Below are 143,860 nucleotides of genomic sequence, written 5' to 3' on the forward strand. Positions count from 1 at the left end.
TGAATTTAAACCATAAAAATTATCATTAATATATATTATAATAGATTGTTAGCTAACACGAGATGTTTTGTGGGTGGTCCTCATCTCGTTAGGCTCAATGTGAATTTCTAGAATATAGCTGTAAAGTCCTTCTCCATTATTATGCTTGAATAATATTATTTTACTTTATTTTATCTGTCTTAAATTATTTGAACATAAAATAAAATTATTTTTTGAATTTTATAAATATAAATTAAAAGTGTGCATGCTATTTACCTTTAGAATTTTATAATTTCAAACCTGTCATGTCATTACTATAAAAGAGCGTCACTAAAAGTAAAAACTTTTTACGCACTACATATAGAAAAGTCAAGTGACATTCTTTTAGGTAGCAAATTATTAAAAAAAAGAATCACCTAAATTTAAATATTTTCATTCTAAATATACCTTTGTATACTATTCCCAGAAAATCTTTTAAAGAACTCTCATAAATTCTTGGAATCTAAAACAAATAAATTATAATTAATGAATTATTAATGTTTGTATTGGGGTACTATCTATGTCATGGTCTCTGAAATCTACGTTAAAATTTTATATTCGAATGCATATCAAAATAAAAATTTGACTCTTGATGATATCTGAAGTATATAATAGAAATTGGGATGGAGGGAGTAACACTTTATTTATAAAATCTTTGTGTATGAATTATTAGCTATGCAAGTTGTGGGGGTCAATTCCTAATATTGTTGATGATCATTTTTCCACAACTAATAAAAATAAAAATTCCACTGGGGAATCATTGTTGATTTAGAATATTGAAAATAATTGTCCCCTTCGTCCCATATTAGTTGTCATGTTTTATTTTTCCAGAGTTATTTTGACCAATCTTCATAGTTAAATTAGATTAGATGAATTCAATATTTTAAAATAACAATTTGGATATTCAAAAACTACACGAAAAGTATTATAAGTTACAATTTATATAATATAAATATGGTGAAAAGATATATCTTAAAAGTACAATTAATATTTTAGTTTATGAATTTTGAATCATAATTCTTATTTTTGTCTATTGGATTTTTGATTAATACAAATACAATGTTTGAGCCAAAGATATCGGGGGGTTCTATCAAACCCGTAGCTTTGAGGCTAGCTCCGCCCATGAAGTTTGAAGTGGTGCACTCTCCAATATGATGTTTAGGCCAGTTTGCACACAAACCGAACTATTTTACTGTATACCCGCTACCTCCCATCATAACAAACATTAATTTTGTTCACGAAGAGTTAGATAGATTGATGAAAAGAAATTACCTAGTGTTATTTTAAACTCTCATCAGGCAATGCATTATTAATTGTTGGATTTTTAGGATCATTTGGTACCTTATTTATGTGATAAAAGGCATATAGAAAAATTCAATAACTCTAATTTCTTTTGTTTACATTTTACCTTTTGATCATGAGTAGGAGGTTTTGGAAGCTATCTTTTTGGCATGAGTGAAGTTGTTGCTAAGCAATCACAAGAAGCTAATGCTGCAGATAATATCAAGAACCCTTCTTTGGGATGGATGATATGTTTCCTCTTTGTTGTCAGCTTTCTTGGACTTTTCTCAGTTGTTCCCCTTCGTAAGGTAAATTTCGACATCTCTAATGTATATGTAGGACATATTTTCTAGCAAGATGACTCTTGTATAGGCCGTAACACCTACTAGAAACACACCTCGAAGTTGATGAGTCAGCTGTCATGTGAACAAAATTTTATGGGCAAGTTGTCCAGCGCCTTTTGACGACTGTATTCAAATACTTGGTCTAGTCAGTGGTTCGAGGTGTATTTTGATAAATAGTTAGTGATAGTTCAAGTATGAAACTCACAAAAAAGTAATACTTTCAGGTCTTTTTTTTATAGGTTGTGAAAGTAGTTTTGGATGAATGAATCAACTATTGATCAATGTTATCAAAAGTTTTCATTTTAACCCTTAATGAGATAATTTATCGTCACACAAATGTCTAGGCTTGTTTTAGACCGGATGTTTCAAAAAACGTTAAGTTTTTCTTCTTTGTATCTCGATTTTAAGGAGATGGATTAATATCAACATTAGTATATATTAGATGTTCAAATTAGATATTTTAATTGCAATTTGATTATAACAGTTCTAATGTAAATATGTTTTCAGATTATGATCATAGACTTCAAACTGATTTATCCAAGTGGTACTGCAACTGCTCACTTGATCAATAGTTTCCATACTCCACAAGGAGCTAAGCTAGCCAAGTGAGTCTTTAATTTCTTACGCGTTTTTACTAAACAATTTGTTTCTTATCATTGATAGTACTTACAGTAGTAATTGCTCGTCGCTGCAGGAAACAAGTAAAAGCTTTAGGAAAGTTTTTCACCTTCAGCTTCTTATGGGGCTTCTTCCAGTGGTTTTTTACAGCAGGGGATGGCTGTGGATTCGTGAATTTCCCCACGTTAGGTCTCAAAGCCTACGAGAACAGGTATGTTTGATTTTCAATTAATATAAACTTGTTTTTCTCACATCAATTGACATGAATTCATGCTAAGTTTGGACTTACTAGACTATTGATACATTTTGAGATGCGTTTTCAGTAACTTACAAAATGCAGCTCGCCAAAGTTTAACTGAAATTTTGGACTCTAATAAACGTCGAACATCTACAGCTGCTGCAATATGCTCGAATGTTTTTGCATGTTTATTGGGAAACAAGGTTGTTTGTTCTGCTATGTTGTTCCGACTCTCCAAAAATGTTGTAACATCCGTGTCAGATCCTCTAAAAAATGCACTACTTTTGGAGTATTTAATACGTGTCTGATGACATTTTTGAAAACCCCGAACAACATAGATGTTTTGTGCTCAATTTCGTAACTTGGAAGCATATTTCTTCTTATATTTAAGAAGTTAATAGCAACCATCTTAAGTTCTATTTGTTTTTTATATCTGTCTCTCTATGTGTCCTTCCAATTTGTGCTTTTTCTGCACAAGATAATTAAATTTCTTCCCGATTTATCATTTTTAACGTTTTCGACTTATTTCTATGATCAACCAGGTTTTATTTTGACTTCTCCGCGACATATGTTGGTGTTGGGATGATATGTCCTTATCTAATCAACGTGTCGTTGCTAGTTGGAGCGATCCTTTCATGGGGTATAATGTGGCCTCTTATTCAAGACAGAAAAGGTCATTGGTACCCTGCTGATCAAAGTGCTAGCAGCCTTCACGGCATACAGGGTTACAGGGTACGTAATCAAAAACACGCAAAGTTTTTAATTAGCTCTTCCGAGGCTAATGGATTTTCCGCTATGCTCTTGTAATGCAGGTCTTTATAGCAATAGCTATGATCCTTGGTGATGGTCTTTACAACTTCATCAAAGTACTTGGACGAACATTGTATGGTATATATTGCCAATTCCGCGAGAAAAGAACAGGGTCCGTCCTTCCTGTTGGTGCCCGTGCATCCCCTGCAGAGGCGTCTCTGTCTTATGATGATCAGATACGAACCGAGCTTTTCCTCAAGGATCAAATCCCTACGTGGGTAGCGATAGTCGGTTATGTTAGCATTGCCATCCTCTCCACTATAATACTTCCACACATTTTCCATCAACTTAAATGGTACTACATCGTCGTGATATACATTTTTGCACCGGTACTAGCCTTCTGCAATGCTTATGGATGTGGTCTCACTGACTGGTCATTGGCATCAATGTATGGGAAGCTGGCAATCTTCACGATCGGGGCATGGGCTGGGGCGTCTCATGGTGGTGTTCTAGCAGGATTAGCTGCTTGTGGTGTCATGATGAACATAGTCTCAACTGCATCCGATCTAACGCAGGACTTCAAGACCGGTTACATGACGTTGGCTTCTCCTAGGTCCATGTTCATAAGCCAGATAATCGGAACAGCAATGGGCTGTGTCATCTCCCCTTGTGTATTTTGGCTATTCTACAAGGCCTTCCACGACTTAGGCATTCCTGGTTCAGAGTACCCTGCCCCTTACGCTATAGTCTATCGTAACATGTCTATCTTGGGAGTCGAAGGCTTCTCAGCTCTACCAAAGAATTGTCTCACCCTATGCTACATATTCTTCATCGGAGCTATTGCAATCAACGCGTTAAGGGATGCTGTTGGAAAGAACAAGGCAAAGTACATTCCTCTTCCAATGGCAATGGCTATACCGTTCTATCTTGGATCCTATTTCGCCATTGATATGTGCCTCGGGAGCCTGATTTTGTTCGTCTGGACAAAGATAAACAAGGCCAAGGCCGATGCATTTGGACCAGCTGTAGCGTCTGGACTTATTTGTGGTGATGGAATCTGGACCTTGCCTAGTTCAATCCTAGCTTTATCAGGTGTGAATCCGCCGATTTGCATGAAATTTTTATCAAGGAAGGACAATATGATAGTAGATAAGTTCATGAAGCATTGAAGTCGTTAACGTCTAGGTTTTATCGCGTTCTTATTGTTCTGTTTTTCCTCTGTATGTTTGCGTTTTGCACGATATTGTTCCATGTCCATATTGCTATGAACTTTCCAAAGATAGAAGTTAAATTTACTTATACAGAACATGATTGATCTTTCATATATCAAGTTGTAAATGTGATATATTTAAAGTACACTCCACAAGTTTATTGTATTTTGCCATTCCTCACATTCACAACTTTTTATTTAGGTTAAGATAATATGCATTAAAACTTCTAACATTTACAAAATAGTTGGAGCTATCTGATCCCAGAGGTAGCATTGTACACTTTTCTTTTTCTTTCATAGTGGAAAGCTTTCTCTGCTTGTGCTTGGAGGATTAGGCTTAGTCGAACCTCGTTAAATCTTTTTGCTATTTTTCTTCTCTATTTTCTTTGTTTGTGATTATATGCTTGTTAATCCACGATATTTCTGCAATATTTTATGTAAAATTAAGGGTCGAATTGTTACATTTATTTTCAATCAATTTAATGATAATGCCCTATTGCAATTTGGGGGCGTGACACTACTAGTTTCAAAATCCCTTATTTCGTTCGTAAATTCATATCAATTCAAATTATACCATATGAATTGAAATAGAGGAAATATAGGATGTGTTCGGTATGAAGAAAAATGTTTTCTTGAAAATTAATGGGATTCTTATTTAGACAAATACTATGGGAGGCGGCCAACGGGTGTACGGTGGAGGTGGGGAGGTAGGAGTGTAATTGGATGGTGGGGATGAGGGCTATGGGGGTGAGGGTGGAGATGAGCTGTGTTGGAGGATGGGGTGAATACAAATGACGTGAAATGTCACTTGTAAAAATTATTTCCCCCCACTTTCATTAGAGAACTCATTTTCCTAAAGAAAATATTCGACCAAACGAACATGAAAAAATTGAAATTTCCTGGCTTCATACCAAACACAACCATAGTGTTGTTAGTTACATATTATATTGTGGTTTAGTCTGTGATTTAAATCATATTTACTCATATAGAAAGAGGTCGGCAGGGAAACGAAGTTGCAGAATCCAGTATCAAAACGGACACTTTTTGAACCCTAGACACCAAAAGAGACCCTCTCTAAAAATACATATCAAAATTAGAGATGTTAATCATAATTCGCTCATAAATAGGTGAACTGTTCGTTTTGATATGTGTTTTTTAAAAAGATCCTTAGGATTCAAAAAGTATCTTGTTTTTTTTATACCTACTCCAAAGTTGCACATAGTACAATAGCTTTTAATTTGTCATTATAACAAAGTTCACTCCTTTAAGTTTTATGACAAATGTGAAAAGAAAAGTGATGAAAAAATTTGAATTCTCTTTAATTCCCAACGAAGAAAACGAAACGACCCTCACAAAAATCACTTTCACGTCCTTATTTTCTACATTTCCCTATATAGGATTTCACTTCTATTCACACCAATTTAATTTCTTTCTTTTTCGTTATGTTGCACTAAAAGTATATACAATTAATTTAGAATTTAATAAATTATAATTTTAATATAAATATTTTTTTACGTTATCAGGTCAACATGATTTATTATAGCAGATAACTTGCTTTATATAAAACTTAAAAACTCATTATTTTATACTACTACTACCAACTAAAGTTAATTATATTCTTATCAAGTTAACAGGTCTTAATATATGGTAACCTTACTTAATTTGTTGTAACATGTTATAGGAAGTATATAGTTCAATTTTTTTTCATGTGTATATATTAAATCTTGAACACTTTTAACGAAATTGTTTAACTTCACCATTTATTTTATTTATTGCTCCTTAAAGAATGTAATAAGTTAATACTGAAGGTGTAAAAATGGATGTAAGTAGTTTTTTCCCTTTTATATATATAGTATAAGACTTCAATTGTAAGTCTTCCTTATAACTTCTCATCATCTTCCTCTTTCTTCCTTTTAGCCTTTGGAATCTTTTCACTTTTGGTACAGTATAAAAACTGATATTGTCACCAACATAGAATATTAGTATATATACACAACTTTCCTAAGTTTTAGTAAAGAAAAAAAATTAAAAATATATGTATTATAAGTATTCCTTGTAACTTCTTTGTTTTTTTCATGTATTTTAGTTATTGACTCTTAAGTCCACCTTATTGAAGGTCTTTATAATTTTTATTCCACACTTTTTCTCCTTTTTATCATATGATTGTACGAAATAAATTCTTTTTCCATGAAAGCTTTCTTCAATTTGCTACATTAAAGTTACTTGTCATTTTCCACACATATTTTTGCTTATAACTTTCATCATTTTTGTTGAATGCAGCAGTAGAGAGTATTTTGTTGCTTCTATATAACATAAAGTAATTAATTAAAGGATCATAATCCTACAAGAAGAAGAAAAAATACAAAGGTAAAGTTTTATTATTATTTTTTTCCTTCTATTTGTTCTTGCATGTTGATGATCATGATCATGATCATGATGTTGTTATTTTATTTTATTTCTTTAAAATAATTTTGATTAATATTAGGGGGAAATGGCAACTACTACAAAGAAGAAAACAGAGAAAACAATTCCTGGCTTAGTGGATTTGGTGTTTTCTTGGTCTTTAAAAGATGTGTTGAACAAAGATCTTTACAAAAACAAGGTTTGAATTCATCTTTCTTCTTGTTCATGTGTTGGTATTGGCTAAGCTATGTTGCTCGGACATCGGATCCTTAAAAAGTATTAGTGTATTTTTAGAGGATCCGACACACGAGTTACAATATTTTTGGAGAATTAGAGCAACAATAGTTGGCTAATGTGTTTAGTTGGTTGAAAGCTATGTTGCTCTGACTCTTCAAAAATGTCGTTTGGTGCATATCGGATCATCTAAAATAGTGCTATCTTCTTGTCTCTCCGTATGCAATTTACCAATTTAATTATTAGTCCTGTTCCGATATGTTAGGTGAAAGAAATTCCAGAGACATTTGTGTCGATTGATCATTATTTGAAGTCATTCATTGATCCACTAGTTGAGGAAACACATGCTGATTTGCTGTCAAATGTGTCCACAGTTTCGCGAGCACCTGCTCTCGAGGTTGTTGATGTTAAAATAGCAAAAGATTTTAAGCCTCCCAAAGGTTTATATTACAATATTTTGTTGAAAAGAAATCAAGAAACAGATGTGGGAGAGAATAGTGAATCAAAAAATGAATCAAAATATGAACCAGAAGTTGGTGATCTGATTGCACTAACAGATGTGAGACCAAGAAGAATTGAGGATTTAAACAGGCCTAAGAGATCTTACCTCATTGCTATAGTTCAAGGCATGAAAGATGATGGTTATAGAATACCTATCTTGTCTTCACAACTTGTTTCGTTTAAAAAACCTGACCGGGCAACGGGTGAACAAGGGGACAAGCTTTTTGTTGTCTATCTTTCTAATTTGACAACAAACATTCGAATATGGAATGCGTTGAAGTCAGATTTGGAAAATTCAAACTTGAAGATCATTAAGACCGTATTGAAAAGTGATGATTCGAATGTTGTAAGTAACCTCTTCTTTCTTTCTTGATTTTTATCATTTGTAGACTATTATAGTATCCATATGTGATATTAAATAGTTAGTCTAGTATCCAATATACATTTATTGAGGTCTAGTAAATTTCAATCGTTCGCAGGGTGAAGTAGACTGCTCCCTTTGCCCCGTTAGAGAAACAGAAAATAATATTACTATATCAAGTTCAAGAGCCATTTCCTTGTCTTTTGGGCTAGATAGTGCACAACAAGAGGCTGTTGTAAGTTGTGTTGCTACAAGAGAATGTGCTCACCGGAATACGGTTAAGCTAATTTGGGGTCCTCCAGGAACTGGAAAGACAAAAACAGTTGCCTCTTTACTTTATGTCCTGTTAAAGATGAGATGCAGAACTTTGACTTGTGCGCCCACGAACATTGCTGTGTTGGGGGTAACGAAGAGGCTGATGCAGAATGTACGGAGTTGTCTGCACTATGACACTTATGGTTTAGGAGATATTGTCTTATTTGGTAATGGGGAACGAATGAAGATCGATGATCATGATGATCTGTTTGATGTATTTCTTAGTAACCGTGTTGCTGCTCTTGCTAGCTGCTTGTCTCCGATTAGTGGGTGGAAAATTGGTATACAATCCATGACATGTTTGCTCGAGGATCCTGAAGAGCAATACCGCAAGTACTTACTGAAGGACAAGGACCGTGACAGTGATGATGATGCGGACATAGATGATGATGAAGAAGAAGAAAAAGGAAGTGGTACTAGTCAAGAATCTAGTTTGAGCAATGATCAAGGAGTCGACAAAAACCAGAAGAGTAAGTTATGGAAGAAATTTGTTGTTGAAACCTTAAAAGAGAACAAGAAGAAAGATAAACAAAATTCTCAAAGGGTGAAGAACTCGAGAGAAGCAGGAAAAGCAAACAAGGTCAAGAAAGAAGGGGAGACGAACAACAAAGAAGTCATTGTGTGGACACGTGATGAGTTTGTCAACAAAAGATTCAAATGCATCGAGCATCAGTTAATATTTTGCCTAACGAGCTTGTACACTCATCTACCTACTTCTATCATTTCACTAGAAGTAGCTAAGCAGATGATCAGACTTCTTGAGATGTTTCGAACTCTTGGAAAATTGTTTGCTACTGTGGAACAATCTGAAGGATTAAAAGAAATTCTACCGGGATTTGTTACAAGGAATAAGACAAGACTTTCTAATATTTGTGCAACTAAAACAGAATGCCTAAAAGTGTTGAAATTTCTTAATGAGAGTATCTCTCTTCCAAATTTCATTGAGGACTACCAAATTCGAAGTTTTTGTCTGAAAGGTGCATGTTTGATTTTCTGCACGGCTTCTAGCTCGATAAAGTTGCACACGGAAGGAATGACACCACTGGAGATGGTGGTAATTGATGAAGCTGCTCAGCTGAAAGAATGTGAATCCACTATTCCGTTACAACTCCCTGGTCTCCGCCATGCTATACTCATCGGTGATGAAAAACAATTGCCTGCTATGGTTCAGAGCAAGGTAAGTAAAATCTCTTTACAACTTGTTTCTTAATTTGTTGTGCTACTCTCTTTTGTTTTTTTACAGCCTATATCAGTTATATACAGATTTGTGAGAAGGCTGAGTTCGGAAGGAGCTTATTTGAGAGGCTGGTAATTTTAGGACACAAGAAACACCTTCTTAATGTTCAATATAGGATGCATCCGAAAATAAGTTTGTTCCCTAATACAGAGTTCTATCAGAAGAAAATTATGGATGGTCCTAATGTGAAATCAGCAGCATATGAGAAGAAATTTCTTATGGGAGATATTTTTGGTTCGTATTCATTTATTAATGTAAGTAGTGGAAATGAGGAGCATGATGACAAACACAGCTCGAGAAATAAGGCAGAAGCTTTCGTTGTAGCTGAGATAGTTGCCAACCTTCATAAAGGTAATGTACTTATCTTTCAAGGATTTAATGAATAAACATGTTGGCAGGCCTGATAAAATTATCTTACCTACAGAATCTGTCTCTTCAAGACAAAAAGTCCGTGTTGGTTGTATATCTCCTTACAAGGCTCAAGTTTTTGCTATTCAACAAATTCTTGGCAAGAAATATAGCACAGATGTTAAGAGTGACTTCTCTGTGAATGTACGCTCCGTTGATGGTTTTCAAGGCGGTGAAGAGGATGTAATAATTATATCCACTGTTCGTTGTAATGGCAATGGATCGGTTGGGTTCCTCTCGAATCTTCAGAGAGCAAACGTAGCATTGACACGAGCAAGGTAGTAACTTGGTGAACAACATTAAAGGATGGTTTTGGATATTCTTAACTGTTTACTTTGATTCTTATGCAGGTACTGTCTTTGGATATTGGGAAATGGCACAACTTTGGTTAATAGTGGTTCCATATGGAAGAATTTGATCATTGACGCCAAGGCTCGTGGTTGTTACTTTGATGTTACTGAAGACAAGCGATTGAATCAAGCAATTTTGAACGCGGCCACTGAACTTGGAGAGTTAGAAACATTACTCATAACCGATTCACCTATATTCCAGTCATCCAAATGGAAGGTATGTTGCTTCATTTGGCCTCTGATGAATATTTGAATTCTGTTTTCAAACATAGAAATAACAAGTTCTTTGCTGTTTTAAATTAACAGGTTATATTTAGTGAGGATTTCTCAAAATCCATTGCCAGAATTAAGGATGCTGAGATAAGTAAAGAAGTGATTTCCCTTTTGGTGAAGCTTTCGAGTGGTTGGCGTAAGCCAGAAAAGAACAACACGTTTAGCAACAAGGGCGGGAATTCTTCAATAATGTTGGAGGTGTATGGTGTCAAGAACCTAAAATTGATTTGGACCATAGATATTCTGCAGCAGAACTCTACATACCTTCAAGTACTAAAGATATGGGACATTTTACCAGGATACCACATACCAAAGTTTGCAAAGAATCTTGACATCCATTTTGGTCAATATACAGTGGATATGCTGAATCGATGCAAATACAAACGTGTGGAACGGTACAAAATGTCTTATATTTTTTCTCTGATCTAAACTTTTGCCTCGTTGTTTGTTCTTATAAATACATGTTTTAGTTAATTTTCAGATCTAAATTGCTACTCCCTCGATATCAATTTGTTCGTCTTGCTTTCCTTATTAGTCGTTTTGATAGCTCTTTAATTTCAACTTTCCACCTAACATGTTTAAGACCATAGGATAAAAGGATATTTTGGTACATTTAACATATTTTTTAGTTTAAGACCATAAGATTCCAAAGTCATCTTTACTTTCTTAAACTTCGTACCAAGTCAAAAACAACAAACAAATTGAACCGGATGGAATATGTCATAGTCTCTTCTTATAGATTATTTTCATGTTGAAAAACCATTGAAATGCTGACTTAGTCTTCATTTTTCTGCAGAAACTTTGTATTTCCAATGACTTGGCCAATTGATGGAAATGGTGTCTTAACAACATCCTCAGCTCACAGTGACCTAGACGACAAGTTGGTACGCCGATTGGCAGCCATGAATTTGAGGGATAAACCAGGATCTTCAAGAAGTTCCAAGTGAGTATAGGTTGCAAATATTTCATGCAAAAGTGAAACAGAACTCTGATATCTACTCTTTTTGGTGTTAGATCAGTCTAGTTACTAACTCTACTCATTGTTATACCAGTAATTTTCACAAGTCCAAGATGAAGAAAGGAGAACTGTCACGCGAAGTAAAACAGAATCTACTTGCTGAAGATTTCATGGAACGATATATGCGCAACAAGTCCAAATAGGAGGCTTTAAAGTTATAATCTAAACACCGCATAATACAGGTAAAATATGAAACAAGAAACAATGACAAGAAATATATTGCCATATCTACTACGCCCTACATTTCAATTTAAGTGTCTTAGTTTGACTAGCTACGAAATTTCTTAAACGTTTTAAATTCTCTCTTTTTTCTTGGCAGTTTGTTGCTTGAAAAGCTTGGATTTTTGATGCAATTCACTGCAACTCTGGTGACGATCTTCTAATTTTTGAATCAGCGCGTTTGATGAGATGGTGTCCAAGAGTACTGTAATTAATAGTTATGATATTGTTGAAGTGAAATGGCTTGTAAAATGGACCTCCTACTCTTTAAAATGTAGCAAAGACCCTATATATAATACAACTTGAAGGTCTTCGTATTTGATTGTGCTATCATTTTGATTTTGTTGCAACATCGGTGTAATTTAACATGTTATATCGGTTACTTAGAGTTTATTTTAGGTTAACAATTCAATGCTATTACTTTAAGTTATTTGCCACTTCCTTTTAAGTAGTTGATTGTGCAAATACTTTTATACTGTTTGTGTATATAACTTAACCTCATCGTCAATTGAAACACGACTCAGCAAAATGGCATTATTTCCTAGAATAAACACACTTTGTTCTGAATTTTGGCTCAAGTTCTGAATTTGTGTTTATACATCCACATAATATGTATAAATAATTTAAGAACTCAATAAGCTGCATTTTTATAAAATCTCAAAACTCAAAATCCTAACTCCACCTCTGAGTAAACATACTACAAACAGGAACTATGGCAATTGAATCAATATAGAAGTCATACACACCTGATGACCAGAAGGCTCATGCAATTAATCTGACTCTAATTTGAAATGATTAATTAGAGTTAATATATATTAATTAATAATGATAATGATAAGCCTTTAGGTAAATGTCATATGCAATTTAATAGTATTACATCCTAATTTCCTTGTTAGGCTGTAATGAATTTACTTAGAACACTGTTAAGTTCATCTAAAGATTGTTTTAATTAGAAAAAAGAGAAATGGACGTTTGATATTTTTAAAAGTTTTCAACATGTAAATTTTATTTGAAACAAAAACATATTATTTCTATATCTGAATTTACAGTCAAAATTAAAAGATTTGACTCTTAAAATCCGAACAATGTCACATTGAATTTGAAAATATTAAATAAATTTTAATTAATGTTGTCACTTGTCAATATAGGTATCCCAGCCATGCATGGAAAAAGCAAAAACTCTATAATTCCCAAGGAAGAAAACAAAGAGACTTTTGAAGAAAAAAAAACTGCCTCCATGAATTCACTTGTTTTCATTGCCTTCTCATTTGCTTCATAATTTTAGAAGAAGAAAGAAAAGGTAATTAAACACTTTTTTTAAAATCTTCTTTTTGTTTTACATGTGTACGATGAAGATGTTTAATTAATTTATTTATTTACTTTTATGACTCTTAGGGAAAGATGATGACAACAACTACAAAGAACAAACCTATTCATGGCTTAGTGGATTTGGTGTTTTCTTGGTCTTTAGGGGATGTACTCAACAAAAATCTTTAGATAGACAAGGTTTGAAAGTATAGTTAATTGCCAAAATGCGCGCGCTTATTATAGTTCAATTGACATTTATATCTGATACATGGAAGGTGTATCGATGCCTAGAAAGTATTTTATGTTTATTGCACAATCATCTATACATTTTATAGAATTGATCACTACAAGAAATCAGGTTTGTTTTTTATCGTGAGAGATAATTAATCGCCTTAAAAAGTACTAATACTTTTCGTGACACTTCATTTAGGTTGCTGTAGAGAGTGATAGTTGACGCATAAACATTTTAGTGGCGATTATATACTTAGGTTGCTATGAATATGTAGTTGTAATTTCTCCTATTTATGTCAAGGAACAGATTTTACCTTTTTAAGTAATTGTGGAAATCTATTAGCAGCTGGCATTACAGTCATCGCTAGTGGTGGAGTCAAAATTTTACCAAAGGTTTATAATATGAAGAAGTCGAGGGATTTCAACATTTACTATATATATAAAACAATAATTTTAACCTTATATATATAGTGTGACTCTTTGTCGAAGGAGATTCATATGAACCCTTGCACCTATGTGGCTCCAACCTTGCTCATCACGAAAAGTAACTTTTGGTTGAGACCGTTAGGGGTCACCACAAATAAGTTTGGACGGACTATAATTCACACCAATTCTAAAGGTTGCCACAAAAAGTGTTTATGGTGAAAGTTGCCACAAAGATGTTTGGGAGAGGAAGCACCACAACTAAAGTTTGATATGATGAAAATAATGAAAATAAATTGGACACGAGAATTTTACGTGGAAACCCCTCTAACTGATAGAAGGGAAAAACCACGGGGTAGAAGGATCTCACTATAAAATATGGAGTACACTGTTCTCAAATACAAGGAGAAAACAACAATTAACACTTCTCTCTTGTAAAAGGAACAACTACTAAAGAGGACACTCAAGACTACAATATTTATCTTGGTGTATAACTCTCTTTGTATTCTTACTCTCTCTTTTTGGGATGGGATAAATGAGGGCAAGAGGTCTTCTATTTATAGAAAACTAAAAATGCGTAAAATCCGCGTATTGAACCTCCCTTTTTGACTACGCATTCAAAACGCGTTTTGTTCCTTTTTTGACTACGCGTTCAAAACGCGTTTTGTTGACTACGCGTTCAAAACGCGTTTTGACTATCTTGCATTGTCCCACTTGAAGATTTAATTGAGAATCAATTAAGTCTTCACACCATCCTTTCTATCCAATTACTGCAATGTTACGTTTCTGCTAGGCCAATAGAAGATCGACACCATATGAACTTGTTACTGTTGATCGGCTTCGTAAACATATCTGTCAGGTTGTCATTAGTGTGAATTTTCTGAATATCCACACTGCCTTCTTCCACCTTCTCACAAACAAAGTGATACTGAACTCGTATGTGCTTTGTCCTTGAATGAAATGCCGGATTCTTTGCAAGATGCAAAGCGCTCTGACTGTCACAAAACAAAGCAATCTTCTCTTGTTTGTGCCCGAGCTCCTCCAATAACATCTGCATCCATATTGCCTCTTTGCTAGCTTGTGTAGCTGCTACATATTCTGCTTCCTTCGTAGATGTAGCCACGATAGACTGCAGTTTTGAAACCCAGCTTACAGCTCCTCCAGCAAGAGTAAACACATAACCTATGGTGGACTTGCTTTTATCAAGATCACCTGCATAATCTGAATCAACATAACCTTTAACAGTAAAGTCTGATCCTCCATAACACATTGTAACATCTGAGGTACCCTTGATGTATCTCAAGATCCTCTTAACAGTATTCCAATGCTCTCTACCAGGATTAGCCATGTATCGACTAACCACTCCCACTGCTTGTGCAATGTCAGGTCTTGTACATACCATGGCGAACATTAAACTTCCCACTGCTGATGCATACGGTACTCGAGACATCTCCATCCTCTCTGCTTCATTGCTAGGACTCATACTTAAGGATAACTTGAAATTAATAGGAAGTGGGGTAGAAATTGACTTACAGTCTTGCATCTTGAAGCGTCTCAAGATTTTCTTCAAGTAGTTCTTTTGAGAAAGCCAAATCTTCCTATTATTTCTGTCTCGGTGAATTTGCATCCCTAGAATCTTGTTTGCTGGTCCCAAGTCCTTCATTTCAAACTCCCTAGCCAACTGTGCCTTTAAATTTGTGAGACAATCGTTGTTGGGGCCTGCTACCAACATATCGTCAACATACAACAGCAAAATAACAAAATCTTCATCACCAAATCTCTTGTAATAAACACAAGGATCTGAACTATGTCTGTTGTATCCAAGGCTTATAATGAAGGAATCAAATCTCTTATACCAACATCTCGGCGCCTGTTTGAGACCGTATAGAGATTTGTTCAACCTGCAAACCAAGTTCTCTTTTCCATGTTCTTCAAAACCTTCTGGTTGGAGCATATAAATTTCTTCTTCAAGCTCTCCATGAAGAAATGCAGTTTTGACATCTAACTGCTCCAAGTACAAGTCAAATGTAGCACACATCGCCAGGACCACTCGAATTGTTGTGAGTCGAACCACCAGACAAAATATCTCATTGAAGTCTATACCTTCTTTCTGAGCGAATCCTTTTACCACCAATCTTGCACGATACTTCTCCACTTGATCATTGCCATTGCGTTTGATCTTGTAGACCCATTTGTTTCCAATGGCCTTCCTTCCTTGTGGTAATTGAACAAGATCCCATGTTTTATTTTTATGAAGAGCTTCAATTTCTTCTTGCATTACTGCCACCCACAGAGATGATTCTTGGCCTTTCATAGCCTCGTGAAAAGTTAAAGGCTCTCCATCTTCTGTTAGTAGACAATATGCAATATTACTCTCCATAGAATAATCTGAGTGCCAAGCTGGTTCTCTTCTCTCCCTAGTTGACCGTCGAACTTTTGAAGTTTCAATCTCAGCTTGCTCTTGTTCTTCATGCTCTGGTGCTGCTTCAGAAGAAACTGGAACTTCTTCTATTTCTTTAACTTCAACTGTAGTAGTCTCTGATTTTTCTTTTGAAGTGCTACCTTCTTTTGCTTGTATCTTGTTTTCAACAAATACAACATCCCTGCTGATTACCACCTTGCGGGCTGTGGGATCCCACAAGCGATACCCCTTGATTCCATCAGCATACCCTAAGAAAATGCATTCCCTGGATTTTGGATCCAACTTCGATTTTTCTTGGGTGTTGTACATAACATAAGTAAGACTTCCGAATATATGTAAGCGAGAATAATCAGCTGGTTTTCCTGTCCACATCTCCATTGGCGTTTTCAGATCAATTGCGGTTGATAGTGACCGATTGATCACATAACAGGCGGTTTTGACTACTTCTGCCCAGAATGGTTTTTCCAAACCTGCAGTTGCCAACATAGCTCTTGTCCATTCCAACAAGGTTCTGTTCATCCGCTCTGCTACTCTATTTTGTTGTAGAATATATGCCACCGTGAACTGCCGTTTAATACCTTCTTGTTTACAGAAGTTATTAAATTCATCACCAGTGTATTCTCCTCCATTATCTGTCCTCAAACACTTGATCTTTTTCTCAGATTCAAGTTCCACCCGCGCTTTGAATTCTTTGAAAACTGAAAAAACATCTGCCTTCCTCTTGATTTAATACACCCAACTTCTCCTGGAGTAATTGTCGATAAATGACACGAAATATTTCGCTCCTCCTAGAGACTCCATCGGTGCTTGGCAGACATCAGAGTGAACCAGATCTAGTATTTCCTTGCTTTTAGCAGAGGAACTGCTAAACTTCAGTCTATTTTGCTTACTGGTAACACAATGCTCACAAAAGGGTAGTGAAACCTTTTTGAGCCCTGGAAGAAGTTTTTGCTCAGCAAGAATCTTCAAACTTCGTTCCGACATATGGCCAAGTTTACGATGCCACATCATCATTGATTCTTCAAATGAACTTGCTGACGCGGTTGATGTTTCTCCTTCTTGGTGTGTTTCACCTTTAAGCACATATAGATTTGTAGCAAGTTTTTCTGCTTTCATCACTACAAGCGCTCCTTTGGATATTCTCATGACTCCACTATGAGTCTTATACGGACATCCATTATCATCTAGTTGTCCTAAAGACAATAGATTCTTCTTCAAGTCTTTTACATGTCGTACCTCCTGGATGGTGCAAACCGTGCCATCATACATCTTTATTTTGATGGACCCAATACCAATAACATCCAAAGCATGATCGTTTCCCATGAACACAGACCCTCCTGAGATAGGATTATATTGATGGAACCATTCTCTCTTGGAAGTCATATGCCATGTTGCTCCTGTGTCCATGATCCAGACATCAGCAAAACATTTTCTGCCTTCATTATTTGATATTGCCTCACTACATAAAATATCGTCATCATCCGAGGTACATGCAACATTCCCTTGAGCATTTGATGGATCAGGGTTTTCACTCTTCTTCTTGAACCGACAATCTTTCTTGAAGTGCTCTTTCTTGCTACAGTTGTAGCACTTGATATTCTTCTTACTTCTTGATTGAGATCTGCCATGATTCTGACTCCCACTAGGGCCACGTTCCGTTGGTCTTCCTCTCACCATCATCAAGGCTTCAGCTTGCTGCGAACTTGCTTGTCTGTCTTCCTTATTTTTGCGCCGATTTTCTTCTTCCAAGACAGCGGCTGCAATTTCATCGAAAACTAGACTGTCTGTATTGTTCGTCAGGTTGATGATGAGTTGATCATACGAGTCAGGCAGACTTTGAAGTAGAAGCTCCGCACATTCAGTTCCCTCTATTTTGCAACCCATTATTGTAAGTTGCGAAAACAGAGTATTCAAAGTATTAATGTGTTCAGTAACTGACATGGACTCTGCCATTCGAAGAGTGTACAATCTTCTTTTTAAAAAGATTTTATTATGCAAAGACTTGGCCTCATACAACCCCGTAAGAGTATCCCATATTTCCTTCGCCGTCCGCTTTTCCGCTACACTAGACAACACTTGATCAGCTAGTGCCAAGTGTAGATCAGCAACTGCATTGCTGTCTATGTCATTCCCCTTGCTGTCATCAGCAAAGTCTGCGGGCCTGCCTTCAATTGCAGCTAAGCAATTGTCTTTTCTCAATATCGCTTTTATTTTCATTTTCCACAATGAGAAATTAGTCCCATTGAATTTCTCAACGTCAAACTTTGTTGTACTCGACATTGTTATTTGCTTCACACCCTTCTAGATCGTTTCTGAATATTTTTGCGAACAATCGTGATAAATTGTACCGTCACCGAAATTTACTATTCACATGAATAGTACTATTCACAGATAGTACCTTCGCATAAAATAGACAGAATAACCGAGGACTCTGATACTACTGTTGGGAGAGGAAGCACCACAACTAAAGTTTGATATGATAAAAATAATGAAAATAAATTGGGCACGAGAATTTTACGTGGAAACCCCTCTAACTGATAGAAGGGAAAAACCACGGGGTAGAAGGATCTCACTATAAAATATGGAGTACACTGTTCTCAAATACAAGGAGAAAACAACAATTAACACTTCTCTCTTGTAAAAGGAACAACTACTAAAGAGGACACTCAAGACTACAATATTTATCTTTGTGTATAACTCTCTTTGTATTCTTACTCTCTCTTTTTGGGATGGGATAAATGAGGGCAAGAGGTCTTCTATTTATAGAAAACTAAAAATGCGTAAAATCCGCGTATTGAACCTCCCTTTTTGACTACGCATTCAAAACGCGTTTTGTTCCTTTTTTGACTACGCGTTCAAAACGCGTTTTGTTGACTACGCGTTCAAAACGCGTTTTGACTATCTTGCAAAGAGTCCTTGCCATTTCTTGAAGTGAATTATATTGGCTAGGAGTGAAGTTGGTTCCATTTCCATCTTGAATCATTTTGTGTTTTCTTATCCATTTTATATGTGATTTGTCAAGTTATTAATTAATACTATCTCATATTCTATCCATGTTATAGGTGAAAGAAATTCCAGATACATTCGTATCGATTGATCATTACTTGATGTCATACATTACTCCACTAATTGAAGAAACACATGCTGATTTGCTCTCATGTATATTCACAGTGTTGCGAGCCCCTTCCGTTGAGGTTCTTGATGTAATAACATCATCAAACTTTGAGCCTCCCAAACATTTATATTACCAACTTTTACTGGAAAAACCTACAGAGGGAAAGAAGATTGAAAGACAATATAAACCAGAGAATGGAGATTTGATTGCTTTATCAGATGTAAGACCAAAGAGAATCGATGATCTGAACAGACCTGAGAGATCTTATCTCATTGCCATAGTTCGAAACATGGATGATGATGAAGACGATTCAAACTGGATACCTATCCTTTCTTCAAATCTTATTACGTTTCAGCAACAAGACAATGAAAAGGGTGAACAAGGGGACAAGTTTTTTGTGGTCTATCTTATTAATTTGACAACAAATATTCGAATATGAAATGCTTTGCATTCAGATCCGTATAGTGCAAATCTGAAGATCATTAAAACTGTGTTGCAAAGTGAATATTTAAGTTCTCTTTCACTCTTTCTTTGAGTCAGTTGATTTCTTTATACCCCCACGCCTCCCGTTTTAATTTGTTTGTCTTACTTTCCGTTTTAATCCCTTTCAAAAAAAATAATCTATTTTTCTTTTTTGGCAACTCTCTAATTATAACTTTCCACGTGACATGTTGAAGACCACATAATTATGGGGCATGTTGTGCATTCTATGTATCTTTAGTTATTAACCACAAGATTTAAAAGTCTTTTTTATTTTCTTAAATCCGTATCACGTCTAAAACAGACAAACCAATTGAAATGAAGGGAGTACAGTTTAACAACCTTACCGTAACCTCATAAGCCTCTATTCCTATACAAATCACATGTTATTTGCTGTTTTAAATTAACTTGTTATATTTAGTGAGGATTTCTCAAAATCCATTGCCAGAATTAAGGATGCTGAGATAAGTAAAGAAGTGATTTCCCTTTTGGTGAAGCTTACGAGTGGTTGGCGTATGTCAAGAAAGAACAGCACGTTCAACAACAAATCAACAATAGCGGGAATTCTTCTGTACTGTTGGAGATCTACAATGTAAAGCACCTAAAATTGATCTGGAATATCGATATTCTGAAGCAGAACTCAACATACCTTCAAGTGCTAAAGATATGGGACATTTTACCAGGATATTATATACCAAAGTTGGCAAAGGACCTTGACATCCATTTTGGTCAGTATACAGTGGATATGATGAATCGTTGCAAATACAAACGTGTGGAATGGTACAAAAAGTTTTCTTTTTTTCCTCTAATCTAAATTGTTGTCTTGTCATCTGTTTAGCTTTCGTACACTGACAGAGTAAAAGAATTCCGCTCACCTAAAAAATAATGACAAGTAACTTACTGTAATAAGTGGAACTAGTTAGTTCTAAACTAAGGTTGGTTGTAAAAGTTCTTTAGTCTGTTGTCAATGTATGTAAGTTAAATTTATCGTTTTCTTAATAATTGTGGAAATACTCCATGAACATGTGTAGGTTATATTTTCTGATCTAAATTTCCATCTAGTCGTTTCTACGTATAAGTTGTGTAAAATGCACATGCCGTCAATGGATTTAAGTTATATACACAGATAGTAAGTAAAATGTTATAGCATTTCTTTACCATTTATTTTAGGTTAACAATCAATGCTATTACATAAAGTTATTTGCAATTACCTTCTAAGTAATTTATCGTGTAGATACTTTTATTACTATCGGTGCATATAACGTAATAAACACATTTTGTGCCTCAACAAAGTGTGATGCAATCTTCAATGAGCTATTGCCTACGAATTTGACAGAACTCAATAATTTTGGCTCAAATGTTCTATTTGTGTTTAGACATCCATTCAATACGTATAAATAATTTATCAAGAACCCAATAAATTGTGTTTTATAAAATTCCGAACCGCAGATTCAAAATCCTAGCCCAGACGTTGAGTAGATTCACTATGAACCAACTAAAATAAACATAGAGGATATCGAATCAGAACATCACACACCTGATTACCAGAAGGCTTATGCAAATCATGGTTAAGATATAAATTAATTAATCAATAGGAATACGTATGGGTGTGTCAAATATGACCCAAAAGTAATGTTCCCGTTCAACCCGCCCAAAATTTTAATGGTTGGGCATAAGTTAATTTCATAAACATTATCTCATTTCGAAAGTGAGCTTCAATTTCCCCAACATTAGCCCCTTTTTTAAGATTTCATTTAATTTGGATTTATTTTTTAAAATTTACTTTGATTATTTCTATGGGTCACGGTTCGGGTCTCAAGACTAGGTCAGGTCCAGAGTCATGGTCGAGGCTTAGGTCTCGAATGAAAAGAAAAACAAAGGGTCAAAAAAGATTGCAGCAGAAAGTCTTCAACAATTGTCAAAAAGAAAAGGAAAAAAAGCTGGCGCATCAATAGTTGAAAAGGAAAAAGTAAGAACGGAGGAAAAGAACAGTAAAAGGCTTGCACAGCAATTTGTTGAAAAATTGTACCAAGCAGCCTCATTTTTGCGCGTTTTGAAAACGCGTAAAGTTCTTTTACGTGTTTTCATTCTCCTATAAATAGAGGGTCTCTTGCCCTCATTTAAATCATTCAGATAGTGAGAGTAAAAATACAAAGAGAGTTGTACACCAATATAAATATTGTAGTTTTCAGTGTCCTCTTTAGTAGTTGTTCCTTTTACAAGAGAGAAGTATTAATTATTATTTTCTCCTTGTATTTGAGAGCAGTGTACTCCATATTATAAATAGTGAGATCCTTCTACCCCGTAGTTTTTCCCTTCTATCGGTTAGAGGGGTTTCCACGTAAAATTCTCGTGTCCAATTTATTTTTCATATTAATTGTCATATCAAACATTAGTTGTGGTGCTTCCTCCCCCAACAGTGGTATTAGAGCCCTCGGTTATTCTGTCTATTTTATGCGAAGATACTATCCATGAATAGTAAATTTTCGTGAATAGTAAAATTCAGTGAATAGTACTATTCATGTGAATAGTAAATTTCGGTGACGGTACAGTCTATCACGATTGTTCGCAAAAATATTCAAAAATGATCTAGAAGGGTGTGAAGCAAATAACAACGTCGAGTACAACAAAGTTTGACGTTGAAAAATTCAATGGGACTAATTTCTCATTGTGGAAAATAAAAATAAAAGTGATATTGAGAAAGGACAATTGCTTAGCTACAATTGAAATCAGGCCCACAGACTTTGTTGATGACAACAAGTGGAACGACATAGACAGCAACGCAGTTGCTGATCTACACTTGGCACTAGCTGATCAAGTGTTGTCTAGTGTGGCTGAATAGCGGACGACGAAGGAAATATGGAATACTCTTACGGGGTTGTATGAGGCCAAGTCTTTGCATAATAAAATCTTTTTAAAAAGAAGATTGTATACTCTTCGAATGGCAGAGTCCATGTTAGTTACTGAACATATCAATACTTTGTTTTCGCAACTTACAATAATGGGTTGCAAAATAGAGGGGACTGAACGTGCGGAACTTCTACTTCAAAGTCTGTCTGACTCGTATGATCAACTCATCATCAACCTGACGAACAATACAGCTAGTCTAGTTTTCGATGAAATTGCAGCCGCTGTCTTGGAAGAAGAAAATTGGCGCAAAAATAAGGAAGACAGACAAGTAAATTCACAGCAAGCTGAAGCTTTGATGATGGTGAGAGGAAGACCAGCGGAACGTGGCCCAGTGGGAGTCACAATCATGGAAGATCTCAATCAAGAAGTAAGAAGAATATCAAGTACTACAACTGTGGCAAGAAAGGGCACTTCAAGAAAGATTGTCGGTTCAAAAAGAAGGGTGAACACCCTGAGCCATCAAATGCTCAAGGGAATGTTGCATGTACCTCGGATGATGGCGATATTTTAGGCAGTGAGGCAATATCAAATAATGAAGGTAGAAAATATTTCACTGATGTCTGGATCATGGACACAGGAGCAATATGGCACATGACTTCTCGGAGAAAATGGTTCTATCAATATAATCCTATCTCAGGAGGATCTGTGTTCATGAAAAACGATTATACTTTGGATGTTATTGATATTGGGTCCATCAAAATAAAGATGTATGATGGCACGGTACGCACCATCCAGAAAGTATGACATGTAAAAAACTTGAAGAAGAATCTATTGTCTTTAGGATAACTAGATGATAATAGATGTTCATATAAGACTCATGGTGGAGTCATGAGAATATCCAAATGAGCGCTTGTAGTGATGAAAGAGGAAAAATTTGTTGCAAACCTATATGTGCTTAAAGGTGAAACACACCAAGAAGGAGAAGCATCAAACGCGTCAGCAAGTTCATTTGAAGAATCAATGATGATATGGCATCGTAAACTTGGCCATATGTCGAAACGAGGTTTGAAGATTCTTGCTAAGAAAAAGCTTCTTCTGGGGCTCAAAAAGGTTTCACTACCCTTTTGTGAGTATTGTGTTACCAATAAGCAAAATAGACTGAAGTTTAGCAGTTCCTCTGCTAAAAGCAAAGAAATACTAGATCTAGTCCACTCTGATGTTTGGCAAGCACTGGTGGAGTCTCTAGGAGGAGCAAAATATTTTGTTTCATTCATCGATAATTACTCCAAGACAAGTTGGGTGTATCCAATCAAGAGAAAGGTAGATGTTTTTCCAGTTTTCAAAGAATTCAGAGCGCAAGTGGAACTTGAATCTGAGAAAAAGATCAAGTGTTTGAGGACAGATAATGGAGGAGAATACACTGGTGATGAATTTAATAACTTCTGTAAACAAGAAGGTATTAAACGGCAATTCACGATGGCATATACTCCACAACAAAATGGAGTAGCAGAGCGGATGAACAGAACCTTATTGGAACGAACAAGAGCTATGTTGGCAACTGCAAGGTTGGAAAAATAATTCTGGGCAGAAATAGTCAAAACCGTCTGTTATGTGATCAATCGATCACCATCAATTGCAATTGATCTGAAAACGTCAATGAAGATGTGGACAGGAAAACCAGCTGATTATTCTCGCTTACATATATTCGGAAGTCCTGCTTATATTATGTACAAGACTCAAGAAAAATCAAAGTTGGATCCAAAATCTAGGAAATGCATTTTCTTAGGATATGCTGATGGAGTCAAGGGGTATCGCTTATGGAATCCCACTAACCGCAAGATGGTAATCAGTAGGGATGTTGTATTTATTGAAAATAAGATACAAGCAAAAGAAGGTAGCACTTCAAAAGAAAAATCAGAGACTACTACAGTTGAAGTTGAAGAAATAGAAGAAGTTCCAGTTTCTTCTGAAGCAGCACCAGAGCACGAAGAACAATCGAAACTCTAGAAGTTCGACGGTCAACTAGGGAGAGAAGAGAACCAGCTTGGCACTCAGATTATTCTATGGAAAGTAGTATTGCATATTGTCTACTAACAGAAAATGAAGAGTCTTCAACTTTTCACGAGGCTATGAAAGGCCAAGAATCATCTCTGTGGGTGGCAGCAATGCAAGAAGAAATTGAAGCTCTTCATAAAAATAAAACATGGGATCTTGTTCAATTACCACAAAAAAGGAAGTCCATTGAAAACAAATGGGTCTACAAGATCAAACGCAATGGCAATGATCAAGTGGAGAAGTATCGTGCAAGATTGGTGGTGAAAGGATTTGCTCAGAAAGAAGGTATAGACTTCAATGAGATATTTTCTTTGGTGGTTCGACTCACAATAATTTGAGTGGTCCTGGCGATATGTGCTACATTTGACTTGTACTTGGAGCAGTTAGAAGTCAAAACTGCATTTCTTTATGGAGAACTTGAAGAAGAAATTTACATGCTCCAACCAGAAGGTTTTGAAGAACAGGGAAAAAAGAACTTGGTTTGCAGGTTGAACAAATATCTATACAGTCTCAAATAGGCACCGAGGTGTTGGTATAAGAGATTTGATTCCTTCATTATAAGTCTTGGATACAAAAGACATAGTTCAGATCCTTGTGTTTATTACAAGAGATTTGGTGATGAAGATTTTGTTATTTTGTTGTTGTATGTTGATGACATGTTGGTAGCAGGCCCCAACAAAGATCGTCTCATAAATTTAAAGGCACAGTTGGCTAGGAAGTTTGAAATGAAGGACTTGGGACCAGCAAATAAGATTCTAGGGATGCAAAATCACCGAGAGAGAAATAATAGGAAGATTTGACTTTCTCAAAAGAACTACTTGAAAAAAATCTTGAGACGCTTCAAGATGCAAGATTGTAAGTCAATTTCTACCCCACTTCCTATTAATTTCAAGTTATCCTCAAGTATGAGTCCTACCAATGAAGCAGAGAGGATGGAGATATCTCGAGTACCGTATGCATCAGCAGTGGGTAGTTTAATGTTCTCCATGGTATGTACAAGACCTGATATTACACAAGCAGTGAGAGTGGTCAGTCGATACATGGCTAATTCTGGTAAAGAGCATTGGAATACTGTTAAGAGGATTCTGAGATACATCAAGGGTACCTTAGATGTTGCAATGTGTTATGGAGGATCAGACTTTACTGTTAAAGGTTATGTTGATTCAGATTATGTAGGTGATCTTGATAAAAGTAAGTTCACCACAGGTTATGTGTTTACTCTTGCTAGAGGAGCTGTAAGCTAGGTTTCAAAACTGCAATCCATCGTGGCTACATCTACGACGGAAGCAGAATATGTAGTAGATACACAAGCTAGCAAAGAGGTAATATGGATGCAGATGTTACTGGAGGAACTCGGGCATAAACAAGAGAAGGTTGCTCTGTTTTGTGACAGTCAAAGCGCTTTGCATCTTGCAAAGAATCCGACATTTCATTCAAGGACAAAGCACATACGAGTTCAGTATCACTTTGTCCGTGAGAAGGTGGAAGAAGGCAGTGTGGATATTCAGAAAATTCACACTACTGACAATCTAATAGATATGTTGACGAAGCCGATCAACAGTAACAAGTTTATATGGTGTCGATCTTTTATTGGCCTAGCAGAAACGTAACATTGCAGCAGTTGGGTAAAAAGGATAGTGTGAAGACTTAATTGATTCTCAATTAAATCTTTAAGTGGGAGAATGAAAAGAAAAACAAAGGGTCAAAAAAGGCTATAACAGAAAGTCTTCAACAATTGTCAAAAAGAAAAGAAAAAAAAAGTTGGCGCAGCAATTGTTGAAAAGGAAAAAGTAAGAATGGAGGAAAAGAACAGTAAAAGGCTGCGTAGCAATTTGTTGAAAAATTGTGCCAAGCAGCCTCATTTTTCCGCATTTTGAAAATGCGTAAAGTTCTTTTACGCGTTTTCATTCTCCTATAAATAGAGGGCCTCTTGCCCTCATTTAAATCATCCAGAAAGTGAGAGTAAAAATACAAAAAGAGTTATACACCAAGATAAATATTGTAGTCTTCAGTGTCCCTTTTAGTAGTTGTTCCTTTTACAAGAGAGAAATATTAATTGTTATTTTCTCCTTGTATTTGAGAGCAGTGTACTCCATATTATAAATAGTGAGATTCTTCTACTCCGTGGTTTTTCTCTTCTATCAGTTAGAGGGGTTTCCACGTAAAATTCTCATGTCTAATTTATTTTTCATATGAATTGTCATATCAAACTTTAGTTGTGGTGCTTCATCCCCCAACATCGAATTCTGGATCAAGTCTAGATAAGTCTCAGGTCCTAGATCAAGGTTGGGCCTCGGGTTTTGAGTCAAGGTAAGAACTGGGGTCTTAGTCAAAGTTGGGGATGGTTGAGTCTCGAATCTCGGGTTACGGGACTCGAGTTAAGGTCAAGTCTCTAGTATAGTGTCCCTTATCTAGGGGTCGAGGTCGAGAGTTAAGGCTCACATATTAAGTTTCTATTCCGGATTGAGGTAAGGTTTTGAATCTCGAGTCAGGATTATCGGGGACAAGATCGGGGTTGTGAGTCAGACCTAAAGGCTTGAGTCTCGATCGATGATAGGGGAGGAACCGAGTAAGGGGTTGGGTAAGGGAAGATGGACAATTTGAAAAAAATATGGCGTATCATAATCCAATTCATTTTTAGCCCATTTTAGCTTAACTTATTTCAACCCAAATAACAGTTGGACTGATTTTAGTCCAACTCATATATTAACTCATTTCATTTTAAGTTGTTCAATTTTAGTCCAACCCTTCATTTCAGTTATATACAATTTTTTTTCTAGTGCATGCAATTGGTGCAAGTAATTATTATTATTTTCAATGGTATTATCAGGCCTAATTTCTCCACTGAATATTTCATTCTTGTTAACAAAACTTTAGTTCTTAATTTTTAGGATTTGCTTTCTCCAATTTTAAATTCTTGACGGAGTGGTTATCGGGCATGACTAGAAATCATGTGGACTTTGCCCGTGCAGGTTTGAATCCTGCCGTCCATGTTCATTTTTCTGTAAGCAATAACGGAGCTAGGATCCCCCTAAGGGACATACAAATAAGTGGCTCCGCCACTGGCGGTGAGTGAGCATAGTTTGAGTACACCAGAAATTCATTTTTTTGTATTGTGCTGAATTTGGGATTTATTTTTTATTGTTTTAGATATTGGATTTGGTACTTCATAATTTTGGATTTATGAAAATTTCGTATCTTATATTTAGTTGTCAGAATACTTTCTGTTTGGATAAAGTTTTACTATTGTTAATTCTTATGGCCTTATTAATATTTCTATTGTATTTTCTTGATAATGATTTCATTACTTGTCCACTTTATTCGGATGATTGTAGTGAGAATAAGGAACAGAAAATCGCCGATATTATTCAGATTTTTTTTTGAGAAACAGAAAAAATTGAAATTCGTTAATAATGTTAAAATCAGAAAGAATATCGCTCCCTCATGAGCGAATTATCCTTTTTGGTTAAAAAAAAATTTGAGTGACCCTTTATGCATTTTTGAAGGGAAAAATGATCTTTTTGGCTCCGGACTCCTTATTATTAACTATAAGTGCATCTTTTATATATTAAATTTATTATATTAAAAAAATGATATAATAAAATTTTCATTACATTATTACTTCTAAAAGCGTAATAATGTCAAATCAATACTCAAGTAAAAAGGGAATATTATGTGCTTTTTAATGTGCACTATATCAAGTATTCCATTCGTTTTAAGCCATGGCAAATGAGAAAAGAAAATGAAACAACGGAAATAAAAGATGATGAAGCTTTTTTTTATAAAAAAAAAATCTCTTTACTTCCCAAGAAAGAAAACGAAAAGACTTTTTTTTTGAAAAAAATAAATATCGCTTCACGTTATTGGTTCATATACAACATTTCCTATACATGATGAATTAATTCACTTGGAAATTTGCTTAGCTAGTATAGTCATATACTCATGAATTCCACCCATGACACAAAGCAAAAAAACTCATTAATCTCAGAAGAAGAAGAAGAAGAAAGAAAAGGTAATTAATTAAACATTAATTTTTTTCCCTTCTATTTGTTCTTACATGTGTAAAAAATTAATGTTTTGTTTTGTTTTTGTTTTGATGACTACTAGGGAAGATGTATAATATATGTATATAGTGTATGATAGTGTATAATCAATGTATACTGGCTAGAAAAAGTAAACAGTAAATTTGTCTGGCTATTTGTGTGAAGATCCATTAAAAAAATGATCTTTTGTTTGTTTTGATGACTTACTAGGGAAGATGTATACGCCATGTATAATATGTGTATGATAGCGTATAGTCTATGTATATCGACTAGAAAAAGCTAGTAAAGTTGTTCAACTATTTGTGTGAAGATCCCTAATAAAAAATTGATCATTTGTTTGTTTTGATGACTACTAGGGAAGATGGATAATATATGTGTAATCCATGTATAATATGTGCATGATAGTCTACAATTTATGTATACCAGCTAAAAAGAGTAAATAGTAAATCTATCTAGCTATTTGTGTGAAGATCCCTAAAAAAATTGATCTTTTGTTTGTTTTGATGACTACTAGGGAAGATGTATAATATATGTGTCACCCATGTATAATATGTGTATGATAGTCTACAATTTATGTATACCAGCTAAAAAGAGTAAATAGTAAATCTGTCCAACTATTTGTGTGAAGATCTCTAAAAATATTGTTGTTTGTTTTGATGACTACTAGGGAAGATGGCACTGGCAACTACTACAAGGAAGAAAGAAGAGAAAAAAAACCCTTTAGGGTTGATAGATTTTGTGTTTTCTTGGTCTTTAGGGGATGTGTTGAACAAAGATCTTTATAAAGACAAGGTTTGAATCTTTTTTTCTTCTTGTCCATATGCATGCTTTAAGTTACATTTAATGATCGTTGAAAAATATTTATACAATCAAATCACTTATATACTAAGATAACTGAGTAAGTTTCTAGTAAAAATGGTTACTAACCTAATATTAATGATTAACCTATAAATTAATAGTGTAAATTTACGTTGATCAATATATATAACTTAAATTCCTTTGAATATTTGCCCCCAAACAAATTGCTGATATGCCTCCTTTACATTTTATGTGGCGAGTTTCGAAGCAACGATGGTTAAACTACTTAATTTTAGGTGTGAATTCGAAAATTGATTCTTGGACTTCTTTTGAAATATAGTTAACAAATTAAATTTTTCAGAAGATATTTAAGAAAATTGTGATCATAAAAAAAAAACCTCTTTGACCTCCCAAAAGGTAATAGTGCCACGTAAAATGAACAAAGGGAGTACTTAAGATCAGATGCTAGTATTGCTTTAGTGGCTAGAAAAGAATCGACCATTGTTTTTCAGTTGTAGAAAGCATTTTGTGTTTCTTGCATAATCACACATGTTATATAACTGAAGGCGGTTTTAGATCCAGAGTCATGATTCAGGATGAGTATGATCTTAATATATGTATACATTTTCCGAGCCAAAAACAATAAGTAGAACCTATAGAGTCGTCTTGGTCCACATATGTAATATATAACTACACTAAGTGACAAGAATGCATAAAGCCATGCACGATGGAAGGCATCAAGTTTGTATCGACGAAATCTAATGCATTATGAATCTCTATCTGGCTCTATACTCATTAAACATATATTGGTTTGAAACAAATATTCAATATGAAACAATTGTCTTCTTTTGTTCCTTTGTTATTTGCCAAGTTATTAATCTTTTTTCCAAATGTGTTAGGTTAAGGAGATTCCTGAGACATTCTTATCGATTGATCATTACATGAAGTCATTCATTACTCCACTTATCGAAGAAACACATGCTGATTTGCTCTCAAGCATTACCACAGTTTCACGAGCCCCTATACTCGAGGTTCTTAATGTCACAGAATCGATTTATTTTAAACCTCCCAATGATTTATATTATGATATTTTCTTGAGTCGAGCTATGGTGGTGAAGAATATTGAAAGAAAGTATAAACCAGTGAATGGAGATTTGATTGCACTATCAGATGTAATACCAAGAAGAATTGATGATTTGAACAGGCCTAAGATATCTTATTTGATTGGCATAATCTATGGCATACAAGATGAAGATTCATACCAGATAAACATTCTGTCTTCGAAGCCTATTTCATTTCAGAAACCAAACAATGAAAAGGGTGAAAAGGAGGACAAATATTTTGTTGTCTATCTTTCTAATTTAACAACAAATCTTCGAATATGGGCTGCTTTGAATCCGAACGTGGAAAACACAAACCTGAATATCATTAAGACTCTGCTGAAAAGTAATCCAAGTAGTGTAAGTAAACATCTTTTTCCCCTTCTTTTTCTTAACTACATATACGAGATATTGTTCAAGTTATGTATGCCTATATTTACAGTTTGGCTTGTAAGTTATATCGAGTATGTGATTGGGGTAGTTTTCACGAGGCTCTACTTTCTATACTTTGTATCATTTTCAAGTAGGGTTAGTCTGTTGTTGATGTATGTATCGCTTCTTAAACGTATATTGTTTACACGCATATGTTAAGAGATTTTTTGCAAAGTTATGTTAGATGACACCTTGATAGAATATATGCGTCCACCACACGAGTCAGGGGACCAGGTCCCTTGACACAGTCAATTTACAGAATGCTCAAGAAACGGACAGCTAATGCAAGTAATGAACAAGACAAGAGTTTTACGTGGAAAAACTCCTTGCTCAAGAGAGAAACAACCATGACCTGTCCAATAGGATTTCCAACCAATCTTCACTAGATGCAAGAGCAAAGTGATCTATTACAACCTCTGTAACTAGATACAAATCCTCTTCACCCCTATGCTTGCAACATCCTATCACAAGACTTTGAGCCTAAAAAATATGACTATTGCCCACTACCCCAACTCACTCTAGTTGACGTAGACTTCAACATTCCGATAAAGGCTAGTTCTAGCAATGACTTGAAAACTAAGCAATAAGATTATTGCCCACTAGACAACCACCCTTAGGTTAATGTAGACTCTTCTAACTACTTCAATGCTAACTCTAGCAAAGAAATCACAATGACAATACAAAGAGAAGTAATCAATATTCCTTTATATGATATGAATTGATTTTACAATGTTTAGCACACTAGACTCAAAGTTACAACAAATCAACAACCTAAAACTATTCTTCAATAGTAGCTCGATCAGGTTGTTGCCTTGAGGAAGTGTTCTTTCTTTTGAGCACACACACCACTTTTCTTTTGCCTTGTAAAAAATGATGTATGAAAACTAAGTTGTTTCATATCTCAAAGATAGTATTTAGTATATGGACGAAACACCTGGTACCTTCTGATTGGCTGGACGTCTCTGTCGTCCAACAACTGTCCACCAACCACAGCAGGTGGTGGCAGCTTTTACAGCTGGACCAGGTCGATCAGGTCCCATGGTTTGTAGTCTCTTCTGATTTGCCCCAATCAGGTCCCATGGTTTCTTTTACAGTTGTCTCTCATTTTGTATGTGACACACACCGATCATGGGACCAGGTCCGCCAATCAGGTCCCATGGTTTGTTGGTGCATCAGAACTTGAATTATAACACACCTCTTTACTAAGGAGTGTATGTGCTACTGCTGAGTCTTGTTCCTTTATTTTATAGCCATTTTGAAGGTATATTATAAGCTCTTTCCTGGTAAGTTTAAATTCTATGATCACCTTTTATAGTTTGTTATATATTTCAATTGTCCACAGGATGAAGTAGACTGCTCCCTTTGCTCTTCCACGGAATCTAAAACTAATGCTTTATCGAATTCAAGTGCCATTATTCAGTCCTTTGGGCTAGATGCTGCTCAACAACAGGCTGTTCTAAGTTGTATTGCAACAACAGAATGTGTTCACAGGAATACGGTTAAGCTAATTTGGGGTCCTCCAGGAACAGGGAAGACCAAAACAGTTGCCTCCTTACTTTGTGTCCTGTTAAAGATGAAATGCAGAACTTTGACTTGTGCGCCCACGAACATTGCTGTGCTGGGAGTTACTAAGAGGCTGATGCAACATGTACGAGATGGTCTGGAATTTGACACATATGGTTTAGGGGACATCATTTTATTTGGGAATGCAAAAAGAATGAACATTGGTGATCATGAAGATCTGTTTGATGTATTTCTTAATACTCGTGTTCGTAGTCTTGCTTTCTGTTTGTCTCCTATTCATGGGTGGAAAAGTGCTATCCATTCTATGATATCTTTTCTTGAGGCTCCAATGAAGCAATACCGACAATACTTAAGAGAAGAAGAAGAAAAAATTGTCATAAAAAACATACAAAAGAACAAGAAGAAGGCATCAATGGATAAAAGAAGTTTCGAAAGGAAGAATAACTTCAGATTCGATGGTGAAGAGAACAAGGGCAATTTTGTTGAGACAAGTGAAGAAGAAATTAGTGTTTGGACATTTGAGGAGTTTGTTATCAAGAGATTCAAATGGATCCAGGAACACTTGACATATTGTCTAACAAGCATGTACACACATCTGCCTACTTGTTTCCTTCCACTGAAAGTAGCTAAGGAAATGATAAGGCTTTGTAAGATGCTTCGAACTCTTGAAACATTGTTTGGTTCTGTTGGTACATGCGAAGGATTTAAAGAAGTTCTGCTTGGTATGTTGGCAAGGAATAAGGCAAGACGTTTTGCTTATTTGTATGCAATGAAAAAAGAATGTCTTAAAGTATTGAAATTTGTCAATGAAAATATCTCTCTTCCCAAACTCATTTATGAGTATAAAATTCGAAGGTTTTGTCTAAAAGGTGCGTGCTTGATTTTCTGCACTGCTTTTAGCTCATCAAGATTGCAAATAAGGGGAATGAAACCACTAAAGATGGTGGTAATTGATGAAGCAGCTCAGCTGAAAGAATGTGAATCCACTATTCCGTTACAACTCTCAGGTCTCCGCCATGCTATACTCATTGGAGATGAGAAACAATTGCCTGCTATGGTTCAGAGCAAGGTTTTCAAATAATCTTAGTATTGAATGTTCTTGCATTACGTTGTTGCGCTTTCATAATTTAAAATGTGTCTGTTGTTGACAGATTTGTGAGAAGGCGGAGTTCGGGAGGAGCTTATTTGAGAGGCTGGTAATTTTAGGACACAAGAAGCACCTTCTTAATGTTCAATATAGGATGCATCCAAAAATAAGTTTGTTCCCAAACAACGAATTCTATGAGAAGAAAATTATGGATGGTCCTAATGTGACAGCAACTATATATGAGAAGAGATTTCTTAAAGGAGATATTTTTGGCTCCTATTCATTCATTAATGTGAGCAGCGGAAAAGAGGTGCTTGATGACAAGCACAGCACGAGAAATATGGCAGAAGTTCTCGTTGTAGCTGAGATTGTTGCAAACCTTCATAAAGGTAATACTCTTATCTTTCATAAATTTAATATGCTCAGGATGAATTTTAAGGTCTCTTGGTTTGCGTTTTCGTTGATTTGGCTAGCCTGATATTATTATTATTATGTGAAATACAGAATCTGTCTCTTCAAATCAAAAAGTCCGTGTTGGTTGTATATCTCCTTACAAAGCTCAAGTTTTTGCTATTCAACAAACTCTTGGCAAGAGATATAGCACGGATGTTAAGAGTGATTTCTCAGTGAACGTACGTTCTGTTGATGGCTTTCAAGGTGGTGAAGAGGATGTGATAATTATATCCACTGTTCGGTGTAATGGGAATGGATCAGTTGGTTTTCTTTCTAACATTCAGAGAGCAAATGTAGCACTGACTCGAGCAAGGTACTGATTTGAGGACAACTTACATTACTACATTTCAAAATGTTTTAACTATGAAGAATCATTCTAATTGATAGACACGTTAATTGTTTCCTTGGCTTCTTATGCAGATACTGTCTTTGGATATTGGGAAATGCCACAACTTTGGTTAACAGTGATTCCGTTTGGAAGAATATAGTCCTTGACGCCAAGGCTCGTGGTTGTTACTTTGATGCTATTGATGACAAGAGATTGACTGAAGCAATTTTGAGTGCTACCGTTGAGCTTGGCCAGATAGATACATTACTCAGAACGGACTCCCCTCTATTCAAAACAGCCAAGTGGAAGGTATATTACTTCATTTTGCTTAAGCTGCACGCTTACTTTCTTAAACTCCGTGTTAAATCAAAACCAATTAAACAAATTGAAACAGAGGGAGTACATCTGTTAAATTTGGATTTTGCAAGTAGAGTAAACTAGAAGTCTCAAAAGGTTCTTCGCTGTTACAACCTAACAGGTTTTGTTCTGTGAGAATTTCTCGAAATCCATTGCCAGAATTAAGGATGTTGAGATCAGTAAAGAAGTGATTTCCCTTTTGGTGAAGCTAATAAGCGGTTGGCGTAAGTCAGAAAAGAACAGAATACACAACAAGGGTGGGAATTCTTGTGCACTGTTGGAGGTCTACAAAGTGAAGCACCTAAAATTGATTTGGACCATAGATATTCTGCAACAGGGATCGACACACGTTCAAGTACTAAAGATTTGGGATATTTTACCAGCATATCGGATATCGAACTTGTCAAAGGACCTTGACATTCTTTTTGGTCAATATGCATTTGATTTGATGAATCGTTGCTTATGCAAACGTGTGGAACGGTACAAACATATTTTTGTTTTGCTTCTAGTCTAAATTGTTGTCTTTTCGTCTGTTCTTATAAGTCATATTCATTTGTTGTCTTCACAAAGTGTCCTGTTCTGTAGAAACTTGGTACTTCCAATGACTTGGCCAAACAATGGAAATACTGTCTCAAGAACTGGATCAGCTCACAGTGAACGAGACCAGAACTTGGCACGTCAACTGTCAGCTATGAGTTTGAATGATAAACCGGGATCTTCAAGAACTTCCAAGTGAGTGTACGTATATAGGTTATAAATTATAGAGTTTCTACAAGGGAAAATACAGTCAAATCTCTCTATATAACAACATCGTTTATCTGGATAATTTTGGGAAGCTATAACGAAATGCTGTTATATGTAACATAACGTGAGAAATCAGTTTCAAGGAAAACTTGACCGTTATAGTGAAATGTTGTTATAGAGAAATCTGACTATAATTCCTGAAACGTTAAAAAAAGGAAAGTTTGTTCAACATTTTTGTTATTTGGGCAGATGATTTTGCTTATAAACCATAGAAATGTTCTTTTTGTCGTATGAGGTCAATCTAGTTACTAACTCTACTCATTTTTGCCAGTAATTTTCACAAGTCCAAGACGAAGAAAGGAGGAATGATCAAAGCAGTGTGGCAACCTGTATCAAATCAATCTAGTTTCTAACAACATCAAACACATCCGCTCCAAATCTCTAACGATTAATCATAAAAGGTTTGCTAAATCCATTCAATCAACTATCATACTTAATTATCTAATACAATTGCACGGAACTTCAAGGGCTATTTTGTGGAATTACACTGGTATGTTGTTGTAATTGCACGGAACTTCATTGATTGTCAATAGCATTATTGTCACCCGATGATCTTACGTCCCTATGTTGTAATGTCAAACCAAGGTTGTAATGGCACAGATGAAGCAATAAACCTCTTTGAGTACTTTTTGATCACGAAAATTATAAATTAACAAACAAAACAAAACCCATCTCAAATAAAAGAGATTTTTTACATAACAAAACATATTAATTGTTGACATAAAACCTATCATCAAGTTTCTCAATTTCTCCAAACTGGGTAACGTTTTTATCCAGTTTAGATTAGTTAATATCTTGAATTAAATAGGAAACAAAGTTAATTTTAAATTTTATTCGAGGATTATTATTTTTATTCCATGCATATACCAAATGACCCTGAGGTTTTTTGTTTGAAACAAATATATTTTCTTTGTCTCAATTTATATGGCATATTTAGATTTTCGAAAGTTAAATAATTTAAGTTTGTTTATGAGTTTAGGCATGTAATCTTCAAGCTTTTTAAAATAAGATTTATAATTTGAAAACTACGTAAGAATTATTTTAAATAACAATAATTGATGGTTCAAAATATTTAAATGATATATAAAAAATTATGATAAAAAATAGACTTGTTTAAATCTCAAAATTTTTAAAATGCCACATAAATTAAGACAAATAGAGTATGAACAACTTCCTTCTATTACGTCGGTTTAGTTTGATCAATTATGGTCAATTATGTTGCTACAAGGACTCGATAAAAATAAGAAGAATAGATTGTGGTGTCCTGCATGTATTAGGTCACGTAGGAAGCACGTATCTACTTGCTCAATTTTATACAAGTTTAAGTGTTTATTTATGCACAATCAAAATTGAAAGGCATAAATATCAGTTGAAGTCAAATTAAAAGACATATTTATGTATTATGCTCATTATACACATAATATATATCCGTCGACTACTTCTTAATTTAAACGATTGTGTGGACCGCTATTTAGGTTAAAGAAACCATTCTATCTAAATAGTCATGGCCCTACACTGCTGGATCCGAAAAGTATAGATCTAAACTAACTTGTTCAGTGTGTATAAGATAAGTCTGATGGGATTTACTTTTGAATCCCAAGTTTTTGGTCTTGTCATCTCATCTATTATTTTAATTATTTGAAGATGAACTTGTGCAAATCTATGTTTGGTCAACGTTTTGCTCATTTTTTGTGTATTAATCTCATGGCTTGAATAAAAAATTACGTAAAAGAAAGGTATTCCAAAAATTCAAATACGTAGGTATGGGATAAACATAATTAAGTCTTTTTGTTAAATAAAAGTAAATTCAAACTTTTTTTTGTAATGATCATTCTATGTAATTTTGTTCATGAATTTGGACATAAAAACTTTTAATTTTTTTAAAATAAAATTTATATATTTGAATATTATATAAAAAGTACTATAAATCACATTAATTAACAATTTAAAATAACTAAAAGGCATAAGAAAATATTTCAACAAAAAAAACTTGGTTTACTCTTGAAATTTCAATTGTGGCACATAAGTTGGGACAAAGGGAGTAACATTTAATTATAACGTACAGTTAAGTTTTCTTTAGAACCAATTTTTCATACTGCATTATATTAAATATTTTCTGTATAACAATCAAAAAAATATCTGAACAAATGACATCGTTATTAAGATATTTGATTGAATACCAAAAATTCAAACAGTTGGGTCATACAATCCAATGTGAAGGCTGCATTGAGTTGGCTTTGATTAATTCACAATTGGTCCACTTTGACAACTGTGTAAATTAATCCAAATTTGGTACTTATGAGAAAAGTTATATTAATTACTAGTTGTATTTTAGTATCTTTTATTTTGCTCTATAAATAGCTTATATTAAAAGAGGATATTAACCTCAAATTAAGCAGCAAATTCAAAGAAATATACAATGGCCTTTTACAAAGTTGGTATCCTTTCTCTCCTCCTATTGTCTGGTAAGGCTTCTTTAATATATTTTGCTCTATAACAAGCTTTCAAGCAAAAAATGTAACTTATATCTAGGGGTGTTTAAATGAGCGAGTCAGATTGAATTTGAAAAGTCGTGAAAATGGATCGAGTTAATAAGTGGACAGGTTAATGAAGCGGTGAAAAGTTACATAAGCTCAAATGGGCTAAATAATGTGTCAATGACCAATCCTTCAAACTTTTATCAAGTTTCCATTTCTTTGTTTATTTTTTAATAATCTATTTTATCATTTAATAGTTTTTATTATTATTATTATTATGGCGATATATAACACATCAAATCAAGAAAAGATTTTTAAGAATATTTTGATAAAATTTATCATAGTCAATTTGAGTTATATATTTAGTCAAAATCAACAAAACTTTTTGATGAACAAAATTGTTGGATCAAAATGAGTTGAGTTAATAAATGAGCGGATTAATAGATAGGTGGGTTGAACTTTAAAGAGTCAAATGGGCTGAGTTATTAAAAAGACCCTTACTTGAGTTATATATTTAGTCAAAATCAACAAAACTTTTTGATGAACAAAATTGTTGGATCAAAATGAGTTGAGTTAATAAATGAGCGGATTAATAGATAGGTGGGTTGAACTTTAAAGAGTCAAATGGGCTAAGTTATTAAAAAGACCCTTACTTGATCTGAGATAGACTAAGTCAAGATGAGCTAAACAACATGTCATAATTATTAACCCGTCCAATCATTAAACAAGTTTTTAAAAGATATTTCTAACAAGATTTCTCACGGGTCAATTGAATCTACTTGTTTAGCCCAACTTGTAGATGAACTGAGTTGAGAGAATCGAAATGGACTGATTAAGCTATCAAATTACGCTAGTTGTATATATTTTCATGAGCTAATCTTGACATCCTTAATTTTGATATGTTGCACATATCAAGCTTTCAAGTTAAATATGTACTTAATATCCTTTCTTTGTGTTGATTTGGGTGTTTTTATATATAGGTATATTTTTGTTGGGAGTTCATGTGGAATATACAAGTGCAAAGTCATGTCTACAATATTGTGATGGTGAAGTGGCCTACATGACTTGTCCTTCTTCAGGAGATGAACAAATTAGTCCAGTTTGTGTCAATTGTTGCACAGCAAATGAAGGCTGTAAATTGTTTAAAACTGATGGATCATTAATTTGTACTGGAACTAAAAGTTAATATAATCCAAATGTAATGTAATGTGATTAGCATCTCTACTTTCTCGAGATAGTGAAAGAAATTGCTTACATTCTAGCCTTTACAAATCTGGTGGTTGTTATTGTTGTATAATTGTACACACGTGTAATAAGGCTTAAGTTATTTACTCTGGCGGCGTGCTAAAAGAATAATGATATATATATATATTTTATTGACATTTTAACTTTAAACTTTTCGTTTAATCCTTAATGTAATGATACGGAATATGATGTTTTGTGTGTCTGTTCTCATCAATATAAAATAAGCACTTTTAGCCTCTCAAATACTTGGTCAAACTAGGTTTATGCAGAAAGATATAAAAAAACAAATTGAAATATACGTGGACGGCAGGATTCGAACCTGCGCGGGCAAAGCCCACATGATTTCTAGTCATGCCCGATAACCACTCCGGCACGTCCACTTATATGCTAATTAGAGGTTAATCCTTTTTCACATACTCAATAATTTTTATCACCAATCTTTATAACTCCATTCGTTTTAATTTACGTGTCAAATTTTTGACTTAACACACCTATTAAAAAAAAAATGGTATAGTAAATTTACTATTTTATCTTTATTAATGGATAAGGTCCCAAATATATTTACTTATTATACTTTTAAAAAATATTAATTCAATATTAATAAATTAAAAGTATAATAAAAAATATATTGCTTTTTTTAATTAATTAAAAATAAAAAATAAATTAAAATATATTTGATAGATAAATCGAGACGATAGAAGTATTTATATTTTGTGTGAGTGAATAAACGTGTCATCCTCTCTTATGTGGATGGATAACTATTGGAAGAAGAAGTGGTGGGGGATAAAGACTTAGGTATAAATTTAATAAATGAATTAAGTAGGATGGTGATTGCCACCAATTCCTAATAGTAGCAATTACTTAATTTTAATTTGTTTGTTAAATTTATTATTGAATTAAAGGTCTTTTCTTGACAAATACTTTTAGAAAAAATATTATTTCTCTTAAAATACTTTGTAAACAAGTAATGAAAACTTTAAATTTTGTATTGGAGATGAAATAACAGATGATAATATTATTTGACAAAAAAATGTTCTGTAAATATATTGCAATGTCCAGGAGCGAAATCAGAATATTTGATAAGGGGGTTCAAGAAAATTAAAAAATAAGGGACTGGGATGAAAAAAGTAAACAAATGTGTCATTGCCAAGAATCGAACCCACAACCACAGACTCAATCACAGACGCCTTATCCACTAATCCACAATCTACATTTGTTAAGGGGATGCAAAAATAATATTTGTACATGAATAAAAAAATTCGCAGTATATATATAGTGCAATTTTCCGACGAAGGGGGTTCGGTCGCCACCCCTCGCACCCCTGTAGTTCCGCCCCTGGCAATGTCCTCAAATAATATACATGTATAAATGCATTCAAAATATGTAAAAATGTTCAAAGCAATAAGAGAGGGAGGAAAAAAAAAACACATCTAAAGTTTCAAGCAAATATCTCTTTTTTTGGAAAAGCAAAAAATAGCAGAGAAATTAGTTTTATTTATTTATTTATTTATTTAAAGGATGGTGAAAATTATTAATAATAATAATAAGCAAAAAGAAAAAAAGAAAAACAAGGAGCGCCGCAGGAAAACTAAAAGAAAAAAGAGAAAAACAAGTAGCCTATTTCACATCTTCCGGAGCTCAAGCACTCACTCTCCCACATATAAGGTGCTTAACACACACACAAAAAAAATTAATGTCAATTTTCTATTGAAGTTCGAAAGTGGGTTCCACGCGCCGAAGATGAAGGTAGTTTTTCTCCAATCCGTTTTCTTTCCATTTATAGTACACTGTTTGGGACAAGTGGGGTCAATGAGGTTGGGCTGGCACTAAGATAGAAAGTGGATAACGCCGAATCTTTTTATATTTTTCATATCAGATAACATTAATATAAAATTTAAACTATAGTATATATTTGTAGTCCTTTTTCTCCTTATCCTCTTTCACCTATTGTGAAAACAACAAAAGAAAAAATTGCATTTATAGCCATTTTCAAGAACTGTATGGTGGATTTTTTTTGTTTTGATGATGAGTATGAAAATGGGTTTAGTTTCTTTGGACCAACAAAACAACCATGGGATCATGGATGAGGAAAATCAAGATTCTTTGTGTTATGATTCTTCTGAAATTTCGAGTAATTCTTCTTCATCTGATTCGGAGTTGTTTGATGAAGAAGAAGGAGAAGGGGATTCGTCTGATCCAACTTCTCCTAATTCCTCGTCTGGTGATTCAATAAGCCACCATCACACAAAAGGAGCTTTGCAGAATATGTCCACTTTACTTCAAGAACTTCCCTTCAAGTAACAACTACTTTTCCTCTGTTTCTTTCTTTGTTTTTTTTTTTAAAATTTGGTTATGTTACGTATTTATATTTATATTGAAGCTTGATTAAATTTAAATTTGTCTATATTGGGGAAATGCCTCCAATTTCGTAGTTAGATGTAGTCACGCTGCCCTTCAAGATAGAGGCTTTAGTTATTGTTTCGCATCCCAAGGCGGGGCAAATTATTATATAAAGAAATGAGACATATATTCCCTTAACTAATATTTGTTATCTTAGAAAATCTAATTCAAAATTAAGAAGAAATGTGACTTGGTAAGGTAATAACTATTTACATGATGATTTGAAAAATTAATTTATCAAAGTGGTTTAGGTAGTTTAGTTGGATTGAAAATTTTGGTGTGTGGTTCGAAAGAGAAGGGTAGGACTGGGGTAGAGGAATTGATCAACTCATCAAATCTCTAGAGATTTAAAGAGGCTTGTAATTCTGATTAATGAATACTCGTCACTTAAGAGATAATAATTGTTAATTATTCAACGCTAAGGGAGTTATTAATTTTAAAATACTTGAAATAAGACAGGTAATTTGATACAACAATTTGAAATATAAATAAGGTAAAAGTCTATATATGTCATTACACACGAGTTTCGAGTTCAAATTGGGCACCTAACATGTCATGGCAAGAAATGATGGCAATAGCAATGGGTTACCTCGTCCGATGTTGAGCCTTAGCTCTGATATCAACTGTTACGAGGCGCCTAAAGAATACTAGATTATTTTGTTTCCACATATTAAAGTTTTGATGACTAAAAGTTATTTGATACTTATATTGTACTTAAAATTAGTCGAATTATGTGTAATCAGACTCAAACACCATAAAAATTACTTTTCAATTGTATTAAAAATAAGTAAGTGCTCGTCAGGATAAAATTACTAAAGTTGAAAATAACCAAAGTTGAGAGATGTCCAATTTATTGCTTTTGATTTGTTTTTAGCTTAAAAACACTCAACTTTAAACCATACTTTTGATATTCATCAAATACAATTCATTTTTTAACATGGTATCAGAATATGATTCATCCCAATTTTGTTTCATGATGTTAGACTTTTATAGTAAATTGCCTATACTTCATATATGTCTAGCCCTGGACGTGACGTAGCGTATTGGACAATTCTTCCACCAGAGCTAACTTTCGAGCTAACTTTCGAGATTGAATTACGTTCGATATCCATTTTTAAACAAATACCAAAATTAATCTAAAGATGCTTAACTTTAATTTGCTTTTAACATTATCTAATTAATTTTCCTTTTTTTGGGTTAATAGGAGAGGATTGTCAAAGCATTACAATGGGAAATCACAATCATTCACTTCTCTATCAAATGTGAGGAGTTTAGAGGATATGGCTAAACCAGAAAATCCATACAACAAGAAGCTCAAATCATGCAAGAGTTATGGAGTTTTCTTGGAAGGTTTCAAATCTGATAACTTGCAGCCACCTATTAGAAGCAGTAGTTCTTCAAGACTCAACTCAAAGAGAGGCTCATGTTCATCATTAAGAGCAAAGAGAAATGGAAGTTTTCTTGGGAATAATAGTAGACCTCCTGCTCCTCCAAATGGATCAACTAGTTTTACAAGTCAAACCCCTTTATTTGCTTGATGGTTCTTATCAATATTTTTTGAAAGGGTTTCACTTAATATATTTACTTTGCTCTTGTTATTGTTTCTTTTTTCTTTATGGCTATGCAATACACTCCTTTAGTACTTGTTGTGTGGGATTACATTTGGTATGTTTGTGTTGTATTTTGTGTTCGAAGGTCCTTACCTTAGATGGATTATGTCGGTTTACATTAGAGCCCGATTAAATCCGGATTTATGTGAGAAAGTTCCACATTGGAGGTAAAATATTTTCTAACAAAAGCGACTTCGTACTCAAGGAGATTCGAACCTGAGAACTTTGATTAAAGACGAAGAGTCCATCATAATCCTTGTTGATTACAAAATTTATTATTATTACTACTATATATATATATATATATATATATATATTATTTTATTTAACTGAGTATAAGAAAAAAGATAAAGACATGAAATTTGAGAGTTGAAAATAAATTTACTGAATCTACTAGTTCATATTCAAAATTTTAACTATTTTTTGGCCAAAGTTCATCCAGTTCCAGTGATATGAGCATGAACTTTAAACAAAAATAATATGAAGTCATTCAAGTCTGACTTGAACTTTAATTGCATGTGATTGAACTTTAATTAGGGGTGCACATAGGTAAGTTAGTTCGAAATTTCAAATATCAAACTAAAATAATTGTGCCAGATTTTTAAATTTACAAACCAAAATTAATAAAAATCAAATTTTGTAATCTTGATTTTTTTTCTTAGGCATTTTCAATAAAGTCTTCTTACAAATATATAATTAACTTGTACTTTAAATATTTTCTTAACCTAACATGATAAAATATTTTTTAAAGAAAATAAAATATGAGATGATGACCCTGAAATATTCAATATCAAAAATAAACACTAGGATTTCACAATAAGTAGTGCTACACACGTTTTTTCTTCTTTTCTTTTGAGTACAACTTCTCCTTTAAGCTCTTTTTCACTTTTTTTAATAAATAAATAAATAAATCGTTTTCCATCTCGAATTCTTTCATTGATCATAATTAAACCTAAAACATGACAAATTTCATAAAATTGAGCATAAATATATACTAAAAAAACTATAAATTTGAAAGGAAAAGACGCTGAATAAATGATAAAATCACCATTTATTAATTAGACAATATATGATAAGTAAATCAAAATCGATCTTTCTGTTATGATAATTATTATTATTATTAATAATAATAATAATAGAGGTATATTTTGAATCGTGAAAATTCAAAGTACACCGTACACGCCACATTCAAAATGCATTTAAAACATGTTTGGAAAGCCACAATATTCCAAATTGTGAGCTTGTTAGGTTAAGATATCATCAATACTTGTCCACACATTAGCACAAGTTGTGCCATGACTCAAAAAAGTGAATGTTGTATCATTAAATGTTTGATGCTACTCTCTTTAAGTGAATGTTGTATCTTTAAATGTTTGATGCTACTCTCTTTAAGTGAACCAAGTTATGTGACAATTAGTTGTAAGCTTTATGATTCGTGAATTTTTATATATAAATTTATGTTCTGCATTAAAAATTGTGAATTCAAATAAATTCATTATTAATAATCTGTATCAAACCATATATATATATATATATATATATATATATATGTGTGTGTTTGATATTAAATAGATTGAATTACAATTTGTAATTTAATCTATTTCAATCTAAATAACTTTTAAAAAGATTAATTAATTTATTTATTTATCAACTCAATTCATTTTATTCCGCCCAAACTCACTAAAAACACATATACACCATGTCAGCAGCCTAGCTGTGATTGAATAAATGGCTTAATAGGACCAACATATGGATCGTCCAAAAGAAGAATTGTATTAACCTAGCTGTTTAATCAATTGGGGATATAAATGGCCTTTAATTTGTTTGGATTCTGTCCCTCTCAAATCTATGCTACGGATTGAGACGAATTCAATAACTTTTATTTAAATTGACTTTAATTTTATACGTACATATATCAATAATTTAAAGAATAAACCAATAATAAAAGTCGAGTTACTATAAAATCATAAGATAAATAATAAAATATGATTTATTAAACTAAAAATAAGAAAAAAGATAACAATGTCATCACATCAAATCGATCTACACGTAAAATAAGACTTTTCATTATTACTTAAAGATAAATTTTAATGATAAAATACAATAAAATTAATGTACGACTAGAGGTATACAAACCAAACCGTCAAATCAAGCCGAATCAACGAACCAACTCAAACCGACTTGTGGTTTGGTTTGGTTGGTTTGGCGTTGACAAAAATAAACCGACCACTATTAATAGAATAAAAGTCAAATCGAATTCAAGCCAAACTGACATAATACATTTATAATTTTTATCTTTCTATACACAAAAAATATTTATTATAATATATTTTGTAAGTATTTTTTAAATTAGCTTATAATTTTCAATGTTTACATGTATTATTAAATTTATGGGCTTGTAATATGACTAAAATAATTGACATGTGTTGTATTTTTTTATATGTTTTCCAAAGACAATGTCTTGACGATGTAATTGTATATCTTATTTTTTATGATGATTTTTTATTTATTCAAGTGTCTTTGAGATGTCATTAAGCAACATAATCACACGATTAAGAAAACAACTTCTTCAATTTGATCTCTTTTTCAATCATGGTATAATTATAAGGAAAAAAATTGAGAAAACTTACTAAAATCGAAACCAGAAAAACCGACGCTAGGTCGGCTTAATTTGGTTTATAAGTTTAATAAATCGGCATAATTGATTTAGTTATTTATAATGAAAAATCAAACCAAATCGACCTATATACACCCCTAATAACGACCATCGGGGGAAAAAGGCGAACAACTAATATGAGGCAAAAAATATAAATAAAAAAATATTTCAAGGTAAAATGACAATAATAACCCCACAAAACACAAAATATCATGATGATTGGCGCATTAAAAGCGGTTATCTTTTGCTTCTTGTTCTTGATTATATATAAAACACATTTTAACGCTGCCTACCAACTGTTGGCCGAATTGCCTCAGAGAAAAGAAAACGAAATTTGTGATCTATGCAAACCAAACGATTTAGTTATTGAGGATTTTTATGATTATGAGTGGATTTGATCAGTTACAGTGTTGTTACAATTTAAGCCGCATCATTGCTGGCCTTCTTCTCTTCATGCTTTATCATTCTTTCCAATTGATTTCCAATTTCTTGATTCCTATACACCCTTAAAATAGATTCCCCACACACCCTTTTCTTTCCACTCACATTTCGTCAATTCTTCGGATAGAAGTAACCCATTGTTGAAATCATGGAGCTCAAACCGAACGATTCTGGTTAGTTTGTTAATTGTATCGAATTCTTGTTCATCTACATTGTACCTGGAGAAAAATCATTATATATAATTTATCAACCTGTGTATAAAAGGTGTTTGTATACAATTATGGGTTAAATTGTGTGTGTATATCTTAAAGAACTTTCCTATATTTTGTTAAAAGAATCGTTTAACGTATATGTTGGATTGGGTCATTACCTGAGATTGAATTTGGGCTGGTATATCATTTTTTCGTTTGTAGTTGACAATTAAATGAATGCGTAAAAAATGTAGGTGGTGGGTTTCGAACAGGCAACCTAGCGAATGCAAAGTGGTGTCGAAACAACTGGTCAACACAGCGAGCTTCATTCAATTATGTGATTTAATTTGTATTTACACATTAGAATATCAGACGAGATGGTGTATTTGCCTTTGGTGGTGATCTTATTGTCTTCAAATCTTGGGTCTGCATCTGTACATGAAAAGAATTGCAACTTATTAGTTCAATTTAGCTTCAAAGATTAGTCAAATTGAGAAACTTGTTAAGTGCCACATAAATTGGGATGGATGGAGTAATGTCTTTGTGTTTTGAGAAATTACCGGATCGGTTTGATTGTGAATGATTACTGTGATTGCTATGATTTTACTGAAAATAATAGATGAAAAGAAATGAAGTTATATCGGAACCATCCTTTATTCGTCAAGAAATTGAACTTAAAATAATGCTGTTAGCATGTGTTATATGTGTGTGCTTATATTTTTATAACTCGGAGCTATGATTTTTATGATTGGGCAAAATGCGGATTGAATAAGCAATAAACTCTTATATTATACGCTTTCAATATCCCTGGAGCTTTGTTTCAAATGGTAAAAGAAGAACATTGGGAATGGGGAAGGAAAACATTAGTAGTGTGAGCCCCGATGAGGACTAAATCTTGGGTGTTTAAGTGGAGGAGAGTAGAATGGTGAGCTCATATTCTGAGTTTCAACTTATATCCAACTAAGGTTGGGCCAGCTAACCAAACAGGGGATTTTCTCCGATATAAAAAAAAATGTTCTACAAATTATTTGTTTACAAGTTGTGCCATTTTTCTTGACATGCTTTATTGGAAACATAATGCATCTATGAATTCTTGGAATTAAAAGAAAAATGTTAATCACTTCTTCTGCTTTGTATAGTAGTGAAGCCACTTTTTCTCCATTCTTGTAGTATTTGTTACCCTTAGAATTTATCTATATATATTATGGCCATGAAACTATTGGTTGACTAGGCACTTTACCACCTTGCTTAGGGAGGCCACATGGTTCATCTCCGTCGGTCATTGTAATTGGTGGAGGTATCTCAGGGGTAGCTGCTGCACGTTTCCTTCAGAATGCTTATTTTAAGGTGAGGTTACTCATGACTCTAAACCCCTTTCACATGTAGCGACTTTTTGTTCTAATTTATTTCTTGCTTATTAAGCTGGTCTATTTTTATCCAGGTGCTCTTGCTGGAGTCACGAGATAGACTTGGTGGTCGCATACACACTGACAAATCGTTTGGCTGTCCAGTTGATATGGGAGCTTCATGGTGAGTAAAACTAATCTTTTCCTCTCCAATTCTTTATCCCGAACTAGATGCTTATTCCTGTTATTCTAATTGCATCTCAGGCTCCATGGAGTGTGCAATGAAAATCCTTTAGCTCCATTGATACGTCGGCTTGGGCTCTCTATGTATCGAACTAGTGGTGACGACTCAGTGCTGTATGACCATGATTTGGAAAGGTAAATTGGATTTTTCACATTTAGTTACAAACTGATTTTATCATGTTTAGTGGACATGTTTCCCTTTTGTTAAAACACCTCTCTCTCTCTCTCTCTCTCTCTCTAAATGGAGGGGGGTGGCTTATCTCTTAGTTACACCTTAGATTTTTGGCTTCAGATTTTCTAAGTCCTGTTCTCTGTCTTCATTCTGATGCATCACTCAAAATCGGGGTAAAAATCTGTTAGCTTGTTCTTGAATTGTCGCAATAGCATTTTCTGCAAGAAAGTGTCTTGCAGTTTATGTATTCTGTTTCATAATGAAATATCTCAGGAGCTTGATTATGTTTTCTTTCTTTTTAAAGCTGCATGCTGTTTGACATGGACGGTCATCAAGTTCCTCATAACACAGTTGCTAAAGTAGGAGATGTATTCAAGAAAATCCTCGATGAGGTTGGCTTTGCTCTGTATTTATTTCACCAAGTGCTATTCCTTTTGAGGTTTTTATAAAGACGCAAATGAATGATTATGTCTATCGGCAAATGCAGACCGAGAAAGTGAGAAATGAGAATAGTAATGACATATCGGTTCTTCAAGCAATATCTGTTGTATTGGACAGGCATCCTGAGCTGAGGTATGGGGAAAAATGCTTCTCTTATAACCTAACTTATGTTTGTTTCTTTTAAATGCGTAATCTAGTTTCATTTTCTGATCTTATATGCTGCTTTCAGGCAAGAAGGAATCTCTCATGAAGTACTGCAGTGGTACATATGCAGAATGGAGGCATGGTTTTCTGCCGATGCAGACACGATCTCTCTGAAAACTTGGGATCAGGCAAGTTTTTTTTCTGTTATTCTAAGTTTCTCCTAAAAGAGTAATTTTGAATAGTATGTGCATCTAAAAGATTTTCTTACTATTCCCAATCCCCAAAGACTGATATTCCTCATCCGAATGGCAAGGCTCTAACTGCCAGGTTCAATAATGCAATATGTAAAAAAACTATCAAGTATTTCAGAAGTTTACGGCAAAACTCGTGTTATTATAGCTATCCTTTTCAGATATCTACATACTTCCAGATAGGAAATTTTGGGGTTCCATACATTAGATGCTTTAAATTACCGCCATTAGGATATGATTGATGGAATAATTTCCTAAATGTGTAATATTGATGTGGTTTTTATTGTGTACAGGAGCAAGTTCTTACGGGTGGTCATGGACTAATGGTGCAGGGTTATCACCCGGTGATTGAGGCATTGTCAAAAGATATTGATATTCGTTTGAATCACAGGTATGATTGGGGTTTTCGGTGGAAATGTGAAGTTTGACATATTGTTTGTTGTTTCTATAGCTTGTCATGCTGTTGGCTTTTCACTTTAGAATCTGAAGATTAATGCCAGCACTTGTGACTGTTAAACCCATAGACGGACCAACTTGTGGACTTATGATTGAATCTTCTTGTTACAAGATTCTCTACAGGAAAGTTAAGAAAAAAATGCAATCCCTTTTCGCCACATTCTTTATATATATATATATATATATAGAATTGGGGGAAACGGGAAAGAATATTACAAGGTGGGGAATCGAAACCCTCACCAACAAGGTAAAAATTTCTGGTAGCCAACCAACTGACCTACTAAGAATTCCCTGCTTCCTCCAACATTCCTCCACAGAGACACCAGTTTTTTTAGGTCACACCACAGTCCGACATAGACATCTCTCCTCTCTCCCAACCCTTATCCCTAAAAAAGGTTAGGCAACTGAACAATGGGAGAAAATTCCCCGGAAGGGTTTCATCTGCTGGAAATGTTGCTTTCTTATTTGTATTTTACCTTTTTTTCAATCACTTCATAATCCATGATGGGTTACATGCCTGCATCAGAGTCGATTTTTTGCCTTGGTAAAATTTGTCTGTTTTTCTTGGACATCCTGAGAATGTCAGCTGTGATGTGACTTTTTTTAAAATAACCGAGAAATTTCTGAGGAATACTGGGGCACAATTTGAAACTCGGCAGTTGATGTGCCTATCCCTGTCTACCTTTCTCCAATTAGATATTAGGCTTTTGTCCGTGGCAGAATTCAAGGTCGTGACGCGTGCCTAACCTATACCGCGGGCTACACATCATGCGAGCTTTTTGTTCTTACCACTAAACTGAAGCTCTGGGGAGAAGCTATAATACAACTTTTCTGCTGCACACTCTTTAAGAATTTCTCAACACCACACCCAAATCCCAACCCAAGCCTCAGTGTTTTCAAGTATTGGCTGTGAAGAATTAATGAAAGAAATAGATTTTTAATTTTTGCCAGTAATTTCTTATCTTGATTTACCTAGACTTTAGTCTCCCGTTTTGTCTGAATTTCTAATTTTCCATTGATCTGAATTATTAGGGTTAAGGCGATTACGGATGGGTATAACAAAGTGATGGTTACAGTTGAGGATGGGAGGAATTTTGTTGCGGATGCTGCTATAATAACTGTGCCTATTGGGGTCCTCAAAGCCAACTTAATTGAGTTCAAACCAAAATTGCCAGATTGGAAGCTTTCTGCAATAGCAGATCTCGGTGTGGGCAATGAAAACAAGATTGCATTACGATTTGATACTGTATTTTGGCCAAACGTTGAATTGTTAGGCATTGTTGCACCTACCTCTTATGCTTGCGGGTATTTTCTAAACCTCCACAAGGCAACAGGGCATCCAGTCCTTGTCTATATGGCTGCCGGAAGACTTGCTTATGACGTAGAGAAATTATCAGACAGAGAGGCGGCTGATTTTGTTATGCGTCAGCTGAAAAAAATGTTTCCTGATGCACCTGAACCTGTGAGTAATACTTGGTCCTACATAATTCTATTACAGTTATTACTGCTGCATGCATTATTTGACTATGTTGCTTGGACTCTCCAAAAGTGTTGAAACACGCATGTCGGATTCTCCAATACTGCATTACTTTTGGAGGATATGGCATGCACCAACGACATCTTGAAGAGTCCGAGCAACATATATGGTTAATAACTAAAAGATTGTTTGGAAGTTGCACAGCTTCGTATTCATTTACACTTCCTTAAACCCCTGCAGAAAAACTTGTAAAGGGAAAATAGCGAAAAAGTGAAATGAGGAAGCATATTGAATCTAGTACTCTTTTCTTTAATTTGACTCTCAAATTTTCTGAATTTACATACTACCTTTTGTTTATCACCAGCAAGGCAACAGATCGATCTGTTTGTCGATCTAACAGACACTTCCTTAAATAGTGGATAAATTGGTCTCAATGAGAATAAAAGCAGTGAACCATGTCTAAACTCTTTCCAAATAAAAGTTTATAACTATAGCTGATAGCTATATATCTGGTTATTATTTGCAGGCTCAGTATCTTGTATCACGCTGGGGAACAGATCCTGACTCCCTAGGATGCTATTCGTATGATCATGTTGGAAAGCCAACCGATATATATGATAGGCTTCGAGCACCCTTAGGTAATCTATTCTTTGGAGGCGAAGCCGTCTGTATGGATGACCATCAAGGGTCCGTGCATGGTGCATATTCAGCCGGAATCATAGCTGCTGAAGATTGCTGCCAGCATCTTATCAAGAGACTTGGAAGTGTTCAACTGGTTTCCTCCAGGGAAGAAATTCTCAAATCCATTGTTCCCCTTAGGATTTCCAGGATGTGATCATGGAAATTTGCTTGGCTTAACTAGGTCTGAACGTCGTCTAGTTTACCTTATTTTTTTCCCTTGCTTAACACTAGTGTGCTCTGTAATGATGAATGAAGTTGTACTACTTTGTGCATCGGGCCGCTTTTTCTTTTTTGTTTCTTCTTTCAATTGTATTTTCAAACGTTTGAAATATATGATTGTTTTGCATTATATGTACAATTTTATTTAACGTGCAATCATTTCTTAAAAGGTAAAATCTTAATCGCGTGAACATAAAATTTAGGTTAATTTTAAAATTTTAAATATTAGAAAAATAATTAAATGACTATTTTGTCAACCGTGAATGATATTTTGACATGAGATTTCATAGTTTTTTCGAGTTTTAATAAAAAAAATTAAATATTAGAAAAATATGCTTGTTTGTCTGGATTATTTCCTTGAAAGTTTTTAGCATTTCAAAAATAATTCATAGGGTAAAAAAATGAGAAATAGTTTATTTAACCAATAAAATTATTGTCATGTGATCAGGAGGCCACACAGTTTCAATCTATGAAAACAATCTCTTACAAAAATGTCGGATAAGAAGACGGCATATAACAAACCTTTATGATCCAACCTTTTCTTGAACTCCGTACATAGTGAGACCTCAATGCACCGACCGAGCATGTGACCTAATAGGCGAATAAAACTCACAAAAAAAATAATTAAAATTTGAATAAAAAATATCTAATTGAAACACTTTATTAGGAGTTGAGGTGTTCAATTGATACATAACTTAATTTGAGTGTCCACAAATATCCTGACAAAATTTAAAGGGTTGATTATGTTACTCCATCCGTTTCAATTTATTTGTCTTTCTTTCTTTTTTAGTCTATTTAAAAAAAATCTCTCTTTCATTTTTTAACAATTTTTTTTAATTTCAATTTTTCACATGACATATTTAAGATTACAAGATAAAAAATCATTCTAATAATAACACTACAGCAAAAATAGCTTTTAGTGGCAATTAATTAATTTTCATTGAATCTTATGTCTCTATAGATTTTAGGGATATTTACAAAGAATGTTAATTGTCTCTAACATATTTAGTAATAATTAAGCTATTATCATAAATTAATTACGCTAAAAATTATTTTTGATGCAGCGTAAATTGAGAAGGTACTTACGTCTTTTCCCTATTATTAAACCATTAATCTATGAGAAATCAACTAAAATAGATCTCTAATCTTAAGACATGTATCAGAAAAAATGAAGGTACTTTAAGTAGGATAATGGGATTAATTTAATATTATATGTAAACAAAGTATTGTTTTTATGTTTTGTAAATGAAGAATTAGTTGGCTAGCTGCAGTAAATGTTAGGATTTTTAAATGATTATTTCTCTTTTAATAATTATTAGAATCTGAATCAACATTAAAGAAACTGATTACAATAAATTGAAAAATAAATGAATTACGTAGTCATGTCAAGTTAAGTTCTATAAAATGATGGTTGTTAGACCTACATTGTTGTACGATGTAGAGTATTGTTGGCCAATAAAAAACGTTCAAATTTAGAAGATGAGGATAAAAAAGATGAGTATGCTCAGATGGATGTGTAAATATATTATGGAGAGATAAGAAATTAGTAACAAAGTTATACGGGACAAGGTGAAAATGACATCTATGACAGACAAAATGACGGAAGCGAGATTAGACTTGGGCCATGTGAAAAATGTGTTGGTGAAGAGGTGTGATATATCGACTCTGACGGATACTTTACGTAGGATAATGGGATTAATTTAATATTATACGTAAACAAAACGTTTTTCTTATGTTTTGTAGAGGAAGAATTAGTTGGATGCAGTTGTATAGGAGATGTCATTAGGATCTGAATCAACATTAAAGAAAGTGGTTATAATAAATTGATGTCTTATTTAGTATTTACTTAACCACATTGAATTTAATCTGGTCAACAAGATATTATCTGTAATTAACTTCTCTACGCAATATATTCAAGAACAAAATCTTTATGAAATTGAAAAAAAAAATTACGTTGTCAATGAATAGCTTTTTTTGTAAAGGCAAGTTTACATAGCGTGGTGGTTAGACTTACACGGTTGTATGGAGCTAAGTATTTATTAGTCAAATACGTTCAAGTTCAGAAGATGAAAATAACTTAAATGAGGATTTGGAGAGTAGGGGTGTGGAAAAGGTGGATCAAGCCTAATAGCACCTGGTTCATTTGAATCCTTTGATGTGTATTATGAATTTATGTGTAAGAATTCACTAAGATTGCAAGAATTAGTACGTCTGAACCTATGGGGGTGGGGGGATGCGACTTTGTTTTATCGGGTACATTTGAACTCAATAATTTTGAAGTGGTGTGGAAATTATATGTAAGAATTCACTAAAATCATGATAAATAGTAAATATGAACTCATAACTTTCAAAATTTAATTGGTATGTGTGGGATGGGCTTTAGAGGTAGGGTGGGAGTGCGGAGGAGACAATCAATCTAGAATGTCACTTGTCAAACTTATTTTCCTTTCTTCTAAAAAAAAAAATCCCTCATTTTATTATAATGGATTTTAAGAATGTTTTCATTTGTTTCTTGAAATTGTGAACAGGAAATGATGAATAAAATGGAGATATATATAGTTCAATATGATAGAGCTGGATATGGGGAAAGTGACCCAAATCCAAAAAGATCCCAAAGGAGTGAAGCATGTGACATTGAAGAATTGGCTGATCACTTACAATTTGGATCAAAATTCTATATTATTAGTAACTCCATGGGATCTTACCCCAACTTGGAGTTGCATCAAGCACATTTCCCAAAGGCAAGTCTAAACTCCCCCCCCCCCCCAACCCAACACCACTACCATCACATTTTTTAGTCTTTAATTTTCTTTGTGACTCTTTTTGTGATGGATTCACAATTTAAAATTTATGAGATTTTACAGATTTAGTTTACAATTAAATATTTATAAATATTTGTTGGATATCACGATATGAACAAAAATTATTGAGTCACGTGAACCGAATACTTTAGAGCTAATGATCAAAAACACATATAAACTATCATTATTTTGCGAGTTTCTCATTTCAACTATCAGTTATTCTCTTTTCCCACCTAAACTATATATCACCATCTATCTTTTTTCCTACTTTAACTATCAACATCTATGTATTCAAACACACGCACAAACTTTTCTACATAATGAGCAGTGCTTCAATACACACGCACAAAATCTTTATCGAAATTAAAATTGAAAGTGTCTAATAGGAATACTGATCATATGTTCAGATGCTTGATTGAAAAAGATTGGAGTTCAAGCGTACCGATCGGGAGCTTTGCCTACGAGGTAGTTTTGTTCAGATCTTGTATTTGTATTTACAAAATCCACTTAACATGTATAAATATTTTATCCAAAACCCAATAAATTGCATTTTATAAATTTTAAAATTCATAAAATCAAAATTCTAACTCCGTCACTGTTTATTGATAAGTTTAAAGTGCTTGTTGATGTATTCTGCCCTTTATGATTTTGATCTTTTAGTGTTTATATATATAGGTTAGCAGGTGTGGCATTTGTTGTCCCCATTGTAAATTACCAATGGTCATCTCTTCCTCATGATCTCATTGATGATGATAAAAGGAAAAAAGATTATTGGTGGATGATGTGTCTAGCTAGATATGTTCCTAGATCATTACTACATTGGTGGGCTATTAGAAAATCATCCACATCTTCTTCAACCAATGATGATTCAAGACATTCCTACTATACTACCAAGGATTTAGAGCTTTCCAAGAATGCACCAGGATTTGAAACATTTTTCTATGGTAAAGTTAATTAATTCAATTTCACAGTCATCTCAGTGTTTTGCATATACTTTATTACTATGCTTCAAATTGTTGTTTAGTTTGTTACTTAAAATTCATGTGTAATGTGTGTATAATCGATGTATAATCTTGTATACGAGTTAGAAAAGTAAACAGTGAATTCGTCTGACTATTTATATAAAGCTATTCTTTCTTCTTTTTTTTTTATTTTCATGGCTTTAGATAGTGATGGTAGATTAAGGTCATGTTCTCATTCAGGGACGGGGTCGGGGACGAGGGTAAGGAGGGGTAAGTGGGTTAAAGGAGCGTCTAGACTGAGAGTTGGTTCTTGGAACATTGAAACGTTAATGGGAAAATCCATAGAGCTAGTTAAAATTCTAAAGAAGAGAAAGATTAATATAGCTTGTGTCCAAGAGACCAAATGGTAGGTTCTAAAGCTAGGAAGGTAGACGGGTATAAGCTTTGGTTTTCAGGTAGATCGAAATATAGGAATGGGGTAGGAATTTTAGTAGACAATGATCTAAGGGATCAGGTAGTGGAGGTTAGGAGAGTCAACGATAGGATGATGTCGATTAAGGTGGTCGTTGAAGGGAGCACATTCAACATTATTAGTGCTTATGCGCCACAAGCGGGCTTAAGAGAGGAGGATAAGAGGCGCTTTTGGGAGGATTTGGACGAGTTAGTGGGAGGTATACCACCTACTGAGAAGCTTTTCGTGGGAGGGGATTTCAATGGGCACATCGGGTCTATTTCAGGAGGGTATGATGATGTGCATGGAGGCTTTGGCTACGGGGTCAGAAATGTAGGAGGCCTTTCACTTTTGGAATTCGCAAGAGCTTTTGGGTTGGTCATAGCCAATTCGAGTTTCCCAAAGAAGGAAGACCACTTGGTAACATTCCATAGTTCGGTGGCTAAGACTCAGATAGACTTTTTACTCCTGAGGAAGGTCGATAGAGGTCTGTGCAAAGACTGTAAGGTCATTCCGATAGACAACCTTACAACCCGACATAAGCTTTTGGTGATGGATTTAGGGATCAAGATGATGAGGAATAAGAGGGTCGGGGATGATCGACCTAGGATCAGATGGAGGAGTTTGACCACTACAAATGCCCTGGAGATGGGAGAGAAGTTGAAGTCCATGGGGGCCTGGGATAGTAATGGAGATGCGACCAGTATGTGGGATAGGACGGCTAGTTGTATTAGGACTGTGGCAAGGGAAGTGTTGGGAGTCTCGATTGGTAGTCATAGTCGGCATCGAGGAGACTGGTGGTGGAATGGAGAAGTGCAAGAAAAGGTGGAAGCAAAGAAGATGGCGTACGCAAAGTTGATAGAAAGAACAGATGAGGTGGAGAAGTGGACGAATATGGAACTTTATAAGATAGCGAGAAAGGAGGCGAAGTCGGCGGTTTCGACGGCAAAAACAATAGCTTTTGAACGCCTTTATGCTGAACTAGAAGAGAAAGGTGGGGATAGAAAATTGTTCAGGCTAGCCAGGGCGCGGGAGAGAAAGGCACGCGATGTGGACCAAGTGAAGTGCATTAAGGACGAGCATGGAAAAGTATTGGTAGACGAGACCCTCATTAAACAGAGATGGCAGTCCTATTTCCATAAACTCTTGAATGAGGAAGGGGACAGAGACTTTGTTTTGGGAGATTTAGAACATACAGGGAGGCATTGCGATTTTGGGTATTACAGGAGTATTAAGGTCGAGGAGGTTAAGAGTGTCGTTCGTAGGATGCGCTGGGGAAGAGCAACCGGACCTGACGAGATTCCTGGGGAATTTTGGAAGAGCACGAGCTCGGTAGGTTTGGAGTGGTTGACTAGGTTATTTAATGTCATCTTTAAAACGGCAACGATGCCCGAAGAATGGAGGTCGAGCATAATGATCCCTCTATACAAAAACAAAGGGGATATCCAGAGTTGCAACAACTATAGAGGTATTAAGCTACTAAGCCATACTATGAAATTATGGGAAAGAGTGGTAGAGATGAGGGTGAGGAGAGACGTGTCTATTTCAGAGAACCAGTTTGGATTTATGCCGGGACGCTCAACTACAGAAGTCATCCATCTTATGAGGAGACTCGTGGAGCAGCATAGGGAGAGGAAGAGGGACTTGCATATGGTATTCATCGACCTAGAAAAGGCTTATGACAAAGTCCCAAGAGAAATACTATGGACATGTTTGGAGGCTAAAGGTGTACCTATGGCATACATTAGGGTGATCAAGGACATGTATGAGGGAGACAAAACCAGGGTAAGGACAGTAGGAGGGGACTCAGAGCACTTCCCAGTGGTGATGGGGTTGCATCAAGGATCATCTCTTAGTCCTTTTTTATTTTCCTTGGTGATAGATGGATTGACGCGACAAATTCAAGGTGCGGTGCAATGGTGTATGCTTTTCGCGGATGATATAGTCCTGATCGATGAGACTCGCCGCGGAGTTAACGCTAAGCTGGAGGATTGGAGACATACCTTGGAGTCTAAATGGTTTAAGTTGAGTAGGACAAAGACAGAGTACTTAGAGTGCAAGTTCAGTGAGACACCTCAGGAGGTTGGCGTTGAAGTTAGGCTTGGTGCTCAGGCCATCCAAAAGAGGAGTAGTTGCAAGTATCTTGGGTCTATCATGCAAGGCTGCGGGGAGATTGACGATGATGTCACACATCGTATTGGAGTAGGGTGGATGAAATGGAGGCTCGCTTCCGGAGTGCTATGTGACAAGAATGTGCCACCAAAACTTAAGGGCAAGTTCTACAAAGTGGTGGTTAGACCGGCTATGTTGTATGGGGCGGAGTGTTGGCCAGTTAAGACTTCTCACATTCAAAAGATAAAAGTTGTTGAGATGAGAATGTTGAGATGGATGTGTGGGCACACCAGGAGCGACAGGATTAGAAATTAGGCTATTCGGGACAAGGTAGGAGTTGCCTCGGTGGAAGACAAGATGCGGGAAATGCGACTGAGATGGTATGGACATGTGAAGAGGAGAGACACAGATGCCCCAGTGCGGAGGTGTGAGAGGCTGGCCATGGATGGTTACAGAAGAGGTAGGGGTAGGCCGAAGAAATATTGGGGAGAGGTGATTAGACAGGACATGGCGCAGTTACAGCTAACGGAGGACATGACCTTAGATAGGAGGGTGTGGAGGACCCACATTAGGGTAGAAGGCTAGTTCATAGTCTCGTTATTCTTCTCTATTCATAGGCGTAGTAGTGCATTACGATCTCTTGCGCTTTGACTTCTGATTTCTGTTATTTCTGTTATTATTTATTGCTTTCTATGCTTTGATTACTCAATTTTTTTACCTGTGACGCCTTCATTATTTATTTAATCGTTATTTGTTATTTGTATTTATTTGTTATCTATTCGTTATTTGTTTGTTGTTTTTCTCATAAAGCTTTTAATTTTCTATGCTTATCTAACATTTTTTTTTATGCATTTATGCTTTTACTGAGCCGAGGGTCTCCAGGAAACAGCCGTCCTACCTTGGTAGGAGTAAGGTCTGCGTACATTCTACCCTCCCCAGACCCCATGTTGTGGGATTTCACTGGGTTGTTGTTGTTGTTGTTGTTGTTGCTTAAGAAGGGTATTTCAATAACGTATGATTTTTTGTTTATGTTGTGGATCTTTACATAAATAGTTTGTTGAATTAATTGTTTACTCTTCCTAATCGGTATGCAGATTACACACACATTATACATTGATTATAAATATATTATATATTAATCGACTATTTTTAATTTAAGCAATTGAGTGGACGGTTACTTATGTTATCTCTTTTATATTACGTTAATGAATATGCAGATTATACATTGATTATATACGATTATACACATATTATGTATGAATTATACAAAGTATATCTCAATTAACTACTTTTAATTTAAGCAGTTAAGTGGACGGCTATTTAAGTTATTTCTTCTATGTGATGTTAATGATCAATGTTTGACTCTGAAAAAGAACAAAATGGACAATAATTTGGGGCAATACAAGTAATATTCACATGAACTGATTAAATTAAAAATAGTCAGCACATGTATAAGATATTCATGTATGACATAGATATGATTGTGTATAATCTATGTATACCAGTTTTAAAAAGTAAATAATATATATGCTCGACTATTTATGTGAGGATCCCAAAATACTAAAGCTTTTGACTCTTACTTTTCTACTTGTCATGTACAGGAAAACCTAAGGAACAGAAGTGTTTTTGACAACCTTTGTAATGATTTCCTTGTGGCTTTTAATAAGTGGGATTTTGATCCATTGGAGCTAATTAGTTGTCCTGTTCTTGAAAATGGTAAGAGTAATGTTCACATTTGGCAAGGTTGTGAAGACAAATTTATTAATTTGAAACTACAAAGGCATGTTGCAAAAAGGTTACCTTGGATTCAATATCATGAAGTTCATGATCGTGGACATGTATTGATCTATGATAGTGTAGTTTGTGAAGCTATCTTAAGGTCCCTTTTGATTGCCCCAATTATAAGTGAACTATTCAAAGTTCAAGATAAATATTTGAATTTTTTTGTATTTTGTTCTTCATTTACATTTGCTAGGTGATAAGTTCAAGAGAGTTAATTACTTATATTTATGATTTTACTTCAAATTATTTCTATTTTCAAGAATAGTTTGACTATTACTAATAGGATAAAAGTGGAAAGTGATGTTTAATTTACGTTCTAAACTATTTTCTTAATAAGTGTGCATTGTCTCACAAATTTATTTAATATGGAATAGAGAGGGGAACACCTAGGCAAAATTATTCTAGATAATGTCATAACTCATAATTTAAATTTATATTGTATGACACATAATTAGAGATCATGAATGTAATTACTTACTGGTATTCAAAAGCCAACAAAATATTTGCTCATACATGATATTAATAATAAGGAAAAACCATGATTTGCTTGGATTTATTTGAATTTTTTTGTGATTTAAAAAACTAATGTGAGTACATAAATAAGAAAGAGAAAGTTAGACATGATAGCATTAATCAAGTGTATTTAGAAAATGTTTGTTGTTTAATTAATTGAATGAAAACTTTTGTTGCTATAAATACAGTTTATAAAGTTGAGAATTAAATAATTGTATGCCGACCTTAGTAATGTGAGCTTATAACCCAAATGAAAGCTTTAAGGTGATGGAACATTGGATTAGTCCAAATGATAGGGTTTGGGCCAGTACTATACTGGACCGCCCTCTCTTTGCAGTGGAAGGATTTCGGATCGGTGCAGCCCAAGCCCATTAAATGCCAAATGGACTGGTCTAAATTAGACCATCACTTTTTCTTCCTAATTTGTTAAACATTATCCCACTTTTAAAGAAAGTTTAGTGATTTTCCTAATAAGTAAATAAAATTTAATAATTTTTTAATACAATAAAATATTTTGATTTATGTAACATAATTAAAATTTTGAGAGTCAAATAATTTAAGTTTGACTATATTATTTAGGCATGGAATCTTCAAGACAAACGTAATAATTGAGAATTCAAAATATTTTTAAAATGTATGAAAAAATTACCGTTACAGATATATAGATTTATTTAAATTTCGAATTTCGAAATTGAAATAGTTGATAGCGTAAGCAAGACAAACGTCACTAGTAACTCCATTTAGAGATGTCACCAAAAGTTACATGATTGATTAATTAAACTAAAAACTCCACAGCAGCCACAAAAGTATATAATACTACTATTCAAACACTTGATTATAATAACAAAAGTCCAAATATTATAATATTACATTATGATATTATATATTATAGACGAGACAAAGCAAGAATTTGCTCATAATATCTTGGCTTTTCTCTGTTGACTTGACTTGTATTTTTGCTTGTTTGATTTGACTTTTGTGACACAACAAATGTTTTAGCAATTGTTCTCAAATGATTTTTTTGTACTTTCCCAGTTCCAGTCTTGGGCAATTCTTCAACAAATTTAACCTTTTTTGGCACCATAAATCCTGGCAAATTTGATCTACAATGTGCAATAATGTCCACTTCTTTAATTTGTGAATTTTTGGTCAAAATTACAAATGCACATGGACTTTCACCCCATTTTGGATGTGGCATAGCCACAACAGATGCCTCTACTACCTTTTTATGCTTCATTATAACATTTTCAACTTCAATACTACTAATATTTTCTCCACCAGAAATTATAACATCTTTACTTCTATCTTTAATTTCCAAATATCCATCTTGGTGAATTACACCAACATCACCCGTAAAAAACCAACCATTTTTGAAAACGTCAGAATTCGCCTTATCGTTTTTGAAATACCCTTTCATAATACTGCTCCCGCGCAAGCACACTTCTCCTATTGATTTTCCATCATGTGGCACGCTCTCCATGTTATCAAAATTTTTCACATCGACATCGGCTAGGGTTAATATACCAACCCCTTGTCTCGCTTTCAACTTAGCTTGATTTTCACTCGGCAATTCATTCCATTTATCTTGCCACTCGCACAAAAAGGCGGGGCCAGTGGCCTCCGTGAGCCCGTAAGCATGGACCACGTGGAAACCGAGCCTCTCGATTTTCTCGAGAAGCGAAACGGGTGGTGGTGCACCACCCGTGAGGATTTGGACTCGTGTGGTTATGGGTTTGTACTCATGTGGCTTGGCTTCAAGCAAGATGTTGAAAATAATAGGTGCACAACACATGTGTGTAACATTATGTGACACAATGTTTGTGTACATTTCATGGGCAGTTGTGTTTCTAATGCAAATATTTGTCCCACCACGTGCTGCTATGCCCCATGTGAAAGTCCATCCATTGCAATGAAACATTGGCAATGACCATAAGTACACTGGCTCAGTACCCATTTCCCAACCTAATAATAGGCTCAAAGTGCTCAAAAATGCTCCTCTATGACTATACACAACACCCTTAGGCTCTGACGTCGTACCTGTTGAAGACATAATTAAGTTAATAAAAATACTTTTCGTCTAAATTTATATAATGGTATTTAACTTGACACTGAATTTAAGAAAGAAAGAAAAAGTTTTAAAACTTATGTTCTGAACTAAGCGATAGTTGTATTTGTGGTTATAAATCATCTTATTAAGGGTAAAGCTAAATTGTTACTAACTATAAAAAGGTTTTATTAAGACGTGCTAAAAAAAGAGTGTCACATAAATTGGGTAGAGGAAGCACTACTTATAATAATTTAAATTCTTAGATGAAACGATCAGACATTTTCAATAGTAAGTACCTGATGTATAATTCAAGGTGATTGGATCCCATTCGTCGGTGATTTCTTCGGGGACGTAACTCGGATTTCCTTGGTGCACGAGTTGCTCATACCCGAGCTCACCTAGCCGGATTCCGATAGGGGAGTCGATGTCATCGATGACAACAACAAGGGGTATTCTTGTCATTTCGAATGTTGCAAGTAGTTCAAGGGCATTTTTAGCAATTTTTAGGTACTCATAATCAACAAAAAATACTTTGGCTTCAGAGTGTTTGAGAATAATTGCAATGTTCTTAGCATCTAGCCTTGTATTTATTGTGTTCAACACAGCCCCTGCCATTGGCACAGCAAAATGCATCTCATATATTGCTGGAACATTTGGTGCCAAGACTGAAACCTACATATATAAGCAAAGATAATTAAGTACTATATGTTTATATATTATTGCTTATTTTCATGTTCATGTGTTAATTTTGGTTGAGGAAAACTATAGTCAAGCATATTAAGTAAAAATGCTAGCATGTTGCTTTAAAAAAAATGTCTCAAAGACATTAGTCATGTTAGAGGTTATATTTATACACTAATACTGTGAAAACACTTGAAAAACACAACAAGAAGGAATTAGTTATGAAATTTGTCTCTAATCTGTCACTAAATAGCCCATAGCTAACATGATTTATTTTATAATTTGTCGCTAACCTAATGTAAAATGAATTAGCGATAGATTTTTGTTATTTAGCAGCAAAAATTGTCTGTCGCTAATTCCTTTTCTTTCTTTCTTTATTTTTTGTAATGAAATGCTTATAGAATCAGGTCACTTATTGTAAGTACATGTAAATCTCTATAATAAGTATTACTCGTAGTAACTAACATGAGATATATACCATGTTAAACTACGTATCGATAATGCATCAGATCTTCACACATTCAACATATATAACTTAAATCAATCATGTTTAAAGGATAATCGATTGATTTGTTGTACTTACCACGTCGTTCTTGACAATGTTTAGGGATCGGAGAGAGGAAGCAAGGCGACAACAACGCTCATAGGTTTGCCTCCAAGTGAAACGGACATTGCCATAGATGATAGAGGTCCTATTAGCATAACATTTTGAGGCTCTTGTTAAGAAGGTGAGGGGAGTAAGAGGCACATAATTTGCTCCATATTTTGGTAAATTATCCATAAGATTAGAGTAAAAGTTGTGCTTTTCAACAAGTATTAAAATTTGTTGAAAAGATGAAAATGTAGTGAGGTAATTTAGAATTTGTATGCAAAAGATGCAACTAAGATGGGAAATTTATATAGAGGAAAAAACAAGTGTAGAGTCAAGACTATGTGGCCCATTATGGGTCCCTAAATGGTTGTTTATAGGTGGAAAAAATAGTGAAATTGCAATGAATTTGTGTACTAAATAATATTAAAATTCAATCATATTTATTTCATAATTTAATTCCAATTTGTGGTTGTTCTTTCATATAAAAAGTTTTGGCTGCTTTGACCTCACCACTTCATCTTGGCTGGCCTAACTAAACACCAATCTTATATGCACTGATGATAGTGTAAAAATTAAAATTAATAAGCTTCAACTAGTAATAATAAATTAATTACTGTTTTTACTAAATTACTTATCTATTAATAATTATCAAGAGATTTAATTACTAGCTAGTGCATGATTTTATGATAAGTAATATATATACATTGATAATGTACATTGTACACCATCATGTCATCTTACTTCTTGTTGCATGTAGTATATTTCTCACGTTTAGATGAGATTTACCTTTGTAATTTGTAAAATCTATCATTTGAATTTAATGATCTGATAGTATAAAAAATTGTTATACCAATAATGAATAAAACTTAAACTTTCTTTAAGTTATATATATATATATATATATATACATCATTGGCGTAAATGACTTTTAATTTGTATCATCAGTTTATCTTATCTGTTATTACACAGATAGCATATATATTTCATTTATCAGATATTAAATCCCACAGTTAAAAGTGGTTTACCTGTACAAATTCTTTGGATTATCGGGTGGTATTAAAAAATTAATACACTAATAATGTATAAAACTTAAAATTAAATCTTTTTTTACTTGATTTTGTAAATATTTTTACACATCAATGCACAAAACAAAACTCCTATTTTTCATGATATAATCCAATTAACATCTATAATTATATTTTAGATAACCTAATTGTGCAATGTTTGGCTGTGATTAAGCAATCTTCAATGATAGATTTAAGCGGATGATAATGTTGTACGTCCTCTTAATTCATTAATAAGTTGGTTGCGATTATGCAATTTGTTTTCATTTTTATTGTTTAATAATTCATTCGATTTACGATATTTAATCTTAATTTGATGCTTCACAATTGTATTATTAGGCATGAAGTGAATTTCATTTTACCTAAATATTCCAACAATCAATTTTCCAAATTAACACTATGATTTATATAGTTCTAGTTGGCACGTGATCATTGGTCTTTTATAAATCTATAAATCAAAAATGCCACAAGTTTAATTTATCCTCACTTAATATATTTATATACAAGTATTTGACTACTTAAAATGTATAAACCAAGCAGTCAATTTTTTAAAAATAAATTTTTTTAGTAAAATAATTTTTTAAAATTGAAAAAAATATCTTTTTAGTGAAAGCGAAAAAATAAGTTTTACAAGTAACATTTTACATTGACTAATTGTGTCCTATCAATACACCTCATCTTCAACCCGCCTCCGTAGCCCAATTCCCACCACCCCACATCCATACAACTTGTTTGGATGGTTGTTACCTTTTGTATTGTGTTGTGTCATTAATTTATTTTGATTAATTTTTACATTTTATTATATTATATTATTAAATTAATCATTATATAATGACGAAAAATCTAATTTTATGTAACAATTGATTTGATATGATTGTATTGATATCTCCTTTTTTTTTAATCATTTTGTTATAATACTATTTTAGTTACCCTATCTTTTCTACCCCATAGTACCCTACTTTTTTTTTTTATTGTAGGCTTATCTTTCAAATTGTTGATGTGTGACATTATATAACAACGAAAAATGATGCAATATATCTAAATATAATATTCATCAAAACAATACAATGCAATACGATATATTATAAAATGATATGTAACAACCATCCAAACAATTAGTTACCCGCCGCCCCAATCTTCTTTAGTATTTGTCTAGATTACATATGCAAATGCTTTTAGGATATTATTTTTGCTTACGTACCAAACACAAAAAAAAATAAGTAAGAAACTCACTTATTTTCTTAAAAGATAATTTCCGATACATACCAAAAAAAAAATCGAGAAAACATTTTGCTTCTGATCGAACACACCCAGAGTCAAATACTTTTCTTATACGTCTGTATATTCAAAATCCCAACACTTTCTTAAAGAACATAATTTTTTTTTTCTTCATTTAGTAGTTAAAGAACAGAAATTGCTTACATGTTTAAATATCAATAGTACTTCTAATTATTAACCATCCTATGCAAATTGTATAAACTATGTGTGAATTTTGGCTTAATCATATATTCTTTCGTATATAAGAGGCTAAAAAGCACATAGCTCTTGGACGATATATCTGTTTGGGTTGTCTGCCTCCAAGCTAAAGGTGGAATACACTTTAAAAAATTGATTACTGATTAATATCTTCATTTTTTAATTTATTTGTAATGCTTTATTTTTTAGTCTATTATATATTTAAAATTATGCTAAAAGTGTTATAAATTATAATAATTAAGAATTTAAAATATTTTATTGTATATTTAAAAATTACGTAAAAATACTAAAATCAAAATAATAAACAATTTAAAATATTTGATATCTAATAAGAAGGTGTAAGCACACAACTTTTGATATCTAATAAGAGGCTACAAGCACATAAATTGGGACAAACAAAGTAACATATATTAGGCTCGTGTTGATACAATCTCTTATATCGTGTGTGCATATATACATAAAAAAAAGGGGGTCCAATGGCATAGATCTATAACAAATATTTATCGAGGATAGAGATAACATTATGAAATATTTTAAACGACAAAAATAGTCAAAATACGACCCTTACGCTGTTTTAAGTAGCGAGTAAATGAGAAATAATACGACAACTATTTTGAGACGGAGGGAGTTAATTTACTTTAAAAATCTCAAGCTGATAAACTTTGCTATTTCACGTTTTTTTTCTTTTTGACCAATTAGAAAGCCCAAAAAGACTAATATTATACGACTTTCTATTTATTTTCTTTTTTTCTTGACGGTCTTTCTTTAATTTCATATATTGAGAAAGAAAAAACATGCTCAAATAACGTAAACCACGTTGAAATAATATTAATCACAATCACATGCTAGTATATGTTATCTAATGCATTACTAAAAGTTTTCCAAGAAGGGAGAAAAATTATTGCAAAATTTCAGCATATACCAAATTAAATTTGACCAAATCAATGACTATATATACGTGTAAAATGTCATGGACGATTTTATCATGTTTATGATCTCTACCATGTTACTATAGTCTCTAGAAAAATAAACTCAAAATTTACATAGTATTGTCGCATAAATAATTATTTATATTATCATTGCATAAAATTTAAACTCGTATTTCATACCTACCATCATTGAATCTTAATATCAAAAGGCAAGTGGGATTACCCAAAATAGGTTAAAAAACACAAATTTGCCTTTATCTAAGAAAAAAACTTAATTAACCCCACCACATAAGGTGTTTATACTACTCCAATATACTTACCATAATATACTTATCATAATAATTAAGTGATTTAATGAGGTAAAAATATATATTTATATAAATTCATCATAATTAAGTGAGAGAAATGTATGTGCTATATATTTCATCCGTTTATTTATTATTTTTTTCAAGCCGCGGAAACAGTAAGGTAAGACTACGTATAATAGGCCCTTATGGTTGGATCCTTTCCGAACACTGTGCATAGAGGAAGCTTTACTGTACCGGACCGTTGTTTTTTCATTTATTTTATGTGATACAATTTAATTAATATGGGATAACAAAAGAAAGGACGAATTTTTAAAATTACATTGTCCCTTCTATCCCAATTTATACGGGTACTCTATGTTAACTTTAATTAATATTTTAAATTATATTTTTTAATCATATAAACATGAAAATAATTGCAAAATATTCACTCTAGAAGACCAAACTGTGGATGTGAAAACTTTTGGAACCAAATACACCCCACACCCCCACCGTAGCTTTAATTTTCAGAAGAAGAAAAAAAGCAGCCATTTCAGTCAACCCAAAGACCACTTTTTTAGGGTTTCTTTTTCTTCACTATTTTGACTTGACTTTTGCTTGTGCTCTCAATAATCATTAAATTTTAACCACCCAATTTTATAGATCATAGATTTGTTTGGGATCCGAAAATTATACTTATTTACTATTTCAATGAGATTTTAGAAATAATGATACTTTGAGCTAGGGGTGTACATGGATCGGATTGGTTCGAATTTTTTACAAACCAAACTAAATCATTTATGTCGGGTTATTAAATCTATAAATCAAACCAAACCAATAAAAGTCGAGTTTTTCGATATCAATTTTTCTCGGGTTTTTTCGGATTTTTCAGATTTTTTGGAGTTTTTTCGGGTTTCTCAGATTTTTCATAGTATCTAATAAAAAGCACAGAGCAGTGCTTCTTAAAAAGAGTTCTAGTACAAAATATCAACATATAAGATGGAGGCAGAACACTGTTTGAAGTTTTAACTTTATAATATAACTTTATAAGATGAGATTTTTTTGTATATTATTTAGATGAGCTTCTCAAGTCCAAATCTAAATGTAAGAAAGAAAACAAAAATTATAAAAAAAAATTAAAATTTTTTATAAATTACATTTTAATAAATATTTTTATTTATAACATAATTTAAAAATAGTATATCTATAATCGGGTCTGTTTGGGTTCGGTTTGACTTTTTTTAGTTAAAATCAAACCAACCCTATAATAGTCGGATTTTTTTCCAAACACCAAATCAAATCAAACCAAACCACTAGTCGGGTTTTTTTCCCGCTTTGGTTCGATTTGTCGATTTGGTGCGGTTTATCGATTTGCCCTGTACAATCCTACTTTGAGCCCTAAGTATTATTATAATGATAATTTATTTGATTATCAATTTGTTTTATATTGATTCGTGACTTTGCTTTTTATTAGAGCAAATAGCTATTGAGCTAATTAATTATTAATACAGGGTGAATTAATACAGTTTCAAGCAAACAAATACACAAGCAACACTCAAACTCTTAATAGTATCTTCTTCTTTTTTTCTTGATTTACTAATTTAGTTTAGTGTGCGTGTTTTGCACATATATGTTACGTTAGTATAAATTTTTACAATATATGCAACATTACATTCATTTAATTAGCAAAAATGTGTGTTCTTCTAATTATAGTAGATAGGTGTTGTACATGTATATTACATCAACTAATTAGCAGAAAATACGTACAAAAATGGATTGTTGAAGAATAGCAATTAACACTAAAATGAGTGCAAATATTCGCTTAAATGATGGAAAATGAGAGTTATAATTGTGCATAAACTACATGAAATATATTTTTAACCTGCAAAAATGTTAAACTTATTTATATTAGTTACATAATATTTGTATTTTATTCCGATAATATTTCTTTATAAATGATATTTTTGGCATATGTTTCTTTAGTTCTATCGCTTTGGTTGATTTATCATGATTAAACTTTTATTATAGGCAATGATGTTCCTCTTTCTAGTGTAACATTTAACGTCTACGTGCAAAATCATGTTACAAAAAAATAAATATAACCTAATGTCTAGGATTATCTTACACTCTTCTTTATTTAGTATTCATTGCATATCTCAAATATATTGAATATTATTTTTTAAAATAAATTTTAAAGCACATCCTTCATTTATGAAGGTTAAAGTTGAATATCAAGGATCATACGTCTGCAGAGACCTACTGTCCTATTATTATTTTGCATATGATTTAATGTCATCGTGTAAATCGACTGTACCTTTTGTTATATTATTACATTAGCGTGGGCGAATTTCCTTCAAAACCAGCCTGGTACAAAAAGGAAATTACGAAAGAAATTATAGTTATATAGTATTGTTCAAATAAAAATAATATTGTTATACAATAAATTTCAATTCATTTTAAAATTCTCAATATTGATATTTTTACCCCCATAAATTGGGTTCTAAAAATATTCATTATTCATAAGTTTAGATTGTCAGAATAGTTAAGAAGCTATAAATAGTCAAAACATGGATTACACTTTGATAGAAGGATTATATTTTGGGGAATAAAATTATATAAATTAGTAAGTACTATATATAAAGTTAGTTTAAACATTAATTTGGGAGAAAAATGTACATTTAATAAAACTTTGAAATGCTTTAAAATATTTAGGTAACTGCGCTCCTAACTACATTCCTAATTGTATGTTCACGTACATTATTAAGTACTCTATTAGTAAAAAAAATTCTCAAAAAATTTGACATAATTTTTTGAAAATTATGTTAGCTCATTGGGAATACAATTGGAGTACCATTAGATGTTACTTATCAATTTCAAAACAGAAACTACTTCAAAAGCACATATACCAATTTTTTTGTAGTACTAACGTTCCAAGTAATTGACTTTTTAAAGATTTATATAAAGTGAAATTTTAATTGAAAATCCTAAATTTTAGACATAATTCAAATAAGGAAAGATTTAATAACGAAAGCTCAATGAATTTTCAAGTTTTAAATATTAAAAAAAAAATTAAATAACTATTTCTTCTAATGTAAAATTTACTTTCAAACCATAGAAAAGGAGAACAACATTTTGCTAAAGGCCTTGTGCGTAAATCAATTAAAAATCATATACAAAGAAAACAGATTACATGAAATAGAAATTGGACGCTAAATGAATACAACATTTATTTTGTTGACAACTATACATGTTATTACATGAAGCAGTAGGAAAACATATCAATTATCATGTATATGGACATAGTGATAAACTTTATTTTACAGGCCAATAATTGATGTTTTTGAACTTGATCTTCACTTTATCCACTCATCATAAATATGATTGATGAAACAACTCAAATTCTCGAATGTATACCCCAATTAAGAGGTCGTATGTTTCACGTAAAATTTGATCCAAAATATTACTTAAATAGAATTGTAAATTATTATTTTCATATAAAGTAAAAGTCTAATTGATTTAAAACTGACAATTTATATATAAGTAGGCAACTTACTTTAAGAAAATCTATTGACCTCTATTTTAAAAAATTAGTTCTTCTAACTATCTAATCATTTAAATCGCTAGGTATTTTCTTTCTTCTACCAGAGGAACTTGCCCATCAGTCTAAGTCAACAGGCGACCTCAATTCAAATCAACTTAACCAACCTAAAAGAGGAGGGAGGGACTTTATATAGAAATCACCACACAAAAGAGTCAACAAACTAAAAGTAAAGAAAATAGGACTATATTAAAAGAATTTTGATATTTTAAAATATAAATAGTTTTGGATAATACCTTTTTTGTTCGTGGTATTTTAAGGCTCATATCTTTATAATCACGATTCAGGTTAAAGGAGATAATGCATCAGCTATGGTTCCAGACCTCAGTTGCACTACAATTCTACAAATAGACCCAATGAATTCAATACATCTTAATTATCAAAGCCTCTCACCCGTAATAATGACAACATATAACAATAATAACAACAACAATTTCAACCAAGAATTCAATGCCGCCCATAGATGATGATGAGGAAGAAACAAAAAAAGAATTATTTGAATTGATAAAAAAAAATACCTCTAAAAAACTGATTGATCATACTGTAGGGCTGTTCACGGTTTTGGTTAAAACCAAAACCAAACCGAAAATTTAACCAAACCGAATAAAAAAACCGATATTCAGTTTGGTTTGGTTTGGTTTGGTTTTAAATTTGAATAACCGATAATATTTGGTTTGGTTATGGTTATAGTAAAAAATAACCGAATAAATAACCGAACCAAACCGATAATTATATACATAAAAATTATAATTATTTATATGTATAATATTAGTTTTTCATAAATAATTAAAAATATTTTATACCTTTTAATTATTAATTTAATTTTAATATACTTATTATGTCCAACAATCCAAGCCCAATCCAAGCCCAACTCTCTCAACTCTCAACTCTGAAGCCCAACTATGTGAATAGCCCTAGAAAGTAAAAACCCTACTCTTTCTTTTCCTTTTACATTTTCACTTCCAACTATGTGAATAGCCCTAGAAAGTAAAAACCCTATTGTTTTGAGCATTGATTAGTTTGGAGCTTAAGCTAAGGAAGATGTACTTTTGATTATATTATGGTCTATGGATTCTCTAATATCTAGTTAGTTTAGTTTAAACATGTAATTTTTTTATTTATGGACAAAGTTGTTTGTATTTTGGAACCCCTATTTGACTTGCTCTTGTAAATATAAACTACGTTGCAAGTTTGGTGGACCTAATTTGCCATCAACATGTCTTTCCGACAATAAACCGAAAAACCGAACCAAACCGAACCAAACCGATAATAACCAAACCGTGGTTATTATTTTACTTGGTTTGGTTATGGTTTTAGACATTTAAAAACCGACTAAATTGGTTTGGTTATGGTTTTAATCAATAACCAACCCAAACCGAACCATGAACACCCCTAATCATACTTCGTGTGAGCGATAATTATTAGAACCTGTAACAAATAAAAATGGAAATCCATTATAGCTTATTATTAAAAATTTCTAAAGATATGCTAAATCTCCTAGTTCATCTACAATTGAAGTTGTTACATATAGTTAAATTTTAAAAAAAAATTATATAATGAAGAAAATTTAGTTCCTCATAGTTACGACAAAACACTTCATATACAGTGTTATAGGTTGTATGGCTATAAAACTCTAATAACCGACACAATATTTCAAGGAATTAGAAGTTAAAAAGTATTTCAATTTCATGCAAATACGTACAAAGACACAAAATTTAATAAGTAACAAATAATAAGTGTTTTGATATCATTCAAATAAGAAAAGACTTTGGAATCCAATTTGAAATCTAACACTAAAACTACCGTATATAGTCAATATTTACTATTAAAATAATAATATTATAATTGAAGGAATATGGTGAATACAATTTTGTCTAAAGCGAAATCTTTTAAAGAAGGGTAAAACGTTCGATCAATAATTTAAGGGTCTTCATGCTTTTAATATAGTAAGTGTATTACTACATATTTCTATAAACTCCTGACTTAATTATTCAAGTTTTTGATTTAAATTTTGCAATGTTTTTTATAGAAGGGTTAAGGATCTCCTACTTGGGATGTAGAGTGGGTGCCCGCACAGCCCGATGGATTGGGTCGTGACATTTTCCCTCTTTTTTGGACATTATTTTGGACCTTTTTTACCTATTTTTTGAAAGATTTTTTAAAATCTTTTTTGCCTATTATTTTGAAAGTTTTTTGACATTATTTTTTGGATCAAGTCTATTTTAGTTGGAAAAAAATTCTAATGATATAATAATTGAGCTAATGGTGAAAAGATAATTTTATCTAAAATAGAATCTTTTAATCAAAGTATCTAAAATGGAGTCTTTTAATCAAAGGCAAAAAATTCAAACAATATTATTAAGAATTTTCGTGCATTTAATATAATATAGAAGATTAACTTCTTTGGTACCCATTTTCTCTAATTCTAATAACTTTTAAACTTTTCTAAATGGAACATGTAAAGTTTGATAACTTTTTTAATGTTCAACTTAATTTATCAATAAAAATGTGAAGGTTTGCCGAAGCACTAATTGCTACATCGATTGTTTATCAAATTATAATCTAATATTTATACCTAGACATTCCTAGTGATATATTATATCTCAAAGTGTCCATAATTAAATATAAACTGTATTGCTTTGAAAAACCTTTGAATTTGTCATTATCGGTCAGGAATACACTATCGTTTATTATTCTATAACTTCAAAATAAACTAAAGATATAAAAAGTTTACCTCAAATCACAAGCAAATTTATCTCTGCAATCATTAGCGCGATCCAAACTTCATATTAAAGAATGTAAATTCAACAAACTTTGAATTTGCAATTGCCTATCAAGAATAACTGAATAACTATCGTTTATTATTCTATAATTAAAAAATAAACTAAAGATATAAAACAATTACCTCAAATCACAAGTAAATTTGGCCTTCGCAATCATCAACACTATCTGAACTTCGTGTTAAAAGAATGTAAGATTCAAGAGAAATAGTATAAGTAACATTAATTGGTAAAAGAAATCTAAACGTAAAGTGATAGGTGTTGAATTCTAAACTAATTTTTCTGCTCAGTTTTTTCTCATTGTATGTACATAATTCAAATAAGCGAATTTTCAATAATCAAGTTTTAATTGATTTCAGTTTACATTGAATGCAAACCAATAAAGAATACTCTAACTAATTGTAATTGCATATACTGTATAAATCTACTCATTATATTGAGAACGGGAAATAATTAGGGCCTAAGCTAACAATTAGGACGTAAACTTGCAACAATAACTGACAAAAATAAAATTAATAGCCTCTACACATTATAATTAGGGGTGTACATGGACCGAGTTGGTTCGGATTTTTTACAAACCAAACCAAACCATTTGTGTCGGGTTATTAAATCTATAAACCAAACCAAACCAATAAAAGTCGGGTTTTTCGATATTAATTTTTCTCGAGTTTTTCGGGTTTTTCAGTTTTTTCGGGTTTCTCGGGTTTTTCATAGTATCTAATAAAAAACACAGAGCGGTGCTTCTTAAAAAGAGTTCTAGTACAAAATATCAACATATAAGATAGAGGCAGAACACTGTTTGAAGTTTTAACTTTATAATATAATTTTATAAGATGAGTTTTTTTTTGTATATTATTTAGATGGGCTCTCAAGTCCAAATCTAAATGTAAGAAAGAAAATAAAAATTATGAAAAAATTTTTAAAAATATTTATAAATTACATTTTAATAAATATTTTTATGTATAACATAATTTAAAAGTAGTATATCTATAATCGGGTCGGTTTGGGTTCGGTTTGACTTTTTTTAGTTAAAATCAAACCAACCCTATAATGGTCGGGTTTTTTTTCCAAACACCAAATCAAGTCAAACCAAACCACTAGTCGGGTTTTTTTTCCGGTTTGGTTCGATTTGTCGGTTTGGTGCGGTTTATCGATTTGCCCTGTACAGCCCTAATTACAATAGCTAAGAAACATAATTGTTGTTTGTTTATACCATAACAAATAACAATTAGTATTCAAAAATGCATAATAATAGATAATACATGCATATTTTGTTTTTTCTGTTGTAAGGAAGAAAACTTTGAGATTTTTTCTTAAAGGTGACAAAAAAGTTTCAAAACTAAGAAAATGTGACACAAATCTTAATTATTGAATAGAGGTGACAATTTTAAGATTAGAATTAATGACACTAATTTTAAAACCCTCAAATTTTATTATTTACACAAAGACCCTTCCACTCTCCTTCCCACTCCATCCACCCACCCACCCCTCCCCATCCCTACCTCCCCTCCTCCCACACCCCATCCCTACCTCCACTACTCCCCCTCCCCCTCCTCTACCGCCAACATTATTCTTACCCCTCCTACCGTCGCAGTTGTTGCCATCACCACTATCATCTCCTCCGCTATTGCCGTCACCTTTTCCTCCATCACCGTCATGTTTTTCCCCCTCCTCCCCTCTCACTATCACCTCCTTCTCTATCATCACTTTTTTCTACTTCTCCTCCTCCTTCATCATCGCCAACACGACTGTTACCTCTTTTTCCACTGCCATCATCAACATCACCGGCCTTCTCTTCTTGCACAACCTCTCTCTTCTTCACCAGCTCCTCCTACACTTCATTTTCTAATAAAAAAATTAATAATTATCGAAGTTGCTGCAACAACTATGCAGAAGTTGCTATAATAATTTAATAAATTGCTAAAGAAACTCAAATAATTGTTAAAGTTATTGTAGAAAATCAAGTAATTGTTGTGGTTGTTGTAGCAACTACGATATTTGCTGCAACAATTATTGTAGCAACTATTGTAATTGTTGTAGCAGTTATGATAGTTATTGCAATAATTATTGCATTTGTTTGATTTTCTGCATAATCTTTTTTTTCAACAACTTAAATATTTTTTTTTTAAAATTCTCAAAACCAAAGCGAAACCGTCCTTAAAAGTAAAAATAAAGGGAAAAAGAAAAAATGTGGAAAAAAAATGAACAACGGTGGCAATGAGATGGTGACTACGGTGGTGACAATAAGATGGATGGAGAGAGAAAGAATAATAAGATTGTCACGATCCGAATCCGAGTGTGTTGGCACTCATCTCAATCCACCGAGACAAGTCAGTCTAAAACTCAACGGAAAGTAAATGCGGAAGTAATTGAGATAAAACAAGGTTTAACTTAGTCAAAAACAAATAAATAATCTCAAAATCCCCCAAGACTGATTGTCACGTATACAAGCCACTAATAAATTACCGAAGTACGAAAGAAAATATAGTCACAATGTCTTTGTCTCTAGAGTAGGACTAAAACATAATAAAAGAGTAAGAGGTGTCCACTAGATAGATGTAACAGCTACCTCAACACTCGAAATGATAGCCTCGGATGTGGTGGAAACACTAGGAGATCAAACAAGTCCGGGCTCACAACCTACATAAGTGTAAAATCTACCAAACAATACGGTACTCAGCAAGTGAACAACTAAAACTAAGCAAAGCTCAATAGACACAAGTACTCATGTCCTCCCAACCGAACCTCCTTAACTACAACCTGCATATAACCAGCCCAACTCTACACTTGTACAATAATAACAGTAATACAGTCCACGAATACTCATCAATAGTTTCATCAATGAATTATATCAAGTCAAGTTCAGCATATACCGAGCAATAAAGGGGTAAACACAAATTCACAAATATCAACAAAATGTGATGCAATGCAATGAGATGATGCATGTCTGTCCTATCGGTACACATCCGCTGAATTACAGTTTGAAACCCATGGGGGACATTTCTATCCATGTAACCTGCCACGAAGCGTGTGGCTCATCCCCTCAATATATATATATCCTATCACGGAGCGTGTGGCCCGATCCCTTTGTTTCATAATACCTGTCACGGAACGTATGGCCCGACCCCTTTATTTCATAATACCTGCCACAGAGCGTGTAACCCGACCCCTTTTGTTTCATATCATTTTCAGTCTCAACACAATATGTCAGAACCAATGCAATCAATTCATGTTCATATAATTCACGACAATAACATGACAACAACAATATTTTTTCCTATCTCACGTCAACATAGTCATTTCACATGTTCAAAATAAATTCATAATCACAACATATCAATTCCACCAATATATATCATTAGATCACCATTTTATACCCCTCATCTGAAACGAATGTATAAAATTATTGGAGAATACATATTTTATAGAATACTTAATAGCCGAATGAGATCACAAAAAAATAAATTAAAATTTGAATAAAAAATATCGAATTGAAACCCTTTATTAAAAATTAAAATTCAATTAAAACAAACTTAGCTCGAATGGTTTAAATAGAATATAATGATAAATTTAAATAAATGGCTATATGCCTTTCTACACAACCCTTTTATTTGGACTAAAGTTGAAAGGTTGGATTAGACTTAGTACTTCATTGGAAAGTGTAAAATGTTCTTTTTGCTGAGTTATTTGTTTGGCCCAAACCATCAAATACTCATCAAACCATCGTATTCCCCGTTTCAATTTCCATGTCTGATTTTTTATTGAATATAAAGTTTGAAAACGTTGAAAAGATTTTTAAATTTTGCTATTTTAAATTAAAAATATATAGAATGTATTAAAATACTTTTTTTAATTTTGTGGTATTAATTATATTAGTATACACTTCTGCGCGATGCGTGAATAATATTTTAAAAAATAATTATATTATACATTATGTTCGCACATATAAATTATTTGTTTGAGCATATTAAATTTTGTTTCACAACCATATGCTCTTTCAAGTGTTCGTAAAAAAAAATATTTACTTTTCTATTAAAAATGTAAGACTTAATTTTATATTTCATATTGAAAGTCAAATTAATACCCAATTATCGTATGTAATGAAAAAAAATAGAAGTATTAAGCATAATAGTTTTTAACTTTTAAGTAGTTAAGATAGCAAACTATTATTCTTTTGTGTGTGAAAATTTATTATCTTTAAATTAAAATTCAAGAAAAAGATATTTTTCAATTCATGCTCAAAAGTTATCTGTCAATTCATGGCAAAGTTAAATAAGTATAATTTTTCAATTCAAGAAGTATTTGTTAGAAATTGACATAAGAGAAAGTGTGGAAATTATAACCATCTTCAAAACTGTATAATTTATTTTTATCTTTTAATTAATTCATATTCTATATAAAAAATAATAATTAACAATACACGTATAAAAATACCCCACATTAAAAAAAACTAACACCCGTATATAAATTTTGTGATTTTAATTAAATTAAAAATACTCCTCATCTCAAAATCAAATACAAATAATTTTATCCTTTTATATTACAAAGATTTCAGAAAAAAACAATTTTACTGTTTATGTACTATAAAATTGATAAATCCTCACATAAATAAAAATAAAACTACAAATTTAATGAAAATAAATTTTATGCCGGTAATCTTTGTCTTTTTTGTGTTTTTAAAGTTGATTCACGTGTTATCCCGCAAATTAAGTAAAGATTAAGAGCACTCAACTCTAATTGATTCCTCGCATCAATCCTTTACAACTCCTGTGGATCAAATCATATTGAAATTTTTAAAAATAATTTTGTTGAATAGAAAAAGTAAGACCTCTCACAAACTTCAATCAATCAAACAAAACAATTTTCATGACAATAACTAATAATACTAATGATAACCAAAATAAATAATTAAATAATGGCACAATGATATCAAGTATGATTATTTCTTACGGATTTCATAAATATTTATTGTGATCAAGTTTTTACTTGAAGATCAAAGTAATAGAAAGTGTTCGCTTCATGATTGCGTGATAATAACTCTTAAGCTTTTAATCGATAACTGATTCTAAAAATTATTATTATTTTTCAATAACTTTACTGAAGAAATTATTATTAAGTTTCAAATCAATTTTAGCCATGATTTTCAATTTATGTCCACCACTTAAGACATGTAAAACAATGCATAATGTTAAATAATTAGTGCATTTTCGTTAGTTAAAAAAAAAAGATCATAACAGAAATTAAATATGCAAAGATTTACCTTTTCATGAGTTGTAGTGTTTATTATAGCCTTGGTATTTTTTTGGTCTTTTATTGAGAAACTTGCTTTTTTGAATTATAAATAATTAAGAAAAGAATGGGTCTCTCTTTTTTTGGTTGATTTTACTTTTAACTGACCCCTCATTAATGTGTTTTTTTTTACACATTACTTATTTAACATTTTTTATTATTTGTCAATTGACATTTTTAATTTTTGTGGTGATGCCATGTGTCATGTCGTCCATAACTACAGATTTAAATAATTTAAATTTATTTTTTAAAACTTAAAAATCGAGTATTTTTAAAAACGGAAAAATCAAGTATCTCGACTACTTTTTTTTGGTCATTTTCATTTGATTTTTTATTCTGAATGTTTTGATTTAGAATGTGAAAGTCGGAAGTAGTTGAGATATATTAGGAGTTGATAACTTTCAAATATCAAATTAATCTTTTTTTCTGATATAATCTTTTTAATTTACAACTATCGAATTTAATTTTTTTGTTTCAAAATAATCTTTTAACTTTCAAATGTTAAATTTTAAATTTTTTGTTCCGATAAAATCTTTTTTGTTGATAATTTTAAATAATTTAAATATGGTAAAAATAGGAAAGTTATAATCACCTCCAAAACTGTAAGTATTAATTCAAATTTTACCTTTATCTTTCTAATTTTTTTATATATAAATTTATTTAAATATAAAAGTGTTGGATTACAACTCATATTAAAATGCAGACAATTTTTATGATATAAAATCAAAGTAAAAAAAAAGATATATAGAATAGAGATAAGTATTGAATTTTTTTTGGTATTTGTGGCTAAATTGACTTTTTTCTAAAATAATTTATTTTTTTCTAAAATAATTCCATCGACTAAGTGTGTCTAATTTTTGCAAGGCAGAAATCATTTTCTGATGTTTTATCAATTTAGCTTAGCAAAATTGCACAAGCATCATCCCTTAGATAGTTCCTTATTTATCCAATGAACCAAAAAAGAATTTGGTGTACCAATTATCGTTGCCAAGAATAAAAACCCGTCAGATAACTGTTGAAAGTTTTCCCTCAAAGGATTTGAGATAGTGATGACACAACTACAAGAGATTGTTATATTAAATTTTACTATGATCTAACTTTTTTTATGATATACATGTATATCAATACAACAATATTTTTTTTTTCCTAATGTATATTGCTTTATTGGCCTTGATTTATATATATATCTTGATTTCATGCTTTAGCTTAGAAGAGACACAGTTCTTGTAGGAGGCACAAGAGATTTTGCATATGCAATAGGTAATGCAATCAACTTCTTTGTTTTGCTCACATAAGCTCTCTTTGTGAAGTTGTTGTAGTCATTGGCTTCAATCTCATCGAGAATCTTGCGGTACAAGACCAAAGATGCCCACACCTGAAAAAACCGAGGAACGGAAGAGATTATTCTCCTAGAATAGTAGACACGGGTAATAAATAAAGAGAATACTAAAGATACGAGCTATGGGATATTGTAATTCTAAAACAAGGTACTTGTTAGGTCGAATGTATTTATTCGACATCTAATAGAGTGATTTTGTCATATCCAGAATAATAGCAATCCGAGCCATTTCAGAACTGCAAGCTCAAAGCAATGTTATCCGTTGGTTTGTAGGTCCTGACATAAGGTTAGAATCCTAGCCCGTCCAGAGTCAAAGAATTGGTGGGGTTATTCTACCAAAGTAATAGACACGGATAATAATAAATAAGAGAATACTAAAGATATGAGCTATAGAATTTTTATCAATTACAACACGATGTGCTTATTAGATCTAATAGAATGATTTTCACATATACAGAGTAATAACAATCCAAGACATTTCATGAAGGTCTCTCAACTACCTAACATTTGGTAGCAGATAACATGGCACCTGGTAAAAGTCGTTAAAACTTAGAAACCTTTCCTCTCAACTTCATCGACCAAGAAGTACTCAACACAAGCAATATAATCATCTAAGAACGCGAAAACAAATCATATTCATATAAGAGTTTATGAATGCTTACTGGGAATCTACTAGCTGCGCTCAATTCTGTCACTCCTTTCTCTGCCTCATCAAAGAACTTTCTTGCCCTTTGGATTTGCTTCTTCATAAAGATTCTCCATTTATTGGTCACTCTTCCAGCAAATATGTCTTCGTCTGATAGACCTGCCTGCGCCAACTCATCTTGAGGCAAGTAGACTCTTCCTCTTCTGGCACTGCAGGGAAAGCAATGTATAAGAACAACGGAAGCCTTAAGAGCTAAAATATGGCACTTTCAAAAAAGGAAAGAAATTCATCGTGGCTCGTCAGTGTCTGAAGCTGATATCATGTTTCTAAGTTTAATATGTCATAATGTCAAAGGGGAAGAAATTCCATGATATGCAACTTTTGGGGCCTGAACAATATCTATTAAGCAATTTTCTCATCATTTAGAGATGTGCACTAGACAAAGTCCTTTTTATTCTACCTGTTTCCGAGAATCTATCGGAAACAGCCTCTCCACCTCTAAGGTAGTGGTAAGGTCTGCGTATACTCTACCCTCCCCAGATCCTACTTTATTGAGATTACACAGGGTATGTTGTTGTTACCATTAATGAAAATATCACAACTTTATGGTGGAATAAAGCTGGAAAGCGAAGAATTTCTTCACCTCTAACGACTAACTAATGAGCTTTAAGCTCTCAAAAGAAGTGGCATTTCCCAACAAGGCTAAATTGAGTTCTGCAATTTTATTCCCAGAACGACTTATACTGATTACTTTTTACTATTATGTTGACATAAAAAAAACAAATAAACCGGATAACTGAACAGACAGCTCATTTTTCTTTTTTTTGATATGTAAATATTAGCAAATTCTTTTATGTGCGTAAAATATAGCTTCGTACTTACTCTTCTCCAACATCTCTGAGTATGTTGGTTAATTGATTTGCGATTCCCAAAGCCAAAGCAGTATTATATACGCTCTCCGTTGTTGCCTTTGATTCAGGTGCGATACCCATAATTGGAACGCTCATCAACCCAACCGTACCAGCAACATAATAACAATAGAGATATAGTTCGTCAAAGTTTCTGTATCTCGACTTCCTCAAGTCCATACGCATTCCTTCAATCATATCTCTGAATGGCTGCAACATATATCGAAAGATTAGACAATTTATGTCATTGAAGAAAGCAAATCAAATTATGTGAATGAATAACGTTTCTGTTCCAAATACATGCAACCCTCAAAAATATTGTAGTGAAGAGCAAAGACAATAAGGAACTTATGATTCACATACAAAACAACGGAAAAAAAAACAAGAGTTCCCAGAAAACGGAGTATGTAGAATCTAGGACAAGAGAAACAGAACTAGAGATCCAACTAAAAACATTTTCCAGAAGGCTGAAGTATGCTATTGGACAAGCACTCAGCTAAAGCGACATCAAACTCGAATCAAACAAAGATAAAGATCATAGAATTGGAAGACTAACCTGAATATCAACTGGAAAGTTGGAAACTGTATCGGACAAAGCAGCATCGAGCATGTCGAATGGCCGCCCACTGAAAACATTTTCTAGCCTATCTTCCCACTTATCTAAGGCTGTCGGAGTAATATATGATGCATTCGGGCCATCAACAAGTTCATCTGTTCTCCTGCACCATACTGTTTAAACAGAACATAATGAGAAACTATTCAACTCAAGAAGTTCGTTTGTATATGCAATAACCTCATCCTCATACAATCATTTTTTATAAGGAGTTTTCCCTTTTAACACTAGAGTAAAGCTTGAAGAGGAGAAAGAGGGAGGAATGATACGTTTTATTAGCATCAATTATGAAATATAACAAATCAAACTCAAACTTTAGTTCTTTTTATTTTTGTCTACGATTAACCATATGTGTTTGTGTACGTATCCGATATTAAATGGCTAGAAACCTCACCATATATTGCCCAGATAGCCCTTCTTCTCTCTGGAGTCATTAGCATAGTTCCTGAATAACCAAACAAAGATCAAATTTTGTCTTCATCAATTACATAAACAGGCATATAAATAGTCATAATTAGTAAATGAAAATTTGGTGAACGAATGAATAGATTAAAGAAACTAACCTAAGTTAAACGTCTTTGCGTACTCTGCACATACTTCACCACACCTATCATATGCTTCACTCAACAAACCCAAATTTCCCCGAATAGGTATGTCCGGCTTCACTTCTAACTCATCGGTATATCTCAACTGCCTCTTAACCAAGGCTGCCTGCCTCAAAACCACATCATAGACCATCTGTTCCGATGTCATCCTCTGTTGTCCAGCCGGATTAGCCACAATAGCGGACTGTACAGAAAATTTCCGTCCATTATCAGTTTGTGATCCTCCAAAACTCCACCTTTGTTTTCCACCACCCCTCTTGGTTCTCTCATTGGACACCAAATTCCTATGTCTCGATGAATCATTTATCCGGTTTCCCTCCCGGACTGATTCCAAGAATCCTGTCCCATTTGAGACCTCACAAGGAGAAACAACCCATAACAAGGCAACAGACATTTTGAGGAAGAAAACCTTGGTTGTCTAAAACAATTCCAAGATTCTTGTCTTTCTTTTTGTCACCTTCCAAAATCTGCTTAATTTATAAAAAAAAAATTACTCGTAGTAGATTCCCACTCTCAACAATATTACCCACTTCCCCTTTTGTGGAAAAGATTATTAAAAGACCACAAACAAAGCAAACCAACTTTTCCTTACTCAGACAGAAATAACCTGTTTCTTGGCTTCTGCAAAATGAGTTTAACCAAACATCATATTTGAGATACAGTTATGACAAACAAAAGTATAAACAGATGTGTTGATTCAAAATTTGAAGTTTATGAGCTCCTATAGCGACCTCAAGTTAATATCACAATACAGATTGGGTTCACAATCAAATATTTAGTGGATTTCTTAGTATAACAATAACAATAATATACCCAGTGAAATCCCACAAAGAGGGGTCTGGGGAGGATAGAGTGTACGTAAACCATTTGTTTCCGGAGGACCCTCAGCTCGAGTAAGGAAAAAGGACAGAGGAGAAACAAAGCAACTAATAAGAAAACAGTAACAGCCACAGAATAATGTGATAACCTAAACACAATCAATAACAAGTGACGGTGGGATCAAAAGCAAGACACTTTAAGAATACTGAGTAGATTTCTTAGTATCTACAAAAATTAATGAGTTCACGCAAAACCGTAACCAGCACTATAGGCACCCCACCCACCCCCCACCCCGTATAAATAATTTGAACTTGATAGCCCCAAAAGTAGAACAAAATCAGCAATATTACTTACTAGTGGCACAAAGAAATGATTTTTTAAAAACCATTTACATTATGGAAAGTATAAATAGGAAAAAACCTGCAATGACAGTGGAATCACACCTTTTGGGGGTAATGGGTGCTTTCTATATTTAGTCAACTAGCTTATAATAAGCACCTCACCTTCTAATTTTGGTACACGTAAAAGATATATTCAAAAGCCAAGTGCTCAATTTCAATTATTATATAGTCACAGCCAGCTAGCGGAGCAAGAGTTTTAAGTTTATGGATTTTGAAATTTATACAACGTTTGACCTAAAGCTACTGAATTTGACCGAACCCATATACCACAGCAATAGAAAGTTACAGAATGTTAAAGATTGCAACTTTATATATCAAGAACAGAAGTGAAACAAAACTTGATAATTGGCCACTCAAATTTCACCCTTTCTTTCAACAGTGGCAACCCTCAATTTCTATATTGTATGCATAGTCACGGACCACGGAGCCAAAATTTATTTTTAAGCCCATAACTGACACTCTAACTCCGCCCTTATGTATAGCAACAAGAACACAAGAAAGTTACATAGAATGTTAAAGATTGCAACTTTATATATCAAGAAGTGAAGGAAAAGAAAACTTGATAATTAGCACTCAAATTTCAGGCTTTCTTTCAACAATGGCCACTCTCAAATTCTATTATTGTATAGTCACTTGACCACATAATCAAAAAATTTAAAGTTTATGAGTTCTGAATTTTAATATTTTTAAGTTACTAAATTACGGGTTTGAACTAAAGCTATTGAATTCGACTAAGCTCACACTCTAACTCCGCCCCTATGGTATAGCAACAACAAGAACACTAGTAGAGCAATAGAATGTTGCAGAAAATGTTAAAGATGGCAACTTTATATATCAAGAAGCGAAGGGAAACAAACCTTTTTTTCAAGAAATCAAGAATGGCCACTCAAATTTTACTCTTTCTTTCAACAATAGCCACTTTCAAGAAGTGGAGAAAAAAAATTGTTGGTTTTTTCTGCACTTTTTGCTCCACATAATTTGGTCTCTTTATAGAATTCATTAAAAAAAAAATTATTTTATTTTATTTTTGCTGATTGGAATTGAGTGATTCAGAATCCATCTGCTCATTTTATTACCCTTTTTCAGTAAAATATGAATTCTTTGGTCTTCTATTAAGACACGTAGAATTTCAAGGTTTTTAGAGAAAATGACAAAAAGATCCTTTATGTTTGGCACTAGGTTCAAATTAGTTTTTTAAATATATTTTTGAACAGTTTTAATCCTTCAAATTTATTAAAAGTGAGAATTTCTTGTTTCCGTCAAATATTTTAACAAATTTAATTGAGATCACAAAGTAAATACGAATAATTTAGTCAACTTATCCTTTTAATTAATGTTTTCTTAAAAAACGTACAAAAAAATATGACAAATAAAATATACGACAAGGAGTATCAGAAATGAGTCATATAGCGTGAATCTAAATAGTCAGTATAGATATGCAACTTTGTGGTGTCAATTTATCTAAATCTGATATGAAACGTAAATTTATACATAAATATCAGTAATAACATGCTCAATAAAATTTTATTGATAGAATCTAGATAGGATAGAGCGTATATAAATCTTATTTCTACTTCATAAAAATAGAATAAAAATCATTAAAACTATTAAAAATACGTCGTCCGACTTTGTAGTTAAATAAAATAAAATAAATTTGAACTTAAATAATTAAATAATTTAAATTATAAATTCGCCTCGATAAATAAATAGAGATATATTGATAGCGGGAAGATATTATTATCAAGAAATAAAAGTGCCTTCATTGGTTGAGTGTACACGTGTAATTACTTGATTGGATGTGCTATATTCTATTCAGTTTTGGCAAAATGGCTTGTTAGTTCTTACCACTTGTGCTAGTGGGAAGTACAAAGAATATCTCATAGATGATATTTTTTTGGTTCTAATTTATATTATGATGTAATTGTCTTTATTTTATAATATTTCAAAATTATTATTAAAATAAATAATATTTTAAGAAGAAGAGTATACCGTTATTGTCTTTTTGCTAAATAAGAAAAATTTAATAAGAATAAAATATTGATAGTATCATTAAATATTTATTAAATAAAAAAATATATCATTCTTTTTCGAAAATAATTTTCAATCAGCTTGTTTATAGAGAAACCAACATACTTTAAGAAAAGTGATTGAACTTAATTTTTAACTTATTAGTGAGGATTTGATACTTTGATTCACTATTTGATCATCCTCTCTCCTATTTTCTTTCCCCTGCTTTCAATTTATTTTATTTTATTTTAAAGAGCAATAATAAAATTAGAAGGAAAAAGGATCGTATATAACTTTCAACTTAGTCATTTAGGGGTTGTTTGGTACAAAGATTAATAACATAGTGATTAGTAATGTAGAGATTATTAATGAAGGAATTATTTTTTATCAATTGTTTGATTCATTATTTTCCACCTAATTTTATATTTTTTTAAAACTATACAAAAAGCTTCTTTCTAATTATACCCTTGAGTTCTTATGAGATTTTTTATTTCATGTAATTCGGTCAAGGCAAATAATTATCGGACAATATTCTTTTTTGTGTGTCCTTCTAACTAGCTAGGAGAAGAACAACTTTGTCGTCATATTTGATATTTTCTCACTAGAATTATTTGAGGGTAATAATTATCATCTTAATAAATTGATCACTCACAAAACGTCAAATTTCAATTCAGTAAAGATAGACCATTTACTTTTAAAATCTAAAAGATGGTAAACAATCGTAAAATAAACCATCTACGCTTACACATAAAAATTGCAAGTTGTAGTGTTAATATGGAGTTAATATCTTAAAAGGTCACTCAATTTTGAGAATTTATCTGGCAAAGTCATTGAACTTTGTTTTGCATCAATAAAATCACTCAATTAGGTCTTTGTATCAACAAAATCACTGCTAAATTAATTATTAAAAAAATTGAAATGCAAAAAAAAAAATTATATTATGTAAATATGACCACAAAATAAATAAGATTTAAAAATTTGACATGGCAATTTTTTTTTTATATTCTGTAAATATGAACTCACAAACAAATAAAATTTGTAAGCTAAGCTATTAAAATAAATTTACTAGTACAAAACAAAAACTATAAAACATAAAATCAAGAAAATAATAAAAATGATTAAATGGATTTGAGGGATATTTTTGTCTTTACATATTTAATCTCATGCTAATAAACCCTATTGATTACTAATACCATCGAATGGATGGTATTAGTTATACACCCTATTATACCATGTAGGGTATATTATTAATGCATGTATTAGTTAGACATAGATCCAAAATTCCTATCAAACATAGCACTACCTCTGTACTATTTTATGTGGGAAAATTACTAGGAAAAATACTTTTTAATAAATAATTATTGATTTTAGCGATACTTTTTATTTATTACCATTTATAGCAATATATAGCAATATTATGATATATCTATTATGTATTAAAAGTGAATTATGCATGCAATATAAATGTATTATAAGTGTTTCAAAATATATTATACTTGTTTGGTAAGAAATTGATACAATGTATTATAAGTGTATTAAAGTATGTGATAAATAAAGTATCCATGAATAAAACTTATATTACATGAGTTTTATAAATTATTCTCGCTAATATGTATTAAAATTGTATTATAATTGTATTATAAATGTTCAGTGAAAAAAAAATATTATTGCTATAAATAGTAAATATTTTCTTAATGTAGTACATTTATGTAAATTTTCCATTTATGTGACACCCTTTTTTTCTCAGTCCGTCTCAAAAAAAATGTCAGCTTACTATAAGTAGAAATAATTTAACTTTAAAATTCTCTTTTTACCCTTAATGAAATGATTTACAGTGACACAAATATGTAGGAATTGTTTGAGACCACAAGTTTCAATAGTCTTACTTTTTTCTTAAATTTTGTGTGTCAAGTCAAACAGTGTCACATGAAATGGGATAGAGATAGTACTAAATAATACTATACATAATGCATGAACTATTTCTCCTAATACACCCTACCAAATGATTCCTTAGAATTGATATACCCTCATTCCAAAAGTGGCTTGCATATATCCTTACAGTTATAAAAATGATTTACATATACTTCTACCATTATAAAATTAGCTCACATATATCTTTTTATCTAACAGAAATGAAAAATGAATTTTGATTTTTAATTTTTTAAAAATCACGTAGGAGTGATCCTTTTCACACATGATTTTCTTTTTTACTTCTTTGATTATTATTATTTGACTTATTTTTTCTTTCATTCTTTAGAGTAAAATATGAGGGGGGAAAGTGTGAATGAAAAAAGAGAAAAAAATTAAAATTAATTATTTTTTGGATATATTGTAATTTCTTTTATCTGTAAAAGATATTGGAGCATATAGAATAAATTTTATAAGAAAATTACTGATAAATAAATTTGACTATCAAAATAATAAAATTTAAATTATTATTGAATTAAAGAAGGCAAACAAATATACATGTGAGAAATATCAAATATATCCTTATATAAATTTTTCTTTTTAATGAAAAACCTCTAAAAATAAATTATACGTGGTTGTAAACGAAAGAATATAGATGTGACATTTTTATAACAAGATGTATATCAAAGTTAAAAAGGTAATATGGCTATAATTACGACACGTAGCACTTTGCAATTTTATGCACTTTTTCTTTTTGTGGGGTTATCTAAATGGTCCAAAAACGTGAATGAGTTCCAATTTTATATAATTATAATTTATTTTCAGTTTTTTTCCTTTACGAAAAAACAAATATTCGATAGTTGTAATTTTGTGTTTTTGGTTGGCAGACACAAATGATAATTGCAATTTGCAGTAAACGCCATTCTTTATTCAGGATTATATTTAAGAGAAAAGGATGATTATGGCTTTAAACTTAGAAAAAATCTAAGTGATTAGTTCACTACTAAAAAATTGTCAAAAAACGACAAAACAAAAAGCGACGGACTGCGTCGAAAATAAAATGCGACGGAGAAAACGACGTTGTCCATCATTTTTATTTATTTATTAATTTTTTTTAATAGGAGCGACGGACAGTGACGCCTAGTCCGTCGCTTATTTTGGCAGGTTTTTCCGCTAAAATTAAAATTATTTTTATAGAAATATTTTATATATTTTATTAAAAAATAATTATTTATAAATTAAATATTATGACTCCGTCCGTCACTTTTATTTTTTTTATAGTTTTTTTTAACGTAGCGACGAACTGGGTCGCTAAGTCCGTTGCTACTGGTCAAAATTTTTGGTCAACATATTTAAAATAGCGACGGACGGTGTCGCTTTGTCCGTCGCTTTTTGATCAAAATGGCGGTCAAATATTTTTTAAAAAGCGACGGACTTAGAGACGTTGTCCGTCGCTTTTTGTTAAATATATTCAACACAGAACGTATTTTTTTCAGTTCTCTCTCTCTCTCTAAACTCTCTCTTCTCTTTGCCTTCTCTCTACAAATTCGTCGTCGCACCGCCTCCCACCGTCGTCCCCCCACCCCCTTCGCTGTCCTCCGTCAGTCAACCGCCGTCGCCGCCGTCTTGTGGTGCTTTAGGAGTATTATTCATTTTTAAGAGGTTAGGGCCTAAACCTAAAACTAAATTTTAATTTTTTTTATTTGTCATTTGTTAATTAGTTGATTAAATTTAGTTTGTTGTAGTTCATTTGTATATTGAATTGTGAAATTAGTGAATGTAGTTATAATTTTGATTGTAGGGCTTAAGTTAGATTTGAGTTGTTGAATTAGATTGTAATTTTTTTAGTAATTTGTGATGTTAGTTAGTTAATTAGTTTATGCCATTTAGTTTGTTGTAGTTTATTTGTATATTGAATTGTAAAATTAGTGGATGTAGTTATAGTTTTGATTTTAAGATTTAAGTTAGATTTGAGTCTTTTGAATTAGATTGTAAATTGGATAGTAATTTGTGATTTAGTAGTTACTTAATTAGTTTATTTCATTTAGTTTGTTGTAGTTTGTTTGTATATTGGATTGTAACTTAGGAAGTTTTGAAGTTTGAAACTTAAAGAAAAATATTGGAACTTAATTAGAGGCTTGAGTTTTAGGACTTTAGAACTTATAATTAGAATAATTTAGATACTTGAATTTTAGGATACTTAAATTTAGAAGTTGAACTTAATTAGAACTTTGAAGTTGAAATTTTTGTTTACTTTAGAAATCTTGTTGAGGTTAAACTTCCTTTTGAACTAATTAAGCTAATGTTGAACTTTAGAATAACTTAGATACATGAATATAAGAAGTTTTGAAGTTTGAATCTTAAAAAAATATTGAAAATTGGATACTTGAATTATATATAGGACTTTAATTTAGAACTTATAATTAGAATAACTTAGATACTAATTTTGAACTTTATATTTGTATAATATTTGAAATTTTTAGACTTTAGAATTAATTAAGCTAAGTAGAGTTAGATATTTGAAGTCATGAAGTTGAATTTTAGGACTTTTGAAGTTAAACTTAGAATTTTTTTAGATTTGTATAAATTTTGAACTCTTTAAACTTTATAGCTAGTTTGAATAACTTAGATACTTGAATTTTAGGATATTTTAATTTATAACTTCGAAGGATGCTGCTAGGGCTCTTCAGGAGAGTGTTAGGAGGCTATATACTGAGCCCTATCACTCTTGGCGGGAGATTTCAAACAGTATTCGTCAGGCAATGTTTAATGAATTCAAGGTATATATATGTTTAAATCTAGTTTTTTTAAGTTACGTTTAATATTTTTACTATACTTTACTTAACTAATTATTTCACGTTATTCATTTTTTTCAGACTTTATGTACCTGGGAGCCAAGGTACAATATGGTCATTGCGGCCACTTTTGAAAGAAAAGCGAGCGCCAGACTGTCTAGCTGGATAAAGAAAGCTAGGGATGATCGGGCACCTTCGAGTTGGATGTTGCCTCATATATTTGAAGAACTATGCCGATATTGGGATATCGAAGAATTCAAGGCCTTGTCCGATCAAGAAAAAAAGAAGCAAGAGCCAGCCTAAAGGGTGGCTCATTGCACACCGGAGGTGCAGAGAGTGTTGATACGATTCAGAGGGAGATGGTAATGTTTCTAAATTTTAAGTTTAAATTCATTTTTTGAAATAAATTATTTCACAAAATATTATTTCATTAATTGTATTTTTATTTATAGGAAAAAGAATTGGGACGCACTCCCTATCGCCATGAAGTCTTTAAAAAGACTCATGTGAAGAAAAAGACTAATGAGTCGGATCTGAATGAGTGGGTGGAGGAAAGGGCCGAACGAGATATATAGTTTGATTATAACATTTATTTTCTAATATGCAGCAAGATAATGAGCGGCACGTACGTGAGATGGGAGATTCGATTCAGCTAACGCTTTAACAGTCAACTCAAATTTGGACAGAAAAAGTGGTTGGAGGCAGCCACAAGGCCCGAATATATGGAATGGGCTCTAGCAATAATGTACGACGACTTCAATCAGTTTTAGAAGGTATTGGATCATCGTGTCAAGCTGTGGCCATTGACGGAGTTCAGATAGCTGCAATGTCTCAGCAAATTGCAGAACTTACACGCGCATTGGCATAATCAGAGAAAAGAAGGATCGAGGATCAAAAAAGTATGAATGAACAAGTTGAGCAAATTAAAGAACAAGTGTTCAACCTCGCCTGTCAGCCTCCGCCCCGTTATTCAAGAGCGTCCACTCCGGATGATTCCGACGATAGTGATGAATATAGCAAATAGTAATTAGGGTTCCCTATATTAGTTTATGAACATTTTGAATTTTTTTTTTAACTTTGAAACACTTTAAATCGTTCTAAATTATGATTTTATTCATTTTAAGTGTTTAATTATGTTTGTTATTATGTATTTTGCGGATTTTGTTTGTTGTTATTTGTATTTGAATGGGCTGAATTGAATTTTGATTGTAGGTGGGCAGCACAAACTGCAGGTTTCCGCTGTCAAAAGTGTTGCAGAAAAGCGACGGACAGGGTCCTTTAGTCCGTCGCTTTTCTGGGTTTTTTTTATTTATATTTTTCCAGAAAAGCGACGGACAGGGTCCTTTAGTCCGTCGCTTTTTTGGTTTTTTGGTTTTATATTTTTCCAGAAAAGCGACGGACTAAAGGACCCTGTCCGTCGCTCTTCTGCAAAATTTTCAGATAAACAAAGCGACGGACGGAGACTAAATGTCCGTCGCTTTTTATTAAATAATTTCTTTTTTTTAAAAAAAAAAGAGGGAGTCCGTCGTTTTTTTTTTTTTTTTTTTTAATTAAAAAAATTAGGAGCGACCCTGTCTGTCGCTCCTTCAAAAGCGTCGAGCAAAAAAGCGACGCAATTCATCGCTTTTTTGCGTCGTTTTTTGACAGTTTTTTAGAAGTGCTTTGTAACACAAAATTAGGTTACTCCAAAACAAATTAACGATTTGGTAACTCTACCAAATTTGAGATGGATTGGTGTGGTTCTGCTATGTTTATGACAGCAGAATATCCTTTTATAAAAGTTAGTTTAATGGGTTATAATAAGTATAACATACTATTTTCTACAAGTTAAGCAACTTATAACGTTTTTATATATATAATACGAGTTCAAATTCTATGAATTGTTGTTGGTGTAAAAGATATTTGTATATCTAGATTTTTTATTAGATAATTACAAATAACACACTCGAATATCATTTCTTGTAGCTCGTCTAGACAAGGTCGTATTCAACAACCACACTTCGATCTATTGAGGTTGAAGTGTTCAACTTCAATAGGTACTGAAGTTACGTGTTTTCTTAGACGTTTTATATTGCATGTTATGGAGTCTTAGACTTGTAACACACTCAACTTGTGTGAAAATCACTTTTTATGTCACGTATGGTCTATGGACATGGTGTTCAATAGGCCTACTTATATTGACATTAGAGTTTTAAATAGTTACTGATATAATTAGTTAAAATGTCAAAATGAAAATTGAAATCAACTATGAGGAGCCAAAAAAAAAAGAGTACCAACAAGCTAAGGACGATCCCTTTTATAGTTCAAAACCTACCACATTTCATAAAGTTACATATTTCTTTCGACATATATTTTATATTGCATTGTCTTAGACTTGTAATAATGTTCTCAATTTGTGTGAATATAACTTCTTATCCCATGTATGGCAAGGACGTGTTGAGTAGTACTTTTGTTGATTTTGAAATGTTTAGGTAATGGTCTTAGTTGAAGTATCAAAATGAAAATTGAAATCAATTGTAAGGGAATGTCTATATATTTAACCTTAAAAAAAAGTATACCGATAAGGCAGGATGATCCTTTTTATATTATATATTTCAAAACCTAACATATTTCAAAAAGTTATGTATTTCTTTAAACATTTTATATTGCATTGCTTGTTATTTGTCAACTTCAAGTTTGGTATATTTGCATTTAATAACTTATTTCGTTCTACTTCACACCTTTTCTTTCCTTCACGTAACAAAGATTACCATATTGGATAGAAGTTTTGTACTCCACAACTTTTATTTCCTAACTAATGTTATCATTTTTTAGTTTTAAGATCTTGAACTTTTGAAGACTTAATCTAAATAGTCGTCTACTTCAATTGTTTAAATTAAAATAGTCGATAGATTTACAATATATGTATATCGACTAAGCAAAGTAAATAATGAATCCGACTGGCCATTTGGCTGAACATCCCTAAAAAAAGGAGAAACTACCTTACTAGACATACATCCATACCATATATACTAATTTTACCTATACTTTCAAATAATTACATATTTTACCACTAATTAATTAAGAATTTCTTATCATATATTGAAGAAGATACACCTAGATACATATATTTTTGCTATCAGATACACTAAAATAGGAAGATAGGCGAGCGAGATGGGGGGAGGCGAGCGAGATGGGGGGAGGCGAGCGAGATAATCATGTATCCCAAATAAATATGAATCACACTAAATACACACAAGATATATGCATATGTATGTATCTGGTGTGATTCACATATATCTGGTAGTGACATTTCTATAAGTTTCCCAAAAAAATTAAGAGTATTTCATGGATGGTATCTATGTATGTTATACATATTTAGTTAATTATGTGTCAAAACTTTTCCTTTCTCTTTAATTATGTGCCCATCGGTATTTAATATCACCGTATAAAATAAAATAAAACAAGTATTGTTTAATTTGCACCAATTAGTGCAAACGACATTGTTTGAATTAAACAAATTAGAGGACATGTTCCATCTTCATAGACACACTTTTTTTTTGTGGTTAGAGTGTTTAATAGATACTAATCTTGTCTTGGTCTTAAAAAAAAGGTACCAACATGGAGGATCTTTTTTACGGTTCAAAATCTATCATATTTCGTAAATTAAAGTTACATGTTTTTTTTGGACGTTTTATATTGCATTTCATGTTATGATGTCTCAGACTTATAAAACGCTCAACTTGTAAGAATAATATATCACTCCTTCTATTGCATTTGCACAAGATGTTCAATGGGATACTTTTATTGTGGTTAGGAGTGTTCGATAGATACTGATCTCAGTTGAAATGTTAAAATAACATCGAAACGCTGCCATCTATGTATTTACCCCCTCCCCCCATCCTGCACCAAAAAAAGAGAGGATAATATTCCTTTTTGACCATAATTCATATAGTTATGTGTCTTTGGATGTTTTATATTGCATGCTATGGTCAGTGGCGTTAGCCATCTTGAGTTTAGGGAGTTCAGCCGAATTTTCTTTGGTGGAAAATATATTATTTATACATAGTTAAAATAATATTTTATATATATATATATATTAGATGTCGAACCCCTTTCAATTAGTTTGTATTTCTCTTCTTCAGATTTTTAACCCCATTAATGAAAATTCTGGCTCCGCCATCATATGATAAAGATGGGCAGTTAGAAAGCACATCTTGAATTTAAATTTTATGAGTTCAATTTTTAAGATTTTTAGCATTGAATCAGTATATTTTTGGAGTTAAGGTTCATATCTAGTATTTTCTTTGTTTCAATTTATTTGTCCGATTTTGATTTTGCATAGAGTTTCAGAAAATAGAGAAGATTTTTGAATATTGTATTTTTAAACTAATAATATGTAGAATGTACCATAATATCCTTTCATCTTGTGATCTTAAACATGCCATGTGGAAATTAAAGTTGAAATTACAGAATTGTCAAAAAAGAAAAAAGACATTCTTTTTTAAACTAACAAAAGAGAAAGATATGACATTTAAATTAAAACGGGAAAAAATATTTATTATAATTTTAATAAATTTTAACACATAAATTTATATTTTACGTTAATAATACATTGAATTTGCCCCGAGTTGGAGGCAACATGTCTTTCGTCGTTATACGATGAACCCCACATGTGTAATGAAGTGCAACACATTTTTCTGTTATCATTCCATTAAGACAAAGTAAAAAATAAAAGGAAATGAAAGAAAAAAATTATGATCGAGTAATAAATATTTATTTACGTGTTTTTTATTTAAATGTAAATTTTTTTATACGAATTTAAATTTAATCAATCTCAATATAAATATTTAAAAAGCGGAAGAAATTATCATCTTTCTCTAGTCCACTCCTTTCTTTCCTTCACGTAACAAAAATTACCAGCACAATACACTCTGAGTAATGATGTAAGTCAAAATTTTCAAAAGATTAAAAAAATAAATATATGAAGAAACTAAAGAAATTTAACATCTATAACAGGTAAATAAAAAATAAATTTATAATAAAATTTTCCATTAAACGTAATACTCTTGCTCTTATTTAGCTCCGCCCTTGACTGGATCGAGGTTTTGTACCGTTTTGCCATCAACATCCCCTTTATTTCCTTTTCAAAAAGGTTGATGATTGTCACATTTTTATATTATTAGAAAATATTCACTCGACTCGATCCAAAACTCATATGCAAAAATTAAAATACTACTACTTTTTGTTTATATTATTTTATGTTTTAGTCTTTGACATACCCCTTAAAAAATTGTTTATTCTTAGAAATTAAGAAGATTTCTGATTAAATTATTTTTTTCTAAATTGATAAGTATCAAGAGCATGAAAATTATATTCTTAATTAAATTTGTACTTGTCTATGGTCTACATTTTCGTACTAAGATGCTCATGTGCCTCTCAAAGAAACTATGGTGACATTACCACATATATCATCATGTTGTGACATTGCCACATGTATCATGTCGTATTTGGGTGGCACACAAAAAATGTATTAAAGATGTAAGAAAGGTGTGTTGGACACTTATAATAAAGTTCTTTTGTTTTATTTGAGATATATGAGAACTCAAAAAACTTCAAATTTGGGATTCTTATTTCAGTTTTTTTGTGTGAAATAAATATAAATACATATGACCAGAAGCAGATTCAAATCCTCAGCAAGGAGGACAACAAAGTTAAGTGGATTCCATTTCTGCCATTGAACAAAGAGGTTGTGTTGTTACTAGTTAAGCATCCAACATAAATTTCTTATATATTTAATAGATTCTTAATATAAATATTAAAGTTACTCAAAATTTAGTGAATTTTCGAATAGCGATCCTTTGTTAAAGGCATTGCATGAAATAGAACCACAATTGTTGCATCATGCATGCCTTCGATGGTATTATCAATGATGATTAACAAATGAAATGTACTTGTAAATACTGAATTAGTTCTAAAAGGCCCATGTTATATAAAAGATATTGAATTTGTGGGCAAACAATACAAATCCCACTAGTTTAAAATGTAATTAATTATTTTCTTGTGAGTTTTTAATATTATAATTTTTACAATATTTTGATTTTCATATATATATCAGATACATACTAAGTTGATATATCTAATTATGTGTATCTAAATATGAAATATAACTGAAACACATCAATTTAGGAGCAAATCACGCGATTTTTCCTGATTTCAAAAATTCAATAATTTCAAATTTCTATACATGTACACTTATCATATACTTAGATATACATGTATATATTTTGAGTAATGTCTCTCCTCTTCCTTTCGTCTCTCTCCTCTCTGGTCAAAGTCCGTCGTCTCCGACGAAAACTACACCAAATCTGCCGAGGGAGCATTCTGACAGCTTAGATACATATGTATATTTTGTCAGATGCATATTTTGACCACTGTCTTTCATCTTCTCCCCTTTGTCTTTCTCTCCTCTCTGGTCAAAGACCGCCGTCTTCGATGAAAACTCCAACAAACCAGCGAGGGAGCGTTCTGTCGGTAATGTAGTTGACGGACTGAAACTTACCGACCTTGGCTGCTGTTGTTGTAAGATCGTCTCTCTCTCTCTCTCTTCTTTGGCTAGAGACCGCCCTCTCCGGAGAAAACTCCACCAAACCAGCGAAGTGTTCTGCCGGCCATTGCATTGATGAATTGAAACTTGTCGGTCATGGCTACTCCTGCAAGAATTCTTGGAGTCAGAATGTGGGAGGAGAAGGATCAGGAGAGAGTGAGCTGATTTGGAGTGAAGGAATAAATTAGGGAGATAATTAAGTGAGTAGGATTCTATTTTAAAGAGATAATTAAGTTGGTTGGATTCTATTTTAGGGAGATAATTAGGTGGATAGGACTCTATTTTAGGTTATTTTTAAGGAGAAATGTATCTCAATATATCTGACTACAAATTTGATACATGATTAATAAATAGTGAGATAATAGGTAATTATTTAAGAGGATAGATTGAATAAATAGATATAGTGTGAATGTATCTCTAATTAGATAATTTTTCTTTTTATTATTGAGCAAGTTTTCTAATTCAAGTACGAAAACATTGCATGTGTAAGTATAATTAGAAAGAATCTTTTGTTGTAAGTATTAGATATGAAAAACAATATCATATCGAATGTAATTTTATAATAAAATGAAAAAATAAAATATACAAAATAAAAAATTATTTTCGATAAATCTCAACTTAAAAAAATAACCACAACAAAAGAGAAGCAGGAACAAGCATGATGAAAGGGGAAAAAGGGATTGAGAGTATGTGAATCAGAATATCTGACTTGGATTTTTATAAAAACTAAATTAGATTGGGGCAAATCCTGGTGACTGGTTTATTTACGTTGCACTTAACTCCTTTAGGTTCTATAAATTTAAGACTTATACCGTCAACTAGCATAGTATAAATCTAATTACAAGTTAAATGGTAGGATATTCCATCTGATCTCACATATTGTTATAGATTATTTAATAATATATTATATTGTTTTAATGAATATAATAATTGAATAGATTTTATTGTTTTTCATCATTACGTACATAACATTACATATCAACAAATTTGAAGATAAACTTACAAAAAAAATAGAATACGAGGTAGAGTTATTATAAAAATGTAGGATAAATGATAGTAAAATATAATTATTAAATAATAAGTAAAGACAAATGAGAAAAAACAAAAATGCAACGACACGATCACACCAAATTGATTATTATACAAAATGGGAGTTTCTTTGTTGTTACGTAACGATAGATTTAACGATATGATGCAATAAAATTTAAGTAACAATCAAAACAAATACTGAAAAGGGCCTAAAATACCCTAGAACTATTGAAAATGGTACAAAAATGTCTCTCATCCATCTATTGGGCATAAAATGCACTTGACATCCACCTTTAGGCTCAAAAATTACCCCTTTCTTTAACGGAAAAGGGAATGAGGGGCATTTTTGTACTATTTTCAATAGTTCAATGGCATTTTAGACCCTTTTTCATAATTAAAATTCTGTTAAATAAATTTTGATTTATAATTAATTTTAAATAATTAAATTATAACCAATAGATGACTGCCACGTGTTTAAAAAAATTATTCAAATTATTTAATTAAAATTCTGTTAAATAAATTTTGATTTATAATTAATTTTAAATAATTAAATTGTAACCAATAGATGGCCGCCACGTGTTTAAAAAAATATTCAAATTATTTAGTTAAAATTATGTTAAAGAAATTTTGATTTATAATTAATTTTAAATAATTAAATTATAACCAATAGATGGCCGCCACGTGTTTAAAAAAAAATATTTAAATTATTTAGTTAAAATTATGTTAAAGAAATTTTGATTTATAATTAATTTTAAATAATTAAATTGTAACCAATAGATGGCCGCCACGTGTTTAAAAAATTATTCAAATTATTTAATTAAAATTATGTTAAAGAAAATGTCATTTTTGAAACTATAGGTGGATGATTGTCCTATAAAATTCTGAAAATTAATGCCCTTACCATCTACCTTTAGGTCCAAAAAAGACTTTTTCTTTAACTTAATTTTAATTAAATAATTTGAATAATTTTTTTAACACGTGACGGCCATCTATTGGTTATAATTTAATTATTTAAAATTAAATATAAATTAAAATTTATTTAACAAAATTTTAATAACGGAAAAGGACCTAAAATACCCTCGAACTATTGGAAATGGTACAAAAATGTCCCTCGTGCCCCTTTCCGTTAAAGAAAAGGTCATTGTTAGACCTAAAGGTGGATGTCAAGAATATTTTAGGCCCAATAGATGGATGAGGGCCATTTTTGTGCCATTTTCAATATTTCGATGGCATTTTAGGCCTTTTTTCGAAATAAATATTGTATTTAAATTAACAACACAGTACAATATAATACAATAGGTAACAATCTAAACAAGTTGTAAGTTAAATTTAGTCAGATTTTACACTCTTTGTGTATGTAAAATAAACCAGTACCATTACATTAGCTAACCTCTATATTTTTTTCGACAGTAGATTATAAGATAGGGAATTAAACTTTCACAAATAAAATAAGAGTCAGCTAGTCAATCAATTGAACTAATAAAATTCTCCGTTGAGCCCAATATTCTTTGTTGTTCTGAAGTTTTTTAATTTCTTAGCAACAGGAAGCATGCATGGATGATCAATGATTTATGCAGTTTTATATATTAAAAAAAAAACTAGAAGTACGATATTTCAGAGTTAATTTTGGAAAAATTCCTTCATTGGAAATACAACAAATGTAGTGTCCATTTGGCTATGGATACACAATACCCTTTTTAAATTTTACTAGTAAAATTATATAAGATATGTTATTATTTTTGTCATATTAAGTAGAGAAAAAAGATTAAGACCATGGGTGTGTTTGATACGAAGGAGAGTTTTTCAATTTTTTATAGTTAGCTTGTCAAAAAAAGCATTTTATTTTAAAAAAATAATTTTTTAAAAAAATAAGAAAAGTTACTTCATTAATGAAAGTAGGAACAACAAGCTCTACAAAATGTCATTACGCATTGATTGTGCCATATCTACCCTCCAACTACACTTTATCTTCACTTCCACCACCCGTAGCCTCCATTCCCACCATCCTCTATTCTCACCTTCCATAATATTTTTCTAGATTATATATATAAAAAATTAGGATAATATTTTTTAGCTTACATACCCTAACACAAGAACAAGAACAACTTATCCAATGTAATCCCACATAGTGGAGTCTGAGGAGAATAAAATGCGCAAACTTTACTATTATCTTGGAGGAAGAGAGGTTGTTTCCGATAAACCCTCAACTTAGAGAAAAAAAAATCGAAAGCAGTATAGAGAAAGAAATAACACAAAATGAAGACAATCATTGCAAAATAATATAGACAACCTGACAAATCATCCTAAATAATAGTCATAACAAGCTAAAATAATAATCGAAGTGTAAAAAAATCAAAGATAATACCCAAACTTAAAGAATAAGAAACTACAAAATTAATACTACAACTTATAGTAAAACTAAGAGTATAGAACAATAAGCGAGACAACACTGCACTATTTAACTAACATTGTACCCTAATTCACGCCCTTCATAATTTTTTATGTAAAATCATGTCCTCGATAAGCCAAATTAACGTCATGTTTAATTTAATCATCTATCCTCAATACCTTTTTCAACCTAAAGCTACTTTTCTTGAAATCACGCATAGTCCCCACCTCTCTTTCTTACATATCCCAAATACAAGAAAATAAATAAAAACTCATTTATATTTTCAAAAAAAACATTTTTCGAAACCGAACACCCCCCCCCCCCCCACACACCATGGACTCATGGAAATGTCCTTATGCTAGGCCCAATTTGGCCCAAATCAAACCGAATCAGAAATCCGACATTGTTCTCCTTCTCTCTTTCTCACAGTTGCTCCATAGCCATCACCTCTTAACAAATTTTGCTTCATTCATAATCTTCACCATATCAACTACCTCTTTTACACTTCCCCTCAACCCCCCAAGAAAAAAATATTGAATCTTTTTTCCCCTCTTTCAAGAAGATCCAAAAAAAAAATTTAAAAATTCCACCATTTCTTGAAATCCCAATCTCTAAGTCAAAATTTTCAATTTTTCATATTCCACACCTTAATGGGTGTGATTTAAGATCAAGAAATCATGTTGGGTGCTGTCCAATTAGGACTATTTGCAGCAGGTGTTGTTCTTTTTGTCCCTATGGGTATGGCAGGTTGGCATTTGAGCCGTAACAAGATGCTTTTTTTCAGCTGTGCCCTTTTCATAACTCTTGCTGTTGGTGTTCATCTTGTTCCATATTTCCCTTCTGTTACTTCTTTCCTTGGTTCAGCTGTGCCCTTTTCATCATCTTTTATTGTAAGTCGTGATTCTTGTTTTTCCTTACTTCATGAAATAGCATTTGATTTTCAAGAATTGAGTAATAATAGTAAAAGAGGTTCTTGGAAATGGGTTGATTCTGAAAATGTTGTAGATTGTGATTTCCAGAAGTTGACTAAGAATGATGCTTCAGATTTGTTAAATGGGTCATGGGTTGTTGTTGCTGGGGATTCACAAGCAAGGTTAATGGTGGTTTCTCTTTTGGAGTTGTTATTGGGGGAAAATGAGATGGAGGTGATAAAGGGTGATCTTTTCTTGAGGCATAGTGATTATAACATATTTGTTGATAAGATTGGGATGAAGCTGGACTTTATGTGGGCACCTTATGTGTGTAATTTGACTGATTTGATGATGGGGTTTAAAGAAAATAAGAGTTATCCTGATGTATTTGTGATGGGGGCAGGGTTGTGGGATATGTTACACGTAAATAATGTGTCGGAATATGGTGTTTCATTAAAGTCTTTGAAGTATTCACTAGTGTTGTTGTTACCGATTTCTTCATCGTTTGCTAACAGTGATGGTTCTGGGACGAATGTGGTTCCAATTCGGTCGCCTAACTTGTTTTGGTTGGGGATGCCTAAGTTGATAAGCTCAATGTTGAATACAGAGGAGAAGAGGGAAAAGATGACTGATGTAATGTGGCAAGCTTATAATGACGAACTTTACAGAAGTAAGCTGCTACAACAATCTGGTGGCCCGCTGTTTTTGCTGGACGTCCATTCGTTGAGTAATAACTGCGGAGCTCATTGCACGTCCGATGGAATGCATTATGAGGGGGCTGTCTACGAAGCTTCTGTACATATCATGTTAAATGGGTTGCTTATAGAATCTAACCAGAAGCTATGATGGAGCAATTATGGTTTTCTATCGACTGAGTAACGCTGCAACACCCTTCCGCAATGGTAAAGGGCAATAGAATTACTTTGGCAATTGCTAGAGCTCTCATACTTCAATAACGTCGGTGAATATATTTTTTCAAAGTCTTCATTTGGCAACTGATATTTCTATAGAAAGAATTCTTTGATGGTAGTTCATATTCTTTTTCCCCTTGTTCATTTGTATGATTACTGATACTTACACGAGTTGTATTCTAGAGCAGGAGAAACTCCTCATATCTCATATCCGATTTTGATGTTGATCATGTAGACATATGTAGAACAATCAACGTTTCGGAAATATGTACAATATTTTGAATATCCAATTAAATGATTGCACCTCTATATAGTATTTTACTTGCTTTTATGTCAACATAATCTCTCCTGAAGCTAGTTAGATGTGATACCATAATACACCTTGTCTTTTTCTGCCTCTCCAGTTAAATTAGAAAGGTTGACGGATTAAATATTTCAAAGTTCAAACACTTGCTGTTCAGTCCAAAGCGATTGTTGATTTTGTCGTCAAGAAGTCCAGGATCGTGTTCTACTAGAAATATGAGCTGAAATTTAGGAGATACATTTAGTTTATGCTTTGGGCTGGTTGCTCTGTTATATGCATATTGATCCTGTTGGACTTCTTATGTAACTATGTTGGGGTATGGATCAAATAATAAATATTCCTTTTTAGGTGGTCTACAGGCAGCTGCCCAATCAATTAGTTATGAAATACCATTAGCTCTATGTGTGTTATCAATATCTCTAAGTGTGATTCAGTGAGACCTAGAACTTTAGTTCGGAAACACAAAAGAATTGTACACACTTTTTTGAAAAGATCAGCAGTTACTTTGTCAGGTGTGTGTTGGGTGGGATGGGAGGGAGGATATCGCAATCAGCTCGTCAACTTGCAGAGTCAATGTACCTTTGGAGCTGCAATTTTGTTATTTTTGGAGTCGAAGCGAGTTGTGTAATTCTTGTGTCAGTTGCAAGGTCTTAGTCAAACTTGGGTTTGATATAGATACCATAATTAGCTTGTCAAATTGTGGTATCATTGGACCCTTGGACTCCTCACATAGCGTTCCTTGCAATTATGAGACTTCATTGCAATTTATTTTTTTGAAATTTGGTGTTGAAGCTAGTTTTGTATGTTTTTTGGTAGTTGCAAGGTCTAACTTGAGTTCATATGACTCTTGTATGTTTGATGCTCTACTTCAAAGTTTGTAGTCTTGCATGGGAATTCGAACTTCATCTCCCGAAACCTTTCTACTCTCCTATAATGTCCCTTTATTAGTGTAGAACATGTACTGAAGCAGACATGCTAATATGTCCTCACCAAGCAAAGGACCTACATATATCATCAGAACATAGGAAACTAGTTACACGCGTTAATCACATTTGAGGCTCTTATGTTATAGCCATGAAACCTTTAATGACTTTCTAGCTATGTTGCTTTGACTCTTCAAAAATCCCGCTGGGTACATGTTGGATCCTCCAAAAGTAATGCATTTTTGAGGATCCGACACTGGTTTGGCAACACTTTTGGAGTGTCCGAGCATCATAGCTTTCTAGCTGTATCAGGATGAGTGGAAAGAAAAGATGATTTTCTGACTCTGTTGTAAATTGTAATGATGCTAGATGAGAAATTTGGCTCTTCTTCCCCTCTTCAACCTCTGGAATTCTTATTGCTTTACCTTCAGCTTCCAGAAACCGATCAATCTGCCATTGAAACGTATAAAACTCATAATCTCTTTCTTCGTTTTATCCACCTTAGCCGGATGTGTTTTGCATCAGCCACTGTGTGGGGAATGCACATGTGCTGAGTCAATGTATCTGGTTGTAAACCTCCATGCTTGTTTGCTACGACTGTAAATGAAGATTGTCTTTGGTTGCATTTTGAACTAATTTAGATGTAGTTATTTGCTATGTTGCTCACACTCTCCAAAAATACTGCAGTGTCGGATCCTCCAAAATGCACTAGCTATGGTGGATCCGACACACACACCCATCGATATTTTTGAAGAGTTTGGGCAACATAGGTTATTTGTCAACTTCCCAAGGAGTGGAGGTGGTTATCTTGAATATATACACATGTACGTTAGTTTGTTAGGAAAGTTTTGAATTGGGGACACAAAATGAGAAAACACTATTGGAGATTACAACTTTTACTTATTATGTTGTGGTGACAATGTTGTGTGGTCATAGTTTAGTCCCTTGAAGAACTATGGAGCTTCCAGCAAGAAAGGGAAATTGCAAACTAATCTTTCAACAGCATAAAACAGGCCAAATACATTAGCATTGGGCACAATAAGAAATTAGTTCATGCCACGATGATCTATGTGGAAGAACAGTTTCCTTGATGACGAACTCTTCTTAAGAATGAAGAACATTTACCTTTCTTAGCCCTCATAAATGGAGAATGGACCATAATTCTAGTGAACCTCTCAAACTCCGTGGGTAATCTGAGACAACGAGGGGGGTGGGGGAGTTATTGTCCATTGTCGACCTTCATGATTGCTCATTGATCATAGCCTCATCCTTATAATTCTGCCTCCATGGGGTAAGAGGAGGAATGTCTATAAATGGAGGATATGGAGTTTCAGAGTTTCTTATATTGGGATTTGGTTTAGTTTTCCGACAATGTGGATAGGGTACTAGCTCAGAATCTTGTAAGTTATATCTTTATACTTTGAAATCTCCTGGAAAATAATGCTTCAAATATTGGTGTAATTGTTTTAGTTGCTATCCATTAGTAGGTGGTGTTGTCAATCATATAGAGATTGTTGTCACTGTTTTCTTTAAAGACTTGTAAGTTGTAAAGCCTAAGGTGATTTCTGTCATCTGTTCAAGCCTTTGTGGAAAAAGTTATCCGGTACCTATGGGAGATAGCAAGTACCCATCCATAGTTAGGTTCCACTCTCCTCTAATGCCCAAAATGGTTTCTCCTACTCATGCTTTGGTTCAGAATCCTCTGCTGAACATTTAAAACTTAATCAAATTCTTTTTCTCTACTGAGCGTAAGATATGCGCACACTATACCCTCCCTATCCCTGTAACGAATCAGCAGAACAGGCTGGACAATCCCAGGCGCAGTACCAAGGATAAGCAAGTGCCAAAATACCTGGACCACTATGTGGTCCCAAATCCCAAGGTGTTACCAACCCTGCCAAAATCGTTAGCCACTGGATAAGAATTGCAGAAGCTAAAGGCCTTATAAATAGGAGAAGAACTCACTAGGGAGGGGGTGGATGAATTTGTCTTTCTGTTGCTTAGAATTAGATCTGGAACCTCCCTTTTCTCTTTTTTTTCCTTTGTTTTACTCTGTCATTCCAACAAGAAGAGGAACAAGTCCCTCTTTGTGGCCTGAATCAGTTTATCTTTAATCCCAAAATTCCTCTTGTTACATTTGGTGCTTTCATTGACCCTTCTTCTACCAATGGGTGACGGTGGCCACAACACACGTTTGAAGTCTCTTGATAAGGCTGCAGGTTCAATAGAACCCATTTACCTTTGGCTTAACTATGGCTACACAAGTATAATAAGGTCATCTCTCTAAACCCACCGATTCTATATCTTGGATTCGCCTCTGGCATGAATTTCCTGTATGTGCAACAATTATTTTTCATATAGCTAACCAACACAATACAATACATGTATATAACCAATGAAACAGACAACATAGTTACTAACTTACTATTACATTCAAGTGATCTTACAACTTTGCACTCTAAAATCTACATCTGGTTGTTGCCCAACATAAACAAGCACAAAAATGCCCCAACATAACTACTCAATCACGACGAATCCCTCAAATAATGTCCAGGAACAGATACAATTCTGGCAGTCCTACGATTCAAACTGCTTACCTTGAAAAGTCTGTCCGAAATTCCAGATCTTCGGAGCAACGTTGTAAGACGTCAAGGTGACTCCATCACTGCTTGTTATCTCGAAAGAAAGTGGTTGATTCTTCAAGTCGGCGCTTATATGCCAGTTTTGGCCCCAAATCCTACCCATAGGGAGCCATCCTGTTCTTGAACCCTTAACTTTTGCTGCCACTATGTCACCCGCGCCTGCGACGTTACTGATTAACACAGACAAGAATATTCCAGCACCATTGATCGTGAATCGAACTCCTCCTTCCTTTCTGCATTTGATTCTGTTGGAAATGGTGGGAAAAAAAACATGCAGTGATTAATCTATAAACTGGAAGAACTAACAAAAACTTGAATTTTCAAATAAATAGGGAATTATACATGTACTTGCTAATAATGAAGATACAAAACTATACTGTATCTGGAGTTCACAGGAACTTTTGCAAGACTCAAGCAGAAGACATCGACAACAACAAAAAACCCAGTGCCTTCCTATGCCACCTTTGAGAAGGTAGATAATTCGTTTTTGAAAGACCTTCGGCTGAGCAAACAATGAAAAGAGGCAATAGCAACAAATGAAACAACAATATAATAAGATACTGAAACAACAGGTAGTGATAGAAATCTAAAAATAAGGGAACGAAAAGAATAATAGCAACTCTGGGAAAGGGAATGAAATACGCCTGACTACTAACTACATTTATGCTAATTCTCGACCTCAACACCCTCCTATCAAGGGTCACGTCCGTGGTGAGCTATGTACATCTCTTATTCATTAAAACAAGGCAGAGTACCTACAGACCTCCTAAATTTGGTGTGTTTTATTCGGATCCCTTAAACTATATTTGATCTTGATTACCTCCTGTATTATAATTGTTATCTCCTCAAATAATAACTGATCAAATGTAGCAAAATAGCACAGCAGATTAGTCACTACAACAAAATAATATAATATGATAATCGTCTCGACTCGAGTTTCCGCTGTAGGATTGATCCAAATTTGCCACTCCTTGGGCGAGGCCTTCTGTTCTATGAACACCCGAAACAACATATACTAACAGAAACAGAAGAAATCTCGAGAGGAATACAACTGAACTAACCTACGATACTGAACCGGCATATTGGAAGCTTTCCAAATAGCAATTTTCTCAAAAGCTTCAATTGGCAGAACAAAATGAGCATTCGGAGGGTTACAATGTCCACCGCCATCAGGTTCAAATCCAAAATTCGGAGCACAAAAATTTGTCGCCGTAACAATAATCGAAGTACCCGGAATACACCATCGGAGTTCTTCAACACATCGAACTTCAAAGCAAGCTCCGCAAATCTGACCCTTTTCGAATAGCACAGTACTTAATCCAGCTGTAGATTTACCATACCCACTTCTCTCTAAATCACCATACCCGCACGCACCACCTACTACATCCCGCGGATCTGCGGGAGCGTAGTAGGTGGCCCGGCCCGGCCGCCACTCCAATTTGTGAGCGGCGGCCGTTGCGGTGGAGGAAGACGGTGACCAATTGTAGTGGGAGTGAGCTAGTGGAAGTGTTGTACACAGTGTGAATGTTAGTAATAATTGTAGCAGCATTTTTGATAGTACTGAGAATTTTGGGAATTGGGAAATTTTATCACTTCTCTACCATATTTTTTTTTTCTTCCGGACCCGACTAATCATGCAAGATTCATGTAAGACGAAAACACCTCTAACATAGTTATTTCTGTGTCCAAAATTTAAACTCGAATTTTTTTTAGTTATAATATTTTTTATTTTCTATACAATGTCGGGTATTCATATCGATATTAGAGAGATTTGAATTGACACCACATAAATTAATGTTTCCTTATAGGATTTTTTTTTTCCATAGAAAGAATTTAAAACGCGAAGCATCTAATTAAATGTGTAGAATCCTATTCAGCTCATACAATTCAAAAAATTTAATTATTTTAAAAAAAAATGTTCTCTAATAAAATTATTTTATTCGTTTTATGATGCTGCTTGGGATAGCTACAATAGAATTTGGAGTGTAGATAAAATGGAGGACAATGGCATTGGGACCATGTTTCATAACTCAACCACAATTAGTACAATTAGGTTCTTCATATTAAATACAAATATAAGATTTGAGACGAAGCTACTAAAATATAGGTACCGAATCCATAGATTTTTCTATAGCTCTGCCCTGCTATGGAGCACACTACATGCAAGTAATTGCAAACTAGTAGATTTATTCACTATGAAGAAGAAATATATATGTCAATTGAAATTAAGATAGAGGATACATATAATTGTGTGGGATCAAAATAACAAAGGGTTGAATCATAATTACAAGAATCTAAATTTGAGTATTCGGAGTTTCTAGAGCTCCTTGTAAGGCTCGTTGAAAAATTCGTTGTCGGACTAAATTGCGGAAACTAATAATTACAATTTTTTAATTTAGAATACATTGAAAACAAATAAAAGTACACTAAAATATGATTTTGATGACAATTGTCTCATATATTGAAGAAATTAATACTTAAAAAAGGCATAAAACTATGGAGAAAATAATCTTCTGCTAACTGATACTTCTTATAAGGTTAGAACTTTGAAACAACTTCGCCAATTTTGAAATGCTGAAATGTGAAAAAAGATTAAGCTCTAATTAGCATACAAGTGGACGTGCCGGAGTGGTTATCGGGCATGACTAGAAATCATGTGGGCTTTGCCCGCGCAGGTTCGAATCCTGCCGTCCACGACTTTTTAAAATTCTTTTTTCATTCTTATATTTACATCATATAAGCAAATAAACTAGAATTTCATGTTTTGTACTCCTTCCGTCCCATTTTAGTTGTCAGGTATACTAAAAATAATTGCCTCAAATTAGTTGTCAATTTAAACAATTAATTACTTTTTTTCAATTATATCCTTAATAATTAAGTTGTTTTTGAAATGTGAAAAAAGTTATTACTGTAACTCTATTCTATTAGTACCTTTTTTCAAAAGGTCATTTTAAAGCTAAAGACTACTTCTTTTTAAACTTTTGATATTTCTTGTCTATTATTCAATACAGAATACATCAATCTATGATATGTAATGTATAAATTTAATAATTCATTAATAGAGACTAATTCTCATAATGATTGAAGAATATTTATAGTAGGATTTTATTAGTCAAATTGCATCACTTATTAATTTTTCTTAGATGTTGTGCAAGATCTTATTCTGACAACTAAAATGGGACGGAGAAAATATCAAATAACTGTGATACAACATTTCCGAGCCCGAGGTTGCGCACATTTCGTGCCTTTCTAGTTTCAAAATTAGAACATTTTTTCCTTTTTGATATCGAAAGGAACGAGCCCAAGCACCTCTCACTTTTTTTAGGTAAAGAATCTATCTATCTACCTAGTTTTGATATAAATTTCCCTCAACACAATTTACAGATGTTTCATGAATTTCTTGATGGATAAGTTTGACGACTCAGTAGAATTGAGGAATTGAGTTTCTTGTCTGATAAATTTGATCTATAATTTGGACCGTCCACGCATTTTCTAAGTTTTCATTCTTATTTTAACATTACAAACAAATAAAACTAGAATTTCATGTTTTATCAATTAACAAATTCATTTATTACTTTGGACTGTTGCACAACAGTTTTTCTACCGTATGATTTTTTCTTTCTTTCCTTTTTTCTGAAAAATACTATTAAATTTTTTTTTTTAAGAAAAGAAAAAGAATAATACGTGCCCACGACAATGACTAGAAACTTTTACTTTTCACTACATGCAACAATTACACATTCTTCAAATCAAATTTTCCTCCCGCTTCACCCTGTCTTCTTTTTCTTCTTGTTTCGATATTTGAATTCGTCTATTCGTATTGAAATTCAATTAAATTTAAGTTTATATCGTAAAATCTCATATCAAAAGTAAAGCATCATACTATACAAGGTTCAAACCTGAAATTTCTAATTAAAGAATATCTATAAAAAATATTTATCACTCTATCACAATCCTTATCGATGATTGATTCTTCATTAGTACTCCCTCCATTTCATATTAAGTGAATTTGTGAGGCAATGCACACATATTAAGAAAAACATTTAAGGACATAATTTGAACCATACTTTCCACTATTGCCCTTTGTGAAATCATAAATATAACTTTGTAAGTAGTGTGACTTATCTCCTAAAAAATATAAAACTTTAATAAATGAAACGGTAAATATGAAAAAAGTTTCAAACATCTATCTTGAACTTCGAACAATTTAATTATTTTGAACAATGAATTTTTTTTTAAAAAATCACTTAATATAAAATAGAGGAAATAGTTCTGTTTCCCAACATTCATGAAAATAATTTCTTACATTGTATAAGTATTTGAGAAATCCACATAACTAACATTGGATTCTTTTTTTTTCTTAGTAAATGTCGAGAATTTCAAGAATAGATCTATTACAAAGTGGACAACAACCTCGATTTACCCAAAGCTCTCTTGAACACACCCTGCAAAATGTGTGACCACATGGTATAAATGCTGCTCCTTTTTTCCTTCTCATGCACACACAACACACACTATCACTACCAACCCCCACCTCCTCATCTTCCATTAATAATTCTCCTTCATAGATCTCTGTTTCCTCTAACAACTTCATCAACGACATTCTCGTCGGCGTCCCGAGCATATTCCCCGGGCTGCCACTTTCATCGGGCCTCAGGCCCGAATTTGAGTTTGAACCAGGCCTTGGGCCTGAATGAAGGTTGATTTCATTATTGTCATGTGTTGGTACATTTCTCTGACTGCTTTCAACGGGCCTCAATGGGCCTGAATTTGAGTTCGGGCTGGGCCTTGAGCCCGTGTGAATGTTGATTTCATCATTGTCATAGTCCGCTCTGAAGTGGCGTTCTGCGGCCAATGCGGCTGCCAAGTTCATACCGGAACTACCTCCTCCCACCGCCAGACATGTTGTCGTAGCAGACAATGTTTCTGGCGGTGTGTGGATATGATGACTCTGCACTTCTACGTCGTCGTTTTCATCTTCGTCGTCAACGACATTAAACGACGTTGCTGGCATGATACCCCAAGTGGACCCGCAACATCCAATTCCTTTTAATCCTAGCCGTTCAGTTAGACTCTTTCGTCGTCTTATAACTTGATCACCACCGTCCATTTCAGCTATTTCTTTTTATTTGATTTTTCCTGCAAATTTAATTAAAACCGAAGATTTCATCTAATTATTTGAGCCATTTATAGATGAAAATTTCGACATAGGATAACACAAAACATGTGTGTCTATAAAAAATTTCACCACTCAATAACTAAGTGTGTATCTCATTAGAATTAGATAGAGTCTGAAAATGATAGAATATAAACAAATATTATTCCTACCCAATAAAAATAAAAGGATTGTTTTCCAAAAATAAAAAAAAACCGCGGGACAATATGAAAAATTACCCGATATGCATGTTCAATGGTTTCGATTGAATTTCAATATTTCATGATACACATATGAATAACAATAATTTTAGAAGTATTATAAATTTTACCTTAAGAATTGACCCGTGGAGAGCGGGTTGTCGCGTGCCTATCGAGGATGGACTGAGAACGGTTCCTTCAGGAGATTGAATCGGCACGGACAAGGAAAATTCGACTGTTTAGCTAAAAGAAAAGCACTTCAATACCTATCATGTTTAAATTTTAAATTGTCTCTATGAAAGGAAAATACAAAAGGTATAAAAAAGAGAATTAATATATACTTACCAAGAATCAAAAATGAAATTAATCCTCCATGGCCACTACTACTATCAACTCTTTTATTGATTCAATTTGAAAAAAAAAAAGATGGAAGGAAGTTAGAAAATGAGATATTTTGGTAAGAAAAAAATGGGAAGTCAATGAAATGTGGTGTGTTTGTGGAAGAAAGATAAGAGAGGACTAGTAGGTATATATGACACTATTTTTCTTCTATTAATTGATGCTTTGAATTTGAAAACAAACAAAAAGACAGAATGGAAGGAAGAAAAGAGCAACAAAAGGAGAATAATTGGTGTGGTCTTCTTTCTAACTTCTAAGGTAGTTTAAATTACTTTACTTTATTTGGTTTGAAAACTAATATAGGTGGAGGGAAGGAGCTAGAATATTTAGTTTATTATGTTTATTGAGTTTTGAATAAATTCTTTATTTTACTTGGCATTTTTAATATATATTTAAAAAAATAACTATTTTCCTTCATATTTTACATGTCATATAAATTATTGTTTCTCAATAAGTATAAAGTTTAAAATGGACAAGTAAAAATAAACAGACAAAGTATTCAATAAACAGTTAACACAAATGCATGATTTGTGTTAAAGTTAATTTAAAACCTACTTCGCATCTGAGATCAAAGGTTAATTATTTATTTGTAGGTGTCTGGAAAAAGAGTTTTTGAAGTTAAAGTTAAGAATATTGAAAAATCAAAATTATAATTGAACATATATTTTATTTATAAAATAAATAAATTTTATAAGTAAAAATAATTTTTCACTTGAAAAACTCATCTTCAACAACTAATCAAAATATCAGTACTCTAATTTATAACCATATGATTTTATTTTATTTTTAAAAAAATAGAATAAAAAAGGAGAAAAAGATCTCTTTCCGAATGGCTCCTATAAGTCCTAAGGTTACTTTATTTAACTTGAAATTAAATGAACAGAGATTAATAATTATTTTATTTTCTGATTAAAAGTTTGAGTCTTGGACAAGAATTCCTATTTTTTTTTAATTTATTGAATTAAATATTTGAGAAAATTTCGTGTTTGTATTAAGGTTTTAATTAGATTAGTCGCCGGCCTTAAGTAAAGTCAAAAGCCATCGATGCAGCCTCACGGATGTAGATTTTTCCATGTGGCATTTGCCTTTGGCTTTACGATGTCTTTTTCTAACGCCTTAATTTACGTGACAGAATTTTATTTAGTTTAAATTTTTTTAAAATTTGTGATTTGAAATAATTTTTAAAATATTTATGTGACTATAAATTACTCTCATGACAACTAAAAAGGAGTGGACGAAATATTTCATTAAAAATAAAATGATAATTTGAAAGTTATGTTCTTTCTAAATATAAAAGGTGAATTTATATTTGGAATGAATTAAAAAAAATGTGTCACATAAATTGAAACAAGTATTTACTACTCTATTCATTTTAATTTGTTTGTCATATTTTGACCTGACACATAATTTATGAAAATAAAAAAGATTTTTAAATTTTGCGGCCTTAAATTAAAAACATATTAAATTTACCAAAATAACTTTAAATCATGTGATCTTAATTATATTGTATGGAAAGTTGGAATTAAAACGTTGTTAAAAAAGAAAAAAAATATTCTTCTTAAATAAATTAAAAATAAAAATAGTACAAACAAATTAAAGCGGAGGAAATATTTACTTTGTCCTATCATCTTTCTTTATGTTCAACGATTCAATTTGTCGTTTGAGTCGTTAAACCACACATGTTATACCCTTTTTTAGTAGTAAATAAAGAAACATAAACTCCATATTGGTTTGTTGGCTTTAGTATCATTGTTATTACTTTATAATTAGTATTTCTCATATGTAATTTCATTTCTCCCAAGTTTTTTAATCTGGCCAAAATTAAAAGAAATGTCGATCCAATAAATTATGTATAGTGTCGCTAAATCAATTTAAACAATTGATAGGAATGCTGAAAAATGAGTCGCACCTTTTGAATTTCTTTCATTCGCTCATGCTTCAATTTTTAAGAACTTATTTGGATGGCCTTATAATTTTATAACTTATTTTTATTGGCTTAAAAATATGTTTGTTTATTTTATCAAAATATTATAAAAGTGATTAAAAACTATTTAAATTTTAAAATACATTAAATAAACCAATCAAAGGTTCTAAATTTCCCTATTGCTATGTTGATTTAGTCAAGAAAGATTTACACGTTAGTTTCATATTATATAACGTGTTTAACTAAATATAAAATTTAAGGGGGGAAAAAGGCAAATTGCTAATTAATGTATGAATTAGTTTCGGAATTATTTATTTCACCATATGATTGGATAACCAATTCCATAGAATATACCAATTTATGAGATAACTTTGTTTATCCCTATCTCTCGTACCATACAACCCCTAAGTTTATACCACTAATAACAATATCTATACTAAAAGAATTTTGACGGAGTGGTAAGTACTACATCATTTTTACTCTGACATCTCAAATTCGAATCCTCTTGGGTATGCCAAAATTCTCGGGTTCGGTACCGAACACCAGATGAAACAAAAAAAATACAAAAAATTCCGTTACCGGGAATCGAACCCGGGTCTCCTGGGTGAAAGCCAGATATCCTAACCGCTGGACGATAACGGATTTATGTAAAAACATTACATTAACATATAGATAATGGTGGGAAAAAACAGTACATGCTTGCCCTGTTCTGCAACTCCATAAGGGGAAGGTGGCAAAAAACTCAAACCCCATTTTCGTATACCAATCCAATGTCCTCCTCTTCTCAGGTTCAGCTACTTTCTTTATTAGTGTCATTTTCTATATCTAATTTTTTTAAAAATTTTTTTGGGTGTTTTTATCTAGTTCTTGAATTGATTTTAATTTGTCTTTGATGCAAAAAGGTTGGATTTTTTTGTGCCATTTAGTGATAATTTGGTAGAGGATGAGAAAAGTTCCATACCCAAGATTCCATTCTAGTTCTTGCATTGATTTTGTCTTGTTTTGATTTTAAAAAGGTTGGATTTTTGGTACCTCTAAGTGATAATTTGGAAGAGGATGAGAAAAGTGGCATACCCAAGATTCCATTGTAGTTCTTGCATTGATTTTGTCTTGTTTTGATTTAAAAAGGTTGGATTTTTGGTGCCTCTAAGTGATAATTTGGTAGAGGATGAGAAAAGTGGCATACCCAAGATTCCAGTATCAGAAGGCTCTAATTGTGTTGGCCGTGATTGCATTCCAGTTACTGATAAGCGGCTCAGCCGCAAACATCTTACTATCACTGCTACCTGCACTGGCTCTACTGATGTTGTTGTGGTACTTTTCCTCATCTTTTTGGTTTCTTCACAGTCATATTCATGTATTATTGATTCTTCATATATGATTCATTGTAGTTAATGTCATACATACGTGCATACATGTAACGAACACACCCGTGTGCTTGTGAATTATCCTTAACTTGTGGATACTAGGATTATTGACAGTATGCTTGTTTGAGTCTGCAGTTATGATGATGAATTTTATGCTAAGTTTCCTAAGCTTGAAATGTAGTGCTTAAATTCATGTATACAATGGTGGTTAAATGCATGATTTCTGTCTACACCTTGTGATAGCATTTCAACTTATTTACAAATGTAAAAGTATGGGGTATCGTTACTTCTTAATTTCCCGTTGAAGTCTTTTCTTTGGAATAAACATGGGGACTGGATTGCAGGAAGGAACAAATCCAGTTGTCATAAGATCAAAGGGTGAGAGAAAGAAGCTTTTGTCTGGAGATAGGTGGAAAATCGGAAGTGGTGATGTCATAGAGTTGATACCTGGGCATTACCTATTTAAGTATGTTAGCACAGCTCCTAAGGATGAGACTTCACCAGGCAACAAACAAAAAAGGCCTTTCAGTGACGAAAGCATTATTGACAAAGGCCAGATGCATGGTAAGAAGAAAGCTCGAGAAGTCTGTCAAGAGGAAGCTTCAGAAATGGTATGGGTTTCTTTGTTTCCTCATTTTGGTTCTGAATAGATTGAATATTTTAACACGTTGAAAAAAATATGTACGGAAGAAGTTTCAATTTTTATTACTTTTTAAATCTTTGGCATACAGATTATGTTGCACAACAATGGCCAAGAAACAAATAGTTCTGCAGAGGCCATACGTCAGTTTAGGGTTCCCAAACACAAGTTGCCTCTCACATTCAGATTGATGAGAGTGCGTGAGCTGCCAGGATGGACAAATTCAGAAGCTGTTTCTATTAGTGATGTTATTCAGGTAGAGTTATGCATTGTGGTTGTTTTGGGAATTAGTTCTGTTTGGATGAGATGTTGGTCCTCCTAGATGCATTACTGTTCATGAATTAGTAAAGGGGCAAAGAAGATGCGACGTCAAGTTTGCCTCTGAATTCCTTAGTGAACTCGTGATCCTAGCTCCTTTCTTTTCTGAGCTTTAGACTCTTGCATATATTTATTTTTGATAAAGGACTCTTGTATATATTCATCCAATACTCTTCTATCATAAAAGTTTATAGGAGCTATATGGCAGCAAAGACTTTAGAGCTATGTTGGTTCCAAGTGCTCACTATGTACCAATGTGTCCTACAGATAGTTATTACTTGGTAAAATGTCCTACAATGGTTGAGGATATAGGTTGTTGTCTCCTTATATGGTATTAGGCAATCCTCATCACATGAGCTAGCTTTTGAGGTTGAGTTAGGCCAAGGTCCATTTTCCTTACATGGTTAGAGTCATACCATCCCTGTTCTTGGTTCACCCAATCTTGAGCCTCATGTTATATTATCCACACTCCATATGTCTAGCCCTGGGCGTGCAAGACATATGGTTTTGTCTTTTGATCATTTTTTACCTCACACACTAACTTTTGGAATTGAGTTAATCCCGAAGTCCACTTTCCATATGATAATTGATAAACCCTTCTATAAGTGTACTTGTAATTGTTGTATAATGTCTACATTTCTGTTAGTGGCTTGACATCGGTTCCTATTTTATTATAGGGGAATGTGCTTGTAGCTATCCTCTCGAATTACATGGTGGATATGGATTGGCTACTTTCTGGTGAGTTCTGTCATTTTTGCCTTATCGTTTGTTTTTATTTTGTTAACATTGTCTGTTTCTCCTATTATTTATGTTCTTCGACTTCTTGGGTTGTCCAGTGAAGCGATTTCCTAACTTCTTTATGGTTGCCATTGTTTGTTAGATACTCTGTACAAGTTTATTTGCTTTTATGAACTAAATTAATCCTTTTTCTGTCTGAAAACTGGCTTTGTGGTCTTTTCTAATGCAGCATGCCCAGCTCTTAAACGGATTCCTAATGTTCTCGTCATTCATGGAGAAGGTGATGGTGCCATGGAGTGCATGAAGGTTAACATTTGTTAAGTTATGAGAATCTGATGTTATTGAAGCTTCTCTTAGATTAAATTTCTACTTCATTGTCTTCTTCCTTTACAGAGAAGCAAGCTTGCGAATTGGATTCTGCACAAACCTTCTTTACCCATTGCGTATGGAACACACCATTCAAAAGCCATGCTTCTTGTCTATCCAACGGGAGTTAGAGTTATTGTACATACTGCAAACTTGATATCTGTTGATTGGAATAACAAAAGCCAGGGATTGTGGATGCAAGATTTCCCCTGGAAGGATCAAAACAATTTGGGCAAGGATGGTGGATTTGAAAATGATTTGGTTGATTATCTAAGCGCGTTAAAGGTACAGATGAATTCAAACCCAGAACTAAGTTTGAATTAACTCTCTTTTCAATATTGTCTTATCTTTTATACGACTTTTTGTGCAAATTGCAATAACTGAGTCACCATTATACTACTATTATTTTATTACCTCAAGAATTGCATCCCTTTGTAAAGCTTATTCCAAGGAACGGTACAGATTGAAGTGTGAATTAGCTTACCCTGGATCTTAAACAAGGAATAAATCACTGTTTTAGTTCACGGGAAAAGAATTATATAGAGAGTTGTGTACAGCCTCTATGCAAGTAGTTTTTTAATGGCCAGACCACAAGCTTGCCCATGACTTGAGCTAAAGCATAGGTGTTGAGACAGTAGGAACATAGACCAGGGAAAATCTCTTCAACTATGTGGAGGACACTGCTTTTAGTTTTTGGTTTCTTAACCTTGATGCCCAATTTATTTATGTAGTACAATGATTTGTTTTTGCAATATAGAAAATTAACAATTGTTTCACTATATGTGGAGAGCTATGACTATATGTATCTGTAGATGCTGCATTTCATGCTATTTTAGAGAAAGCTCTGCCTTGTTATGCAATAAATCAGGACCAAGGAGCTTCACGCTTTCTTGATGTCTGCATGGCATTTAGCCTTTTCCTTTTTTATGAATTCACCCTCTACTGTTGGAGTACTTTCTTTTTCCTTGAACTTGTTTGATTCTGTTAAATCTTTTTGCAGTGGCCAGAATTCACTGTTAATATACCAGCCTTCGGAAGCTGCAAGATCAATTCCTTGTTCTTCAAGAAATTTGATTACAGTAGTGCATCGGTATTTGCTCATTTCTTTTACTTTAATAATCTTTTTGTCTCTCTAGCTGAAACTCTATCTCCTAGTTGCACACATTTCATATGATAATTCGGTATTCAGACAATGTGGTGCCTGAGTTTTACCAACTCCTAGGACATAATATTCATTTCTTTGCTGTCAATTCTCTTCTCATTTACAGCTCAGTCCTCACCACTAAAAAGAAGAATAAGAAAGGAAGAAATAAAAGCAAAATAGAGCTGACAAACATGGCATTTCCACGTCACATTTTGTAACTAGTATCTTTGTTTGGTGAAAATGTTTGCTTGCACATGTTTGCTCTTAAAATGTACCCCTGGGTGCGTGTCGGATCTTCCAAAAGTAGTGCATTTTTGGAGGATCCGACACGAGTGCGACAACATTTTTGGAATGTTTAAGCAACATAGCTTGGTATTATGCTCTCTTTCACTATTTATCATGGTGACTGATTCTGCATTTAAGATTCTTGTATCCATGTGGGGGTGGAGGTGACAGGAAGTATAAGTCATTGCTTGCAATTTTATAGAACTGTGTGGGGCGAACCGTTTGTGATATCATTAAGGTGCAATGTAATGACATGACCTTGAAGTTATCATTTCTCCAATTCCAGGTCAGGCTAATTGCATCTGTGCCTGGATATCATTCAGGTTCTAGTTTGAGGAAGTGGGGACATATGAAGTTACGTACTGTTCTTCAGGAATGTACTTTTAGCAAAGAATTTCAGAAGTCCCCTCTTATATACCAGGTATCGGTATCTTTTTGAGTTTCATTCAGCTCCAAGGATTCTTTCACCAGATGTTTCTATATTACGCCTGTATTATCAAATATCATTAACATCTGTGTCTTCAATTGCTTCCTGCAGTTCTCCTCCCTAGGCTCTTTGGATGAGAAATGGATGACGGAGTTTTCATCTTCAATGTCGGCTGGAGTTACAGACGATAGAAAACCTCTGGGCATTGGGGAGCCAATGATAGTATGGCCCAACGTAGAAGATGTTAGATGTTCTTTGGAGGTAATATTGAACAAGTCCTATTAGACTATTAGTGGCATCACTAACCTTAATATGGATGTCAAACATAAGTTATATTGTCCCTTTAATTCTTTTGGTTTCTTGATACCTTGAGAATCCTCTCTGTTATATAAAGGATAATCCACAGCCTATTAGTGGCATTGACTTAAGACCATACTTTATATATCTTTTTTATTCAGTTGAAATTTGCAATAGATGTGATTGAAATACCTGACAAGTTACATTGAAATTTATAGTGTGTGCTGTCATTCACTTGCTATTTAGATGCTTGCTGATCTTCATAAGTGAAATCTAACTCCTCCTTTGATTTACTGATCATGACTTTTAGTGCATCTTGCTTCATTTCTAGGGATATGCTGCTGGAAGTGCCATTCCCAGCCCATTAAAGAACGTTGAGAAAGAATTTCTAAAGAAGTATTGGGCTAGATGGAAAGCTAACCACACCGGTCATTGGTATAGTATTCTTATAAAGTTTTTGAATTTCCGAAATATTAGTTTCAATACAATATTCTGGATTGAAAACCTTGTGCATCTCTCTCTTAAATTCCTAAACCTATGGATGCAGCACCTAAAGCTTTTACCTCTAGAGTTTTCCAATAGGAGCACTGTGGACTATTACTGAAGTAATCAGTTATGCGTCAGAATCATAGAAAATCAGGCATAGTCATGTTAAGTAGTTGTATACTTGAATTATCGCATGAGTTCTCTTCTTATTTCTTTTTAATGGCCTTCCTAAGGTTTTTGGGCTCGCCAAATGTGAAGAAATTGATTACCCAAGACCTTATAAGGAGAAAAAAACCCATCCCTCCACCAAATGTGGCAACGTGCTACACTAACCCCCCCAAGGACTGCCAACTGGAACGTGGACAATGTAACATGGGTGCGCAAGATGGGGACATACAATAACAGGCAACTTCTTTCAAAAATTCGGAATAGAGGAAGTGAAGAGCTTTCTCTCTCAAAAAGGAAAGTTAAGGAACTTCTAGACGAGAATATTTTCTAGAGTAGGGACTTAAATCCTTGGTTCTAAGTGAAGAAATGGATATGGGGCTAACTCAACCTCAAAAGTTAGCTCATGAGGTGGACATACACTGCCCAAAACCATACAAGGAGACAATATAGGGAGATAAGTGATGACAATGGTGAAGGAGTGCTTATACTTGTTGATTGTTCTCTTGTGATGGCAATGAAGGCAGTTGCACTTGCGCTAACCTTTCATGAACTTGTCTCTAGTGGCAATGGAAGGCTTTGCGAGCGTAACCTGTTCTAAACTTCTTTTTGGTAGGGTTTCTGGTGGTAAGAGTCAAAGCTTATGCATGCTGTTGTCTGATCAAAAAAAGCTTATGCATGCAGTTGCTACTTTATCCTACTTCGGCTGTATGCCTTGCTGAATAAATTGCAGTTGACTGTTATAAACTCATAAAATATATCTTGTAAAATGATGTGGAAATGTCCCATGTTCTGAGTGGCATAACAATGTACAAAGGAGGCTCATTGTGAAGCTGATTTATGATCACTGCTTCTTGTGAAAATGCAGATGTACTTGCATACTCACATGCATAACATTCCAAAAACCTGTTTTCATCTATTGACATTAAAAGAAATATATCCAATATGTAGTTGTAGTGAAGTTCTAATGCGACTGCATAAATTTTTTTTCACCCATTGGAACAAACAATGTTGTCAAAGGCGCACTTAAATCCTTAAGTGAGGCGCAAAACATGTTGAGCGCTTCGCCTCGCTTAGAGGGTACTTCAGTGTCGTAATCAAGACTCTATGACATGCTTTTCCTTGCCAAAGAGCGTAATCCTGAAGACGTGACTCTGAACCAGTGTTATCAAAGGTGTGCTTAAAGCGCGCTCAAGCCCTGAAGCGAGCCTCAAAATGTGTTGAGCGCTTCGCCTCGCTTCATATGGACTTCAGTGTCGCCATCAAGGTTCCAAGACATATTTTTCCTAGCCAATGAACCTCTTCTGAAGAGATGACACTAAACAATTGATATTTCACTTTATCGTAGTTATTTTTTAATTTCTTTGTTCATATACTTGTCATTCATGCTTATAAATTTTTAGTCTTGGACGAAACATATGTTTTTGTTTTTTTCTCCCTTTGCGCCTTTTCTCATTAAAGCCCACACATTTTTGCGCTTTGTGCTTAAAGCGAATAGACCTTGGAGCTTTTTTGCGCTTTTTGCTTTGGATAACACTGCTCTGAACAATTGATATTTCACTTTATCGTAATTTTGTCTTTAGTTTCTGTCCTTTGTTTTTGTTATTCATGCTTATAATTCTGTCCATGTTGTGGGATTTCACTGGGTTGTTGTTGTTGTTGTTGTTGATGCTTATAATTCTTAGTCTCGGACTACACATACATATTTGTATTTTTTTCTCCATTTGTGCCTTTCTTCATTAAAGTCCATGGTATAGTTGCACTTTACGCTTAAGCCCCAATGTACATTAGTGTTTTTCTGTGCTTTTCGCCTTTGATAACACTGAGAACAAAGAAAAGAATTTCTTCATTTCTGACTTGATGACAGAAATTTCCGTCTGTATATTGCATGAGGTTTGCTGATATATACTTGTCAATTTTAACTGCTGTTGCAAATCAGATTTTCCTTCTTTTTTAGCTCCTGTTTTCATTGATTTTGTTGAGAAAGGACACTTACCTTTTGTTCTTCAAATCATCAGCCGTGCAATGCCTCATATTAAGACGTTTCTACGTTACAATGGTCAATCGTTAGCGTAAGACTTCCAAGACTGTTTTTTTTCCCCTTAAGATTTGATTTCCCACTAGTGCTGGATGGTTGCTTTTGATAATATTTGTTTTTTTTTCTCTGGTAAAACAGGTGGTTATTGCTTACTTCATCAAACCTCAGCAAAGCTGCCTGGGGCACTCTTCAGAAAAATAATTCTCAGTTGATGATTCGTTCCTACGAGGTAATTTTGTTTCTCTCTGTAGACTAGAAGCATCCAAGAAACAAACTGACAGAGAGACTGATGAAACAAAAGATCCGAATTTGCACCTCAACTATCAACCATTTGCTTACTTTTGCCTTCCGTTACACTTCCCCAACAAAAATGCACTTGCCATTATGAATTTCGACCAATTGTGCCCCTTTTTTACTAACAGGCAACATCCCTCCGCATGTATATTTTTATCACTCCTGCTATAAACCACTACCACATATGCCGACACGTGGAATATCCCTCTTTTACCCATTTCCCAAAAGTTGAATCAATCTTTTACGTGTATTTTTCCTAGATTAACATTGATATCTTCCCGGTAGAGACAAAAACACTAGGTGATTTCTTGCCATCTGTCTTAGCCTCGGTTGACAAAGTTACCTGGTACCTGTTGCTGGTGGGAGGTGACAGGTATCTCGTGGAGTTAGTCGAGTTGCGCGCAACCTAGTCAGACACCACTGTTATAAAAAAAAGATTAACATTGATATCTTGTTTATCGTTTAGATTTCATCTTGACTTGAACTACCAAAGTGACATTATGATTGTAACTTATTTTTGTCCTTGGCAGCTAGGGGTGCTTTTCTTGCCATCGTCTATTAAACATGACTGCGGATTTTCTTGTACAAATAATGGTTATCCATCAGAGGTACAACTATCATCAAGTTTTTCCGTGTTAAGTTTACATTTATTAGTTGATATGTATAGTCGGGTTTTTAATTCTTCGGATTTACAGGATGAAACTAGCATGCATGAAGGGAAGAGAACAAAGCTGGTAACTCTAGCTTGGCAAGGAAAGGGAAATGATGATTCCTCTGAAGTAATCAAGTTGCCAGTGCCTTATGAACTTCCTCCAAAACCATATTCCCCTGAAGGTCTTAGCTCTATAACAAAATCTCACTACAACGGTCCTTGTTTTCTTTTGAGCCAATTTTTTTATGTTATATAATAATATTTCGCTATAGCAGTCAAAAAATATTCAAACGATGTTGTTATAAAGATGTTTGACTGTTTACTGCTCTTCGAATAACATCAAGCTCACTGCATTTTTTCGTTAAATGCAGATATTCCTTGGTCATGGGATCGTCGATATACCAAGAAAGACGTATATGGACAGGTTTGGCCAAGATAAGTAAATCTATACACCAACCAGGGCTCCTGATGTTTTCAATGATGGGATCGGTCGATTGACATAAAGATTAGAGTTCTTGATTCTGTATATATTTTTAGGCATGAATCTTTAGAATATTGGTACCATTTATGAGCTGTTTTTCCATATAAATTGATGAGTTTTTTCATCAGTTGGCACAAGGTTGGAGTCCTTGCTTCTGTAAATTCTCTTAGGCATGAAATCTTTAGAATGTTGATACCATTAATGAGCTGGTTTTCCATAGAAATTGATGGATTTTTTCACCAGTTGGCACTACATTAGAGTCCTTGCTTCTGTATATTTTCGTAGCAATGGAACTCTAGAATATTGATGCCATTTATCAGCTGGTTTTCCATATAGGGTGTGTTCGGTGCGAAGGAAAATGTTTTTCATGAAAAGTGTTTTTTAAGGAAAATAAGTGATTTTTATTCCAATTATTTATATCTAATCCATAATAATATTATGAGAGGTAGGGTTGTGGTATGGGGGTATGGAGCCTTGGGAGGTTGGAGGTGAAGATGAAGCGTGTTTGAGGGTGGGTAGCAAAATACATAAATTTGTCTTTTAACTTAGCGTCAGCTGATACCTATGTCCTCCAACTTTGGATGTGTACAAGTAGACACATGCATCCTACATGCCGATTCATGTGAGATACGCTCATCCTACATGGCAACTAGTTTCTATTATGCCACACAGGATGCTTGCATTTACTTATTCAACTTTATACAAATTTAAGTGTCTACTTGTATATATTGTGCCGACAATTAATGTATAAGTGTCTACTTGTATATATTGTGCCGACAATTAATGTATAAGTGTCTACTTGTATATATTGTGCCGACAATTAATGTATAAATGTCTACTTGTATATATTGTGCCGACAATTAATGTATAATGCCAAAATTTATCAACAATTTGAACCAAATCTATACCACTGCCCGGTATAGCTGGTGGGTTGTGAATAAGGTAAATTTTATTAATCCTACAATACTTGTATACCAAACTTATGTGGTGACACTATTTTCTCAAAAACGATTCTTACGCAATGTGAATCTGAATTAAACGACTAATTAAATTTTAGGTTGGCCACCATGTTCGGGGTACTAATAAACGTCAATATCTGGTAATAACTGAAAGATAATTTTGGCACCTGAGATTCCAACAACAGTCCAAATGTGTGGATCAATACAAAAGTTGAAAATTGTTTTTTTTTTAAAAAAAATATTTCTATATAAACCTTCTCTCTCTATGCTCTCATTTCAATTTTTTTTCTACATTTTCATACAATTTACAAAAAAAGTAAATTAAAAAGTTCTCAAGATTTCCAGTTTCATCTCTCCCCCACCCACCCCTATCTCTGTTTCTTCTTTTGGGTCAGGTAAAAAATTTCCAACTTTTTTAAAATCAAGACTGTGTTTTTTCTTCTTTTCTTGGTTCTTTAATGTTATGGGTCCTATGCACCTTCAATTTGGATTAGCAATATGAATGTCGGATATCAAGATTGTATTTTTCCTTCTTTTTTTTTCAGCTGTTCTTTAATGTTTTGGGCTCTACGTAACATGATTTCGAATTAGTCAAACTGCAATATAGATACTGAACGGAATAAGAATCCCCCAAAAAATTGTTCTTTAATTATTTTTTTCAATCAAGATTGTGTTTTCCCCCTTTTTTCAACTGTTCTTTAATGTTATGGGCCCTATATGCCATTAATATGGATTAGTCGATCTGCAATACATGTATCGAACGTCGTTAAAAACAAATTGTTCTTTAATGTAATTCTTGTTATTTTAGACTTTAGACTTTGTTGATAATGTCAACAAATTCTGTTTATTTCTTTATTAGTTTATCTTCTTTTTGTGTTTCATGCATATCCTGAATTGCTATTTTGATTATTGTATACGTTTGTTTGTTTGTTTTTTCGTTTTTCATTCGTTGTTTGATATCTACGTTGGAGCTTGACTAATATTTATAGGATTCAAATCCAAAAACTCTAGATATGTGTGGAGGGATCTCAACCATCCCACCAGAACCATGTTGATAAAATAAAAATAATTAAATTCATGTATTTGATGAAAGTCCCAATGCAAGTAATTTTTTATTTTTTGCACCTGTATTTATTTCTGATATAACATGTTCTTGGACCTAATTAGTCTTGTTTATATGGGTGTGTTTGGGCATTAATTTGTTCTTGATTTGACATTTCAAAGAAATATAAAAGGATATCAAATGATCGATTTACCATTAAGAACATTACCACAAGAAAGACGGATATTGTGGTGTTCCAACGATAGCCAAAAAGACAACATTTAAAAAGACAACATTTTGAATTCCGATGCAAGGCCTCCCCTAATATCATCGGATTAGCGTTGATAGGGCTGATATGGTATCTCAGAAAACTGAGATTTGATCAAAACATACTTCAATTATCAATTGTTCTCTTTCACAACGTGAAATATCATCAACATTTAGTTGAGGTGTGCTGTGATAAATAGTTAGTGATAGTTCAAGTAGAAAACTCGCTTATGACCATGATCTCTTTGTTTGTTATTGTCGTACTAAATGGGCAATCATCTATCTCATCAAATAACTGAACCCTTTCTGTCCTTTTTTCGCGCTAATATTAGTCTGTTATTGTGTTCTTATATCCATGAGTTTGCAAGTGAATTACGTTCTTTTGTTTTCGTTTCAGCTGGAATTTTGCATTCAAGGTTTGTTCTTCGTACTTCTGAAAGCTAGGTTCATGTCTGAGCTCGATATCCAAGTCCCTACCACCTTTGGTACTTCCTTTAATCTTGTCGTCTTAAACATGTCACGTTGAAAAGTTGAAATTAATAAGTTGTCAAAAAAGGAAAGACAGTCGTTAAGGAAAGTAAGACAAACAAATTGAAATGGAAATGAAGGGAGTAATATGATGCTGATGCAATTTGTGCTAGTCCATACAATCCTCCCTTTCTCCATCTAAGACGAAAACCGTTTTATTTCTCTGTTTTCGACTAATTACTGATTGGAGTAACACTGTTTTCGTGCCTTGTATCTCGTGGACAGATCCGTTCGCTGATGCAAATTCTCAGAACTCAGGCGCTGGTGCGAAGGAGTATGTACATATCCGAGTTCAGCAGAGAAATGGCAGGAAAAGTCTGACTACTGTTCAAGGCCTGAAGAAAGAATTCAGCTACAACAAGATTCTGAAGGACCTCAAGAAGGAGTTCTGCTGCAATGGTACTGTTGTGCAAGATCCAGAACTCGGACAGGTGAATAACTAATTCTTACACTCTTTGGAACAAAGGACTTAAATAAAGGCGACTCTCGTTCTTTGGACGAACCTATGACCAAATAAAAACGAGTTCTTCACTCTTTTTTCACATAATTGATGCTATTCTTTCTTTACACTCTGTCTCTGAACTACCGAGGAACAAATGACTTAAAGAAGGCAATTCTCGTTCTATGGACAAATCTATGACCAAATAAAAATGAGTTATGCACTCTTTTTCACATAATTGATGCTATTCTTTCTACTCTTTCTCTCTGAGCTACCGAGGAACAAAGGATTTAAGGAAGGCGACTCTTGTTATTTGGACCAACCTATGACCTAATAAAAACGAGTTCTGCACGCTTTTTAACATAATTGATGCTATTCTTTGTTTTCTGAGCTACCGAGGAACAAAGGACTTAAGAAAGGTGACTCTCATTCTTTGGACCAACCTATAACCAAATAAAAACGAGTTCTTTACTCTTTTCCACATATAACCAGGGTGGAAAAGGTTACAATAGCAAGCCTCTACCTGACCGGAGAGCCTCCAGGACAAGGAGGCGGTGATAAACTCAAAGACGAATTCAAGATTTGAACTTTATGAGTACAAGTTCGGGAATCTACCACAACTTATTTGATTTACTGGGGTCAAAATCAGTTACTTGTACTTATTTAGTGAATTTTCTAACACACATATACACGCGCCCCTGGATGAACACCTTCTAGCTTGTTTTTTCCTCTACTGATTGTTTCATTCACACAGGTTATCCAACTTCAGGGCGATCAGCGGAAGAACGTGTCAACCTTTCTCATACAGGTTTAATTCATCATCCTCTGCTCGTTCCTCAACATCCAATATACATAATCTAAAAAACGATTCTAGTAAACGTTGAATTCTCGTACTTTTTGTGATTTTTAGGCTGGCATTGTGAAGAAGGATAACATCAAGATTCATGGTTTTTAAACACAAGCAAAGAAAGGGGATTGATGCACATTTTGTGATTGCAACTTTCCAGTTTGTTTTCATTTCATCAAGTGCGTTACCAGCAATGATTTCTGAGTTTTAACACTTCTTTTTTCTGCATATAGCAGAAGCTTGGTATATTAGTAGCTTGGTGATGTTCTTATTGATGATCAGTGTATATCAAAAAGTTATTTTTCTGAGTCCCCAATGGAGGTGGAGAATCTGCCCAAAAGTTTACCAGATCATTATATTCTATTTTGGATGAACCTTATAATGTGTGTCATTCTGTATATATTTTACTACTATATTAATATTCATTTGTTTATTTCACGAGCTTTTTGTTGGTGCTTAATGTAGTAACTACTTTGTCCTGTGTGGTTTTGACTTGATATGGTCTGTCTAACTAAGTTGTTCGAATGCTACACTTTCGATGTCGTAGTCGTGTCAAATTCTGCAAAAATACACTACATTTGGAGAATACGACAAACACCCATTGTTATTTTTTCCGAGCAGCATAAGGTACAAAGTTCAAAAAAGTAAAAAAGACTTTTGAATTTTGTAGTCTTAGGCTAAAGATATGTAAAATGTACCAAAATGTTCTTTAATCTTATAGTATTAAAGATGTCACATGATTGAAATTAAGGAGTTGTCAGAAAAGGAAAAGGACATTTTCTTAAAACGGACTAAATTTCGTACAACTCCCCTCTATTTGTTATTCGCTCAGTTCATCTTTACTTGTCCACTATATTATTTTAGGATATTCAATAATACTTGTCCGGGTTGAAAAATCAAGAGATAATTTATCATTTTTTTATTATTTTACCCTTGCTATTTAATGCTATTGATTTTTCAATATTTAAATGACTTATAATTAATAGGGGTGATACAATAAAACTACCCTTCTATTTATTGTTTCTTAAGAAGTGTGTCAAGTCAAATACAAACAGGTAAAGATGAACACGGGGAGTATTAGAAAAAAGGGAAGAAGTTAATGACGAGCAAATTTATTGGTTCTGAATTTTTGAATGTTTATTTAAAGGTTAATAACTAGGTTATAAATTCAATACGTAGACATTCAATCAAAAGATATTGAGTTCGACCGAATTTATATTGGGACTTCTACTCCGGCAATAATGAAGGCTTCAATAATGTAATAATAAATTTAATAATACAATAGACATGACAAAATCATATACACTCAACATCAAAAAATACTAATAGTTCAAAATACTCCTTCCTCTCATAATATATATTTTTTTAACCTAACTTCAAATATTTTATTATTCCCATGGATTTAACCAACACTCCTCAGGCTTTTTAGGAAATCTCTCAGCATCTTGACAATAATCATAAATCACAAGATTTCTTTGTACCCAAGCATAATCTAATTTTTGGTCACTTGATAAATGCCAAGAATCATATTGATCCCACCAATTTTTTGTTGTTGTTGAAACACAAGAAGGATATGGATCTTTCCATTGACAACCATCAACACTAAAATCTTTGTATGATGAAACAAATGGTTGATTTTTCCAATTTGTTTTCTCTAAACCACCTCTTGTAGCCCAATCATCTGCATTCCATATACTTGAAAATAAGTACATTGGCTTCTCATTTGGGAAGAAATTGTTCGTATAATTCGCGTTTTTGTACACCCTTATTGGTACCCTATCCACGAAAAACCTGCACAAAAGTACAAAGATTTTGATGTTATATATACTGATCGTGAAAAAATAAATTGTATAATAGTGTAATTTATCAATTTTCCGTTACTAGTCCACGAATAATCACACAGTACATGTGATTGGTTTAAAGGAATTCTGTGTAGCCATCAGATATCATGAATTTAGGGGCTCAATTAATTCTAATTCGTGCCGTTTTGAACACATTAAAAAGGGACACAGTGACATTTTACTTCTTAAAGAGGGTGAAATATCCGCACTTCAACTTGAAGATAATTTTATCTTCTTCATTTTATTTTTAATCGTAATTTCTAATTTCTACAACACTCTCTACCAGAAATACGAAAAAAAATTGTACAGAATAGCCACTTATCAGACCAATATTTGAAAAATAGTCAGTGTTTAGAAATTAAATCCATTGAAAACTAGCCACTTTTGATGAAAAAACACCATAACATTGTCATGAATTTCAAAGTTAAACAAGTGAAAAATTCAGAATATTTACCTGATTCCTAATTTTGATATTCATAACATTATCATGGATTTCAATAATCAGTTATATATCTTTCAATTACAAGTTAGAAAACAGGCTATTTTTGAAACTTTTTTCATTCTTCATTTCCAAAACTCAAACTCGAGACATTTTATCAAGTACCGAGGGATCTCATCTATCATACCAAACTCCACTATTGTAATTTTGAGTAATTTAATATAGTATAATAATAAAAAGTGAAAAGAGGTACTTACACAATTTGGTGAGTGTTCCAAAGAATTGAATAGGTGTGAAAATCTTCAGTGGGGTCAAACCATAAAACATGTCTCATCTCACGATTACCAGTTCCATTCTTGTACACATTTGTTTGAATAAGATAAGGTTCACCTGTTCTATTTCCCAAGAACTCAAAATCTAATTCATCTCTTGTTGGTCCTGCTCCATCTTCTGTGCACATCTACAATTCATTGAAAAATCCCCATCAAGCATACTATAATGATAGTACAATACTTTGTGTAATTTCATAAGTAGAGATGTTGTCAAATCCCCATTAAATATATCACTTAGATTTAAGTTATTTGGACTCTTCAAAAATGTCGAGGGATGTGGGTCGAATTCTCCAAAAATATAATGTATTTTTAAAGAATCTGAATGAATGCGACAATATTTTTGAAGAGTCCGGATAATATAGGCTTAGTTATTTCCACAATATTAAAAGAAGATACTTTATTTTTGGTTAAAAAATATACTTTCTATATACTTGATTGTTACACTTTCAGTATTGTAATCGTTCATAAAATGTGAAATTAGTAATTTGAAAAATAAAGTAAATTATCGGCTACAACAGGTTAAAAAGTATATTGAAATTATAAAAAAAAATTACATTATCAATTATATATACATACGTTATAAGTTTATAGCCGTATTAATTTAAATAGACTATTCACGTCACACCCAAAAATCAAATCAAGCGTGAACATGAAATGATTTGTATACCAAATTGTCCTTTTTAATAAACGTGTATATAAGTCATATATATATTGCAGTGCCAGAGTTGACAATCCATAAACAAAAAATAAAAATAAAATTAAAAGAATTGCAACTTACATAGTAAGCTGTCACAACACCAGCAGAATCACCTCCTACCAATTTCAACTTCATGCTGAACCACCCAAATCTATATTTTTGCTTGGTCATAAATCCACATCCTATATATCAACAACAAAAAAATAATAATCATCAATCAATGTTTGTAAGAACATAAATAAAGACACAAATGTGGAAAAAAAATAATTGAAAATGGTATTTGAAAAATCCAATTCTTGAGTTCTTTAATGTCACACAGATCGAAAGATGGTCAGTTGAACATTATTTTTTTTTAGAAAATAAATACTTAAAGGTCAAAAAAATAAAATGAAAATATTGAATTCTTGAATTTCAATCACCTATATAAAGAAAACTCATCAATATCACATGGTGGTCAGTTGAATAATTTTCGTCAGAACATAAAGATTCAAATGTCAAAAAAAATATAAAAATATTGAAAAAATAATAATCTGAATTCTTGAATTTTAATAACCTGCTTTCTTGTCCAATGACAAATACCAGATCTGTCCATCTTCAGAAGTCTTGAAATGAGTTTCTGGACAACTTTTGCTAAAATTGTCATCAAATGAACCTTGTACTTCAGCTTGTGTTGATGAAAAAAGTACAACAATTATTGCACTAAGTACAAGAAAATGAGCTATTGAAGAAGCCATTTTCTCCAACAAAAATAAAAATGAAAATGTAATGGAGAACTTCACAATAGGAGCTTGAGAAGTGAAGCTTCTTATTAAGTTTGAATTCTCTTGAAGAAGAATATAAATAAATAAATAAAATAAAGGATGTACAGCACACTGATCACTAGTTTTGGTCATGTCAAGGGCAAAAATGGAAATGGAAAGTTCTCCCATGTTTGTTGCTTTTGGTTTGTTTCTAGTGTTTATACTTGTTTAACCTTGGTATATACATAAAGATAAAATTCTCTCCTTTTAATAGGAGACATTAAAGTTTGTCCAAGAAGTTATGTTCACCTATTTTGAGAGTAACAATTTCTTCGAAAACAATAATAGCATATTCGGTATAATTTTATAAATAAAATTTAAAAAGAATAAAATATATGTAATCTTACTTTTACTTTATATAGGTAGATGAATTGTTTCCGATAAATCCTATGTTGAATTAAAATATTTCAAATCAAGTATGAATATTATGAAAAAAGTAATGATGACAACAAGTAATATAATAATCGGAGCAAATGATACAATAGGTAATATTAAAATCTAAGAGTAAGATAATAAAAAAGTAACAAGAGTTGTAGTGTGGTAAATACTCATTCATTTTTAATCAGAGGTCTCAGGTTTGAGTCTCTCGTTTTCTCATTATGTCTAAAATGTTTTTATACTTTCATATATCTAACTATATTAAAAATCAAATCATGTCTCACGTCATTAAAGATTGTGATGAGATGAATAGAATTCAGTACGCACAATCAGATCTTGTTACAGATCATCAAAAATGATAATGAGATGAATAAGATTCAGCCTTTAAATTACGAAGCACGCCAAAGACGCCGTGATCAAAGAAATGACATTCTACAATCTAGAACACTCTATGTACCTTTAATTAGATATTTTGAGTTTGAGATTTGTGATTGAAAAAAATCTCGACAAAAAAGTACTTCATTCTTTAATGGTTTGTAGGCCGCATAATTTCGAATTAATTAAAATTTGTCAGCTGAAATCAAACAAAAATTATGTTACTGTTGAAGAATGTCAAAAGTCTCACATTTATTTGTGGTTAATGAGATGAGTGAACTCCTTATAAGGCTTGGGCAATCCTCCTCCCTTTGAGCTAGCTTTTGAAGTGTGAGGTAAGCCTAATCCTCCTCCCTTTGAACTAGCTTTTGAAGTGTGGGTTAAGCCTAATCCTCCTCCCTTTGAACTAGCTTTTGAGGTGTGAGTTAGGTCTAAAACCTAATTTACATTATATCAGAGCATGATCAATCTCATCCAATGTTGGACACCCAAAATTAAAATTCCCCACTCACCAGATGCAAAGCATTGGGCGTAAGGTGGGTATTGAAGAATAACAAAAGTCTCACATAGTCACATTGGTGGTTTAATGAAATGAGTGGACTTCTTATAAAACTTGGACAATCCTCTTCGCTTTGAGCTAACTTTTGGATGTGAGTTAGGCCTAAGACCTAATTTAACCGTTACTCACACTTTCTTTAATTTTATAAAAGTAAACACATTTTCAAAATTTTAGAAGGGCAATTTAGGGATTTACCCCAAAATCACATATCGTCCAAATGACCGACAAGTTGGAGAAAGCAATTGCCAGAAAGATGAGGAGGTAGAAATGTCCATAATGCCCATGGACTTCACTGAATTTTGGATGCAGAAAAATGTCAGTGGGGTCTAAAGATGACTGCATATGGGAACATGACTCTTTGATTTGTCTTATAAATAAATAATAGAAACTTGTTTGATTTGACAACTGGATTTTGCTCTTGTGATTGGTCCTCTAGAGAAGGGGTCAAGGCTAAATGAGTCATTTATCATTACGATTGGTAACGAGTAGAAGTGGTGTGTGTGCCCAAAATGTTCTTTTAACTTGAAAAGTATTTTTTTGTTAGAAGTGATTTTCGAAAAAATATTTTTAGAGAATAATATTTTATATTTGACTAATTAATTTCTTTTAAAATACTTTCACCAATATTAGAACATTAATCTCAAAAGTATTCATATTTTCTCTAAAAGCTAGGAACTTAACTTTAAAAAATAAACATTTCTTTCTAAAAAAAACACTTTTTGATTTTCCAAAAAAATTGGCTAAACATGCTATCAATCTCAAACTAATTAAAGTCTAACCATACGAAATTTCATAATTCATTTGCTCCAATCAAAGAAAGTAATGTAATTAAAGTCACTAGTGGAAAACTAAAAAAGAAAATATCTGACCCCACAATTCATTTACTACTTTTTTAGAAAAAGGAAAAAGAAAACAAGGGGAACAAGTAAGCTAAATTAAGGGGGAATATTTATATTAAACATTTGACTTTATTACTTTGGATCTTTATAATTATATAACAAATTTACTTTAATTTTTGAAATCTTTTATTTTATTATTAAAATCAGAGAAATTATAATTTTTGGGAGAAGAGCTGATAGGTGATGGTTGCTGGGAATAAAAAATGACCGACATGCCCGTGCTTCCATTAGTGTATAATAAGGTGTATTTGCGTACATTGAAAATTTAAATTTTATGAATTTAAATTTAAAATTTTATCATAATAATTTTTTTTAACACAAATAAAATTTGAACGTAAGTTAATAAATTCAGATGAATCGATATCTATGATGCCTTATGCTCATGTTGTTTTTGTGTACATATTTTTCTCATTTAGTCATGATTAGTTTGTGTATATTTTTTAAATTAATTTATTATTTAATGATGATAAGTAATGTGGCTTGATGTGAACATTGAATGTAAGTCAGTGACATAATAATATAGAGGAAAGAACGGTCAGTTGAACGTTCTTTATAAGAAAAATATATTCATAGATTATGCATATTGATCAAAAATACTTTTATATATAAATATTTGACCTTTAACACTCGACCAAAATTACTAGATGAACAACAAGGGCAGAGTTACGTGGGGGCAAAAGGGTTCATTCGAACCTTTTTGTTGAAAAAAATTATATGATATATATAATTTTAAAGTTATTTTAGATGTATATATAGTAGATGTTGAATTCTTTTGACTTATTTATTTGTATACTTCTTCGTATTTTAAATTTTTTAATAAAAATTTTGATTCCGCCATTAATAAAACAGTGTAAATATGTAATATGAATCATTCATGAGCAAATGCCCCATGTGACGTCCAACAGTAGTACAGCTTTGAGACAGTAAAGCATTGTCTGAGAAAACATATGCACATACTATTTCTTATATGTATATGGCTTAGCAACTTTTTTATATTTTGATAACAACCGATTATAATATAGTACGTAAATTATAAAATAGTGTAAATATATAATAATGAACCGCATGCAGTACGTAAATTCGAATTTAGTCAAGCTTCAATATAGATATGAAACACTAGATAAGAAAAGGAAAAAGAAATATATGTTTGTGCTAAATGTGAAACTTAAAGTTAAATATAACAATAATAAGAAATGTGCATAGTATATGACAGTTTGGCCGAGTGGTCTAAGGCGCCAGATTTAGGCTCTGGTCCGAAAGGGCGTGGGTTCAAATCCCACAGCTGTCATTTTTCTTCTTTTTTTTTCCAAAAAAAATAAAATTCTCCTTCTTTCACGATACCTACACGTCTCGATTGCAACTTTGTATATATGTATAAAAAATCGTAGAAATATTAACCGTGACATCCAAAGTAACAATGAAGTGTAAGGGGTCAATGATGAAAACTCAAGTTTTGCTCTTTAGGACGTAAGTTCGAATTCAGTCTCGTAAATTTTTTAGAACTATTTTACTGCTATTTTAGCATGTTGCATTTAGGACCTCTTCTAACTAAAGAATTAGACTACTCTTAGGTGTCGTTTGATTTGAATACAAGTTATGATGGGATAAATTACGTTAGGATTAGTTATAATGGGATAAGTTATATTGAGATTATTTCTTATTGAGTGTTTGATTTGTTGTATTCAAAATAATATGCATTGCATATTAAATATTAAGAATAGGTTGTTTGTTTACAAAAATATTCGTTACTTTATTTAGTTTTTTATATTTACTTTGCAAGGTTTAGTTATTCAATATTCATTCTTAAAATAAAACTTTCATCTTCTTTACCTTGAATATTTTTATGTGTACATTTTCATGATGTCCGTATGTATTTAAAAATAAAACTTTTTTCTTATTTAATTTAAAAGTAGAATTTTCATTTTAAGCTTGTTAAAGTAAAAAAGAATTTATGAGAAATCAAAAGATAAATAAACATAAGAATTAATCAAATAAATTTATAAATAAAAATAATATTATATAGTGTAATTTTTTAATAGAAAAAATATGAAGAATTATCATAAAAATAAGAATTGAATGTTGTTATATATGATATTAAAAATAATGTATTTAAGTGTCGCTATAATTTAATCTCGGAATTATTTAGTATTATCTTTCATACCAAACGACCTCTTAGTCTCTTATGGACTTTTGAATCATATTATAAAGTAATGCAATGAAGTGTTTTATTGAAAGAAAAAAAAAACTAGACTACTCCAACGAGACAAGACGTTTTCTTATCTAAAAGTTGTTGATAACATCAATTAGTGTTACTCTTTCTCCGTGAATATTAACACCACTTACGCAAAATATTGTACATATTGCTTTCAAATCTTGAATTTGTCTCTACTTCCAGTTAACGTGAAATGTTGATCAATTTTACTTCATCTATGATATTGATCATCTGGGCTTTGTTAGCTTTTGTGGTCTCATCCTCAGAATTGGGCTTCTTCCAGATATGGGTTCCTACTACAATTCATTTTGGTTCACCAGCAATGCTACGTACATTATAGAGAAAAATTTTAAAACAACAATATTTTAGTATTTAATATGATCTCTTAGCTACACTTTCAATATTTGTTGAAAATAACTATATTTTCACTTGCTATGAGGCTGATTTATGTATTATTTTTTTGGTTTAACTTATTAAAATATAACTAAGAAGTAACAACTTAGAAAAAATCATGGAGAAAATCTTTCAAATTAGGTAAATACAACTGGAAATAATTAATTACTTATGTTACTTTTTAGGAGTCAAAATATTGACAATTGGCAATTACAGGTATCAATTTGGTCATCTTCCTCATCCTCCCTAACGACTTTGTATTCTCCATTGTTGATCCTTCTACGAAACATGTTTGATAAAAAATTTTGGCAGAAAAAGAGGAGATCGATACAGTGAAGATTCAATCGGAAAAATTTGGTAAAAAATATAATGTAAATTATGATGAATCGTGAATTTATTTTAGATTAGTTTCAAATTCAATTTGCTTCGAACATCAAGTAATTGATAGTTTTCTGTCAAATTCTATATGCTTTGGATGCAGAAATTCAAAATTTTATGCTTATATGTTTCGAATTATAATTCTTATGTGCTTGTTTGTTCTTTGATGCAAAGTTTGTATGGATATTTGATTTGAATTCACATTTTGGACATAAAAAAAATACAATTTAAGGAATAAATGTTTGTATGTGTATATCTTTCGAATTTGTATTTTTATTTGGTTGTTTGTTCTTTGATTCAGAGTTTGTATGCTTATGTATTTTGAATACATAATTGCACCTAAAAAAAATACAAATTTGAGGATAGAATGGTTTGTATTTCTTGTATGTCATATTTTTGAAATACAAAATAATTTTGAATACAAATAGATGGAATACAATGTGTTTGTAATACAATTATTTTGGATCTTATTATGATACTAAATTTTGTATTTGTGAATGATTGAAATAATTATTTTTTTTGGAATACAGTTTGTATGCTTATCATTTTTGAATACATAATTGCACCTAAAAAAATACAATTTGGAGGATAGAATGATTGAATGATTTGTATTTTTTGTATGATATATATTTGAAATACAAAATAATTTTGAATACAATAAGTTATTTTTCTATAAATTCTTTGTTGATTATAATCTATTTTTGGAATACATAACATATTAATGAATATATTTTTTTATCATGGAATGCAATGTGTTTGTAATACAATTGTTCTTGAATCTTACTATGATCCTAAATTTCATATTTTTGAATGATTTAAATACATTTATTAATCGATATCAGTTGAGAAAAATTAGAAAACAAATTATGAAATAAATTAGGAAAAGGGAATAGGGAAGAGAGAGAATGTGGGAGGGAAAGGGAATTGGAAGGAGAGAGAATGTGGGCAATAATTTTTTGTTTTAATTTTGCCCCCAAAAAATGGATATTATTTGAGGAAAATTAGGGAATAAATTAGGATATCTTTAATTTGCTATAAAAGTATAATGTACTTATTTTTAATAATATTTTTAAACTGTAGTTGTTTTTAATAAATAAGTTAGGAATTTTGACTAGTTCCATAATTTTTCCTACATTATATTGCCTTTGGTGTATAACTCTAACAATTCAAAAGCAACATGGAATTGAGAATTTAGAGGTCACTCAGTACCACTTAGGCTATTTTCTTAGATTTTCGTGTGTGTTAGTCAATTAATTTTTTGGTGATACAGGTTTTAGAATATTTTTTAAATTTTTTTTTTACAGGACCCTCCGTAATGACCTAGAAAAACAATACGTATAGCCTCACCATGATCTACACCATTTTTTTAGCATTTAGGGACCACTAAATAAAAAATAGGCAATTCTTTCAATTTTTCATGTGTGTTAGTCAATGATTTTTTGGTGATATGATTTACGGGCATTTTTTTTCAAAATATTTACAGGTCCCTCCGTAATGATCTTGGGGAACACTACATATAGCCTCACCATGATCCACACCATTTTTTAAGCATTTAGGGTACATTCAAAAAAAATAGGAGCTCAGTTTTTCGTATGTTAGTCAATGAACTTTTGATGATATGATTTTCAGACACACTTTTTTTCCAAAACCTTTACAGGACCATCTGCAATGACCTGGGGGAACAATACGTATAGCCTCACCATGATCCATGTAATTGACCGAAAGTCACATCACTAAAATATTAATGGGTTAACACACACGAAAAACTGATATAGTCGCCTAATTCCTGTTTTACGGCCCCAAAGTGATATAAATATGGCGTGGATCATGTTCAAGTTACACATAATATTCTCTCGGGTCATTACGAAGAATACCGTAAAGGTTTTAGAAAAAAAATAGCCGAAAGGCAGATCACCAAAATATTAATGAGATAACACACACAAAAAATTGAGAAAATAGCCTAATTCCTGTTGAATGACCCCTAAATGTTATAAATATGGCGTGGATCATACCGAAGCTACACGTACTATTTCTTGGGACCATGAAGAACGGTCCCGTAAAGCTTTTGGAAAAAAATTGACTAAAAGACGGATCACCAAAATATTCAGGGGCTAACACACATGAAACCTAAGAAAATCACCTAATTCATGTTGAGTGACCCTAAGTGCTATAAATACGGTGTGGATCATATTGAGGCTACTCGTACTTTTCCCTCGGGTCATTACAGAGGGTTTTCTCAAGGTTTGTTTTATGACATGGATACACGTATTGTTTCTCCGGTTCATTATGGATGGTCCCGTAAAGATTTTGAAAAAGAATTGACTGAAAGACAGATCATCAAAATATTCATGGGCTAGCACACACAAAAAATTGAGAAAATCTCCTAATTTCTGTTGAATAGTCCTTAAATACTATAAATATAGCGTGGATCATACCGATACTACACGTATTATTTTGCTGGGTCATTACAGAGGGTTCCATAAAAAATTTGAATTTTTTTTGATCGAAAGTCAAATTACCAAAATAGTCATGGAATAATACACACGAAAAACTAAGAAAATCGTATAATTTAAGGGCCACTCAATTGGTTGTTTTTTATGTTTGTTAGTCAATGAATTTTTTGGTTATATGATTTTCGATCAATTTTTTTCAAAGCTTTTACGTTGTGGAACAGTACGTATAGCCTCACTATGATTCAAACCATTTTGTTTAGTATTTATGGTGATTTTTCGTGTGTGTTAGTCAATAAATTTTTTGGTGATTTTTTTCAAATCTTTTACCAGAACTTCCTTAATGACCTAGGCGAATAGTACATATACTACAATACTTTGTTTTAAATGCATCACATTATGTATCATTTGATGACCTTAAAAAATTTCCATCTTTGGTTTAAAGTGAATTTGAAATGGAAGAAATCCACAGATATTTACAGCTAGATAGCTCACAATTTTAACTCAGACGTAGTTTTCTTCTTTTTTAGAGGGTGTGAAGCAGTGTCAAACCAATCACCCTGCTTGTGTAAATTGAACGAGCTTAAAAGTACAACCAACTTATGCTAGTTTTCCACCGATTTTTTAGTGTTCGACCATTTCTAGCAAAGTCTAAAGGACATATTTGTTGCCGCATGGAGATTCTGTCTGTCGGAGGTTTGAGAATCTATGAAAGGATATCTAAGGCTAAGGTTACGAAGTAAAGGAAGTCCATTACTGAGAGAAGTGGTTATCTCGTCTTGCTTGCTAGAAGAGATAGACTGGTCTATAAAAGGTATCTTCTGGAACTAGAAAAAGAAATATAGGAGCTAGTCTTATTCTTGTTAATTCATCAATTATCAATCGTACACATTAACAATTCAACATGTATTATTAAGAATTCACAGAAGCACTTCCATACTCTAATCACAGAACTTTTAAACTACCTGGGCATAGATCTTCTAGATTGGTTTAGACGACCAGAGGCTACAGAAGATACCTATAAATATTGTTTTCCTGAGTTAATACCTGATGATGTTATAAAAGACAATAAAGCCGACGTATCATCAGATGGGGGATATAGGTTTGATAGGAAGCTGAACCAACAAGAGATATTATGTTCTACCCTCTACTTTGAGTCCCGTCGAGAGTGAGCTTCCCGATAATCTCTTCCTTCCTAGAAATAGAACTCTAATATCAAACTCGTCCCATCTCCTTACTCGAGATAGCTGAGATAGCTCCGTAAATTAATAACTTATCATAGAAGAGCCCCTTATCCTTATGTTTTAAACTTGCTCCTTGGTACAAGGGGAGAGGCGCAAAATTCTAGTTATAGTTTTTGTTCTACCTAATCTTTAGTACCGCTTTGAGATTTCATCTTTAGAACCATATACCTAAGAGGGAGAGAACCTTTATAGCCATAATTCTTCCTTCGGATACCTTAAAATAGATTTGATTAAATGGAGGGTGAGGAATGACCAAAGTGGTTTGATTACTCGGATCCCAATCGGCCTACATCAGAGGAAAATGGAACTATCGAATGACAGATGACTCGCTTTATCGAGATGGGAAGAATTGCAACATTGGTATTTCTTTCCTTCCCTAAATCGATCCGCCAGTAGGTAGTGGTATGAGAGATTAATTATGGTGGGATAGACCATTCTTGAATTCTGGCTGACATTTCTGTCAATCGACGGAAGGCTCACGCATACTAGGAGGGTACGACTCTCGCAAAAGAGTTCTTCTCTTCCCTGTAGGGCTTTGAGTTTGGGCTTTACATCCCTGAGTTGAGTGTCTATTGGAAGTTTTTTTCCAGAACCTTATAAGGATTTCCGTGCGTTGCTGGTCATATGTATAAAACCAATTTCGGAATTGGGCACGTATGAAAGAGCTTTGAAATCCTTGATAGCCTGGAAATGAAACGTGAATCTAGCTACCACTTTCTCTATTTAAAGAAAAAAAGGAGGGTGCAGGTCAAATCCGCATCTTTGCGCCCTTTCTTTGGTTGTTCTTTCCTTCGAGATAAGATAGACCCTATAAAAAAACTAGTTCCAAAAACATTTCAATTCATCTCGATCCTTCAACAAAGGACTAGGAAAGAAAAAGTCACATTCCCAAATAAGCAGAAAGTCTATGAAGATATCAACTATGAATCGAAGATCTTCAAGTCAATGACGAGGCAAAGAAGTCCCTTGACTTTGTCCATCGAGTCAGTAGCACACTTACAAAGGGTAAAAAACGGATAGATGCCATCAATTATTCAAAGTATCCCAATGGTGTGACGTAATCGACTTCTTGGAAAAAAGAAGAAAGATAACTTTAATATCTTGTTTCGAAGAAGTATATAATAAACATGACGCATGGGTTGATACTAGGCCTCTTCATATTTCCATATGTGAGAGTGTTGAATCTCGTACAAGTTAGGTTGTGGTTGTATTGGCTGCAAGCGGAACGTAGGTGGTTTAGGTGTGTGTTGACCATGCACTCTCACTTCGAACTATAAGAGTTTGCTTTTTATTTTTCTCAGAGCGGTCTGATCAAATAGGGGATCAGACCATTCCTGGTATTTTAAATAGTCAAATGATCGTCTTAATTAGTACCCTTTCGGTATGTATTGCGAACACTTTCATTTTTAGCCTCTCATTTCTGATCTCATTACTTCAATTCAAAGGCAAACCCATTTTCTAGTCACCGGGCTGAGCGCACCTTTGGTACTTCAATAGGGAGAGCAGTTTGATAGTGACTATTTTTGTTTGGTAGGGCGACAAAAGGCTACTTCAATGACAGAAACAGTCGGAAACTCAAGAATTTCATTCATTATCATTAGTCTAGTGTGAAACTAAGAAAGAGAGAGCCGATAGCCCCCTAGAAAAAATGGTTGCGGTTGAATCAGCTATGAAATACGCTCTTGCTCACGAATATATTGTTCTAGCTTAGACCTGGCTATCTCTGAGAAATTAGAGGTTCCGAACAGGAGAAGAATAAGGCAGGTTGTCCTTTGACTAGTTTGTAGTTTTTTCTGAGGAATTTGCTTGTCAACAAAATTCTCCTTGTGAATTTTCTAAGATGTTATGGAATTTTCAAGATGCCTCCAAAGAGAATATATAGCCCCTTTATTTTATAAAGGCATGGATTAGGATTTTAGGGTAGACTCGAAATAATCCTAATAGACCTTTCCTCTCTTTCACTTGGTAAACCTACATGTGAGTCTCTTTGCTTTCTTTTTTCTCTCACCCCTGATCGGTAGAGGAAGTGTTGTGACCAAAGAGGAGTCAATTCAAATTAATACCAGAAGAGGAAATTCAATGTCAATCGCCATCACCTTGGCACACGTGACGGTTATCACCTCAGAAGCTACACGCAAATTCTCATTAGATCTGAGTTGTTCTTAACAACGATGGCTATTCATTTAAGTTTTTGGGTAGCACCACTAGATCTTCAACAAGGTGGAAATTCTCGTATTCCGTATGTACATATTCCTACAGCTCGGATGAGT

General features: G+C 32.8%; 13 protein-coding genes, 4 non-coding genes and 1 pseudogene across 24 annotated transcripts in view; 11 read left to right on the forward strand and 7 right to left on the reverse strand.

Annotated features, from left to right (window-relative positions):
- The window catches only part of LOC129895406 (probable metal-nicotianamine transporter YSL7), a 7,088-nt gene extending 2,448 nt beyond the window's left edge, over nt 1-4,640 (forward strand). For both annotated transcript variants that reach the window (XM_055971120.1, XM_055971121.1), the window contains exons 2-6: nt 1,444-1,607; nt 2,151-2,248; nt 2,338-2,472; nt 3,042-3,231; nt 3,312-4,640. In XM_055971120.1, coding sequence (XP_055827095.1) covers nt 1,444-1,607; nt 2,151-2,248; nt 2,338-2,472; nt 3,042-3,231; nt 3,312-4,418 — 1,694 coding nt within the window. In that variant the 3' untranslated portion in view covers nt 4,419-4,640. The remainder of the gene's footprint in view (nt 1-1,443; nt 1,608-2,150; nt 2,249-2,337; nt 2,473-3,041; nt 3,232-3,311) is intronic.
- Nucleotides 4,641-6,714: 2,074 nt separating this feature from the next.
- LOC129895028 (uncharacterized) lies at nt 6,715-12,095 on the forward strand. The gene is made up of 11 exons (XM_055970658.1): nt 6,715-6,826; nt 6,945-7,061; nt 7,362-7,943; nt 8,077-9,450; nt 9,537-9,861; nt 9,935-10,196; nt 10,269-10,485; nt 10,575-10,936; nt 11,338-11,484; nt 11,594-11,741; nt 11,879-12,095. Exons 2-10 carry the CDS (start codon nt 6,951-6,953, stop codon nt 11,700-11,702), a joined length of 3,489 nt encoding a protein of 1,162 aa, XP_055826633.1. The 5' UTR covers nt 6,715-6,826; nt 6,945-6,950; the 3' UTR covers nt 11,703-11,741; nt 11,879-12,095.
- A 17,282-nt stretch (nt 12,096-29,377) lies between these two features.
- LOC129894890 (uncharacterized) lies at nt 29,378-36,192 on the forward strand. Its single transcript, XM_055970497.1, has 9 exons — nt 29,378-29,497; nt 30,403-30,963; nt 32,378-33,628; nt 33,711-34,035; nt 34,151-34,412; nt 34,520-34,736; nt 34,906-35,264; nt 35,370-35,516; nt 35,860-36,192. Exons 1-9 carry the CDS (start codon nt 29,378-29,380, stop codon nt 35,939-35,941), a joined length of 3,324 nt encoding a protein of 1,107 aa, XP_055826472.1. The 3' UTR covers nt 35,942-36,192.
- Nucleotides 36,193-39,608: 3,416 nt separating this feature from the next.
- TRNAS-AGA (transfer RNA serine (anticodon AGA)) lies at nt 39,609-39,690 on the reverse strand. The gene has a single exon. It is a non-coding gene; the product is annotated as a tRNA-Ser (tRNA).
- Nucleotides 39,691-41,242: 1,552 nt separating this feature from the next.
- LOC129896816 (protein OXIDATIVE STRESS 3-like) lies at nt 41,243-43,352 on the forward strand. Its single transcript, XM_055972795.1, has 2 exons — nt 41,243-41,607; nt 42,915-43,352. Exons 1-2 carry the CDS (start codon nt 41,333-41,335, stop codon nt 43,246-43,248), a joined length of 609 nt encoding a protein of 202 aa, XP_055828770.1. The 5' UTR covers nt 41,243-41,332; the 3' UTR covers nt 43,249-43,352.
- A 2,875-nt stretch (nt 43,353-46,227) lies between these two features.
- LOC129896640 (probable polyamine oxidase 4) lies at nt 46,228-52,194 on the forward strand. Of its 2 annotated transcripts, none has more exons than XM_055972573.1 (10): nt 46,228-46,590; nt 47,840-47,955; nt 48,050-48,138; nt 48,219-48,332; nt 48,674-48,761; nt 48,857-48,942; nt 49,040-49,142; nt 49,499-49,596; nt 50,694-51,123; nt 51,665-52,194. In XM_055972573.1, the coding sequence occupies exons 1-10, from the start codon at nt 46,566-46,568 to the stop codon at nt 51,971-51,973; spliced, it is 1,458 nt and encodes a 485-aa protein (XP_055828548.1). In that variant the 5' UTR covers nt 46,228-46,565; the 3' UTR covers nt 51,974-52,194. The 2 variants fall into 2 exon arrangements, with proteins under 2 accessions (XP_055828548.1, XP_055828549.1); XM_055972574.1 differs by having other exon boundaries at nt 47,861-47,955.
- A 1,012-nt stretch (nt 52,195-53,206) lies between these two features.
- LOC129894891 (uncharacterized) lies at nt 53,207-60,343 on the forward strand (annotated as a pseudogene).
- A 1,028-nt stretch (nt 60,344-61,371) lies between these two features.
- Nucleotides 61,372-64,222, reverse strand: LOC129895572 (trans-cinnamate:CoA ligase, peroxisomal-like). The gene is made up of 3 exons (XM_055971296.1): nt 63,971-64,222; nt 63,003-63,378; nt 61,372-62,696 (listed from the first exon to the last, which is right to left on the reverse strand). The coding sequence occupies exons 1-3, from the start codon at nt 64,166-64,168 to the stop codon at nt 61,546-61,548; spliced, it is 1,725 nt and encodes a 574-aa protein (XP_055827271.1). The 5' UTR covers nt 64,169-64,222; the 3' UTR covers nt 61,372-61,545.
- A 16,245-nt stretch (nt 64,223-80,467) lies between these two features.
- LOC129894166 (phytoene synthase 1, chloroplastic) lies at nt 80,468-85,713 on the reverse strand. Its single transcript, XM_055969718.1, has 7 exons — nt 85,588-85,713; nt 83,469-84,131; nt 83,300-83,350; nt 82,849-83,021; nt 82,267-82,502; nt 81,401-81,593; nt 80,468-80,774 (listed from the first exon to the last, which is right to left on the reverse strand). Exons 2-7 carry the CDS (start codon nt 83,902-83,904, stop codon nt 80,601-80,603), a joined length of 1,263 nt encoding a protein of 420 aa, XP_055825693.1. The 5' UTR covers nt 83,905-84,131; nt 85,588-85,713; the 3' UTR covers nt 80,468-80,600.
- A 16,050-nt stretch (nt 85,714-101,763) lies between these two features.
- Nucleotides 101,764-103,575, forward strand: LOC129895030 (protein ALTERED XYLOGLUCAN 9-like). Its single transcript, XM_055970659.1, has one exon. The coding sequence runs from the start codon at nt 102,122-102,124 to the stop codon at nt 103,199-103,201; it is 1,080 nt and encodes a 359-aa protein (XP_055826634.1). The 5' UTR covers nt 101,764-102,121; the 3' UTR covers nt 103,202-103,575.
- A 3,254-nt stretch (nt 103,576-106,829) lies between these two features.
- On the reverse strand, nt 106,830-108,822 carry LOC129896382 (expansin-A13-like). Its single transcript, XM_055972262.1, has 2 exons — nt 108,197-108,822; nt 106,830-107,380 (listed from the first exon to the last, which is right to left on the reverse strand). The coding sequence occupies exons 1-2, from the start codon at nt 108,682-108,684 to the stop codon at nt 107,071-107,073; spliced, it is 798 nt and encodes a 265-aa protein (XP_055828237.1). The 5' UTR covers nt 108,685-108,822; the 3' UTR covers nt 106,830-107,070.
- Nucleotides 108,823-109,749: 927 nt separating this feature from the next.
- Nucleotides 109,750-109,831, forward strand: TRNAS-AGA (transfer RNA serine (anticodon AGA)). The gene has a single exon. It is a non-coding gene; the product is annotated as a tRNA-Ser (tRNA).
- Nucleotides 109,832-111,380: 1,549 nt separating this feature from the next.
- LOC129895042 (uncharacterized) lies at nt 111,381-113,131 on the reverse strand. 5 transcript variants are annotated; one of them, XM_055970674.1, is made up of 3 exons: nt 112,836-113,131; nt 112,622-112,686; nt 111,381-112,274 (listed from the first exon to the last, which is right to left on the reverse strand). In XM_055970674.1, the coding sequence occupies exon 3, from the start codon at nt 112,243-112,245 to the stop codon at nt 111,496-111,498; it is 750 nt and encodes a 249-aa protein (XP_055826649.1). In that variant the 5' UTR covers nt 112,246-112,274; nt 112,622-112,686; nt 112,836-113,131; the 3' UTR covers nt 111,381-111,495. The 5 variants fall into 5 exon arrangements, with proteins under 5 accessions (XP_055826649.1, XP_055826645.1, XP_055826648.1 ...); XM_055970670.1 differs by having other exon boundaries at nt 112,622-112,733; nt 112,836-113,130; XM_055970673.1 differs by having other exon boundaries at nt 112,622-112,747; nt 112,836-113,130.
- Nucleotides 113,132-115,383: 2,252 nt separating this feature from the next.
- TRNAE-UUC (transfer RNA glutamic acid (anticodon UUC)) lies at nt 115,384-115,455 on the reverse strand. The gene has a single exon. It is a non-coding gene; the product is annotated as a tRNA-Glu (tRNA).
- A 67-nt stretch (nt 115,456-115,522) lies between these two features.
- On the forward strand, nt 115,523-124,734 carry LOC129894452 (tyrosyl-DNA phosphodiesterase 1). The gene is made up of 16 exons (XM_055970159.1): nt 115,523-115,601; nt 115,942-116,127; nt 116,525-116,791; nt 116,912-117,076; nt 117,816-117,876; nt 118,106-118,182; nt 118,270-118,527; nt 119,243-119,332; nt 119,958-120,092; nt 120,210-120,359; nt 120,727-120,830; nt 123,065-123,118; nt 123,223-123,313; nt 123,909-123,986; nt 124,074-124,212; nt 124,402-124,734. The coding sequence occupies exons 1-16, from the start codon at nt 115,584-115,586 to the stop codon at nt 124,467-124,469; spliced, it is 1,941 nt and encodes a 646-aa protein (XP_055826134.1). The 5' UTR covers nt 115,523-115,583; the 3' UTR covers nt 124,470-124,734.
- A 918-nt stretch (nt 124,735-125,652) lies between these two features.
- Nucleotides 125,653-129,005, forward strand: LOC129894453 (protein translation factor SUI1 homolog 1). 2 transcript variants are annotated; one of them, XM_055970161.1, is made up of 5 exons: nt 125,653-125,865; nt 127,177-127,264; nt 127,533-127,738; nt 128,501-128,554; nt 128,657-129,005. In XM_055970161.1, the coding sequence occupies exons 2-5, from the start codon at nt 127,228-127,230 to the stop codon at nt 128,699-128,701; spliced, it is 342 nt and encodes a 113-aa protein (XP_055826136.1). In that variant the 5' UTR covers nt 125,653-125,865; nt 127,177-127,227; the 3' UTR covers nt 128,702-129,005. The 2 variants fall into 2 exon arrangements, with proteins under 2 accessions (XP_055826136.1, XP_055826135.1); XM_055970160.1 differs by lacking the exon at nt 125,653-125,865 and having other exon boundaries at nt 126,664-127,264.
- Nucleotides 129,006-129,795: 790 nt separating this feature from the next.
- Nucleotides 129,796-132,811, reverse strand: LOC129895002 (probable xyloglucan endotransglucosylase/hydrolase protein 8). The gene is made up of 4 exons (XM_055970615.1): nt 132,456-132,811; nt 131,984-132,084; nt 131,131-131,333; nt 129,796-130,384 (listed from the first exon to the last, which is right to left on the reverse strand). The coding sequence occupies exons 1-4, from the start codon at nt 132,793-132,795 to the stop codon at nt 129,982-129,984; spliced, it is 1,047 nt and encodes a 348-aa protein (XP_055826590.1). The 5' UTR covers nt 132,796-132,811; the 3' UTR covers nt 129,796-129,981.
- A 3,310-nt stretch (nt 132,812-136,121) lies between these two features.
- Nucleotides 136,122-136,201, forward strand: TRNAL-UAG (transfer RNA leucine (anticodon UAG)). The gene has a single exon. It is a non-coding gene; the product is annotated as a tRNA-Leu (tRNA).
- Nucleotides 136,202-143,860: the final 7,659 nt, after the last annotated feature.

This window comes from Solanum dulcamara, chromosome 7 (genome assembly GCF_947179165.1).
Source record: "Solanum dulcamara chromosome 7, daSolDulc1.2, whole genome shotgun sequence".
Taxonomy (NCBI): domain Eukaryota; kingdom Viridiplantae; phylum Streptophyta; class Magnoliopsida; order Solanales; family Solanaceae; genus Solanum; species Solanum dulcamara.

Coding starts and splice junctions, on each gene's coding strand:
- LOC129895028 (XM_055970658.1), top strand. CDS start 6,951: ATGGCAACTACTACAAAGAAGAAAACAGAGAAAACAATTCCTGGCTTA. Junction 10,937..11,337: donor AAATACAAACGTGTGGAACG/GTACAAAATGTC, acceptor ATTTTTCTGCAG/AAACTTTGTATTTCCAATGA. Junction 11,485..11,593: donor GGATCTTCAAGAAGTTCCAA/GTGAGTATAGGT, acceptor TTGTTATACCAG/TAATTTTCACAAGTCCAAGA.
- LOC129894890 (XM_055970497.1), top strand. CDS start 29,378: ATGGCACTGGCAACTACTACAAGGAAGAAAGAAGAGAAAAAAAACCCT. Junction 29,498..30,402: donor AAGATCTTTATAAAGACAAG/GTTTGAATCTTT, acceptor CAAATGTGTTAG/GTTAAGGAGATTCCTGAGAC. Junction 34,413..34,519: donor GTAGCACTGACTCGAGCAAG/GTACTGATTTGA, acceptor CTTCTTATGCAG/ATACTGTCTTTGGATATTGG.
- LOC129896816 (XM_055972795.1), top strand. CDS start 41,333: ATGATGAGTATGAAAATGGGTTTAGTTTCTTTGGACCAACAAAACAAC. Junction 41,608..42,914: donor CTTCAAGAACTTCCCTTCAA/GTAACAACTACT, acceptor TTGGGTTAATAG/GAGAGGATTGTCAAAGCATT.
- LOC129896640 (XM_055972573.1), top strand. CDS start 46,566: ATGGAGCTCAAACCGAACGATTCTG. Junction 48,333..48,673: donor TATGACCATGATTTGGAAAG/GTAAATTGGATT, acceptor TTCTTTTTAAAG/CTGCATGCTGTTTGACATGG. Junction 49,597..50,693: donor GATATTCGTTTGAATCACAG/GTATGATTGGGG, acceptor CTGAATTATTAG/GGTTAAGGCGATTACGGATG.
- LOC129895572 (XM_055971296.1), bottom strand. CDS start 64,168: ATGGATAATTTACCAAAATATGGAGCAAATTATGTGCCTCTTACTCCC. Junction 63,379..63,970: donor ACATTGTCAAGAACGACGTG/GTAAGTACAACA, acceptor TTATATATGTAG/GTTTCAGTCTTGGCACCAAA. Junction 62,697..63,002: donor CACCTTGAATTATACATCAG/GTACTTACTATT, acceptor TGTCTTCAACAG/GTACGACGTCAGAGCCTAAG.
- LOC129894166 (XM_055969718.1), bottom strand. CDS start 83,904: ATGTCTGTTGCCTTGTTATGGGTTGTTTCTCCTTGTGAGGTCTCAAAT. Junction 83,351..83,468: donor CGCAAAGACGTTTAACTTAG/GTTAGTTTCTTT, acceptor TTGGTTATTCAG/GAACTATGCTAATGACTCCA. Junction 80,775..81,400: donor GCGCAGCTAGTAGATTCCCA/GTAAGCATTCAT, acceptor CGGTTTTTTCAG/GTGTGGGCATCTTTGGTCTT.
- LOC129895030 (XM_055970659.1), top strand. CDS start 102,122: ATGTTGGGTGCTGTCCAATTAGGACTATTTGCAGCAGGTGTTGTTCTT.
- LOC129896382 (XM_055972262.1), bottom strand. CDS start 108,684: ATGCTGCTACAATTATTACTAACATTCACACTGTGTACAACACTTCCA. Junction 107,381..108,196: donor ATGCCGGTTCAGTATCGTAG/GTTAGTTCAGTT, acceptor CATTTCCAACAG/AATCAAATGCAGAAAGGAAG.
- LOC129895042 (XM_055970674.1), bottom strand. CDS start 112,245: ATGGACGGTGGTGATCAAGTTATAAGACGACGAAAGAGTCTAACTGAA.
- LOC129894452 (XM_055970159.1), top strand. Junction 117,877..118,105: donor TATGGATTGGCTACTTTCTG/GTGAGTTCTGTC, acceptor TTTCTAATGCAG/CATGCCCAGCTCTTAAACGG. Junction 123,314..123,908: donor TGATGATTCGTTCCTACGAG/GTAATTTTGTTT, acceptor TGTCCTTGGCAG/CTAGGGGTGCTTTTCTTGCC.
- LOC129894453 (XM_055970160.1), top strand. CDS start 127,135: ATGAGTTTGCAAGTGAATTACGTTCTTTTGTTTTCGTTTCAGCTGGAA. Junction 127,739..128,500: donor AAGATCCAGAACTCGGACAG/GTGAATAACTAA, acceptor TCATTCACACAG/GTTATCCAACTTCAGGGCGA. Junction 128,555..128,656: donor TGTCAACCTTTCTCATACAG/GTTTAATTCATC, acceptor TGTGATTTTTAG/GCTGGCATTGTGAAGAAGGA.
- LOC129895002 (XM_055970615.1), bottom strand. CDS start 132,795: ATGACCAAAACTAGTGATCAGTGTGCTGTACATCCTTTATTTTATTTA. Junction 132,085..132,455: donor GTCATTGGACAAGAAAGCAG/GTTATTAAAATT, acceptor GTTGATATATAG/GATGTGGATTTATGACCAAG. Junction 131,334..131,983: donor GTGTTGTGACAGCTTACTAT/GTAAGTTGCAAT, acceptor AATGAATTGTAG/ATGTGCACAGAAGATGGAGC.